Source organism: Prionailurus bengalensis, chromosome A2 (genome assembly GCF_016509475.1).
Source record: "Prionailurus bengalensis isolate Pbe53 chromosome A2, Fcat_Pben_1.1_paternal_pri, whole genome shotgun sequence".
Taxonomy (NCBI): Eukaryota; Metazoa; Chordata; class Mammalia; order Carnivora; family Felidae; genus Prionailurus; species Prionailurus bengalensis.
In genome coordinates, this window is record NC_057348.1 from 2258774 (window position 1) to 2368525 (window position 109752).

At 57.5% G+C, this 109752-nt stretch overlaps 4 protein-coding genes and 1 pseudogene across 6 annotated transcripts in view; 1 reads left to right on the forward strand and 4 right to left on the reverse strand.

Annotated features, from left to right (window-relative positions):
* Positions 1 to 1096, reverse strand: part of LOC122486670 (zinc finger protein 77-like) — a 23285-nt gene extending 22189 nt beyond the window's left edge. Inside the window, exon 1 of the mRNA XM_043586099.1 lies at positions 974 to 1096. Within this exon, the coding sequence (XP_043442034.1) occupies positions 974 to 976 (3 nt within the window). The 5' untranslated portion in view covers positions 977 to 1096. The remainder of the gene's footprint in view (positions 1 to 973) is intronic.
* A 32711-nt stretch (positions 1097 to 33807) lies between these two features.
* Positions 33808 to 43229, forward strand: TLE6 (TLE family member 6, subcortical maternal complex member). The gene is given in 15 exon segments (XM_043586101.1): positions 33808 to 34232; positions 34235 to 34383; positions 34739 to 34784; positions 35804 to 35845; positions 39040 to 39102; positions 39196 to 39514; positions 39622 to 39644; positions 39929 to 39989; positions 40069 to 40172; positions 40261 to 40298; positions 40875 to 41471; positions 41759 to 41900; positions 42320 to 42470; positions 42711 to 42787; positions 42942 to 43229. Coding segments are annotated over 15 exon segments (2013 nt in total). The 5' UTR covers positions 33808 to 34136; the 3' UTR covers positions 43047 to 43229.
* A 1853-nt stretch (positions 43230 to 45082) lies between these two features.
* Positions 45083 to 68757, reverse strand: TLE2 (TLE family member 2, transcriptional corepressor). 2 transcript variants are annotated; one of them, XM_043586104.1, is made up of 20 exons: positions 68484 to 68757; positions 68312 to 68409; positions 67787 to 67850; positions 67347 to 67391; positions 65089 to 65151; positions 61580 to 61654; positions 61178 to 61358; positions 60801 to 60820; positions 56590 to 56697; positions 55326 to 55370; positions 54629 to 54778; positions 53031 to 53169; positions 52113 to 52273; positions 50986 to 51062; positions 50034 to 50283; positions 49603 to 49850; positions 49366 to 49513; positions 47664 to 47814; positions 46709 to 46785; positions 45083 to 45395 (listed from the first exon to the last, which is right to left on the reverse strand). In XM_043586104.1, the coding sequence occupies exons 1-20, from the start codon at positions 68505 to 68507 to the stop codon at positions 45288 to 45290; spliced, it is 2232 nt and encodes a 743-aa protein (XP_043442039.1). In that variant the 5' UTR covers positions 68508 to 68757; the 3' UTR covers positions 45083 to 45287. The 2 variants fall into 2 exon arrangements, with proteins under 2 accessions (XP_043442039.1, XP_043442038.1); XM_043586103.1 differs by having other exon boundaries at positions 61178 to 61361; positions 68484 to 68614.
* A 12770-nt stretch (positions 68758 to 81527) lies between these two features.
* Positions 81528 to 90185, reverse strand: TLE5 (TLE family member 5, transcriptional modulator). 2 transcript variants are annotated; one of them, XM_043586105.1, is made up of 7 exons: positions 89935 to 90185; positions 88726 to 88823; positions 86301 to 86364; positions 84897 to 84941; positions 84237 to 84299; positions 82759 to 82833; positions 81528 to 82676 (listed from the first exon to the last, which is right to left on the reverse strand). In XM_043586105.1, exons 1-7 carry the CDS (start codon positions 89959 to 89961, stop codon positions 82455 to 82457), a joined length of 594 nt encoding a protein of 197 aa, XP_043442040.1. In that variant the 5' UTR covers positions 89962 to 90185; the 3' UTR covers positions 81528 to 82454. The 2 variants fall into 2 exon arrangements, with proteins under 2 accessions (XP_043442040.1, XP_043442041.1); XM_043586106.1 differs by having other exon boundaries at positions 81528 to 82673; positions 89935 to 90118.
* A 6802-nt stretch (positions 90186 to 96987) lies between these two features.
* LOC122488818 lies at positions 96988 to 97086 on the reverse strand (annotated as a pseudogene).
* Positions 97087 to 109752: the final 12666 nt, after the last annotated feature.

Genomic DNA, 109752 nt, shown 5'->3' on the forward strand with positions numbered 1-109752 from the left:
CCCTTTCCTACCCAAAGTCTATCCAGGCCACTGTCCTCCCCACAGGCCCCTGACATTGCCTCCCCATCGGCACCTGGTCAGAACAAGCACTGAGTTGTCCACCTGAGCAAAGAAACCTCCGAGCACAGGGAGCCCGTTCCTGTCCAAACACCTTTCGGTCACTGCTCCTCATACAGAAAGCCCGTTTCTGAGTATTGGAGGTGCTGGGGGTGGGGGGGTGGGGGGAGTCTCCGAACCCAGTGTCCTCTGCAGCGGTCTTCGGAATGTTAAAAACAAGACAACAGAGCCAAAATGGAGTCCCTCATACTAAGCTCCTTGTCACCAGACCAAGAGTTAACTTAATTGCAGTTTCGGCCTCTCCCAGAAATGGAATCTTAAACCAGTCAATCAGGAACGACCTGGTCAGCACTAGTGAGGTCGCCGGGCTGCTAGACCCCTGCCCTCCCGGAAGGAAAGGTGACCTCCCACCATCCGTCCACTTTTTGTCTAATAGAACTTCCTGTCCCCACTCCTCCTGCCTGTGAGCCTTTCATTTTGTGCAGCTCCTCCGAGCTCCTTGTATCCGCGAGATGGCATGCTGCCCGATTCATGAATCATTGAATAACGCCAATTACTCAGCTGAATTTTGTTTTTTAGCAAGAACAAAGTCTCCTTAACCAAGTGTGGATTTGATTTTATCTGTCAGGTGGGGGGCGGGGGTCTTCCACCTCAGCCACCCCCACTTGCTCCCGAGCCCTTGATCGCCGGCGCTGGGGTCCTCCCACCCTCGCTTCGGACCCCCGCCCAAGGACGACCCGGGTGGGGACCGGGAAGAGGAGGAAAGGGCAGGACGCTGCAGCCCCACTCCCGGCCGAGGGCACAGGCTCGGATTAGGACCCCCAGGGGCGGTGCCACCTGGGCCGGGGCCCCCTCCAGCCGGTTCCGGCCGGTTCGAACCAGCCCCTCGGGGCTCCGCCCAAACCCGCGCACTCACCATCTCGCAGCCCGCTCCGGACCGTCCCGGCGTCCAGGCAAACGGCTGTACGACACCGACCGCGAGACCGAGCTAGACGCCGCGCGAGGCAGGTGCGCTCCGACGCAGGGCAGCAGGGCAGCGAGGGACTCGCCTCTGGAGCGCGCCCGCCCCCCGTCCTGATTGGACGGCGCTACGGGACCATGCATCCTTATTGGTCCGTCTTCCGGACCCCGCCCCCTCAGAGACCGGGCCTGCGGTTGCCCACCCACAGTGCCTCCGCGCCTCCGCACCGCCCCTGCCCCTCCTGATTGGACAATCCTCCCAGACCCTGCCCCTTGCGTCCTGAGTGACAGGTCGTTCGGACACACGTGTCTGGCCAGCGTGGGCTTAGAGCTGAGACCGCTCCCTGCGGTTGGACCTCAGGCGCCTGCAGCTCGGCCACCCATCCTGCCTGCGTCTTCCTCCTGGACCGTGAGATCCTGACTCAGTTTCCCTGCGGAGCGCCCCTTGTCGGGAGCCTGGACAGGAGGGGACGGACGGGAGGGGCCGGTGAGCCCTAGGGTCAAGGGTTGGCGCGGGGGCGAGGTCAAGAGCGGATCTGTGACTTTTGTTTAAGAACAAAGATCCTCCTGGCGCCTGGGTGGCTCCGTGGATTCAACCTCCGACTTGGGCTCAGGTCATGAGCTGGCTGTTCGTGAGTTCGAGTACCTAGTCGGGCTCAGTGTTGACAGCTCGGAGCCTGGAGCCTGCTTCAGATTCTGTGTCTGCCACTCTCTCTCCCTACCCTGCTCAAGCTCTGTCTCTCTCTCTCTCTCTCTCTGTCAAAAATAAACAAACGTTTAAAATATATATATTTAAAAAGAACAAAGAGCCTCAACAGTAAGGGCAGAGCCAGGGTCCGTGGGTTTTGACCTGTGACCTTTCACGCTAGGAGGCCCCGCCTCCTCCCCCGTCCCCACCTCTGGGACTTGAGGTCGGTCAACCTCGCCCCTCAGTACAGCCACAGGGGTGGGATGTTGGAATTCTCAGACCTGCATTTTACTCTTTTCAGCCAAAAAGCCCACAAGACTGTAAAGCAACCCAAAGCGTTTATTTGGGGTCTTAGGGCTTACAATCCGGAGAGCCAGAGTCAAAATACAAAGTGTGCTCCGAAATGCTAACAAGAGAGCAGGCTTATAAAGGCAAAAAATACAAGGTTACATAAGTTGTTTTGAAAGAATTATGATTGGTGCTGGCAGAGTTTAAACTGACTGTCTAATGCACGATTGGCTACTTGGCTAACAGGCATTACATGATCTCTATTTCGGTCCCCAGTAGGAGGAAGGTGTGGAATTGCAATTGACAAAAGTCAAAAGTTCACGGTGTTCTGAAAATTGAAACAGGGGACGTGCCTAGTCCCAGCTTCCTGAATGTCCTTCCGACTGTATTTTGAGTGACTCTTTTAGGGCTACCTTCTTCATTGAGTCGTCTTTCACACTCTGCAAGGAGATGTTTTTCAGATCTCTAGCGAATTTTGTACAATTAAAGGCTACGATATCCTGAAGGCAATTGAATTCCTATTTTAACTGATTTAAAAGTAATAAAAGCTGAAAAAAAAATGAAATAAAAGCATTAAAAGCTGAAATAAATTTATGTTGGACCTGAAACACTAAATACATCAGCAGCATTTAATACAACTGCTCATTTCAAAAATAACCCCCCCAGCGTTGGGTAGAGAAGTGTAAACTCCAGCATCAGTGACCCTGTTACTTACAAACATAATTATAAAAATTAATTTTCTCTGTTTTGCAAAAAGGTATTATTCACTTTCATAAAAAGGAGTGTTCAGGGTGTTAAGAAATAAAATTCATCTCAGCACATCTGAATATGTAATTTGGCTTTATTTCACGATTCATGAATCAGACTACATCTCATCTACAAAGGAGCTCTGAGGAACCACACAAAATAGAAGCCTTTCTTAAGAAGAAGGGGTGGGGAAAAGAAGTTTCTAGCAAAGGCTGGATTGTTTCAGGCAAGGTCACCTTCCTTTGGTGGAAAGTGTGTGTATCAGGCAGGTTATCTCACTGGTGCTGACCAGCAATTCCAGACTGACAGGTGAAGTTCACGTTCCTCAAGAGAGGCCAAAACCACAATTAGATTAAGTATTAAATCTCCCGGTGCTGATGTGGGACTTAGCACCAGTGACTCCATTTGAGATCTGCTGTTTCTTTTTTAAGAAGAGGAACATAGGGGCGCCTGGGTGGCTCAGTCGGTTAAGTGTCCAACTTCCACTCAGGTCATGATCTCGTGGTCCATGAGTTCGAGCCCCGCGTCGGGCTCTGTGCTGACAGCTCCGAGCCTGGAGCCTGTTTCCGATTCTGTGTCTCCCTCTCTCTCTGCCCCTCCCCCGTTCATGCTCTGTCTCTCTCTGTCTCAAAAATAAATAAACGTTAAAAAAAATTTTTTTAAATAAAAAAAAGAAGAGGAACATAGGGGCGCCTGGGTGGCTCAGTCAGTTAAGTGTCCAACCTCAGTTCGGGTCCTGAGTTTGAGGTTCATGAGTTTGAGCCCCACATCGGGCTCCCTGTTGTCAACACAGAGCCTGCTTCGGATCCCCTGTCCTCCTCTCACTGCCCCTCCCCCGCTCTCTGTCTCAAAAATAAACACTAAACATTTTTTTTAAAGAAGAGGAACATATTTGAGAATAATCTCCTATGTAGAAAAGTGACTTCCAATTAAAAATAAATCCCTTTGGGGCGCCTGGGTGGCGCAGTCGGTTGAGTGTCCGACTTCAGCCAGGTCATGATCTCGTGGTCCATGAGTTCGAGCCCCGAGTCGGGCTCTGTGCTGACTGCTCGGAGCCCGGAGCCTGTTTCCAATTCTGTGTCTCCCTCTCTCTCTGCCCCTCCCCCGTTCATGCTCTGTCTCTCTCTGTCCCAAAAATAAATTAACGTTGAAAAAAAAAATTTAAAAAAAAATCCCTTTTGACTTACAAACTAAACATTTCTTTCTTGGTATGGATTAATAATAAATAAATGTCACATATAAAAAAATCCAGCCTGGGATTCAGAAATCCTTCTAAGACTCTCTGGTAGCATGTCCTTCAGCAATTCATTTCCTGTACATCTGGTCAGTATTTATGCAAAAAGTAACAATTTCATATACCTATCTTGCTTTCTTTGTTACATAAAAAAGGAACATATATATACGGCAATAGAATTCGATGTTTTGGTTCAATTAGAAATAAATCCCACGCAGGGCACCTGGGAGGCTCAGCGGATTAAGCGTCCAACTCTTGATCTCAGCTCAGGTGTTGATCTCAGGGTCACGAGTTCAGACCCCGTGTTGGTCTCCGCCCTGGACACCGGGTTTATTTCCAAACTTTTGCTACTCAAATACTGCTCTCTGTTGGGAAAATATAACTGAAAACCAAACCTCCTGCCAACCCAGGAAACCTGTCACAAAGACTGAAGAGAAAGAGACCAGGAGAACAGTTTTATTTCTGAGTCAGCACTAAGCCAGAATGTGACCTGCATCTCGGGCAATCCTCTTGAGAACCTGGAAAGACAAAGAAATCTCTCCCCGTTACGCAGCCAAGCACAGTCAAGCCATTCCATACACGTTCTCAGGATAAGTGATAACCAGTCCTCCCGTGGCCAATCCCAACAGCCTTTGTCATACAATCATGCATCCTCCACCCACCTGGTGACTCGGTGACCGTCCGTATTAGTTACTTGGCTTTGTGCAAAGGAAAAACAAGCTTCTCTTTGTGACGGTCGGGTCGGTAGTTTTGCAAGTGAGAGAAGCCCCCATGGAGAGACCGCTCTCTCTTTTGCTGATTGCATTTCAAAGTGAGCTCCCAGGAAAGAGTCCCGGTGGTAAAGCAGGCGAACGCTTTCCTTAGCTTTTACAGAGGTTTACGTACATTTCAAAGGCGAAGGGGTTTATAAACACAAGTTCTCTAAAGAAAATGCTCTAAGAAAAAAAGGAGGGAGCCATCTGTTTCCTCATTTTCAACAGGGAGAATGAAAGCTCTTACTCTCAGTTCCATTTGCCTGTAAACCAACTAAATTTCAAAGCACCCGGTATGAAAGGCTTGAGAACCTCTTCCAAACTAAGAGTGAAATCAAAGCTGGGGGATGGTCAGGGGCGCCTCAGTGACTCAGTCTGTTAAGCGTCTGACTCTGGCTCAGGTCATGATCTCACGGTTCATGAGTTCCGTCTGTCTCTGTGCTGACAGCTCGGAGCCTGGAGCTGCTTAGATTCTGTGTCTCCCTCTCTCTCTGCCCCTCCCCTGCTGACACTGCCTCTCTCTCTCTCTCTCTCTCTCTCTGTCTCCAAAAATAAATAAACATTTAAAAAAAAATGGGAGATGATCACATCATGTGGTAAAATAAATATTTGAAAACTGTGTATTATTTCATGCTTTTTTTTAAATTTTTTTTTCAACGTTTATTTATTTTTGGGACAGAGAGAGACAGAGCATGAACGGGGGAGGGGCAGAGAGAGAGGGAGACACAGACTCGGAAACAGGCTCCAGGCTCCGAGCCATCAGCCCAGAGCCTGATGCGGGGCTCGAACTCCCGGACCGCGAGATCGTGACCTGGCTGAAGTCGGACGCTTAACCGACTGCGCCACCCAGGCGCCCCTATTTCATGCTTTAAAAATTATTTAGATCGGTATTGTGAAGTACACTGGACTGAGGAAAAAAACGCACTAAATGTTTTAATGTTAAGTTTAATCATTTTAACTAGGGCTGCCTGGGTAGTACAGTCGGTTGAGCATCTTGACTCTTGATTTCGACCCAGGTCATGATCCCAGAGTCGTGGGATTGAGCCCCACTCAGGCTCTGCGCCGAGCGTGGAGCCTGCTTAGGATTCTCTGTCTCTCTCTGTCTCATTCCCTCTCTCTCTCTCTCTCTCTGTCCTTCTTCCCCACTCATGCTCTCTCTAAAATTAAATTAAAAACAATTTTAAGCAAAAAATTATGTGAACTTGAAGGAACAAATAATAAATGTTTTATAGCCTGGGCACCCACATTCATGAACAAACTGGGCAGCTACTCATATCTTGGGGTGCCCACCACCTGACTCATCACCCTTCAGCCACTGGATATAATCACTACCCTGAATCACGCCGCTGCTCTTCATCAATTCACCATCTATTATTTATGACTAAGCAGGGTTTGGTTTAATTCTGTCTCTTCTGGGGGCGCCTGGCTGGCTCAGTCATTAGAGCTGGCGACTCGTGATCTCAGGGTCGTGGGTTCAGGCCTGATGTTGGGCATAGAGCTTATTTAAAAAAAAAAAGAAAATCAGTCCTGGCTGTTTTGGAATGTAGGTTTTATTATTGTTCAGGCCTGATGAGGCCAGCAGGTTAGGAGACGAAGGGCACTGAAAAGGCCGTTTGAGGCACAATTGACATAGGACATTGTATTACCTAAGATTTAATAGCCATGAACCCCGAGAAACCATCACCACGCCGTCTGCTCACATCCGCCGCCACACAACGTTGTAATGGAAAGGTAATCTGTTATTGACAGCCCCAGAAGAGAGGGCATGCCACTCTGTGCCACACAGGCCCACTCTCGGAGAAGAAACACCAAACACCATGAGGAGAGGGATAAAGGGGGAAATGTAGCCAAATGTTTATTGTGGTTCCATTGGGCGGAAATAGGCGAGGCAGGGATGCAGGCTGGGGACAGGCTAGCTTGAGTGCAGCTACTCTGGGGTGTAGAGGCTACCCCTTCCTGCTTGGTACCCGGCCCTGGGGTGATTAGGGCAGGGGGACAGTGGTCTGAGAGTGAAAGCCCCATAGAGGAGGGGACGGGGAGGTGGACTCTGAATTGGCTGATTTGCATATAAAAGGTGTGCTGTGGGCAAGCTGTTTCCTGTCTCTAGCCATTGGCAGCCTCTGTGGGGCCTTCCCTCCAGGGTCAGTGAGGCCCCAGATGTGACAGCATCAGAATACAAAAAAGGGGCGCCGGTCACGATCTCATGGGTCATGAGTTGGAGCCCTGCATCAGGCTCTGCACTATCAGTGAGGAGCCTGCTCGGGATTCTCTCGCGCGCTCTTTTTCTGTCCCTTCCCCCTTCAAAGTAAATAAAGTTTTAGAAAATATAGAAAGCGAAAATGCACAAATGATTGGTGAGGATGTGGAGAAATTGGGGGTTCTTGTGCACGGCTGGTGGGAACAAAAACAGTGCAGCCGCTTTGGAAATGATTGGTGGTGCCTCAAAAAGTTAAACACAGGGGCGCCTGGGTGGCTCAGTCGGTTAAGCGTCCGACTTCAGCTCAGGTCACGATCTCACTGTCCGTGGGTTCAAGCCCCGCGTCGGGCTCTGTGCTGACTGCTCAGAGCCTGGAGCCTGTTTCAGATTCTGTGTCTCCCTCTCTCTCTGACCCTCCCCCGTTCATGCTCTGTCTCAAAAATAAAATAAAATGTTAAAAAAAAATTAAAAAAAAAAAAGTTAAACATAAAATGACCATGTGACCCAGGAATTCCACTCATTGGTATATACCCACAGGATCTGGACACCGGTGTTCAAACAGATGCTTGCACATCTGTGTTAATTGCAGTGTAATCCACAAGCTGAAGATCAATGGAGGGACAAATGCAGGCTCTCCCTCCACGCAGGCGCACGTCCACAGATGAACGTGTCCACCGCGCACGCGCACATCCATCAGGTGCATCCACCGCGCACGCGCACGGCCGCAGAGGACCGTGTCCACCGCGCACGCACACGTCCCTCAGCCGGAGCAGGAGTGAGGCGCCCACACCGGCCTCCCCGCCCATGGGCCCCGAACCCACGCCGCTCAGAGAGGAAACCAGACACCAGAGGCCACACGGGCTGTGAGTCCACGTGTGTGAAACGTCCAGAACAGGCCCATCCACGGACAGGAAGGGGTTTCGTGGGGGCTGGGAAGGGGGCAAAGGTGATGGCTGATGGGAACAGGGCTTCCTTTTGGTGTGATGGAATGTTCTGGAATTGATTGTGGCGATGGTTGTACGCACACCGTGTGAATGTGCTAGAAACTACACGTTGAGTGGGTGGAATACATGATATGTGATTTGTAGCTTAATAAAGCAGTTATTTAAGGAACAAAATGAGTCGGTGGTTCTCTCAGTGCAATGTGGAAGTTTATATCCTAGGATGGTGGGGTGTCAGGCCCCAGATTAGGGCTCAATATTATGCTCTGCCTTCGTGCGGTAAAATCGGGCCTTGAATGGCCTGAGCACAAGTCCCCCAGCCCTCAACTCTGCTCCCACCAATAAAGGCCCCCAAAGCCTCCCTCCGGGGGGGGGCCGGCCATGGCTGTCACTAACCCCCCCAACCCCCGCAGCCTCGAAATCAGTCCAACAAGACAATCACGTCCTCCCTCAGGACCAGGACCACCACCGCCCCGCATCCCTGCAAAGCCTGCCTCCCGCAGCCCCTGTGCCTCACTCTGTCCCTGAGTGTGCCCCCTGAGTGGCCCTGGGTGGCCTGTGGTGTCCTCCCCCAGGCTGTGAGCCATCTGACCGATAAACCTCCTGGGGTCACATCTGCTCAGTGTTGCGTGTCATGTGTTGGTTGTCCCCGTAACCTTGAGGTGGGGGTCCCTCACTCACCAATGGGTCAAAGGGAGATGATTAAAACAGATAGTGTCTCGGGGTGTCTAGGTGGCTCAGTCAGTCGAACATCTGACTCTATTTCAACTCAGGTCATGGGCTCAGGGTGTGAGGAATCGAGCCCGAGGTCTGGCTCTGCGCTGACAGGGTGCAGCCTGTTTGGAATTCTCTCTGCCCCTCCCCTCCCCGAAATAAATCAACGTTAAGAAAAGAAAAGAAAAAACAGATGGTGTCTCACATGGCAAGGTATGTGATGTCTGTTTATTCCCTTGGACCAGCTGACTCTGTCCACAAGAATGGATGAGACGATTCTTGGTCACCACTGTGCCCTCAGCACAGAGTGGATTCAATGCACGAGAGGGAGAGAAAGTGGAAAACATTGTGGGGCGCCTGGTGGCTCAGTCAGTTAAGTGTCTGACTCCAGCTCAGGTCATGATCTTGTGGTTTACAAGTTCCAGCCCCGTGTCAGGCTCTGTGCTGACAGCTCGGAGCCTGGAGCCTGCTTCGGATTCTGTGTCTCCCTCTCTCTCTTTGTCCCTCCCCTGCCTGTGCATGCTCTCTCTCAAAAATAAATAAACATTAGAAAAAAACCAAACAAACATGAATCTTGTCTTCCCTGGACGAAGGCCAAATTCTAAGCCATAAAGCATTTCCTAAAGTGACTCAAGATCACCAGAGGTTTGGTGAAGGATTTAACAATAGTTCTTCAAACTTACCAACCTGGTTTCTCAGACTGATATCAACTAGTCCACAAGCGTGTTGGTGAGGGCCAGGCTACACACAGGATGAGGCAGGCCCACCAGACACTCCCCGAAATGGATTTAAATACTCGAACTCCTAAATTGGGCAAACGTTAGAACACTTGCTGGAAATCTCCAAGAAATGAAAGTAGCTTCTCCTAAGCCTGCTGGTGGGAACAAAGCCCAGGCTTGCCCAGAACCTGCTCACGATTATTACGAGCAACTCCAAATTGTCATCAAAGGGAATTCTGGCCTTTCCGTAGACACCGAGGCCAGCCGGGTAGTGTTCAAATCTATGTTTATTAAGGAGCTCAACCGGTATCTTTTTCTTTAGTTAAAAGGCCCTCAGTGGGAACCTGTGTCCACTGCAGATTTAGTTAATCTGCAAACCAGCTTGCTTGCGCCATAGATGAGTCATCTAAGAATGCTAATTTCTTAATTTTCAACTCCAAAACTCTAAACAAAATGAGTTATCTCCTAGTTTCTGCTGTTATCCTAGCATCTCCTATTCTGCTATTGCAAAGAGCCAAAGTCATTAAAAAAAAAAAAAAAAGGTCACAAATGTAAGCGCTCGGCAAACCTGCGTCCTTCCAGCTGGCCTTTCCAGAGTCCTTCCAATTCCCAAGTCCTCTCTGGTAAGCAGCTCAGAGAAACCACTCTTCACACTGGGAATGAATCTCTCTCTGTCCTTGTGGACCCTGGAACTACACCCATGGTGCCCAGCCCCCTGCTGTAATGCAGCCCCCGCCCGGAAGGACCAAAATAGTTCCAATAGCATGGGGCCTCTAAAATATCGCAACAGATTCCGGTCTGTCAGCCTATTCCTTTTGTCTATGTCTCTTTCCTTCCTCCTCCTCTAGTCACGTATTAGGCTGAGATTTCTTAGAACGGGATCATGACAGATTTCTTTCCTCCAAAAGGGGGACATAATTCTAAAATTTGACAGTAATGGGGCTCCTGGGTGGCTCAGTCGGTTGAGCGTCCGACCTCAGCTCAGGACATGATCTCACGGTCCATGAGTTCGAGGCCCGCGTCGGGCTCTGTGCTGACAGCTCGGAGCCTGGAGCCTGTTTCCGATTCTGTGTCTGCTTCTGTCTCTGACCCTCCCCCGTTCATGCTCTGTCTCTCTCTGTCTCAAAAATAAATAAACATTAAAAAAAATTAAAATTTGACACTAGCAATCAGATTAACCAGGGGCATGAAATGATCCTTAGACATCTTTTATCTACTTCATCTCTGACACACTAGAGTGGCATCTGGGGACACTGATCATTTGTCTCGACTGGATCACCTGCCATCCTCTTTCTGAGCAAAATCCTCAATTGATATTGGCAGAGGCCACAGTGTACCTGCCATGAAGATTCATATAAATCCCTCAGAGCGCTGCCAGAAATTAATTACCTTTAAATAAAGAAGCCCTTAAAGGCATCACGCCCATAAAAGATTACCAGCCTGAGGCTTATGATCCCAGCATACCTGCACCCGTCCGTGTAATACCCCTCTTTTACCTGTGAGAAAACCCGGTGCCCAGACGCCGGAGGACCGTCCAGGACACGGTGATCACTGCCACCTGCTATTCCCAACTCCCACACGCTGACATCCCTTCCCACTGAGAGCAAATTTTCAAGGAAATGAAACTGCACAGTGCATTTTTCGTATCGCAGTTTGTGAGGATGAACGCAGTTAACTCTGCTTGCATTTGAAAGGAACAGAAACACGCCAGGGCACTCACGCCCAGGGAGGCACAGGCTTTCTTGCTTTGCTTGAATCTCCAAAGCTGGTCTGGATGATGGAAAATTGCTGAAGGCTCTGCTCTCTGATGACATGTAGATGGTTTCGGTCTCTGCTCCCCTTCTCAGACCTCTTCCCAGGAAGCCCGAATCCACCTGTTACACCTTTTGGCCTTGAAAGGACAAAATGTCTCTAAAGACATATTGCAGGTTGCTCAAACTCAGGATCGATACGTAGGGCGTCTGATCCGGGAATGAGCATGACACGTGGACCCACGTGAAACCCCTCGTGACTGCTAAGCACGGACACAGCACCTTCCGACTCCCCGTGCGAAGGGACAGGAAGTGCCTCTCACTGAGCTTCCATGGTTTACTGATGGTTCCTATTTACGCATTGAAAATGGTAGGGGCACCTGGGTGGCTCAGTTGGTTAAGCATCTGAGTTCAGCTCAGCTCAGGATCTCCCAGTTCATGAGTTCGAGCCCCGCCTTGGGTGAGCTCAAGCCCTGCTTCTCCCTCTCTCCCTCTTTCTCTGCCCCCCACTCACTCACTTGCAAGCAAGCAATAGATAGATAGACAGATAGATAGATAAAATGGCTCCCCTGTCCCAAATTGATTAGATGCCGTGCTTGAACTGACTGCTCCGGCATCATGAAGGGTCCTGGTTCCAGATTTGACTCCCCGGAAGCCAACAGAAACCACCTCACTGACATTTCTAAAACGCACACACAAAAATGAAACGCAGCTCAAGGAAACCAAGAGGCAAGCTTCCGTCATAGTTCAAAGGGATGTTCTCCCAAACAGTAACATGGAGAAATTGACCAGCGGTGCCCCCCAAATGGGCCCCAGAAATGCGAAAACATTATTGGAAATCTAATCACTGTGACTGCAACGAAGAGGGAGAACTTGGGGCACCTGGCGGGGGGGGCAGGGGGCTCAGTTGGTTAAGCGTCTGACTCTTCAGGTCACTGATCTCACGGTTCGTGAGTTCGAGCCCCACGTCGGGCTCTGCACTGACAGTATGGAGTCTGCTTGGGATTCTCTCTCCCCCTCTCCCTGCTCCTCCCTTCCTCATGCTCTGTCTCTCAAAATAAATAAATAAACTTAAAAATAAAAAAAAAAAGGTGGGAGAAGAACTCTGGTTTGGACCAAAAACCAATATGGCCCTACCAGACATGCAACAATATCCACTACTCACCACTGAACATGCAATAAACCACTGGCCCAAAACAACACGATATGTTCAATAACAAATACTAGTGGGGAAATATTAATAAAGCCACAGAAAGTGCCTGCTCCCTGGTCCTCCCGCCCCACCGTCCAGGTCCAACCCAGGGAAGCCTGCTTAGCACGAACGGATTTCACACAGCTCCCTCCCTCATGGACACGAATCCTCTCAGAGCCTGCACGCCCCACAGGAAGGCCAGCAACATCCCCATTTTGAATATTAGAAACCAGCTCAGAGAGATCTGGCTGTTGGCCGGGCCAGGGTGGCAAATGAACTCAAGAATGGGGTTCCGGAACCGCCTCCCCAGAAAACTCCCTCCCCATCTCAGACACCAGCCGGCTGGTGCCCGGGCCTTCGTCCGGCCGGCCTCTGTCTTGACCACATGCCCCATCATGTGATGAGATGGTGCCCACCAGCCGGCATCACCGGGACCGGGGGCTCACCAAGGTTCCAATCAGCAGCTGCCACCTGGCGAGGTCACAGCCGGCTCACTGCTGGGCTGATCGGCCCATGGCCCCTCTGGGAAGCGTGGTTTCTGGAGTCCTGTCTGAACCACTAACACCGATCAGCGGCCATCAGTCGGACACCGGCCTCGGCTCCTTCCCCATCCCAGGGAAGTAGGTTTAATGTGAAAGCCACTCCCCCTCGGAAACAGGGCACAGCCTTGGTAATGATTAGACACCACGGCGGAGCAGCGGTGACGAGGCCACGGGCGCGGGAGGGCTCGGTACATTTTCATAATAAGCCGATGCAATTAGTCGGTTTCCACCACCAAAACAAAATACCAGGGGCAGAGCAGCTGAAACAACAGACACGTCCCGTCACGGCTCTGGAGGCCGGGAATCTGAGGTCAAGGTGCGGGCAGGCCTGGTTTTCCGGAGGCTTCCCCCGGGGCTTGCAGTCACCCCTCTTGGCGTCTCTTCACGTGGTCCCCGTCTGTGCACGCGTGCCCGAGAGCCACGGCGTACCCTGATCTCTTTTTCTTATGAGGACACTGGCCAGACTGGATTACAGCCCACACCAACAGCCTCGCCTTAACCTTAATCACCTCCTCAAAGACCCTTTCTCCAAATAAGGCCGCTTTCTGAGGTCCCGGGGGTCACAGTTCAGCCAGTAAGTCCTGCAAAGGGGGAAACTATGATTCTGACTCAAGATGGGGGGCGGGGGTGGTGCTGGTAGGAGCGGCTGGCACAGCCCAGCAGGGACGTGTGAATCCAGGCTGTGCCTCCCGGGGCCTCAGGTGCTGCTGGGCGGGAAATTGGCAGGTAGATTTTCCCCATCTGAGAAATGGGTACAGTCTCAGTCCTTATTGGCAGCTGTAAGAGAACAAACAACAGACTCCGGGCTTGTAAACAACAGGCCTATCCCATGGTTCTGGGTGCTGGAAGTCCAAGATCAAGGCCCTGGTGGATTCGGTGTCTGGTGAGGGCCCAGTTCCTCGGTGCCCATCACATTGCGGCAGGAGGTGGGAGGGAGCCTCCCGGGGTCTCTCCTCAAGTGGTAATCCCACCCCTGGGGGCGCCAGCTCCTGACGCCATCACACGGGGGGTTAAGTTTCAACATAAGGGTGTGGGGAGACACAGACTTTCAGACCCCAGCAGATACTAAGCGTGGATTTAAAAGAATCAAAGCGATAGAGTTCATTTTTTTCTTTTTTAATTTGAGGAGAAACGAGAAGGCAATGGGGAAAAACGATGGAGTTTAAAGTTGTGCAAACACTGCACTAAAGGACCAGAGAGTAGAATAAATCTCATCGCGGGTTCGAGTCCTGCATGGGGCTCTGTGCTGACAGCTCAGAGCCTGGAGCCTGCTTCCGATTCTGTGTCTCCCCCTCTCTCTGCCCCTCCCCCGCATGCGTGCTCTCTCTCTCTCTCTCAAAAGTAAATATATGGGGCGCCTGGGTGGCGCAGTCGGTTAAGCGTCCGACTTCAGCCAGGTCACGATCTCGCGGTCCGGGAGTTCGAGCCCCGCGTCAGGCTCTGGGCTGATGGCTCAGAGCCTGGAGCCTGTTTCCGATTCTGTGTCTCCCTCTCTCTCTGCCCCTCCCCTGTTCATGCTCTGTCTCTCTCTGTCCCAAAAATAAATAAACGTTGAAAAAAAAATTTTTTAATAAAAAAAGGTAAATATACGTACATACATACATAAATAGGGAAGTGAGTTTCTCTGAGTTCTGTGTAAATTAACGGAACGTAAGGAAGAGGCCGTGGCCCCAGCTGGTGTCTGAGGATTGCTTGGGCTTACGGGTGGGGGCCAGTCCCCCGCACACACGTGGGCACTGGGCCCAGGAACCCTCAATGAATGTGGAAATGTGGCCAGACGGGAGAACAAAGGGAAGAAGGGGGGAGAACTCCAGCAAGACCGGGAGGCCCCCCCAGCCGCCCTCCCACAGCCGCCCCTGCCCTGCAGCCTCTGTTCCCCGAGAACTTCTCCTATCTCAGGTCTCGCTTGGGCCTGTTTGCAGTGAGGACGGTGGCTGCTGCCCAGTCCCTCCACGAGCAGGAGGCTTTGTCCCCCTCCTTCCCCAAAGGCTCACCCTCCCCGTTTGTGCTGCTCTCCTCGGGTGCCCCCCACCCACCCAGCGGCCATCACCTACTTCCTCCCTGGTCTTTGTCACATGCTCTCCTCTGCCTCCCCCCCCCTACCCTCCCTGACTCCCACCCTCAAACCTGCAACATCCAGGGTCCCAAAGTCCCGGACAGGGAGGACCCAGTGTTCTGTCCTCCAGGCACGTCCTCACTGCCCGACCTTGTCCCCAACTCCCAGGGGCCCTGCGCCACCCTGGCGTCACCCGCAGGGGTTTCTGCTGCACTGTGTGAAATGTGTCCCCCCAAAAAGATCTGTTTGACTCCTAACCCTCCGGTACCTGAGCCTGTGACCTTACTTGGAAACAGGGTCTCTGCACACTTGACCAGTTAGGATGAGATCATACTGGAGAGTAAGCGGCTGGAGTCCTCACAGATGGGGAAAACTAGAAGGGGATGCACGGAGAGAAAGGCCAAGGCCTGAGGCAGCCGCAGCCGGCAGCAGGGGGGCAGGGAGGACCCCTAGAGCCTGCAGAGGGAGCACGGCCCTGCCACACCCTGATCTCAGACCCAGATCCGGGACGGGCTCTGTCCCTCTGGCTCGGCACCGGCACCGTGCGAGCCGGTGGCCCTTGCCCTCGGCCTTCACCCGTGCTCACCCCCGGTGGGTCTCAAACCCAAACCCTCGGCTGCCTCCGTTTCCCCTCCAGCTGTGCCGACCCCTCCTCCTGGCACACACAGACCACGAGCGGCCCTGACCACTTCGGAGCGCCCCCTGGTGCGAGCCCCCACCCACCCACCCAGCGGCTCCCCCGGGTCCACGCGAGGGAGCGCTGACTTCGCTCACGTTAATGAAGCCTTCGGGTCTGGGTGGCCGACACCGCTCGGAGGGGAACCAGGCGGCCCGAAGGCTGGAGAACGCGCCTGCGAAACCTGTACGCTCATAAAGAACGTGTCCTGAAAATGCACAAAGAATCTTTAAAGCTCAACAATAAAATAAGAGCCCAATTAAAAACGGGCCACGGATCCGAGGAGACTCCTCGCCAAAGGTGCAGAGATGGCAAAGAAGCACGCGGACGGATGCCCCCTTTCGCGTGCGGTCGGGACGCGAGCTAAAGCCGCACACGCCTGTTGGAACGCCCCCACCCGGGGACCCAGCAGCAGGTGTCGGGGACCCAGCAGGAGCGCGCACTCACCCCTGGCGCCGTCGCAAAACGGGCCACAGCCACACTCGCTCGAGTCCCGGGGCGGCTTCTCACAGAACCGACCGTAGGCTCAGGGAGCTTCCAGAACACAAGGACCTGCGCGTGGATGCGTGTGGCAGCTTTGTCCCTAATTGCCCAAACCGGGAACAATCAAGATGTCTTTCTGGAGAAATGGATTCGCAGAGCCTGGGGCAATCAGACAAGGGGACGTTATCCGGCACCAAAGGGCAAGAAAGTATCGCGCTGGGAAAGACATGGAGGAGTCTTTTTTTTTTTTTTTAATTTTTAAAAATGTTTATTTTTGAGAAAGAGACACAGACAGAGCGTGAGCAGGGGAGGGGCAGAGAGAGAGGGAGACACAGAGTCCCAAGCAGGCCCCCAGGTTCTGAGCTGTCGGCCCAGAGCCAGAGGCAGGGCTCCAACCGGGGAAGGTGAGATCATGACCTGAGCCAAAGTCGAATGCTTAACGGACTGAGCCTCCCAGGCGGCCCTTGTTTTATGTTTTTAATGTTTATTTATTTTGAGAGAGAGAAGCCCAAGCAGGCTGCACGCTACCGGTGCAGAGCCTGAGGCAGGATTCGATCCCACCATCCTGGGATCATGACCTGAGCCGCGATCAAGAATCGAATGCTGAACTGCCTGAGCCACCCAGCCCCCGCCCCCACCCCCCACCCCGGGTAGATTTTATTTTTTTAGAAGTGGTTTTAGATTTATAGAAAATTTGAGCAGAAAGTAGTTTTCCCATATGCCCTACCCGGCCTTTCTTCTATTTATTAACATCTTGCATTCTTGGAACATTTGTTACAGGGGATGAGCCAATATTGGTAGACTATTAATTAGAGTCCACAGTTGGCATTAGGGTTGATATTAGTGCTGTATGTACTCCATGGGTCTGGACAGATGTATAATCACATGTGTCCGTCCTTGTGTCAGAGTAGTTTCACTGCCCCCCCCATCCCTGTCTCCCCCTGTTCGTGCATCCCCTCCTTCCCACGAACCCCCACAACCACCCATCTGTGTACTGTCCACAGCTTTGCCTTTTCCAGAACGTTGTAGAGTTGGAATTATGTAGCACTTGCCTTTTGGGCTGGCTTCTTTCACTGAGGGAGATGCATTCAAGATCCCTCCATGTCTGGGGGCCCCTGGGTCTTTCTGTCTCTCAAAAACAAATACACTTAAAAAAAAATTTTTTTTTTTTAATCTAAAAAAACACCACGAGATATCACTTCACAGCCACTAGGATGGTTAGAATCAAAAAGACAGGCAGGAACAGTATCGGCGATGATGTGGAGAATTCAGAATCTTCATTCACTGTTCGTGGGAGTGTGAAACAGTATAGCTGCTGTGGAAAAGTCTGGTAGTCACTCAAATGATTAAACAGAGTTTCCGTATGACCCAGCAATTCTACTCCTAGGTATTGTTAAAACACACACACACACACACACACACACACACACACACACACTTTATCTGAGTAAATTTTTTTAACGTTTACTTTTATTTATTTTGAGACAGAGAGTAAGCAGGGGAGGGGCAGAGAGAGGGAGACAGAATCCCAAGCAGACGCCACGCTGTCGGCACAGAGCCCGATGTGGAGCTCGAACTCACGAACCATAAGATCATGACCCAAGCCAAAATCAAGAATCAGACAACTAACCGACTGAGCCACCCGGGTGCCCGTCTGAGTACACTTTAAAGATCTTATTGGCTTGGGGCGCCTGGGTGGCTCAGTCGGTTAAGCAGTGACTTCGGCTCAGGTCATGATCCCGCGGTCCGTGAGTTCGAGCCCCGTGTCCGGCTCTGTGCTGACAGCTCGGAGCCTGGCGCCTGCTTCAGAGTCTGTGCCTCCCTCTCTCTCTGCCCTTTCCCCCTCTCAAAAATAAACGAACATTAAAAAAGGCCACAAATCGTATGATTCTCTTCATACAAAATACCCAAAGAGAGACACATATAGACAGAAAATACATCAGCGGTTGCTTAGGGCTGGGGTGGGAGATTAGGGAGACATGGTAAAAAGAAGGGTATGGACTTTTATTCCGTTTGGAGGTGATGAAAATATTCTAAAATTGTGGCAACGGTCGTGCAGCTCGGTGGGTACTAAAGGCCATTGCCTTTTACACTTTCTCTTTCAGTAAAGTGATGCCAAAAAAAAAAAAATGCACACTAAACTCTTTAAATAAAAATACAAGTTTTAGGGGGCGCCTGGGTGGCGCAGTCGGTGAAGCGTCCGACTTCAGCCAGGTCACGATCTCGCGGTCCGTGAGTTCGAGCCCCGCGTCGGGCTCTGGGCTGATGGCTCGGAGCCTGGAGCCTGTTTCCGATTCTGTGTCCCCCTCTCTCTCTGCCCCTCCCCCGTTCATGCTCTGTCTCTCTCTGTCCCCAAAAAAATAAATGTCGGAAAAAAAAATTAAAAAAAAAAAAATACAAGTTTTGGGAACGGCCACATGTAGCTACCACATGGGACAGCACGCGCTGAAAGGAAAACCAGCACAGAAATCACAGCTCGTAGGGAACATGGAATTGCAAGAATTAATTCTGAGAAGTGACAGGGGGGAGACCTGCATAAAAGGGACCGAAGAATCAAATCTTCTTGACAAAAGGGAGGTCTGTGAAACCTGGCCGGAGAGTCTTGCCACGGAAGGCAGCTGCTAAAAAGACAGAAGCCGGGGCGCCGTGGGGGCTCAGCTAGTTGGGCGTCGGACTTCGGCTCAGGTCATCATCTCACAGTTCGTGGGTTCAAGCCCTGCGTCGGGCTCTGTGCTGACAGCCTGGAGCTTGCTGCCGATTCTGTGTCTCCCTGTCTCTCTGCTCCCCTGTTCGTGCTCTCTCTCTCTCTCTCTCTCTCTCGAAAATAAACATTAAAAAAAAAACTTTTTAAAATAAATAAACATTAAAAAAAAAAAAAGACAGAAGCCTGGTGAATAATTTGAACAGCCATACAGGTGATGGCTGACTCAACCCTTCCAGGTGACCATGAACTTGAGAGTGATGGTGCTTTCAAGTATTGGCCAAACTGGGTAAAAACGGCTCTTCTCAGGCCCTGCAGGCCGCTCCAAGGACAATCGGGCAGTTTTTATCACAATTTGGAAGGTACACACTAAATGTCTCCTGGGGCTTAAAGAAAACACATTTGTACGGGCAGAGACGGGACGATCCATACAAGCGATTGGAGGTTTTGGGGGGCTTTCAAGGGGCTCAACCAAGTGGTTAGGAGATTGGTGTGAAAGAAGACCCACTTTTCAGGGTACAATTTTGGGGGGCCATACTTTGCCCAATTTTCTCAAGGAGAATACGCTCACACAGCTGCACAAGTCATAGAGGTGTCCCACAGGAACAGAAATTTGCAAACACGGAGCTCCCCGAAAGTGGAGTCGCCACACTGGGCAGTTCTTCTCCTGGACGGCTCCCGCAGCTGCCCGCAGGATTCAGGAGCAAGGAAGGGCGGTGTGTATAAAAGTAAAACAAACAAACAAACAAACAAACAAAAAACAGACTAAAACGCCACCAACAAAACAGTTCAGTAAGTCCTGTATACACCAGGCAGGTCTAAGGAACTAATTTCAGCTTCGCATACAGCTGGTGCTCGACCAAGTGCGATTTTTGCCCTCCAGGGCGACACTGGCGATGCCTGGAGGCAATGTGGGTGTCAAAAGCAGGTCTATTACTGGCATCTGGTGGGTGGGGGCCAGGGAGGTCCTGAGTTTGAGAAACCTTGATGTATAATCCACACTAAATCTGAAAACTCGCGTTGAAGTTCTAGACGCAAGGCTGACAATGAACGTGCGCAGGACTCCATTATGGCAGCTTTTAAAATCACACACAAAATATTTCCGTGTATTGTCTAAGGGCACAGACACACACGTTGAAAAACAAAACAAAACCCCATATAAACATGGACGACAAGGTTACATGTCAAATTAGAAACGGCTCCCTCTGGGGAGAGAGGATAGCTGTACTGTTTTTATTTTTTGTGTACTGTTTTTCTGTACAAATATTTGCAGCAGATACGGGTACCTGTTAAAATTACATATTACTTTTGTGCTTTTGTTTAAATTACTTCGTGAAAGGGCAAACATACAAATGGTCTACCTGCTTCGTTGCGATTAAGGGAATAACCTGGATCTGGATAAACCATCTCTCCATGAAAATTCATCAGTCACAAAATAACGTTAACGTTAACAACGATACACGCCTGGTAAACGTCTACTCTATGCCAGGCACTCTTCTCCCATAAGCAGAGCATTTCAAGGCGGCACTATTAAACACGTGGGCGAGCAGCATCACCGCCCCCCCTCCCCACCCAATGCTTTAATATTGAGAATGAGGACCAAGACGATGAGCGCGCGTTAACAATCCACACTTTACACGGCAGTCATTACTTCCCCAAAATGCAGGTCCGGTTACGTACTCTCACTTTACAGATGTGGAAACTGAGGCTCTGAAAGGCTCCGCCAATTGTGTACTATCCCCAGAGAATTGATTAAGGCCATGGGGCCAGGATTGCAGCCCAAGGCCGGCGCCCTGCTGGGCAGAAAGTCTCGGCGCACTGGACGTGAGAGATACTAAAAATCAGCTGAGGAAGTAAGTACTTGCCCTGACATTCATCAGGCCGGGAGGACAGGGGCAGCAAAGCCAGCAGCAAAACTAACAGGAAGCATTTCCTCCCTGCAGCGTCAAGGGTCAAAACAAACCCCTTTTGAGCCATTCCCATTTTCTAACTCGCTGCAAGCTCTGTCCATTCGGTGAAGAAGAAAACATTCCTGTCTTGCCTGGAACATCTGACACTCGAGAATCAGGCTCCATGTCCAGCACCGGTGCGGAGGCTCGGATAAGGGGCTTCCGGACACAACCACCTCCCGCTTCTCCCATCTTTGCGGTTCCCAAGGAAACAGGACCGGGGTCCACTTCGCGTTCCAGACGCGGCGCTGACCCCTTGCACGCGGCCCTGCTTTGTTCTGACCCCGTGGGAACCAGGCTGCATTTATGTTGCAACCACTCCCACCCACCTTGCGTGGGTTCGGCCCGGACCCCAAGGTCCAAAGGGTCGGAAGACCCCCCCCCCCAGTCCAGACCTCGGAAGCCCAGCCCTGTCCCCGCCGCCTCCGCCCGTGCTGGGCCCCGCCCCCTGCCCCAGCCCCGGCACCGCCCCCCGCCTCTGCCCCGGCCGGGAGCACACGCAGTGTCCTGCAGTGGACACACAAAAAACCACGCCCAGAAAAGACTAGCATCCCGGGACAGGTACCGCCGCCGCCGCCCACGGCCGAATCATCGCTTCCGCTTCCGGGGCTGCCTGGAGCGGAAAAGGAGGCAAGCCTGGGGCTCGGGATTGGTGGAGTCTCGACGGCGGGAGGGGCTAGCCGCGTCCTCCAATCGGTGAGCAGAGAGGCACTAGTCTCCCCGCCCTTTGGAACGCGATTGGGCCCAGTCTCCGGATCCGCCCTGGGGCGGATCTGAAGTCCCATGGTAGTGTGGGCGTAGTTGAGACTGGATCCGCCCTGGGGCGTGGCTAGGGGCAGGAAGAGGCCCGGGGTGCGGCTGGGGGCGTGGCTGCCGAGCTCTCTCCCTGCGCCCCGTTACGTTAGCATTTCCACAACACTTTCCACCTGCCAAACACTCCTGTGAAAAGATAGTCCCATATTGGAATGATTCTCCCTGGAATGTCTCTTATTTCTTCCAGAAATGGGGTCCTATTTTGGGCATTTCTCGACATGTGGGTTTGTTTTTTTTTTTCCTTCCTGATGGGTGTAGTATCCTGTCTTGGCCACTCGATGGCGACCTAGTTCACATTTTCACGTTTGTGACTCTTCTGTTTGTTGCACTGGGTGGGCTCAGGAAAAGTGCGTGTGGATTCCTTCTGTACATACTCACTGGGCAACTTTTATATCCCGGACTCTGTTCTCTGCACTGGGGTATACGGCAGTAAACGGACACAAAAATTCTTGCCCTCATCCTTCTTAGATTGCAGCTGGGAGGGGCAAAAAAATTAACCATGTTAATAAATGATATATATATAATAAATATAATATAGCCCAGTGTAGATGGGGAGTGATGGCGAGCACCCGTCCTTTCTGCTGCGTCCTCCAGGCCCTGCACAGCTGTTTGAGACCCATCATTCCCAGGGAAGCCCCTACCCTGCCCCCCACGCTCCCCAAATTCCCCACTCCCCCTTCTGGAAACCAGCCCCAGACTTTCCACGTTCTAGGCAGGGCGCTTCTGGGGGGTGGGGAGCTGGCCCAGGGTGCCTGAGAAAGGGCTGGGGCAGGCCTGGGGACTCTGAGCAGCTGCTGGCTGTGAGCTGCTATCTCAGGGACCCAGAGAAGCCCAGATGTGCTGGGACAGCTGGCTACAATTTCGTTAAATGAACAGGCTCAATTTAAGGCAAACTGAAAATTCTTGCAGGTTTTCCTTTTCTTTTTTAATGTTTTCTTTATTTTTGAACGAGCACAAGCGGGGGAGAGGCAGAGAGAGGGGAGACAGGGGATCTAAATTAGGCTCTGTGTTGACAGTAGTGAGCCTGATGTGGAGCTGGAACTCACCAACTGCGAGATCATGACTTGAGCCCAAGTCGGCTGCTCAACCCATTGAGCCACCCAGGCGCCCCTCAGGCATTCCTTTTAAGGACATACCTGTCTATTCAGAATCAATAAGTTCATCATAACATAGTGTACACAAATCAGTTGTGAGTCAGTGGTGGACCTAAGTGCAGGAGCTGCAACTCTCAACATCTGGAAGAACACAGGAGAACAATCTTCATGACCTTGGGTCAGGCAAAGATTTCTTAGGATGCAAAATGTGAGAAACACAAAGAAAAGGTTAAGTGAGTTGTGAAAAGTTTAAATACTTGCTCTTTGAGAGACTTTTTAAAAATTTTTAACGTTTATTCATTTTTGAGAGAGAGAGAGAGAGAGAGAGTGAGAGCATGAGCGGGGCAGGGGCAGCGAGAGAGGGAGACACAGAATCCGAAGCAGGCTCCAGGCTCTGAGCTGTCAGCACAGAGCCCGATGCGGGGCTTGACCTTCTGGACCACGAGATCATGACCTGAGCCGAAGTCAGGTGCTTAACTGACTAAGCCACCCGGGCGCCCCTGAAAGCCACTTTAAAGCAAACCAGGAGGCAAGTGACAAGAGAAAATATTTGCAAAACATACTGACAAAGTGGTTATTTCTAGAATATATATGGAATTCTTCCAGTGGAGTGGAGTGTGACCACAAGAGTGCCTCTTTCACCCTCAAAACCTCCTCATTCACTGAAGTATTTTGGGAGCAAAGGGGCACAGACCACAATTCACTCTCAGAGTTAAGAGGAGAAATATACATGGGGCGCCTGGGTGGCGCAGCCGGTTAAGCGTCCGACTTCAGCCAGGTCACGAGCTCGCGGTCCGTGAGTTCGAGCCCCGCGTCGGGCTCTGGGCTGATGGCTCAGAGCCTGGAGCCTGTTTCCGATTCTGTGTCTCCCTCTCTCTCTCTGCCCCTCCCCCGTTCATGCTCTGTCTCTCTCTGTCCCAAAAAAAATAAAATTGTAAAAAAAAAAAAAAGAGGAGAAATATACATAATCTGTATATGTGTATGCACACACATACATACATGTACACACACGTACACAACACACACATACATGTGCACACACATGCACACACGTACACACACATATACACGAAATCTTGGTACTATTCTTGCAACTTTTCCGTAAGTTTGAAATGACATCAAAATGGAAATTTACCCAAAAGTAGTTCCCTGTTCCGGACTATCCTGTATATAGAAAGCCAGCTAATGATCAGGGAGTAAAGAGCGAGCGATTTTAATTGTTTGCAACCATTTCCTTTCGTTCTTTCGGCTACAGCTCTGGTTTCATTGCTGCATTTGCCAAGAATATAACTGGTCTTATTACTCCTTCCAGAATTGTAGAATAGCTTACGTGCAGTTGAAAACAGTGGGTCCTACACAACGCCATTTCCCTGAGTCATCCAGAAGGTGTCCAATTTTTGTTTTTCATTCCCAATGTTATCCTCACATCTTTTCCGTAAAACTGATTGGACATTGGACGACAGCACAGGAGCTCCTTCATTGAGCGATCCTTCCATTTTCTTTCCATGGCCTCTCATGTTCCTGGCATTCCCATTGTGATGCTATTCTCTTATGTTCCTAGCAGTAGGTCTCTTTTTTAATGGAAATTTTTATTGAAAGAATGGCGGATTCACTGGCAGTTGTAAGAAATATACGGAGAGTAGGGGCGCCTGGGTGGCGCAGTCGGTTGAGCGTCCGACTTCAGCTCAGGTCACGATCTCGCGGTCCGGGAGTTCGAGCCCCGAGTCAGGCTCTGGGCTGATGGCTCGGAGCCTGGAGCCTGTTTCCGATTCTGTGTCTCCCTCTCTCTCTGCCCCTCCCCCGTTCATGCTCTGTCTCTCTCTGTCCCAAAAATAAATAAATGTTGAAAAAAAATTTTTTTTTAAAAAAGAGGCCCAGTCTCCTAGGAGCCCCTAATTTCCACTCCCTCTCCCTCTGTGCTTGGGCTCAGAAATCTGCCTGTTTGCAAGGATGATCCCAGTGCTGGGGCAGGAGAGGGGCAGGAGCCTGGGCCATCTAGTTATACCTGAAAGCCAGGAGGCACTCAGAACAAAGATGGGGCGTGTCACCAAAGTACAGAAGCCAGCTTGAAGTCTGGCCAAATCTCAGACCACGGGACCATCGAAATAATTACAGAGAATAATGAATAGATAAGCCATTTTAAAAATGGGGCTCTGAAATAAACAGATTCACAGGGGGAAAGGAAGGCTCTGGCTTATGGTAGAATACTAAGAGCCCACTGGCAAATGCGGGGGTGCTCGGGGTACAAGGTGATGGATCCTGGCAGAGGCTGCTCCAGGCAAGAAGCATCCATCGTAAGGGCTTCTGGAATGGTTTCCAATGATCCTCGCCTCCTGGTTTCCAAACTAATATACGGCTGTCCAGCGGCGAAAAGCGGTGTGAAACAAAAGAAAACACGGTAAGAGGACTGGGAAGCGCCTTGGGCGGAGGTAGGGTGCGGTTTCATGTAGGTGGGGGTCAGGGAAGGCCTCTCCGAAGAGGTGACCTGGAGCTAAGACCCGGAAGTACTAGAGGGAATGAGTCACAACACGGTCACGGAGAAGACTGTTCCAGGTGGGCAGACGGCCGGTGCAAAAGTCCTGTGGTCGTCTGTGAGGAATGGCAGGAAGGTCTGTGGGGCTGAGTAAAGGGACTCAGTCGGGGATTAATCAGAAGGGATTGTAATCCGGTAAAGGCCCTGCAGCACTTTCGGAAGCCACCCGAAGACTTTGGCTTTGCATCGGCGGGAGGGTGGGGGAAGAGTTTGAGCAGGGGAGGGACAGGAGTCCACTCAATGTTTGAACCATTTTCCGGCTGCTTGTTAAGAATATATTGTAAGGGGAGGAAGAACAGGATGAAAAAGGCAACGAAATACTAATGTGAACAACTTAAGTGTACGTGAAATAGCGAACGCGGAAACACAATGCGTCCACCGCGCGCGCGCACACCCACAGACGACCGTGTCCAGCGCGCACGCGCACGCCCCTCGGGTGCATCCACCGCGCAGGCGCACGTCCACAGATGAACGTGTCCAGCGCGCACGCGCACGTCCCTCGGGTGCATCCACCGCGCAGGCGCACGTCCACAGATGAACGTGTCCAGCGCGCACGCGCACGTCCCTCGGGTGCATCCACCGCGCACGCGCACGGCCCTCGGCCGCAGCAGGAGGGAGGCACCCACGCCCGCCGCCCCCGCGGACAAACCCCAAACACGCGACGCGCAGGGAGGGAACCAGACGCGAGAGGCTACGCGGGATTTGAGGCCACGCGAGTGGAACGTCCACAACAGCCCCATCCACGGACGGGAAGGGGGCTCGTGGGGGCCGAGGGCGGAGGTGGGGGTGACCGCCGATGGAGACTGGGTTTCTTTTGGGGCTGACAGAACGTTCTACAATTAGTTGTGCTCATGACGGCACAACCCTGTGAACATACGTCAGACAAACAAACACGGAATTCTCTTGAAATGGGTCAGTTGCGTGGCATGGGAATTACAGCTCAAAAAAGTCGTTACCAAATAAACGATGAGCCAGAAAACGAAGAAGGAGCAGGTTGATAACAGGGTCATCTAGAGGGCAGTGACGGCCAAGGAAAATAAGGGGTGAGCTGCGTATGCACTTGAAATTTTTCTGGCCACGTTTCTTAAAAAGGAAGAAAAAAGAAGTAAAATGACCCCTAATAGTACATTTACCCCCAATTTGTCTGAAGTCGTATCCTTTCAAATGTAATCGGTATGAAAAACATTCAGGAGCATCCCACCTTTTTTCGGGTACAGACTCTTCAAATTCCCGAGTGCTTGACACCCTCAGTTCGGCCACGTGGTTGGCACTGCAAATCCTTGACCCCCACTGACACGTCATAAAATTTGCCGTGAGAAAATTAGATTTGCACACCCAGATCGTCCCCAGTTGTCCCAAACAGAAACATCCTGGTTGGACCAGCACCGTCCACTTTGGGTCCCTTACATCCTGCCAGACACACCGGGAGGCTTAGTCACCCCTAAGCAAGCATCGTTTTTAAAATCTAAACTTTAATTAATTTAATTTAAAGAATTAGGCATCCATTTCTTCGGTTCCATGAGCACATGTTTCCTTTTTATTTTTTAAACGTTTACGTATCTATTTATTTTGAGAGAGAGAGAGAGAGACAGTGAGCAGGGGAGGGGCAGAGACACAGAAGGGAGAGAATCCCAAGCAGGCTCTGAGCTGTCAGCGCAGAGCCCCACGCAGGGCTTGAACTCACGAACCACCGTGAGGTCATGACCTGAACGGAAATCCGTCAGTCGGGTTCCTTCACCGGCTGAACCCCCCCAGTTGCCCCCATCCACTAGCCCGTTTCTGTCGCCACGTGTACCAAAGAGGTCAGAAGACAGCAGCACTTACCATCACACTAACAGCAGGGCCCCTAGTCGATCTAACTGAACTTGACGGAGGGGATGGGAAGCGGATGGGGAGACAGGGCTGGGTGCGACGGGCTAAGCCCTGCGTCGTCACACGGAGCCACCACGTCCAGCACTGCAAAAGCCATGGAGAGTTTCGGTTCCCAGCAGGGCTCCGCGCCAGCTGTAACGAGGTCCCCTGGGAGCTCACTCAAACTATAGACCCTTGGACCCCCACCCACAGATCTCCTGCATTGGAAACTGAGGCTGGGGTGCAGTGATCTGTGTTTCCACGACCCCTCCCCCGCGGATGCTGGTGCCCAGCAGCTTGAGAACCGCCGACTTAAAGATATGTAGGCAAACACCCGAGGAAAAGGATAAAAGTAACATGTGGCTGATGCCTAGGAATCCCACCGAGGACCCAGCAGGTGATGATAATTCTTCATTTGAAACCTTTGAGGTCTGTTTCGTGTTTAGAAGCAATGCACCAGCGTAGTTCTTTGGTGGGACACTTTTATTTTATTTTACTTTATTTTAGAGGTTATTTTATTTATTTTGAGAGAGAGAGAGAGTGCGCACTCATGGGAGGGGCAGAGAGAGAGAGGGAGAGAGAGGATCTCAAGCAGGCTCCAGGCTGTCAGCGCAGAGCTCGAACCCAAGAACCGTGAGATCATGACCTGAGCCAAAACCAAGAGTCAGACGCTTCAACCAACCGAGCCACTCGGGCGCCCCCAGTGGGACATTTTTTAAAAGCATCCATAGGCAGTAAATAATAGAAAGATGGATAAACAGAGACAAACTGAAGGCACAGGTCCTCACCCACAGGCACCCACAGTGCGTGGGCATCCCAGACCCACCTGACTCTGAGTCTGGCGTCCAATCTCAGAGGATGGGGGCAGAAATGGAGCTCACGATCAGGCCCGCAGCCAGATGAGGGCAAGCTGGGCCTGGCCGCCGGGAGACCCTTCTGAGAAGGAAGAAGTCCCTGGTCCGGGAATCCCCTAATTGAAAAGTTTCCCCACTGTGAGAATGGGGAGCCTCTGGGGCCGCACACACAGCTGGTGGGAATGCAGAATGGTGCAGCCACTTTGGGAAGACAGCCTCTGGAAGCTTCCAGAAAAGTTAAAGAGACACGTTATCATATACCTACCGATTCAACTCAGAGGATCCACCCGAAAGAGATGAAATCAAATCCCAACACAGACATACACGGATGTTCGTAGTAGCCGGATTCGTGATCACCCAAACTGGAAACCACCATCAAGGGCGCGTGCCTAAACACAGTGGGGTCCGTCCACGCAGCGGAATGCTCGTGGGCAACGACAAGGCACACGAAGTGCTGATCCGCGCAGAAACGTAGATGAACCTCAAAAAACTTACCTCCAGTGAAGGGAGCCAGATACAAAAGACACACATTTATAAGCCCATTTATATGACATTTCTAGGAAAGGAGATACCCCTGGAGGACAGAAAGCTAGGGAATGGGGGGGGGGGGGGTCAAAATGGACCAGAGGGACCCTTCTGAGGTGACGGAAACGTGCTAAGGTTCGGTTGTGGTGACGATTGTGCGCCGGGACAAATTTACTAAATTTACGTGCGCGGCTGCAAGCTGGCGGCCTCACGTGCAGAATCGGTGCGGCAACAGCGCTGTAATAAAACATCTCGCCAGCAGAGGGAGCCAGAGACCACAAGTTCAACTATGAACGGGCCTCAGGATAGGGCCTAGTAGGATCCACCTTCCCCTGTTCCCACCTCCTAAAGGCAAGGAACTGGCCCCTCCAGAAGGCGAATGCAGCCTCTCCCTGCCTTGGGGGGGGGGGGGGGCTCTCCGGGACGAGGCTGCTGCCTTCACTGGGAGGACGTCACTGTCATTCACAATTGGCCACGTGCGGATCTGCTGGGAAGCCCTCAGCAGCCCAGCGCTCAATTAACCAGCCTGGGTTACACTTCGTCTTAAATCTCCCAAGAGCTGGCTGCATGCGCGAGTCTCTGCACTACGTCACAGGAAGCGGTGATATGGGGGCCTCATTCGGGTCACATCTCCTCCCCAAGTCCTCTGACAGCCTTAGCACGAGCCCCAATGGGGGAGCATGTCCAGGGCGGGGGAGGTGAAGTCACCTTGGACCCCACAACTGAGACACCCGAGACATCCGAGGGAGAAGAACACAAAAAGGGCATGTGGACGGATGCAGGTGTTATCCACTCAGTCACCCTTAGGGCCGCCCATGAACAGGACAAAGAATTAACAACAAAGCACTGGGTAGGGAGTAGGATTAGGGACGCAGGAAGGTGACGGGGCCTCACTGAGATTTTCAAATCGACTTCTGGATGGCAGACCATGTTCGCTGGGGAGGGGGTCAGGGAAGCTGGAACAGCTATTTTTTTTTTTTAATGTTTTTATTTATTTTTGAGACAGAGACAGAGCGTGAGCAGGGGAGGGGCAGAGAGAGAGGGAGACACAGAATCCAAAGCAGGCTCCAGGCTCCGAGCCGTCAGCACAGAGCCCGATGTGGGGCTCGAACTCACAGACTGCGAGATCATGACCTGAGCTGAAGTCGGACGCCTAACCGACTGAGCCACCCAGGCGCCCTGGAACAGCTATGTATCAGCCACCCAACGATGACCCAGCAAAGCCACCTCCAGATTCCTGACTACCGGAGCCTGTGTGAGACGATACATGTTTATTGTTTAAGCCACTAACTTTGGGGACAGTTTGTTATGCAGCAGTAGCTAATACATCTGGATTTCATTGGAAGCGAGAGCCAGGTCCAGGTGATCCCAAATCCACTCCTAGAATGGACACACCTTCCTCCATGTCCGGGTCCAGTTCAATGACAGGAACCTACTTTAGACCTGAGCATAATGGTGTCAGGGTTACAAGGATACTTCTCACAGCAAGGTGACCCGGGTGCAAATCCTGGATTAGCCATTTAATAACTGTGTGACCCTGGGGAGGTCAGTTAACCTCTCTGGATTCACGGAGGATTGAATGGGTTGATTTAGGGGCGCCTGGGTGGCGCAGTCGGTTAAGCGCCCGACTTCAGCCAGGTCACGATCTCGCGGTCCGTGAGTTCGAGCCCCGCGTCAGGCTCTGGGCTGATGGCTCGGAGCCTGGAGCCTGTTTCTGATTCTGTGTCTCCCTCTCTCTCTGCCCCTCCCCCGTTCATGCTCTGTCTCTCTCTGTCCCAAAAAAAAAAAAAAAAAAAAAAAAAAAAAGAATGGGTTGATTTATCCACTTAATTTCTCTTTGAGCTCATAGAGAATATAACTGTGCCCTTCAAACAGTTTCTTTCACATCCTCATCTCTCGTCTCTGGGAATGTGACCTTATCTGGAAACAGAATGACTTCAAGTGTAACTATTTAAGATGAGGTCCTACTGGAGCAGAGTGGCCCTAAATCCAATGACCGGTGTCCTTATAAGAGGGGGATTTGGACACAGACACACATAGGGAGAACATGTGGAACGGGAGGCCGGACAAGTGAGGACAGACACAAAGATTGGAGAGATGTGTCTACATGCCAAGGGACACCAAGGCACAGTGGCCACGCTAGAAACAGGAAGGGCAGGAAGCATCTGCAGGGAGCACAGCGCTGCTGACACGTTGATTTTGGACTTCTGGCCTCCAGAACGTGATAGAGTAGATTTCTGTTGTGTCAGGCCCCTGGGCATGTGGGGACTGTTAGAGCAGCCCCGGAAATGAATACAAGGCTCTCTCCACCAGATGGCAGGAGGCAAACTTCAATCAATTCTGGGTAATTCAATCAGTTCGCTTTTCCTGGGGCCAGGTCTAAGTTCAAGGGTGTTCCTTGTGGCCTTGGAGAGGGGCAGCTGAGGGGCCTCCTGCCCTTGAGTGTCACTGGGCCCCGCCACTGTCTTGGGAGGGTCCCTGTCCTTCTGCCTGGCCTGTCCCCAACACAAGTAACCCTGGGCCTCGGGGGGCTTGAGGTCATCTCCAAAGCTTTGGAAATGGAAACCCCTTTTCTGTCAAACTTTCATCCAGACCCTGGGGCTTCCCGGGCGACCACAACTCAAAAGCCAAGAAGGAAGTCTTTGCTTCCTCCCTGCCCTCGCCTCCTCTGTGCCCTGAGCCCTTCCAAAGGGCTCAAGGAAGCTTGCGTCCCTGCTAGCCAGACCAGGGCAAGCGGGGGACAGCGAAAGGAAGGACAGGGTGAGCACAGGCCAGCCCAAGTCCCAGCTATCAGCCCACCGGCATGCGGGGCGTCCACGGGCGAGAGGAGAATGGATGCCGTGGACGGCTCCTGACCTCTGTGCGGACCTAGGGATTTTTCTTTTTCTTTTTTTAAGGACCTCAGATCTGCACTGTCCACTGGAACTTTCTGCCAGGATGGGAATGTTCTAGATCTGCACTGTCCAGTGTGGACGGTCGTCCCCAGCCGCGGGTGACTGTGCAGAAATTGACACGCGGACAGTGAGCCCGAGGAACGGAGTTTTAAATTCTGTTTAATTTTAATTTGTTTGAATTTAAATAGCCACAGGTACCCAGCGGATACCGTATGAGACCGACTGCCTTGGATAAACTGGTGTGCCCAGCAACCACGGAGAGGAGAGCCAAGCACAGGGGGAGGCAATTAGCAGACTGGCCCATAAATAAAATACGCTTCAATTAAGGGCCAGTTGAGGGATCGTGGGTGAAAACCTTTTCTGCGGCTCCTACGCGGCAGCCCTCGCTTTCTCCTCCACAGACCAGCCACAAAAGCCAAGTTGTGTGTTTACATTAGGACCTCTGGGGATGGTGCATCCCAGGATCTGAACTCCCAGGGTGCCCACCTCCCCCAGCCGCAGACAAAGCGCAGATGATGGGCAAGCGGACTGTTCACTCACTCAAGCCAGCACACCTACCCAGGTGCCCTGGGGCCTGTGCAAGAATGTCTGAGAATCCTATCAGCGTTGTGTGTTAGGTGAATTTTGAACACAGCATGACCTATAGCCACTGAGATTGCAAGATTAGTGCCAATTCAGACCGCATTTGGGGAAAAATTCAATAAGAAAGGGAGAATGGGGGTGGGGGTGGTGTTGGAAGTTCATTTTTTAAAGGGAACGTGAGGGGAGGCCTCCCGGAGGTCTGGTGACCTCTGAGTGGCTGTCAGGGGGAGACTATTCCTGGCAGAGGAGAGAATGGTTAGTGCAAAGGTCCTGGGGTAGGCAAGACCACGGCACACCTCCAGGAGGCATTTGCAAACCAGGCCAAAACAGAAATCTAGAATCCCTGGCTTCCTACAACCCAAACTCCTGAATTTTCCCAACTCCCCCCCCCCCCTTATCTTTTTACCATCCCAAGCCTGGAATACCCACGACCCATTCCTACCCTGGCCTTGAAAAATTGTACCAGGGTCAAGGCCTCTGCCGTTCCCGCTTTTGGTGCTCAGACGCCGGGCTGGGGGCGGGGCGCGGGGGAGGGCAGTTGGGAAAATTCACTGACAAAAATACAGAGCCCAGGGCTTGGTGCTGGGTGAAAGAGACCTGTTACGTTTTCCCCATTAAGGGGGCTTGAAGCGTCCTTCGTCTGCACTGCACGTTATTAATATTGAGGGAAAAACGTTATCAGCCCCCGTGTGAGGACAGGAATGAAAGCGAAAGATTCGGCCCCCAGCCCCAGCCCCACCCCTAGCCACAAGCCACTCCCGGGCAAGGCTAAAGACGATCCTCTCCAAACAATGCAACTACACGCCGCCCGGCTCCTTCCCAGGTTGCACCCTCTGACCCCCAGCCCCAGACCCTTCTAAATATCCTCGCCCCTGCCTGGACCCCAAACTGCCCGCGGCTCTGCCCGCTGCCCTCCCCCCCCCCACAGCGGTACCGCGAGGGTTAAGCGACGGCGCCGGGCGCGCTGATTGACAGCCCGGCCGGCGGCTGGGGCGAGCCGGCCAATCAGCGATAGCGGCCGTGGGCCACGTGGGCAAGCGGCCTCGCGATTGGCCAGAGCCTGCAGCGGCCGCCCGCGGAGTCCGAGCCCACGTGCAGCTGCTGCTCGTTCATTGATCGTCCTCGTGGTGCAGGTGGCGCCCGGCGGGGCGGGGCCGGGGCGGGCCGGGGCGGGGCCCGAGGGGTCAAAGGGCTCGGGGATGAGGGGAGGACTGGAGGGGCGCTCATTCTCAGCCTGAACTTGGTTGCCCCCCCCCCCCCCCCCCACGTAGCTTCCTTCTTGCTGTTCTGGGCCTCCGTCCTAAGGGAGGTGAGTGGGCAGGCGAGTCTCCTGGAGGACCCCAGAGTCCGCGGGGTTGGGGAGGAGGCTGGAAGGCTGGTGAGGGGCAGAAGCCAAGTAAAAAAGGGGGCTTGGTGCCACAGGAGTGACTGGGGTGGAGAGCGGTCCCTTTCCTCGCGTCTGAGACGTCCTAATTCCCCTGGCCAACTCTTACTCATCCTGCAAAACCCCTTCCCAGTGACGTTCACCCGTACTCAAATTTGTCTCACACTGTCTCAAAACTGAGGTTGAAGTTTAGCGTCCTTCTCGGGGGGGTCCCCCAGCCCTGGCAGCATTTGGTAGGGGGGTGTACGTGTTTGACACCATCTCCCTCCCAGCCCTTGGGATGAGGCCCCTGGATGCGGCCCAGCATCCGTTGGGGCAGCTGGAGGCCCCGGCGTTTGGTAACTGAACACAGGATATAGGTCATGCAGTGCTCAGGTCAGGGAGGTGATGGGGATCCAGGCCTGGGTCCTGGAGGGGAGACTGGGTGGGGGTGGGTGGGTGCTGGTTCTGTCCCTGGCTGCTTGGCCTTCTGCCCTCAGGACCTGCCATCACTCTGTCGCTTTTAGAGTCTCCTGGCTAAAGTCCTTGTGGCTACTGCCTGAAGATGACCTCTTGGGACCATGTCCGCCCCCAGGAGCACCCCCAAGGCATGAGGAGGCCTCCAGGAACTTTGGTGAGGAGGGCCTGGTGAGGCATTTACCCCTGTGGGTGCTTATTCCTGGAAGCTGGGCTCAAACCTGGCTGTCCTGCTCCTGCTGGAGGGTCACGGGCAAGTGGCCAGGCCTTCAGGCTGGGGGCGCTAACCGGTCACACCTCCCGACAGGTGCCAAGGCCCTTTGTAAATTACACTTGCTTCTTATCCCCCAGGTGACCAACACATGACTGCAGCATCTCTGGTTAATATTTTACAAGTAGAAGCCCCTTGCTCCAGAAACGACCCCTTTCCAACAGTGTGGGCAAACTGTCTCGCAAGGACTTTGCAGAGAGTCCGTGTTTGAGACTTTAGGCCAAGCTGCAAAATGGGAGATACTCCCGGGGTGAGGGGGCTGGGTGGGGACTCACGTGACCGGAGAAAGCGAGTTCCCCTGGAGGTTTCAGGAGGCCCCCAGCCCACCCCCTGGGGGGCGGGGAGGGAGGCGCACATGGGAGCTGTGGCCTGAGGGCGGCGGGAGGCCGCCGTTCATCTACCTCCTCTCCCCTTCCCCAGGCTTCTCCCGAACTGAACTCCCCGGACGTCCTGGATCAGCTCCGGCGGCAGTTTCCCAGGTGACGGCCGCGCTCAGGGGCTGGAGGTCCCGCTGTGGCCCCCGGAGGGAGAGAGCGTCCCGTCCGCGCTCTCGGTGGCCCCGGGGCCCCTCGCCCCAGAGACAGAACGAGTAATGGCAGGCGGGGAGCCGCCTTGGAGCCCGAAGCAAACGGAAAACCGGCAACACCAATCCGGGCCCCCGCGTACATCTTCGAGTTGTGTTGTTTAGCACGAATGTACTTGCCTCGATTGTCTGTTTCAAGACCTATGATCGCGTCTCCTGACGCCGCCTCCAGGGCCTCCCCGGGCGGGGGCGGGGCTGGCTGGGGGGCGGGGCTTGAAGGCTCGTCTCACCGGAGGTTTTCTTCCGCTCAGGCTCCCCCCTCACCTGACGGCGCAGGTGGAGAGCACGTACCACGCGGTGAGCCCCACCGGGCGGGCCCCGGGCGGCCTGGCGAGCCGGGTTTGGGGACCCCCTCGCCTGCGCCTACTCCTGCTTCCTTTGGGCCAGTTTCTTCAAGGGGGTTCTTCGTGAATACTGGCCTCGCTGCAAAAGTTAGAAATTCCACGCGTTTCTTTGGCTGACAGTTCATCCTTGAAGGATAGGCAACAGGAGCCCCTGCTCCTGGGGAGGGTATGCGCTAGTATGGTGCCGTCTTCTAGAACTTTCTGCAATGAGGAGAATGTTCTATATCAGCGGTGCCCAATATGGCACCCCGCCGGCCACACGCGGCCCATGGAGAACTTGTGAGGAACTGGATCTTTAACTTGACTAAGTGTACACTCTTGACTCGTGGCGAGCTCCTTGGACACAGGGCACCTCTAGGCGGGGGGAGAGAGAGAAGTGAACGGGGAAACCGGATTCATAAGCCGTAACCGCTATAAAGAAGCCAGAAGATGATGGGGGTGGACGGGAGTCAAGATTTTGAGCTGAGATAGTCAGGAAGGGCTTCCGGGAGGAAGTGATGTTCCCTGTGAGGTAGGGAGGATAAGGAGCCTTTCAATCCAGAGAGAGCAGGGAAGGGCATTCCAGGCTGAGGGTGTAGCCTGTGCAAAGGCCCTGGGGCTAGGAATGGGCCTGGAGGAGGAAAAGCCAGGAGGCCCCTGTGGCTGGAGCAGGGAGAGAGGGAGGGAGGCAGGGAGGGGACAGGGACGGGGGGGGGGGGGGGGGGGGGGCAGGTGCGTAGGGCCTTGTGGTCCTGGGGAGTCTTTGAACGTCACCATGAGAATGAAATCCAAGGGTGTCCCTGATTAGCTCCCACTCTGTGTGGTGGGTGGTGTCCCATTTGATAGATGTAGTGACCGGAGAGGTAGAGCACCTTATCCAGGACCACATCGTTGGGGAGAAGCACGCACAGCGTTCGATTCCTACTCTTGTCCGCTTCCATTGGCCACCCACCCCTCCCCCGCCTCGGTGCAATCCCTGCCGTTCCCTTGCAGCTCCAGAAGATCCGGCAGGGTCTCCAGGAACATCACAAGCAGGTGAGTGATTGATGACCAGGAGCTGGGGTGCGGCTGCCCCTCCTTGAAAGACAGGAAAAAGGGGGGGAGAGACAGAGGCTATGACAGGGGCAGGTTGTGGGGGCCCTTGTGGGGCCCGTGGGGAGGACGTGGGCTTTCACCCCGAAGGAGGTGGGAGCCCTGGAGTGCTGCGGGCAGAGGAGGGCAGCCTGACCCGGAGCCCGTCCCCCATCCTCTTGAGGCTCCTCCCCGGCCTGCTCCCAGGTCCCTGCGTGGCTCAGAGGAGGCCAGGGACCCTTTCAGTCAGCACTCTGCAGGTCTGTCACTTCTGCCCCAAAGGGCCTGTCATGTGCCAGGCACACCCGGATTGTGGCCTTCCGTGCGCCTGAGGGTTCTCAGGGCCTGGATCGCACATGAGCTTGGGGGCGGGGGGGCAGGTCTGCACAGGGGCCCGGGCTCCCAGCACAGGGCTCTGTGCCCGAGCCGAAGCCTGTCTTCCAGTCCTGCCTGTCCTTCCGCCACCTGGCCCCCTCTCCTGGGCGCTGGCAGGACTTTCTGCCTGTGCCAGATGTGACTGGCGGAAGGCCAGGTCCGTGTCTGCAACTTAGCAGGGCCTGGGGTGGGCAGTGCACAGAACAGGGAGAGACTGATGGGGGGGAGGCGGGGGGGGGGCAGGAAGCAACCAGAACACGGTTATTCATTCAACAGCTCCTTATCCATCACCTTCTTGCCAAGTGTGGTTGCAGGCGCCAGGGAAATAGCAGAGAAGGACACAGACGAACCTGTGCCCTTGGGGTGATGAGAGCTTGGTAAACAAGAGCGTCGGACGGTGAAGGCTGGGCAAGGCGCGGGGATGGGACCGAGCCGCCCAGGGGGACAGGAGGGCAGGGGTGGGAGTGAGAAGGCCTGCTGGGAAGGTGACCAGAGAGGGAGTGCAGGTGTCCAGGATGGGAGGAGCAGAATGGGCAGAGGACACAGCCGGGACAAAGGTCCTGGGGCAAGACCATGCCCGTGTAAGTGGCTGGAACCTAGCGATGAAGGGACGAGAGGAAGGGAGGGGAGGTGGTGCAGGGCTGTGGGGGCCTCGGGGAGGACTGGGCTTTTCCCACAGGGTGGTGCAAGCCTTGGAGGGCTGCAGGCAGGGAGGGGCAGACCTGACTTGGGCGCTCATGGGCGCCCTTTGGAGGACGGACTGTGGGGGCAGGGCAGGAGGACGGGACCGTCTGGGTGGGGTGGTCACTTAATGCTTTGCTGGCGAGAACTGATCAGATTGTGGATTTGGGGGGATCCCCACAGCACTTGCTGAGTATAGGGATGTAGGGGACAAGGCCCCCCGAGAGTTGCTGTTCAAGCCAGGAGCCCCCCTCACACCCACTCCGGGGAGGATCCCTAGAACCCTTGCTGGCCGCGTAGTCCCGCAGAGACTCCTCTGTCCTCTCCCCTCGGTCTCCCGCTCCCTGTTTTCCCAGCTTCCTTGCTGCACATTTAAAATCCCGAGCAGCAGGCTGGCCCAGCCAGCTCCTCTCCCCAGGGAGGGCCAGCTAGCAGGCAGGAGGGAGCTCTTTCCATGCTGAGTGCACTCAAGTGCCAGTAAATTGCGGATTAACGAGCCAGGGCGAGTTGGGGAAGGCTCCCCTGGGCGCGTGCTGCTGGGAGGCCCAGCTGGGGAACCCATCACCCGCTGCCCCAGGAGGCAGGTCCCGAGAGGGGCCACGAGAGGGGGTCCCGCTGCCCGCCCCCTCCCTCACCATTCTGCCTGCCTCCCCGGGCTCCAGATGGAAGCAGGTAAGCCCCGTCCTGACTTTGACAAGTTGCCTCTGCTTCTCTGGGCCTCTGTTTTCTCGTCTGCAAGACGGGAATGCCAGTCCTGTTAAATAGGACAGACCGCGGTTGGCACCCACACCGCACTGCTTTATCGGCTCTCTCCCTTCATGGATCAGAGCGTTCTCCCAGGATTTTGGAGGTTGCCCTGGGCCAGACAACTCTGGGCGGCTTCTCCGTGCCCACCACGGAGGGGTGCGCGTTGACAAGGCAGGGGCGCTGCTGGCACAGCCACAGACCCAAGACCAGCTCCACGCCGTCTTCTCCGGGAGGCCACGGGAGCTGGGTTGACATTAAACACGTGGCACCAGCCACATTTCGAGTGCCCGGTAGCCACTCGAAGCCAGCAGCCACTGCATTAGACGGCCAGGTCTAGAACATTCCCGCTGTATTTAGTCTGGCACTGGACTAAATGTAGCTGCACTTTGTTCCCATCGAGGTCCCTATCTCACCATGAGGCGGGGGCTCCCCGTCGCGGATTCTTGGGAATAGTGGCCAAGAGGGTTGGTCTGCCCGCAGCCCGGACGCAGGCATGTTCTCGGGACCCCTGCTTCTGGGGTCTGTGCTGTCCTGCTCGGCTGTTGAGCACCTGCCTGAGACTGGAGGAATTGCATTTTTTTTTTTAAATTTTTTTTAACATTTATTTATTTTTGGGACAGAGAGAGACAGAGCATGAACAAGGGCGGGGCAGAGAGAGAGGGAGACACAGAATCGGAAACAGGCTCCAGGCTCCGAGCCATCAGCCCAGAGCCCGACGCGGGGCTCAAACTTAATGAACCGTGAGATCGTGACCTGAGCTGAAGTCTGACACTTAACTGACTGAGCCACCCAGGTGCCCCAGGAATTGCATTTTTAAGTTTGTTTATTTTGAGACAGGGAGAGGGAGGGGCAGAGGAAGAGGGAGAGAGAGTCCCAAGCAGGCTCTTCCCTGTTAGCAGAGCCCTGACGTGGGGCTCAGACCCATGAACCGTGAGATCATGACCTGCCTGGAAATCAAGAGTCGGACGCTCAACCGACTGAGCCACCCAGGCGTCCCCCTCGTCGATTTCTTAATACGCTTCCAGCACTTAAGCAAACGCACATGTCCCCACGCAGAGGGGCATAGGTCCTGGGGTGAGGACCAGATCGGATCCTACCTTCTGCCATTTTATGAAACTGACTGGCCTTTAGGGGTAGGCTTTACCACCTGCTGCTGAGTTCTGGGTACAAAGAACTTTCTTCACACTCAGCCCGGTGCCGAGGGCTCTGTGTTACCACCAATCAATCCGCCCAGAACCATTCGAGGCAGGCAGTGTGTCCCCGCCTCGCACACTGAGGGACACTTGCAGGAGGAGGTCTGCGCCCCGGGGCTGTCCAGCTGCAGAGGCTTAGCTGGGACACGTCTGCCCCTCCAGGCAGAAAACTTCCTGCAGACCATGGAGACCTGGAGTCGACCCCGGGGCTTCCAGCCGGGGGAGGTGGGTGCCTGGCCCTCGAGGTGGGGATGGGGAAGGGGACGGGCTCGGGGCCAAGGGCACCCCCTCCCACCCCTCCCAACCGTGTGCTTGTAGGAGCCCTCGAGCCAGGTCTCGGGTGGGCTGGCTGACCGGCACTCCTGGGGGCCCCCCAGCCCCGAGGCTTCCCCGCACCCGGCGCTCCCGACCCCGCCGCGCTCCAGTCTCCAGGGGCCGCACTTCGAGGATGTCGTGGCCGTGAGGTCCTCAGACTGGCTCACGCAGCGCTCGGGGGTGGACGACGCCCCAGCCCACCAGCTGGACACGCCGGCGTCCTGGGACTCGGAGCCCCAGCTCTGGCAGGACGTCCTGACCGAGCAGCTCTGGCAGATCTTCGCCGGGACCCACAATAAGGGGGAGCGGCTGCAGCACACACGTGAGCCTCCCGCGGGCGAGGGGCTGGGGGGTGGGGAGGGAGGGGGCTGTCCAGGGGCAGCACAGTTGAACCTTGTCCTCCTGTCCCCCCCCCCCCCTTCGTCCTAGTGACAGAGCAGGCGCCAGGCCTGGTGAGTGACTGGTACCTGGAGGGCTGGGCTTCTGGCTGGCGGTGATCTGGACTGGGCCCTCGGGCTGGGTGCTGGGGTCCTGGGATCCATTGGGTCCTTAGCCGCGCATGCCCTCGGGGGACTCAGGACTGTGTCCCAAGACTGTAGCCCCACCCAGGACGGGACTTGGGGCCGTTGGCGAGTGCTGTCTATACCGCCTGGGCCTCCCTGAGGTTTCCAGGGTCTAAGACTGACCCTGGGCTGGTCTTCTGGTCTGAACTGATCGCCCCAATTCCCACGGGCAGGAGAGTCAGGACCTGGGACCGCGCTACTCAGGACCGGAACCACGTATGGAAGACACTTTGGGTAATCCCAGTGCGGGGAGGGGGGGCAGCCTGCCCCGAGGACCCACACCCGCCACTCCTCTGCTCTTGTCTTTGCCCAGTTCTCAGCCCACCTGTGCCCTCCCTCAGCTCCCCTGAGGGCTCCCACGAGGGGAGCACAGAGCCAGGCACCGAGGCGGACGGGATGCTCTCCCGAGTGGCCCAGGTGAGGCCCCAGCCGGAGCGGTGGCCTCCGTGAAGGCTGGGAGGGCTGGGGCAGAAGTTGCTGAGCGCGACCCTGGTCCCGCCCACAGGAGCCTGCTGGGAGAGCCCGCCCTTTCCTGAAGCCCATGTAAGTATCTGTCAGTCTCCTACCTGCACCTCTGTCCCTGGCAGGTAGAGGGGACCAGGGATGTGGGTGTGTCCTCCCCTTCCACACCAGCACCACCGTATTACTGTCCTCAGTAACCAGAGCTGAGGGATCTGGGTGGAAAGGGGCAGCTCGGAGACCGTCAGGCCAGCATCACTGTCCCTCCCCACGTGACTAGCTCTGGCTTTGCAGAAAGGACTCCCATGGAAAGAGGGTGTTAGAGCTGGGTGCAGACAGTCCTGACCTTGTGGCCTGAGGCTGGGGGAGCCCAGCTGGGGACGAGAAGGCTACCTGGAGGGAAGGGGCATAGCGGTTAGGGTCTTGATGGATGAGTAGGAGTTTGCTAGGATGGGGCAAAGCATTCCAGGTGGAAGGGGGTGATGTTTGCTTCTAGGAGAGGGAGAATACTTGAGGGGGCGTGGGTAGCGCCGTGGGGGAAGCGAGGCCTGAGAACCCCAACGTCTGCAAAAGAACGAAGCTCCTCGGGTTTGAGGGGTGGTCCCCTCCGGGCGGAGAGGCTCACCAGTAGGCTGGTGCCCCGGGGCTTCCCCTCCCAAGATGCTGGGACCCTGAGGACTTTGAGGACACGTGGAAGAGACCGGACGCTTTGCCCTGGCAATCCAAGAAGCGGGCCATCCCACACAGAATGGAGAAGGTGCGGACGCTGGAACACGGGGAGCCCGTGCTGGCCACGGCTGTCAGCAGCTTCGTGCGACACGCCTTCACCTGTGGCAGGGGTGGTGTCAAAGTGTGGAGCCTGGCCAGCCAGGTGGTGGAGGACAGGTATCCCGAGAGCCACCTGTGTGTACAGGTAAGGGAGGGGCTGGCTCTGGGGGCGGGGCCTGCGGGAGCCAGAAGAGCCGCAGAGGACGAGGACGGTCCCCTGCATCTCTGCCCACCGCAGACCCGCCGGGCCTACCTGCGCACCTGCCTGCTGTCCTCGGACAGCACGACCCTGCTCGCGGGTGGCCACAACCTGGCCGGCGTGGGCGTGTGGGACCTGACCGCGCCCTCCCTGCACGTGAGCGGTGAGCTGCCCTGCGCGGGCCTCACCTGCCAGGCCCTGGCCTCCAAGCCTGAGGACAGCCTGGCCTTGGCTGGTTTCACGGAGGGCACAGTCAGGATCTGGGACCTGCGGGACCAGAGTGTCATCAGGTGAGGCCTGGGCGGGGGAGGGGCGCAGAGTCATCCTGAAAGACTGAGTGGGGATCCAGCAGCCCCGAAGGAGAGAAACCCCTGGACCACTTACGTTTGCATCTGAGAGCATTGAAGGCCCGAGTTCAGACTTTGGCTGGGTTTCTTCAAAACCCAGTCCTGGCACTTTTGCCTGCCTCGGTTTCCCCATCTGTCACCCGGGTGTGGTTCGGTGGGGGAGGGGAATTCCTGGGGCTTAAGGCTCAGAGTCTCAGCCCTGACCCTCTCCCAATACCCCTTCTGGCCAGGGACCTGCCGGGCCACCCGAATGGGGCCAAGAGCATTGCTGTCAAAGACCAGAACGTCTGGACAGGGGGTCTGGACACCTGTCTGCGGTGCTGGGACCTGAGGGCTGCCAGAGAGCCTCAGGAGTACCAGTTTGAGTCTCAGGTGTGCAGGCTGGGAAGGGTCTGGTCGGCCAGGTAGTAGTAGCTGGGTCTCAGAACAGAGAAGGAGGTGGATGTCGGGGGAAGGGGGCCGGATGGGACCCCACATCTCAGTGGTGCTGGCGGGAAGAGGGTCGTTAAGAGATGTTCTCCCCCCTCCAGCCCCAAGAGCATCAGACATTTTCATGTTGTTTCAGGTGCTCATAGCCCCCTTTAGTCTCCACAGTCAGCCCTTAAGGTAGAGGGAACCAACCTGCTTTACAGATGAGCAGACTGAGGCCCACAGTGTGAAGTTGCTCATTAGGCCCTCGAAGCCGGGAGGCTGGCAGGAGGTCGGCCCCCAGGGTGGGTCCCTGTGCCCCTGTCCGCCTCTTGGGCCAGGCTGGGACCTGACTAGCTTCTTCCCTGCCGCCTGCCCCCCAGATAATGAGCCTGTCCCCTAGTCCCCAGGAGGACTGGGTGCTGGTGGGCACAGCCAATGGCCAGCAGTGGCTGCAGCCCACCCGAGGGGGCCAGAAGCACATGGTGGGGTGTAAGGACGGCACCATCCTGGGTCTGAAGTTCTCCCCCCTCGGTGAGTGGCCAGGAAGGGGCAGGCAAGTCCCCTGTGGTCCCCAGACTCCCACAGGATCCTAGCCCGCCTTCCTGACCCCTCCTGACCCCCCAACACCCTTCATCAGCAGGAACCACTCAGTGATGCTTTTCACAGAGGCAAGAGGGAGGTGGGGGGCCACCTCTGCGTCCCAGACCCCCAGGGGCCCTGCCCTCAGATGCCGATTTCCCCCACAAACTGGTCCCTTCCGCCTCCCCCCAGGCCAGTGGTGGGTGAGCGTCGGGACGGACGACCTGGTGGGCGTCTATAGCATGCCCGCGGGGGCCGTGGAGCTCCAGGTACCCCGGGGGGGGGGCAGCGTTCAGGTCTGGGAGCTGAACGCAGGGGTCCTGATGCAGAGACCCCCCGAGGGACCAGGCTTGAACTGCCAGCAGAGGTGAGGGGCGGGGAGGGTGAGCCCCCTCAGCTCATGCTGGCCTTCTGCCTTCCAAGGTACCCGAGACCTCCTCCATCCTGTGCTGTGATGTGTCCCCCAACAACCGCTTGATTGTCACGGGGTCCAGGGACCACGCCTCTGTGTACCAGGTCACCTACTGAGGGGCTTGGTACCAGTTGTCCTGACTCGGGATCCTTTTTTTCTTTTTTTTTTTTTTGTCCCTTTCCCCCAGCAAGGTGGAGGCATAATGGTGGAGGGGTGTGGTGGGCGAGCCGGGTCTCTTCCGCATTGCGCAAAGGGGCCGGCGATCTTTGTCACATGTAATAAAGCAATTGGAAATAGCAGAGGGTTCTGTGTGTCCCCCACCCCCCGCCCCACCCCCGCTCGTCTTGCAGAGGTTTGGAAGGACTCTGTCCAGCTGGGTCTCCCAGCCTCAAGTCCACGTTCGCTGAGAATCTCCTCAAAGCCACTGACCGCCCTGTTGGGAGTGGGGGTGGTCGTGGACCGCTTCTTCCTGTCCCCTCATCTCCCAGAGACGGGTCTCCCAGCCATTTGTGCCATCGAGGGGTGGGGTTCTCCGCCCTTCCCAAGATGCCCTATCGCTTTAGATGGGTGCATCTCACCTGGGGGTGAACTTCACCCCCGGGGGGGCACATGGCAAATCTGGACATTTCTGGTCGTTGTGACTGGGGGTGGGGGGCTATGCCTGGCACCAAGTGGGTGGGGGCCGGGGATGCTGCTCAGCCCCACGGTGCCCAGGGCGCCCTCCCGAGAGTGATCGGGTCCCTCCCCCACCCACCACCCACCCCCCACCCCCCACCCCTGTCAGCCCTGTGAGGCAGGTGCAGAACACAGTAGTTCGCAGCAAAACAGCAATGAGTCTCTGGCAGGCTTGTCCTCCCCCCATGGGGACTCTGACCCCACCTGCTCGCCCTGTCCCCTCCAGCATAAGCACCCCCAGTCGTGCCAAGAGGTCTGCTTTCCTTGGAGAATTGTCCTCTTCCCCAAAAAGCACCTCCAAAACTCCCCCCGGGGACCCTGCCATCTCCCTCCAGAAGGTTCCCAGGGGCGTCTGGGCCTCCCACCCAGCCACCCACTCACCGTCCTCCACAGCAGCCCTTAGGAGCTTCAGGAACACAGACGTGTTATGTCCCCGTCCCCGCTGACCCACATTTCTAGGGGCTCTCTCTGCTTAAGTCTGGACTGGAGACCTCGCTCCCCCTGTAGCCGAGGAGGAGCAGATTTCCCTCCATTTCCACCTGGCCAAGCGCCTTACCTCTGAGCCTTCGCACATGCTGTTCCCTGTGTACCCACAGTCTTGCATGACCCTCCCAGCTGGTGGTTTCTCCTGTTAGCTCCCGGCTTACCATCACCTCCCCTGGGGCTCTGGTGTTTGCTTGGCAGCTTAGGCCAGGCCAGGTGTCATCGTGCACCAGGCTCTCAGGAATTATCGGTGGGTGGGTCTCAAAGGAAAACTGTACCCCAAAGAGCTCCGTTCTCCTCTGTACTCCCCACCCTTTGTACATGGGCAGTGGCTTGGGATGATTCCGTCCGAAGGGCTGGCAGTGAAAGAGATACAGGAAACTTTGGGGCCTGGGCACTGAAAAGCCACGTGTGGGGCACCTGGGCGGTTCAGTCGGTTAAGCGTCTGCTCAGGTCGTGATCTCACGGTTCGTGAGTTCGAGCCCCGCGTCGGGCTCTGTGCCGACAGCTCGGAGCCTGGAGCTGCTTCCGATTCTGTGTGTCCCTCTCTCTCTGCCCCTCCTTCGCTCACACTCTCTCAAAAGTGCACGTTAAAACAAAAATGCAGAGACATAACTAAATACAAGCCACGTGTGACTTCCTCTCCCCTGCCACGCTGGATCCTGCAGCTACACGTGACGGCAGAAACGGGCCCCAAGTGACTCCTCGCCGTCGAGCCCTGCAAACCACGTGGACACGAGCGGGAGAGAAACGTCCAACGTGTTCAACCACTGAGGTCTGGTGGCTCCTTGTCACCCGGCACCACGTAAGCCCTGCTGCTCGACAGCACTCCGACTCTCTCGGCCGCCCCTGCAGAATGCAGTCCTCCGGGGTCCGGAGGAGGAAAGGGAGGCGGAGGGACGGGATGCCACTCGCCCTCGGCCGCACAGCCTCCCGCGGTAACAGCGCCCGAGAAAAGCCACAGCCCTGGTTCCCCAGCCCGGGACAGAAAGGGAGTTGCGATTAGCACATTTATTTCCCCGAAGTCCACCTGCCCGTCCAGCGCCGTGTCCAGCAGGGGAAGACGGCAGGGAGCCAGCCAGAGGGCAGACGAGGCTTGGCGCGCACGGGTATGAACGGAGACGGGGTGCCGGGCTCTCTGTCCTGGATGCCCCTCCCCCAGGAGCCAGGCCAGGGGCGCAGGAAGATGGGGGGGCTGCTCAGTAAACCACCTCGTACACCGTGGCCTTCTTGTCCCCCGAGCCCGTCACAATGTACTTGTTATTTCCGGAGATGTCACAGCTCAGCACGGAGGATGACTCCTTGGACTATGGGCAGGGGTGGGGGAGGGAGAGAAGGGAGAGAAGGTGAGGCGTGGCCGATACTAGCACCGTCTGGTGTCCGGTCGGTGCCCCTGACCGCCCTGCACGACGTTCAGAGGGAAGAGGCAGGGCCAGTGGGATTGGGTGGACAGGTGACAGATCCTGGGAAGGGCGGGTCCCCTGTTCTCGTGACACCAAGAGAGCCGCAACTGAAGCCCCGCCCTTTCCTAGGAGGCTCAGAGAGGGTGTGGACCGGGCATGAGGCCACACAGCACAGCAGAGGGCCGGCCGAGGCTTACAGCGCAATGACCCTACGCCAGCAAACGTTTCCTGTAAAGGACCCGGCAGTGAGTTTCCAGGCTTTGCCAAAGGTCCAAATGAGTCTCTAGCCAACAAGTCCGGGGGCCAAATAAATCTACGTCACATAATCGTGCTTTGGCTTTACACCCCTTTAACGATGTAAAACTCACTGCACGCCCACTACAATGGCTGGAACAGAAAAAGACACAATAACAGGTTGTTGAGGACGCGGAGAGTTTTGAACCCGCGAACACTGCTGATGGGATGGGAAAGTTGGGAGGACAGTCCAGAGGTTAAACAGCTCCCAGCAATCCCACCCCAAGACCTCTCTGCCCACGAGCAATGAAAACACGTCCACGGCAGCGCGACTCACAGCAGCCAGAACGCGGAAACAAAGCCGGTGTCCATCAAGTGGTGGATGGCTAAGCAAGACGCAATCCACCCAGACTACGGGCTGTGACCCCACCTCAGGAAGGAAGGACAGCCTGCCGCCTGCCACCACGTGGGCGGACCCGGAGGACACTGAGCAGTGACAGAAGCCAGACACAGAAGGACACGTCCTGCGTGGCCCCATCACAGGGGGTCCCCAGAGGAGTCCCGTCCAGAGAGACAGAGGGCGGAGGGTGGGAGCCAGGGGATGGGGCAGGGGGCGGGGAGTCCGTGCTTCCTGGGGACAGACAGAGCCTCAGTTTGGGGAGATGGAAAGCTCTGGAGACGGATGGCAGGGGTGGTTACGCAACAGTGTGAGTGTGTGCGCGCTTAGAGATGGCCACGATGGCAAGTCTTAATGTATCAAAAAAAGGCAGCACGCACAAAAGAACCCAGGCTGCACGCGGACGTGGCCCGCAGCCTGCAGTTTGCAGACCCTGCTTTAGTAGCTTGCTGGCTGGCGGGGAAGGGGGGGGACCTCGCAGGACCCGGGGGAAGTTCCGCGGCTTAACCACCAGCTCCGCCACCCCGGGGCCCCTGCGTGCAGCACGTCCTGGCCTGCAGGGCGGTGGCTGCACGCGGCTGGGTACCTGGAAAATGCTGGCTCCGTATGGCGTCCTCCAGGCATTCAGTAAGTTGTCTTTCCCGGTGCTCACAAACCAGCGCCCTGGGGGAGGGAGAGCAGGGGGTTCCAGCAGGAGAGACCAGAGAGCCCCCCCCCCCCTCGTCCCCGGCTGTGGGCCGCAGGCAGACAGGGTCCAGCAGGCCTGGTCTCTCCCTTTCTTTCTGGCACCTCCGCTCTCACAAAGGGAACAGTGGGCCCCTCCTTCCCCCCCATTTTCCAGATGGTGAAGTCAAGGCCCCCCGGGGGCGGGGGCCCATCTGGCCTTCAAGAAGGGGGAGCCCCCAGGAGAGCGTGGCCAGATAAAACATAAGATGCCCAGGTACCTTTGAATCTCAGATAAATCACAAACTATTTTAATACAGATGTGCCCCAAGGATTTCATTATTTATTTTCTTTTAATGCATGCGTGTCCCATGTGGTACTCGGGGCACACTTATGCTGAAAATCATCTGGCTGCTTTTTTTTTTTTTTTTAGTGTCAGTGTATCTCAGGCGATATTGGGGATGTATTTGTATTACCAAATCAGTTGCTTTTAAGCGTAAGCATGTCCCGGGTCGCACTTGGGAAAAACTTCCGCTAACCAACGATTCGTTAAGATTCAAAATTCCACCGAGGGGGTGCTTGGGTGGCTCCAGTCGATTAAGCGTCCGACTTGGGCTCAGGTCACAATCTCCAGGCTCGGGGGTTCGAGCCCCGCAGCAGGCTCTGTGCCCACAGCTCGGAGCGTGGAGCCCGCTTCGGGTTCTGTGTCTCCCTCTCTCCCTGCCCCTCCCCTACTTGTGCTCTGTCCCTCTCTCTCAAAAATAAACATTAAACAGAAAGATTCCAATTCCGCTGGGCGTCCCGTGTTTTGTTGTGGGGGCTGTCCGGTGGGTGTGGGGTTTCCGTCGCCCCGCCCCGCGCCCTCCAGGCACACACACCGCAGGAGGCGAACTTGAGGGCCAGCACACAGCTCTCGTGAAGGTGCAGCTGGTACTTCTCGGGCTTGCGCACGTGCAGGACCTCCACGTTACTGCTCTCCATGCCCACGGCCAGCCAGTCCTGGTTGGGACAATGGCCCAGGGAGAAGATCTGGGGGTGCAGAGGAAAGAGGGGACATCGAACCCCCCCTGCAGAGGTTGGAGGAGGCCCAGAGGGGCAGGGGAGGGGCCCACCGCTCTCCCGCGGCAGCCCTGCGTGGAGAGGCAGCTGGCCCAGGGCCTGGAACGCAGCAGGCAACTGCATGTCGGATCATTAATATTAATCAGAATTACACGGAACCCTGGGGCCTCACATCCATTATCTGCTCAGAACGCACAACAGCTCTGGGAGGGAGGGAAGGAGGGAGAGGGAGAAGCCGGGCGAGGACAGTCGCCCCCCTTGAGCAGATGGCAGAAGGGAAGCTCAAGGCCAGGGCTCGCTCAAGGTCAGAGATCCGTGAAAGCCGAGGCCTTCGGACCCCCAGCTCGGAACTTTTCCCCGCTTGCCAACACCTCCTTTTGCTTGGATGTGAAAGGACTCGGTGGCCTCATCGTTCCGTGCCCCTCCCCAAGCGAGGCAGAGAGAGGCTTAACGCCCTGTTCTATCCTAACCCTGTCGAAGTCCTACGGACAGGACGCGTGTGGAAAGAACCACAAATGGACAGCAGAGAGAGGACTGAAGTTTTCACGTGTGCTCTCCTGCCCGTACAGAGTTCCTGCACAAAGACGGGGGGGGGGCCCAGTGGGATGAGAGATACTCACCACGGGGTCCCCAGAGAACAACCCATCTTAAGTCTCAGGGCCAGGGGATGGACAGCCATATCCACCTGCACCCTTGAGTTCCTTATCAAAGAAACTTTTAAGCTAAAGAGAAGAGAAGATAGAACGGAAAGAGTTTGGGCGTTAGCTACTATCTCCAGGCTTCAAGGAAGGGGGCAAAAATGGAGATGGGTTTTGAAGGATGAGTAGGAGTTCACCAATTGGAGAAAAGGGAAGGAAAAGCATGTCAGCTAGAGGGAACAGTAAGTGGAGAGGTCTAGATGCATCCGAGGGCATGGTGTGCGTGAGAGAGACTGGAGCACAGAGGCCTTAAATGTCAGGCCAAGGAGCTCACGTCCTGCCCCCAAGGCAGTGGGAGAGAGGATCTGGGTGACTCTGTTCAGCCGTGAGGAGTCTCCAGATCGTGTCCAGTTCCTTCACTTCATCCTTTAGCCTGGATTCTCACAGAGCCCTGAACGGAGACCTCTCTGCCCGACTCCTATGTCAACCTCTCCCTGCCGACCTCGATCAGTGGCTCCCCAGTGGGTCCTGGGGGGTGGTCAGGAGCTCTCAGTCGGGTCAAGAGATTGAAGGCCGGGAAGGGAATTGGGCTACCAGAGAAGAGGAAGGAATGAACGGGGGCGTGACTTAGCAAAAGCATCTGGGAAAGTGATCTGAGGGTCCTAGTAGACCCACAGCTGACTCTGAATCAGTGCCTTTGTGTTTCCACGGGGTTGGGGGCGGGGTAAGGCCTATGGATTTGTGAGAAGGACAAAAAAGATGGACACGGGTCACAGGTATCTGGTCCCCACTCAGTTTCTGGAAGTGAGTGCCTTGTGGGGAGGGGAGGGGGCTCCGGATTCCTGAAGCTTCTATCGCCCTCCCGGCAGACCCACTGCCGCACCTGAGAGCAGAAATCGTGCTGCTGCAGCTGGCGGCCCTCCCGCAGGTCCCAGCAGCGCACCGTGTTGTCCAGACCCCCGGTCCAGAGCCGAGTGCCGTAGTCGGAGATGTCGATGCAGCTGGCACCATCGGTGTGGCCCTGGAACTGCCTGGAGGGAGAAGCGCCCAGGCGTCAGGCGTCCGTCGCGGAGGCTGGTTCTGCTCCAGCGCCGAAGCGAGGGGCGCGGGGGCCACCCACCTGACCATGGTCTGGTTCTGCAGGTCCCAGACCACGATGTTGCCGTCGCTGCAGCAGGAAAAGCAGACCTTGGCGTCGGGGCTGACGGCCAGGGCGTAGCAGGCCGGGGCCGAGGAGGTCAGCTCGGCCTTGATGCGCGGGGTGGGCGCCGCCAGGTCCCAGATGGACAGGGTGCTGGCCTCCCCTCCCACGATCAGACTGCGGCCGTCCGGCAGCAGCTTGCAGGAACGGATGTAGTTGTCCCGGTTCTGGGACGGGAGAGAAGCGACGGTGTGGGGCTGGCCCTCCCCGACAGGGCCTCCCCCCCGCCCCTCGAGAGCGCCCCCCAACCCGCCCCCGCTCTCCCCCGAGCCTCGAGCCCCGCCCCCGGCGGCCCGGAAATCCCGCCCCTGCGGACAAGCCCCGCCCCCGCCGGCGGGCCCCGCCCTCACCAGGCAGTCGAGCTGCGCCACCGGCGTCTTGGCGCCCGGCTGCCCCACGTCCCACACTTTGACGCAGCCCTTGCCGCCGGTGTACACGTGCTGCGTGGAGCCGCTGATGGTGACGGCGCAGACCACCTCGCCGTGCGCCAGCGTGTGCAGCTGCCGCGCGTGCCGCGGGATGCCCGCGCCCACCAGCGCGTCCGAGGGGAAGGGCACCGGCTGCATCTGCCCGTCGGCAGACACGTGGAAGGAGTAGGCCCTGCACGGGAGGAGGGCGGTGACGCGCGGGGAGGGGACCGCCCTGGGGGTGGCCGGGCCGGGTGCCCGCCCCGCTCCGGGGGCTCGGGGGAGTAGGGGGCGGGGGGGGGGGGAACCCTGGATCCCAGGTGACGGACGCGACAGTCAGCGTGGCCTAGCCCGTGGCCCGCAGCCTGGCAAGCAGGCACTTAGTAAATGCGTGTTGAGTAGCGAGGATCCAGGGAGACGCCTTGAGAGCTCCAGAGACTGGGACCCACCGGGAGCCCCCAGCCCCGGGTGGCCAGTTAGACTGAAATCAATTTACAACTTCAGTTTCTCCGTGGCGAAAGCCACAGGTGGCCAATGGCAGCTGTAGGTATAGAACATTCCCATCATGGCGGAGAGTTCCTGGGTACTTGGGGCTGCGGCGCCCTGGGGTTGGGGCGGGGGGGCGCATTCTGCGCACTGTAGGATGTACAACTGTATCCCAGGCCCCATAGAGGCCGGATGTGGGCCTGACCACCAAAAAGGTCAAAGACATGCCGAATGTCTCCGGGGTGGGGGTGGGGAAGGCAAGAGTACCCCCCCCACCCCCGTTTCTGCATTTTTCTTGTTACCTACCTCTCTCTCCAGAGACTTTCTGGAAAGACAGCAGGGAACCCCAGCCCCCACCCCACAATGCAAGCACCCGACAGGAGGCAGGGATCCCTGAGCCAATACTCACGGCTTCCCCCCAGGGATAGTGGGCAGGGAAGAGGAGATAGATGACCCTCGGAGATGTGGATGAGACTCAAATGCCATCTGCCAAAATGCCAGAGAGGAAGGGTCCTAGGGCAGGTGACTCAAACCCACCTCTGCCTTCCCCCATGCTCACCTGCCATATTCCTCTGTTTATCAGAGGATCCCCAATCTGATCCCCAGTCAGCCCCTCCCTAAGAAGGCAGAGATGCCCTCTCCTCCCGCTGCACCACAGACAGGAGAGCAGAGGCTTGTGCTTGCAGGAACCCCAAAGCCTCTGCCCGGGGAATCCTAGAATCCCAGACTTGGAAGGACCCCGAAGAGTCTGACCGGCTCTAGAGCCAAGAGTTGGCAAACCATGGCCCCCTGTTCGTTTTTGTAAATAAAGTTTTATCGGTACACAGCCACACCCGTTCATTTCTATGTCGTCTATGGTGGCTCTGAGCTATGAAGGCAGAAGTGAGTAGTTTTGACCCAGACCAACTGGTCGGCGAAGCCAAAACCATTTAATGTCTGGCCTCTTGCAGAAAACACTTGCTGACCCTTTTGCACAACATCCCTCGGGTCTGGGATGTCCCCCGTGACAGCATTTTCTTCCCTCTGGAGGCCCCCTTGTCTACTCCAGGGTGGCTCACTCTGTCAGCCATCTGTCCGTGTGCTGCCCTCTGGGGCCCACCCAGTCCCTGTCTGCTGCCTCCGCCCCAGCTCAGGGTCTCAGGCCCTATTCCTTCAACTCCTTCTCATGAGACCTCGCTTCCAGTCCTCTCCCCAGGTGAGTCCCTCATCCGGAATCTACCAGAATCATCGCAGCCCCTTAAAAATCAGGGCCGACAACTGTATGCCCTCTGCCAGGAGGTTGAATGGGCCCCTTGTGCCCCGTGGCTGGGGCTCCCTGCTCCTCATAATGCGGCATAGGCACAGCTGCTCTTCCCAGTTACACGTTACTTGTGTTAAGCTTGTGGAGCTCCTGAGACCCTCAGATCATCTTGCCAAGCCAGGATTCCCGTACCTTTCCCTATCCCCTTGTCTCCTCCGGTGTAACTGGTTTCTCCTCCCGGCCCCCAGCCCCTGTGCCCTCCGCTACCTCCAGGTGCCCCCACGCTGAGGACTCACCATGGGGGACCGTCCATACACCACAGAGCCGCTGACCTGGGGGGACAGGTGGAGGCTAACGTAGGAGCTGGGCACAGAGAGGTCGCCATTAAGGGCGCTGTGGGAGCTCAGGCTGAAGGACGTGGTGAAGGGACTGGACAGGGTCAGGGGGCTCCTCAGGGCTGAGCGAGAAGAGACAAAGATAGGTCTTCAGACACCCTGGACCCAGATCCGGCCTTCCACTGCCTTGGCTGGTCTTTCGGGGCTGCTGCGCTCCGGTCCAGCAGCCACCACACCCTGTCATATGTCCAGATGTTTGAGAATACCGTTCCCTCTGGCTCACATGCTGTTCCCTTTCCTTCCTCGGTCGCTGAACTCCTACTCACCCTTCGACACCTAGTAGACCCAAAGTCCAGCAACATCTCAGGAACATCACTGAGCCTGCTCGCCCCACCCCAGCCCGTTCTGGCTCACTGCCTCTATCCCCACCACGATCACACGGGGTCTGCGTCTCCGTCCCCACCATCTGGGAACTCCTCAAGGGCGCGTTCCAGGGCTGATTTCTTTCTGGGAACCCAGAACCAGCGCGGGGCCTGGCCATATGACAGCAGAGCCCGCGTTAACGAGGGGGGACCCGAGGCTCAGAAAGTTTGAGTCGCTTGCCCGAGGTCATGCGGCTGACGAGTACTATCCGAGGCCGGCCTCAAACCCCAGGCTGTCTGACTCCAAAGCTTGTGTTGTCCGTGCAGAAGGCTAAACCTCTTTGAGTAGATCGCTTCCCCTCTGGGCCTCTGTTTCCCCAGCCGTCCAGCCAAGACAGGAAACCGGGGCCCGGGGTGAGGCGGCACTGGGCTCAGAGTCCTGGAAGGGGTCAAGGCCATCCCAGAGCTGAATCCAACCCCCCAGAAGAGACCTGCTCAGGCCCCAGTGGACACTCACCGACACTGTCCGTGCCAGGCGTTGGCTTCGTAGCAAGCTGGCGGAGGTGACTGGCCGAGCTGGGCCCTGGGGTGGGGGCGTCCTGGGGCGGGGAGGAGTCGCAGGACTTGGGGGCGGGAGTGCTGGCGGGAAGATCATTCTGGGGAGAAAGGTCCGGACTGAACGCCCCACCCCCACCCTGGCACCAGCACCGGGCCCCTTGCTGCCCACGATCTGGTGAGAAATTGGCACGGGAGGAGGGAGCTAGGTGGGGGCTCACAGGAGGTGTCTGCACGCCGAGCACGTGGGGTTCAAGGGCATGGGCCCCACCGCTGATGCCCTGAGCACAGGGACACGTGGGGTCCACAGGCCGGGAGCGCCAGGCGGGCAGCAGAGTGGGAACGGGCACGCACTGCCCGCAGGGCTGCACACGGCGTGGGGAGGGGGACCGGCACCCGCTGCCAGAGCCCAGCGGGCACATGATCAGGTATGAGGAGTGCGGGTGTAGACAGGCCTCAAGCAAGGGCACACGGGGCAGGGAGCGGGCCTTGCGGAGGAAGGCGACAATCGGAGGACTCAGGAGGCGGGGAGCACAGGCCTGCACCCAGGCGAGGGACCGGCAGCCAGCACTGGGGTGCCCCTGGCTGCTCTCAGGGGGCAGGGTGCCCCTGCAGCTGTCTCTCCCCGCGGGGACACCTGAGGAGAGGGGGAGGGGATCTCCAAGGAGGAGCACACGCGCTGTCGTCTCTCTGCTGTCACCTCCTTTGCCTTTCAAGAAACTTCACGTCCCCGTCCCGTCTTTCCACTACACAATCACGTGTTTTCCTGCCAACCCCACTCCACGAGGGGGAGTGGGTGGGGACACGTGGGACAAGGGAGGCCTTCTGGGGGCTTCTCCCGGAGAGCAGAGCTGCCCCTCCCCCTCTGGCCTCCCGGAGTGGAGGAGGTCACAGGAGATGCAACCGTCAGCCCCAGCCTCGGCGGTTGCCATAGCAACCTGCTGGGAGGGGAGGCCTAGAAACCGACGCACTCTCTGGGTAAGCGCAGGGCAGGGGTCTGGGGAAGATTTGGTGAGGGCAGGGGTGGGACCAAACGGAGCCCGGCTGGGAATGCCTAAGGGGCGTGCTCTGAGGGGTTCCTACACCTGGCACTGGGAAAGTTGTTCCCATAGTAATGCTCTTGCCTTTCTGGAAGGGGTGGGGGGGAAGCGGGGGACAACCTCTCAGGTGGGGCTGCTGTATCTCCCGCTTCTCCAAGGCCTTAACACTTGCCAGGCTGGAGTCAGTCCCAGAGCAGCCATTCTGCAGCTGAGTGTGTTTATTTCCAAGGGATTTCCTATTTATTGCAAGAGATGCTTCCCTTTCTCCCTAAGAGGGTGAGTGGTCTTTTGATAATGTATTTAGGTTCAACAGAGCACGCGGACTTGGGGAAAATCACCTGGATAAAGTCGAGGCAGATTTTAGGAAGGTGGCAAATAATCATGAAGGAAATGCTGGACAACCTGCTGGAAAGACCCCAGCCGGGCTGGTGTCTCCTTGCTCGACATCTAATCGAGTGGCATCTGTTTCCAGGTCCCCAGGGTGCATAAAGTGAGTTTCAAGGCCTCCCCTACTCCTTACCAGGACAAGCTCCTTGGCTCTGGGGAGCGGGGAGCCGAGGCTGGAGGCCAAAGAGGCCGGACTGTCCACGAGGTCCCGACGGGCGGGGACGCATATGGGCGCCTTTCCACATGGGGTGATTGCTGGGCTGGGGGGCTCCGAGGGTTGGTCCTGGGTTTGAGGAGGTGACATTGAGTGGAGGTGAACTGGGCAAAGAAGGAGAGCCCCTCTCTCTGTACCCCTCCCCAACCCCACCCCGCACTCCAGCCTGGGTCCCTACGATCCACCTTGGGAGGATTATGAACCCCCCCCCCCGCCCCCATGCCTTACTTTACGCATCTATAAAATGGGATTGATGGTACCTACTCCATAAACCCACATAGAAACGACTGTGTAAGGGCTTGGCTCTGTTGTCCCCCATTAAACAGATGGGGAAAAGTGAGGCCAGGGACGGGGGCGTGCTGTCCCAGTCACACAGCGAGCCAGGGCCGGATGCCACTTCTGCTGCCCATTGCCAGGGTTCTCTGGGCCTCAGTTTCCCCACCTGTGCTATGGAGAGGGGTTCAGCCTGGGGTATCCCTCTATCCCCTACTCCCCCTACCCCCACATCACCCTCAACACAGCCATCCACAGAGGGGGCCAGGACCCCCCCCCTTCCCTCTGGGTCCCCCAACACCCGGGAAAGCCTGCCACCCTCTGTGCCCAGACCCCGACTCACCTCGTCCACCACCAGGTTGTAATCGCTCTTGTCTTCATCACTCTCCTGGGGGGACACGGGGGAAAGAGCTTGCCCTGGCCATGCTGCTACCTCCGTGCCCCCTTACTGATCTCAGGAGACCGCCAGCCGCGGTCTGACCGGGATTCTGGGGCTTCAGAGGCCCATGTGCTTAGTTCAGAAAGAAGGCTGCCATTTGCTCAGGTGCAAGGGGTTGGGGGCGGGTCTCTCGTGGAGAAAAGTGAGGGGATGGAACTGAGGGCCCAAGACTTGCTGTGGGGCCCCGCGCGCCTCCCGGCCCTCCCTGGGTCCCAGTCTCCTCCTCGGTGACGGGATGGGTCGGCCGGGGACCAGGACTCATCCATAAACTCCCAACTGGCTCTCTCTCCACGGAGCCAGTCAACCCCTCGGGATCCTCTGCCCAGCACCATCCCCATGGCCTAGCACAGACCTCATCCCCTCCTTAGGCTCCTGGCCTTCAGCCTCGCCGCCTCCAGGTAGCCTTCCAAGCTTGCCCCAGAGGACTTTCTTTACACCTGTCCCCACATCTGTACTACGTCCTTCTATGGCTCCCCACTGCCCTTGGGAGAAACCCTGGCGTGTGGGGCTGCCCTCTGGTCTGGCTGCAAAAGCAAGGGAAGACCAAGGCTGCAGCCTGAAGGCCACATCTCCCAGCAGAGGGGGGCTGACTGCCCCCTGCCCTCCACCCCCCGCCCCGTCCCCAGTTTTCTTCTTTAAAATACCCGTTGCTGACGGCTATAGAACAGGCTGCTATGTTCTTTAAAGATCAAAGGCATCTCCGAGAAACAGCAGGCCTGGCCAACACCGGGCCTGCCAGCAGGCAGCTGGGAGGAGAAGGCTGTCCCTGTCGATGGGACAGGTGCTTTCCAGCCAGCCAGTCCCAGCCCCAACTTGCAGCCTGGCCCCGAAACTGCAGGGGCAGTGAGGGGCGGGGGTGGTCCTGACCCAGGAGGAGGGTCCCGGAGAGAGTATCCTGTGCCTCGGGCAGGGGCAGGGGGAGGGGGATGAAGAGCCGGAGCCAAAGCCAGGAGGTGGGCAAACGGAGATGTGCCCCAGAGGCCACGGAGACACAGCAACTAGAGTTGGGCCTGGCCCCACAGCTCCTCTCGTTGTTCAGTGCTCCGTGCCCCGCGGGGAGCTATGGAAGGCCCCAGAGTGAGGGGGTCACGGCCAGAGCTGGGCTCTGGGAGGCCCTGAGGGGCGGGGCTGGGGGGGCCCACCCATCTCCCGCTTGCCCCCCACTTACATAAGGTCCCGACAGATCCTTGTCCTCAGCTCGCGGCTTCCCACTGCCCCCTGGGCCACCGGGTCGCACCTCTTCCACCACGCTCTCAGGGGGGGAGGGGGACGCGCTCTGCAGAGACACAAGGGCCGGAGGAAGGGTCAGGGCCCTGGGGCCCCAGACTCCGTCCTGGCCCAGCCCAGACCGAGGGTCCCCAAACACAGTTATTAGGATCTGTGCCTCAAGCTTCCCATCTGGGAAGTGGGACCTTCCCAAGGGCAGGCTCGATGCTAAGGTCTTGACCCCACAGCAAGTTCTTTGGGGAAGTGACGATTAATCCCATTGCACAGACAGGGAAACTGAGCCTGAGGAAGACAGGGCTGCACAGCGAATTAGGGGCCGAGGCAGGATGCCAAGCCAGCCCACCAGGTGTCGACAACCAACCTTCTAAGGTCAAGGGCTGGGTGTGCCAGCACAGAGACACAACATCAACCTGCCTGTGTGCCCTCGGACAGTTTTCTCCTTCCCTGGGACTCAGTCTCTCCAGCTGTACACAGGGAATGCCCCACACAGTGATTTCTCAAGCACTGCAGTTCTGGATGGAACCATCTCTTCAACTGAGATCTTATCTTGAAGCCTGATTTCACGGGCAGATAAGACGTTGGGCCCTGAGAGCTGGGTGGCTCTGTGCAAACCACACACAGGATTCAAAGCCACGTTCAGCAAGATGGGCCACTAGGAAATAAAGCAGGCCACAGATGCAAAAGCGTGCAGCCGCTTAAAAAAGAAAGCAGAGGGGCCCCTGGGTGGCTCAGTCGGTTGAGCCTCCGACTTCGGCTCAGGTCATGATCTCACAGCTCGTGGGTTCGAGCCCCGCGTCGGGCTCTGTGCCGACAGCTCGGAGCCTGGAGCCTGCTTCGGCTTCTGTGTCTACCTCTCTCTCTGCCCCTCCCCCACTTGCTTTCTGTCTCTCTCTCAAAACTAAACAAAGATTAAAAAATTTTTAATAAAAAAATTGTAAAATAAAATCTCTTGTTAAAGATAGTATTTTTTTTGGGGTGCCTGGGTGGCGCAGTCGGTTAAGCGTCCGACTTCAGCCAGGTCACGATCTCGCGGTCCGTGAGTTCGAGCCCCGCATCGGGCTCTGGGCTGATGGCTCAGAGCCTGGAGCCTGTTTCCGATTCTGTGTCTCCCTCTCTCTCTGCCCCTCCCCCGTTCATGCTCTGTCTCTCTCTGTCCCAAAAATAAATAAACGTTGAAAAAAAAAAATTAAAAAAAAAAAAAAAGATAGTATTTTTTTTAAATTTTTTTTTTAACGTTTATTTATTTTTGAGACAGAGAGAGACAGCATGAACGGGGGAGGGTCAGAGAGAGAGGGAGACACAGAATCTGAAACAGTCTCCAGGCTCTGAGCCGTCAGCCCAGAGCCCGATGCGGGGCTCGAACCCACGAACTGTGAGATCGTGACCTGAACTGAAGTCGGACACTTAGCCGACTGAGCCACCCAGGCGCCCCTAAAGACAGTTTTAAAAAGTGGTTTTATTTTTATTTTTTTGAGAGAGAGAGTGAGGGGGAGGGGCAGACAGACAGGGAGCGGGCGGATCCCAAGCAGGCTCTGCCCCGACAGCTGAGAGCCCAATGTGGGGCTCGAACACGCGAACCGCGAGATCATGACCTGAGCTGAAGCTGGCCGCTTAACCAACTGGGCCACCCAGGCGCCCCAAAAACAACATCTTAAAAAAGAAAAAAAAACAAGCAGAGACGTCCGAGATGTGACAGCACGGAAAGATGGCCTCAATGTATCGCTGAGGCGGAAATCGGCCGGCAGAGAGGCGACTGGCTGGGCGCAAATCCCAGCTCGGCTTCCCATTGGCTCTGAGACCTCGGGCAGGTTACGCAACCTGTCGCACGCTCAACCCGTGTCCCGCGTCCCGTGTCCCGTGCGGGGATCATCGCGACAGCGCCCGCCTCCTAGGGTTGCGGGGAAGATACAGCGAGCTGCGGACGCTGAGCGTGACGCGGGGCCCGGCGCGCGGTGAGCCCACGTTCGTGCAGGGAAATGCAGAAACGCACAGGATGTCCCTGAGTTTCCCCCCCCTCGGCACTGTGGGGGCTGAGCAGCGACCCCGGCCCCGCCCACTCGATGCCAGGCGTACCCCTAGTCGTGAGAGCCACAGATGTCCCCAGGCACGGGCTGGTGTCCCCTGGGGGCGGGGTCTCTTGTGCGACAACGGCCACTTCCTCACACCCCTTCCCTCTCTGGCAATTATGTTCCCACCACGGAGCCTCTGCTGCCTCGAACTTGTGTCTCTGTGAGGGGTAGGCCTTTTACCCAGAGGGCAACAGGGAGCCATGGGAAGCTTTACAGCAGGGTTTCTCAGCCAGCCTCTGCACCCTTGTCGAATCCAGGAGACTTGGGTGGGAGGGGGCTCGGGGCAAGGGTCAGGGGGTCACGGTCCCTTTACGGGGTTGGACAGGGTCCACCAAAGTCACGTGCCCACCCAGAACCTCATAGGAGACCTTATCTGAAAGTAGGGTTTTCGCAGAAGTGATTAATTGCGATGAGGGCTTAGTGGGTCGGGATAGGCCCTAATGCAACGGGACTACGGTCCTGTTTTTTCGGTTTTTTAAATGTTTGTTTATTTTTGAGAGAGACAGAGGGCAAGCGGGGGAGGGGCAAAGAGAGAGGGAGACACAGAATCCGAAGCAGCTCCGGGCTCCGAGCCATCAGCACAGAGCCCGACGCGGGGCTCGAACTCAGAGCCCGACGCGGGGCTCGAACCCACGGACCACGAGATCGTGACCTGAGCTGAAGTCGGACGCTTCACCAACTGAGCCACCCAGGCGCCCCACAATTGTCTTACGTTAAACAAACAAGGCAAGTTGGCAACTGGCAGCATTTATCGCGAACTTAACCTCCGCCTGGGCAAAAGCATTTACAGCTGAGTATTCTCTGGGCATTCTCTTCTCCGACCCAAAGGTGAGAAAGGGCCACTTGAAGTCGTCTCCAACACACTGTGTTAAACAGACAGGGCCCAGGGCGGGGACGTAAACTGGTACCACTGTCACCTGTACTTAAACGTACACGAATATACGTGTCACACATAACAGAGACACGGGGATCGAGATGCCCATCTCTAGGCCCAGCGAAGACTGAGGGTCCCCGCCGCTGTTCTCAAGATCTGTGCGTCAAGCTTCGCATCTGGGAAATGGGACCTTCTAAGGGCAGAAGCCATGTGGTCGTGACAACCACAGATGTCCCCAGACACTGCCCAGTGTCCCCGGCGGCAGGGGGTGGGAGTGGGGGCCTGGTGCAAGCTGAGATGAGCTCTAAGAGCGAAACGCATTTGGATCGTGGAGATTTAGCACAATAAAAAGGACATAAAACATACCATTAGTAGTTTTCATGTCGATTATACGTTGAAATATTCTGGATACATGACGTTAAGTAAAACATACTATCGGAATTCATCTCATCTGTTTAACTTTTTAAACGTGGCTACGAGAGGGGCGCCTGGGTGGCTTAGTCGGTTAAGCATGCGACTTCGGCTCAGGTCATGATCTCGAGGCTCGTGGGTTCGAGCCCCGCGTGGGGCTCTGTGCTGACAGCTCAGAGCCCGGAGCCTGCCTCGGATTCTGCGTCTCCCTCTCTCTCTGCCCCTCCCCTGCTGACGTGCGCGTGTGCTCTCTCTCTCAAAAATAAACGCTAAAACATTTTTTTAAATTTAAAAATGTAAATAAACGTGGCTACTAGAAAATGTGCAATCGCATAGCAGATTGTGATGCTGCGAACAAAGGCAAAAAACCCACACGGAACCCCCCCCCCCAACACACACACACCAAGCTCACAGCACAGCGACGGATGCTGAGGAGACTGTGGGCTGCACCTGTGTGCGGTTTCCTGCATCCTGTACTGTGTTTTATCCGCTCTGATAGATGGTGACATCGAGTGGATGACAGATAAGTTCATGAGCGGAAGGTGCCACGTGCATGCACGTATTCAATTGCAAAAAAACAAACAAAACCCCCAAAAGGCAGCTCACGATTGAAAACCTTCCATAAAGAAAACTCTAGCGGCAGGGGCATCTCCGATACCAAAACGCTCCAGACGACCCAGCCGCAACACTGGGCGGGCGTCCTGCTGGGAGGACCTTAGCAGCTCAGAGCCGCTGGCTTCAGCCACGTTCGAATGCAAGGCCAATATCACACAAGTTCCCGGATGCCTTTCGACTTACCCTGCTCCGAGCTCTCTCCGCTGGCCGGTTGGAGGTGAGGCAGAGAGAGAGAGAAGGAGAAGAGGTGAGGGTTTCACAGCCCATGGTGCCAGAGGGCACACCCCTCCAGCGTTGATAGAGCCCTCTTCCGGGCTCAGGATCTCCCTTCTCCAACACCCTTGCAAAGGGGTGGATCGTTCCTTTCCTGAACCATTCAGGTAGATGCCCAGAGAGGGGCAGTAACTCGCCCCAGGACACACAGCCAGTGGCGAGTGAAGTTGACCCCCACGGCCCTGCAGGCCCTCTCCTTCACTCCCTCACCCTTAAGTCCCCGTGCCACCCTCCCCCCTCCCCCACCCCCTTCCCCGGCCAGGGCCGCCCCGTGCTGCCCTGCTCACCTCTGGGTCCCTCGGCCTCCACGCCTGCCCGGTCTTCCTTGGCAACGGCGGCCAGCTGAGCCTGGGCGGCCAGGGCTCCGGACAGGGCCAGCAGCCCCGTGGCACTGCCACCCACCAGGCCAGTGGGGCGAGGGGTGAGGGGCACGGGGGGAGCATGGTGAGACAGTGGCTGGAGCTGCTGCTGTTGGAGAGAGGAGAGGTGGGCCGGGGCCGGGCCACACGGGCACCCAGCAGGGCCCCCGGGCCGGGGGGGGGGGGTACTGGGGGTCCCCCAGAGTCTCCAGGGAGGCCGGAGCCCAGGCCAGCTGCCCGCCCGGCACCCTCCAGCTTTAGCACCTACTGGGTGCCGGGGACCCAGGGGTGGGGTCTCCCCAGGGCAGGGCAGGGGCTGGGCGGACTCACCCCGATGAGGCTGTTCAGCTCCCCCACGGTCACCTGCTTGGCCCGCTCCACGGCCTGGAGCACCTGTTGCTGATGCTGGGAGGTGGGGGGCCGGGAAGGGGGTGCTCAGGCTCCCCGTCTGCTGGGAGCCCCCACCCAGCCAGGCAGTGCCCGCTGAGGCCCCCCGCCTCCCTCCACCCCATCCTTGTTCCCAGAGCTTTGTTATTTCTCTTCTGTCTCTCTCCCTTTCCATTTTATTTTCTTTTAATTTTTTTAATGTTTATGTTTATTTTTGAGAGAGAGAGAGAGAGAGAGAGAGAGAGAGAGAATGAGCCGGGAAGAGGCAGAGAGAGAGGGAGACACAGAATATTTGAAAAAGACACACACACACACACACACACACACACACACACACACACACACACACCGGGGGAGGGGCAGAGAGAGAGGGAGACACAGAATCCGAAACAGGCTCCAGGCTCTGAGCTGTCAGCATAGAGCCTGACGGGGGGCTCGAACCCACCAACCCTGAGATCATGACCTGAGGCAAAGTTGAACTCTTAACTGACTGAGCCACCCAGGTGCCCCTAAAACTTTTTTAAAGATTTTTGAGAGAGAGAGAGAGAGAGAGAGAGAGAGAGAGAGAGAGAAACAGAGTGAGAGTGGAGGAGGTGGAGAGAGAGAGGGAGACAGAAACTGAAGCAGGCTCCAGGCTCCGAGCGTCAGCACAGAGCCCGACGCGGGGCTCGAACCCACCAACCGTGAGATCATGGCCTGAGCTGAAGCCGGACGCTTAACTGAGCCACCCAGGCGCCCCTCTCCCTTGAGAGGGGTGAAACAAACACAAAGCCAAAGAAACAGGCACACAAGCACAGTGAAAACCAGTAATTATAAATCGGGGTTTCCTGGGGCACCTGGGTAGCTCAGTGGGTTGTGTCCGACTTCAGCTCGGGTCACGATCTCACGGTTTGTAGGTTCAAGGCCCGCATCGGGCTCCGTGCTGACAGCTCGGAGCCTGGAGCCTGCTTCGGATTCTGTGTCTCCCTCGCTCTCTGCCCCTCCCCCACTCACGCTCTGTTTCTCTCTCAAAATTAAACATTAAAAAATGTTTTAAAAATAAATAAATAAATAATCGGGGTTTCCAGATCAACGTCTCCCTCAGCACCATGGACATTGGGGCCAGGTCGTTCTCTGCGGGGGCATCCTGGGTGCTGTAGGGGGAGGCGGGGCTGAGCAGCATCCCCGGGCCCCCCTCCCTCAAGGTGACAACCACAAAAGTCCCAGACGTTGCCCAGAATGCCCTGGGGCAGCACGGCCCCCAGCAAAGAACCACCATCCAAATCAGCACCCAGGTAAACCACCCAGGTCAGAAAGTAGAAACTGGCAGGGGCACCTGGGGGGGCTCAGTCCGCTAAGTGGAGACTCTGGATTTCAGCTTAGGTCACGGGTCCATGGGTTCGAGCTCTGCATCAGGCTGCACGTTGCTGGTGTAGAGCCTGCTTGGGATTCTCTCTCTCTCTCTCTCTCTCTCTCTCTCTCTCTCTCTCTCCCCCTCTCTGCCCCTCCCCTGCTCATCCTCTCTCTCAGAAACAAATGGATTTAGAAAAAAAAAAGAAATACAATTTAACGTGTATTTAAATGGCCACATGCAGGGGCGCCTGGGTGGCGCAGTCGGTTAAGCGTCCGACTTCAGCCAGGTCACGATCTCGCGGTCCGTGAGTTCGAGCCCCGCGTCGGGCTCTGGGCTGATGGCTCAGAGCCTGGAGCCTGCTTCCGATTCTGTGTCTCCCTCTCTCTCTGCCCCTCCCCCGTTCATGCTCTGTCTCTCTCTGTCCCAAAAATAAATAAACGTTGAAAAAAAATTAAAAAAAAAAAAAAATAAATGGCCACATGTGGCTGGTGGCTCCCTGTAGGAGTATAGGGCTGTTTATCCACACTCCTGAGGTCAGGGGTTTGAGCTGCTCCCCCTGAGGACGTGTGAGACACAGGAAGCTCCCGTGTGTGGCACACCTGTGTGTCAGCGTGTCTAAGCCAAGGGTTGGTAAACTTTTTCGGTAAAGGGTCACAGAGAATATTTTCCGCTTTGCAGGTCGGAAGGTTTTTGTCTTAACTTCTCTGCCATTTTATCAGGAAAGCTGTCACAGAGATCATGCACGCGAGGGGGCATGACCCTGTGCCAATAAAACTGTATTAACGAAACAGGCAGAGGGCGCGCCTGGGTTGAGCACAGGACTTGGGCTCAGGTCAGGATATCGTGGTTCGTGGGTTCGAGCCCCGCATCAGTCCCTGTGCTGACAACTCAGAGCCTGGAACCTGCTTGGGATTCTGTGTCTCCCTCCCTCTCCGCCCCTCCCCTGCTCACGGTCTTGTCTCTCTCTCTCAAAAATAAACATTAAAAACATTTTTTAAAAAACCAAAACAGGCAGAGGGGGGGATTTGGCCCTTGGACTGCAGTTTGCTGAGTCTCGATCTAGAAGAAGGGAGTCGCTGGGGCACAGATGTGTGTCTTTATTCACTTCCTAGTTTTTTTTATCTTCATTTCTGCCGTTTTCTCCCTATGCACTAAGCCACCTTGTCCCCACCCCCGGCTTCAGACACCATGTCTACAATCTCAGCCCAGCCAGGACATCCCTCCATCCCAAGCTTCCAGAAAATCTCAGATTCAGTGGGGTCCAAAATTTTTGTTCCCCATCACAGTGAGGCTGCCCTACTTATCCACCCTGCAGTGGAACCTGCCCTCATGTCTCTTGTGGACGGAATGCTCCGGATGGAAGCACGGGCAGCTGATGCAAAGGTCCTGAGGCTGGCACGCACTCAGAGCATTCTTAGAAGGGCTGATTTTTTTTTTTTTTTTAAGTTTCCGTGAGCTGTTCACACTGCTTATTACTTCACCTTCCCTGATTCCAGCTTTTTAAAATTATTATTGTGGTTACACATACATAAGCATTATCCTCTTAACCATTTCTAAGGGCACAGCTCAGCAGCAGCAAGCACATCCACGTTGTTGTGCAACCATCCGTCTCCAGACCTTTCCATCTCCCCAAACGGAGACTCTGTCCCCATGAAACACTGGTTCCCCGCCCCCTGCCCCACCCCTGGCTCCCACCATCTGCTCTCTGTCTCTGTGGACAGGACGGGACTCCTCTAGGGACCTCCTGTGAGTGGGATTGGACAGCATTTGTCCTTTGGTGACTGGCTTATTTCACTGGACATATGTAAGGGCTAACTTTTATCGGGTGCTTCCTCAGCACCCAGCATCACCCTTGCACGGATCAGCTTGCCTGATCACCACAACGACACAGACAAGGCAAGCCGCCAAGGGCACAAGGCCAGGATTCGGACCCAGGCAGCCTGGTTGCGCCCGGTCGTCACCGTCAGCGATCACCTCCCTCCGTCCCTGAAGCCCCTGCCCCAGCCCCGTACCCTCCAGGCCAGCCGGCAGAACCAGTGCCTGTGGCACCGGCATCGGCATCGAGCCAGCCCCCCGCCCCCCATCTTCCAGCTCCCCTCCGTCCCAGCAGCCCACTCACCTCCTGGGTCAGGAAGGGGATAATCTGAGCACAGATACCACTGAGGCGCTTCACAATCTCGGCCTGGCAGGAAACAATGAGGAGGAAGCTCGGAGGGGGCGGGGGCTGTCACCAGCAGGTGCAAACGGAGGCACTGAAGCCAGAGTGGCACACAGGCTCGGGGGCAGACGGAGGGGCTGCTGAGGAAGCGATCTGCTGAGCTGATGCCCAGGGCGGCCTTGAGCCGGAAGGGAAGGACAGATACACCAGCCGCGAGACGCCATCGACAGACTCCCAGGAAGCAGCCACGCAGACGCGCAACTCAGATGGGGTACTTAGAAGCCGTGGGGTCATCATGAACAAGGGAGTGGCCCTCACCGGGCCCGCGTCTCTGGGTCTGGGTCTCGTCTGCAAGCCGAGGCCACTGCCAGGCAGAGACCCCCATGCACCACACTCAGGAGGAGGGCTTTGTAGTGTTGGGATAAAAAACCTGTTTACTTTGCTTTGTCCCCAGTTCCTGGCACAGAGGCTCTAAACCTCTTGGAATTTCTCAGTGATGGGTAATGGCGGGGGGGGGGGGGGCATTTTTCTGTCCTCAACAAGCCCCTTTCGATCACACCTGAGTTTACTATGAGTTTACTAGAGGGCTGAAGCTTGAGCTAATCACCGATGGCCAGTGATTTAATCAGCGAGGCCTGTCCAGTGAAAGAAACCTCCACAAATATCTGTAACTGGGTTGGTGGAGAGCTTTGCGGGGGTGACCCCATGGAGGTTCTGGGAGTGTGGTGCGCCCCCGCCCCCTCTGCACCTCTCTTCCCTGGCTGTGCCCGAGTTAGATCCTACATAACAAACAGGTGATCCAGGAAAGTGAACCGCTTTCCTGAGTTGTGTGGACTGTTCTGGCAAATTATTGAACCCGAGAAGGGGATTATAGGAACCCCTGACGTGTACATATAGCCGGTTGGTCAGGAGTTTGGGCCAGAGACCCAGACTTTTAGATCGGCATGTCCAACGGAGGCAGTCCGGTGGGGCTGAGCCCTGAACTTGGTGGTGGGGTGGGGAGGGGGTCCGCACTAACTCCGGGCAGAACTGAGCCAGATCGCAGGACATCTGCTGGTGCCAGGGTGCGAGCTGGTTGGGGTGCAGAAAACCCCCATATTTGGTGTCAAAGTATAGGAGATGCAGTAGAGGGAAATCCAGGGAGCGGAGTAGAGACGGTCTGGTCTTACTTGCAGGTTTCATCGGGGGCAGGGCCTGGGCCAGGGGTGCCCCACGGGGGCTGTGTGGGTGGGGACGGGGGGCAGCTAGGGCACATCCAGGTGTGGGCCCGGCCAGTCCATGCTTTGCTTCTTTGCTTCTGCCTGGGTTAGAGGGGTGCTGGGTGCTGGGTCTGGGCAGAGTTTGAATTCCCAGCAGGAGGACAGAGACTGGATCCTAGCACATGCCCCTCACCCTGCAAGAGAGTCTATTTCACGCACCCAAGGGACCACACCATGCTCCGGGCGGACGAGCCCCCTCCGGCGCGCACCAGATCCCGTAGAGCCCGCACATCCCAGAACAGCACACCAGGGCAGGCACCCCCAGGCCACCCCACCCTCTCAGCCCACCCCCCTCCTCTTCCCACCCAGTAGGCTCCGCCCACTGTCCTGATAGTCGCAGGGACCAGATCTAAGATTCCGTCAACCTCAGAATCTTTCAGGGCCCCTCTTATCTATCAGAGAGCCTTGAGTTCAGCCTCAGGTTGGAGGGGTCAATCTTGGACAACTGGAGTCAATTTCGGAACCTTTTGGTCTAACTTAGAACCTTGAATCAGACTTAGAAGCTTAGGAGAGTCTCAGAACATCGCGGTCAACCTCAGAACCTTCAAAGCAGCAACAGAAGCTTGAGGTCCATCGCAGACCAGCAGGTGCCACCTCCAAACATCAGACCCCGTGGGCTGAATGGGACCTCCTCCAAGGCCGTGTGGCCGGCCCCCACCCTGGGACAGATGTCTCCCCTACCTCCTCCCTGACCTGGCTGCCAGCCTCTGCCCAAGCCCTCCTTGACCAGGACACCTGGCCCCTGCCGCCCCTGCCCGCTTCTTGCCTCTGCTGAACCGTATCTCTAGCAGTTCAGAAGTGTTTTCCTTTCCTTCATGAGGCTGAAGTCGGGTAAGACCCCTGTTCCCTGGGTCTGCTTTGCCCCAGACTGCCAGATCAGATCGCTGGGTCTCTCCTCAAGCTCCAGACCCTCACCCTTCCCACTGAGCACCCCCCTCCCCGACCCCCCACCACAGTTACCTGCTTATGCATTTCAATGTTGAGCCCGTAGGACATCTCATAGTACTACAAAGGAAAAACTCAATTGGGATGTATGCTGGGCCAGTGGGTGCCCAGCCCTGCTCAGGGTGAAGCTGGGTTTTCCAGGGGCTCCCAGGCTGGGGGATCACCGCAGGGAGCAGAGCCTCCCAGCCTCCTGGGAGCCCAGAGGGCAAGACCAGAGGAAGAAGCGGGGAGGGGGGGGGCAGGTAGGAAGTGCCCAGAGACCCTGGCCCCTCAGAGATGCCACTGGGGAGAGGGGACATCCTTGTCCCATTGTTTGTAAGAGTTGGGGGGCTCCCCACTTACAGACAGGGAAAATGAGGCCCAGAGTGGCAGGGTGAGTGGGGATTCACGCCCCAGGCGCTGCGACTCACAGGGAGCCCTCCCGCTGCCCCATCCCGGCACGAAAACCCCCTCACCATGACATAATGTCGCTGCATTTCCGTCTTTTCACTGGCCAGCTTCTCACATTCCAGCTTGAGGCTGGAAAGGAGACGGGGCATGGGGGTCCGGCTCCGCCCCGCCTCTACCCCCACCCCGCCCCCACCCCGCGAAACACCCAGGGACACCCCATCTGGGCCAGTTTCCAAAGCGATGGGTTTGGCTCTTGGCCCCCTCCCCACTTCCTCGTTATCGGCCCACCTCCAGGTCCCGGTCCCTTCCCGCCCCTTCTCAGGCTCCAAGTGTCCCAGCACTGACGGTCCCCAGCCACCTCGGCTGCGCTTCCACCTGGAAGCCCTCCCTCGCCCCTGGGGGAGGGGGGGTCTCCCTCGGCCCCGCACCCTGGAGGCCCCGCCCCCGCCTGGCTGCGCACCCCACGCCCCCCCCCCCGGGCCCCCCAGCGGCCCGGCCGCTCCCCCCGGGGGCGCCCAGGTGGGCTCCCAGGTGGGCTCCCGGGTGAGCTCCCGGGTCCCCCGGGGCGGGGCGCCCCCGCCCCCCCTCACCTGTGGTACTGAGCCTGAAGGAACTGGAATTCTTCTTTGATGCGGTCGCAGATCTCCAAGATCGAGAACTTGAAGGGCTGGCCGGACTGAAGCGGGGTCTGGGGGGGACGGCGGCGTCTGAGCTCCCGGACGCCCGCGCCCCCCACCCCGCGCAGCCCGGGCCCCCACTCACCGGGTGCCTTCCCTGGGGGTACATCCTGCCGGTCCGGAAGCCCCCCACCCACGCCGCCGCCGGAGCCCGACGATCCGGGGGCGCGAGGCGGCGGCGGGGTGGGGGGCGAGGCCGGGGGGGGGGGGTGCTGCCCGGAGAAAGGAGGAGGGGGCGCGGCGGCGCGGGGCAGGCCCCCCCTCCCCGGGCGCGCGCGGGGGACGGGGACGCGGAGGGGCGCGGGCCGGGCGGGGGGCGCGCGGGGCGGCGCGGAAGGTCGCGCGAGCCGCGGCCGGTGTCGGCGGAGGCGCGGGCGGCGGGCCCCGCGCGGAGCCGCCTCCCTCCGGCGGGGCTCGGCCGGGAGCCGCGGGCAGAGCCGCCTTAAGGTGGCGCCGCCGCCCCCGGCCCGCCCACCCGGCCCGCCCGCCGCGCCCCTGCCACCTCCGGGCTGCGGGCACCCCCCTCCCCCGGGAACCCACCCCGTCCCCCACCCCGGGCCGGCGACCCGTGGGGAAACTGAGGCTCGCGCCCAGTCCCCCTCCCCCTCCCGGAACGTCGTCCCCCCCCCACCCCCCCCCCAGGGCCCAAGCGAGAGAGACACACGCAAGGAAACCAAGAAATACCTGGGGGCCCACAGTGGGGAGCAGCGTGGCGGGCAGGGGACAGTTGGGGTCAGAAATGGCCTTTCTGAGGGAGAGGGCTAAGACTTAGGAGGCGGCCTGGCCCGGTGCTGGCGGGGACACCTGCGTCTCTCTGGGCCCCTCTCTGGGCCTCAGTGTTCCCACCTGTAAAATGGAAGACACAGGGGCTGCTTTTGCCGAGGCGGTACATGAACAGCCCTCGGCCTGGCCTGGCACAGAGTAAAACCCCCCACAGGTGGGATTTGGTGTTTCCACTGCTACCTCCAGCAGACTGGGCTGTCTCCTCCCTCAGACTCAGCTCCCAGGGGACCGGCAGTTGAATCCCTGCCATCAGACTCAGGTGTCTGAGGGCAGGGGCTGCACCTCCCACCACAGACCACAGACACCGGACACTCACCTGGGAGGGGGGACATTCTTACTCCCATCCTGCTTGTGGAAAACCTCATGGTCTTTTGTTAAGTCGATCAACAAACGCGTATCGACCACCTGTTGTGGACGGCACACTGCGCTGGGCACTGGGCACAGCAGAGAGCCAAACAGAGAGAAACCCTTGCTTTGTATCAATCCCTGCATCTGCGTCTGCAGGGGAGTGAGCAAATAGTGCCCCAAACCCTGTTAAACTTAAGAGCATTGCCTTCCAGCCAACAGGTGTTTCTGGAACATCTATTACCCGCCAGGCACCCTTCCAGGTACCGGGAATATAAGGGAGAGCGGAGGAATACAGATTCCTGCCTTCTCTGAGCTCCGGGAACAAGACAAGACCACGGCTTGGTAATTATGGAAGTATTTGTGTGTACAAAGGAAGAGTTTGGGGAGCAGGTATGGAAATGAATGAGGGGGAACCTGCTTATCCGGGGTGTCTGGGAGAGGTGTCTTTGAAGAGGTTTACATTGGAGATGAGATCTGGAGGATGCGAGGGTGGGGAGAGGAACAGAGATCCTGAGGATAAGGATTTGAGTGTGTGTGTGTGTGTTGGAGTATTCAATGGCTCCCTATTGTCCTCACAATAAAACCCAAACTCCTCCCTCTTCCCAGGGACAGAGGGACGTTCAGGCCCTTCGCTGTTTTCCCAGCTGACCAGACTGGGGCCTGCCTCGGGGCTTTCGCCCTTACCGTTCCCTCTGCCTGGAATGCTTCCCACCATTTAAGTCTCAGCTCGCTTGTCACCTCCTAAGAAGACCCCCTTCCAGCTGCCCATTCAAGCGGTGCTCACAAATGGCGTTCACGCCTCCCGTCTTGGGATCCTCCAACACCGTGCCCTGTTCTGGATCCGCCTGGGCCCCAGCACGGTTTGTTATGTTCTGTTTTGACAGGATCACGGTGAGGCTGTGTGGGGACAGAGCCTATCCCTTGCAGAGCCAGGCACACAGTAAGTGCTCAATAAATGAATAGAACAGGCCGGGCAGTGCATCCAGAAACAGAAACAGAGCATCCAGCTAAAGCCAGAGATCCGCCGGCCACACTCCTGCTGAGAACTTCCGCCATTCTGCAGTGCCAGGAACTCCAGGTTCTGGGGGGTCTGTGAAGTCCTGTGTCCAAAACCTTTCCAGGAAGTGTCGTGCCTCCCCTGGATGTCCCCCCGGGGCGCTAGATGTAGCATTCCCCCCCCTCCCCGCCTCCCCCTGCCAGGCCCCACAGTCCATCCTGCTTCCCCCAACACAGAGCTTCAACCCAGCCCCTTCTCTCCCCTCCGCCTACCACTCAAACCTATTCCCTCTCCCCACCGCACCCCCCCCCCGCCCCCCATCCAGGTTTCACCTCCTGTCCACCGGTTCACACACTCTCTCTGCTCCAGCCACACCAGTCCCAGTACCTACTCTGTGTTCTCTCCCACCTCTGGGCTTTTGCTTGTGTTGTTACCTCTTTCTGGAATTCACTCCTGCTCCTTTTCTGCCTGGAGCAAATCCACGTCTTCCAGGCCCAGCCCCAAAGCATCTCCTGCAGGCAACCCCTCCATTACACACGCTGAACTCAGGCTGTTCAGGGAGGGATTTGTTCTAGAACCCATCCTCCTAAGGGAAGACGCTGGGGTCCTAGGGAAGGCCCGGGGGTGGGGGGGCGGGGGGGGGGGGACAGAGTCAGGCACTCACTCCTGGGCCCACCTAGTTAGTGTCATGACAGAGGGAGCATCTGGAGGGACCAGGGCCTCTGCCTGGTGAGTCCAGAGGAGGCTTCCTGGAGGAGGGGACCTTTACCCACCAGGCTTTAGATGTTTCTACCAGGCACACGCCACAAGGGAGGGTAAATACAGATTTGTGGATTGCCTGAGAAGCCACAAGACCACACACACACACACACACACACACACACACACACACACACACGCTATGGTGTATATGATCTGCCAGGAAGGAAGAGACATTCTGCCCTGAGCAGCAGCTGTGAGAATTTGGGGAGACTTAGCTGAGAGCAACCTGTGAGGTGGGAGACCCTCGGGCAGCCCATGACTCCATAACTCGCTGAAATGTCACATCCAGCCAGAGCAGGAGGCAGGGAAAGGACTCGCCAGGGGTGAGTTACAGTCTGGGCAGTCTAGCACCGAGAAGGCTGCGCCCAGCTGACTCTTGGGCCTTGCAGGGCTTCTCGCCCCACCTCCCGAGGTCTCAGTTTCCCCATCTGCAGAATCCAGGGAGAAGCTGCAAAATGGGGGAAGGGACTTAGCTTCCGATCTCTCTCCTTCCACTAGGGAAAGCTCAGCCCCGGTTCCTGGCTGGGTTTTTATGATGTGGATTTTTTTTTTTTTTTTTTTTTTTTAAAGGAAAAAGCTGAGAAACAGCGCTGGGACCCGGGATTGCTCAGACCACCTTAAATCAGCCTCGCCGCCTCAGCTACTGTGGAAATTCCTTTCTCCGCGGTGGTTGGCTGGGTGTGCCAGCCAATCCTCCCGCGGCGCTCCCACATGGGTCCATGACATCACAATGGGCACTGGCCAATGGAAATCAAGAAACCCGCGACCAATGGCAGGAGGCTCTAGGATCGGCTGGGCCAATCGGAAGGCTGCCAGCGGGGTATGGAGAGTGCGGGTCGCCCCCACCCTTGGAGACGCTGAGAGCCTCGTGGACACCAGAGCTCACCGGGAGTGGGGGTTGGGGGGGATCCGGTCCGTTTAGTATCCGAAAATCCGGAGACGCCAGCCACCCCCTGAGCCTGGCGAGTCTCTCCTTAAAAGCAGGAGCCCCTCGTCCAACAAAGTGCCTTGAAAAAGCCCGGCCAGCTGGCGGGGCCGACTAGGCGCCTTTCGCCCTATTTCACAGATGGGTAAACCGAGGCAGACTTCAGCTCAAGCTGGACACCTCCCACCTCCAGTCCCCGGGAAGAGCGGAGACTCTCAGCCGGGACTGGAGGCCCCTGGCACGACTCAGCTTTTGTTTCCAGGCCCCGCGGGGGGAGGATAAGCCTACGTGTAGGCGGAGGGGAGGGACGTGCGCGTTTCCGTGCCTCAGTTTCCCTGAGCGCAAACGGGAGAGGAGGCGGCAGCGGGGTTCTCGGAAAGACTACGATCCCCAGAAGCCCCCGCGCGGCGCCCGCCCGGGCTGTCAATCAAAGTAACGTGGGTCCCTCTCCCGGCCCGCGCTCCCCCGCCCGCCGCCTCTCTCCTGCCAGCTCCCGCTCCCTCCCCGCCGGCTCCGGGCCCGGCGCGGTATAATTACAGCCCATTGATCCGACCCGGGCCGGGAAAGCGGCTCCCTCGGGGAGGCCAAGCCTTTGGCTTCCGACTTCGCCAACCTCTGCCTACCGCCCCCGCCCCCAGCCGAGCTCCTGGGCCACCAGCCAGGCCTGTCCCCTCCTGAGGGCCAGGGCTCTCAGGTGACCTCGGAGCCTCTGTTCCTGCCAAGGTTGGCGGTGAGCCCCCCTCAGAAGAATCACACACGTTAACTTCCACCTGGGAACGTGGGGAGGCCTCCCCCTTGTTCTAGCGACCCCCACCGTGACCTTAAGACTTGCGCGCCTCTCTCTGAGCCTCGGTTTGCTCACCTGTACTGTGAGATAGTTGGGCAAGACTTGTTCGTGAAACCGGTGTGCTGGCTCTGTGCTGTCCCGTGTGTGAGCAGCCAGGCCGGGCCATGATGGGGACTCAAGGAGGGGTTCCCGAGATTGGGAAATGGGGCGTGTGGGAGGCCCACAGAGCAGAGCACTCTCAGCCCCCTGTAGTCCGATGGAGGTAGAAACGGGACTGTGGGTGGGGGCAGAGACAGAGCCAGGAGTGAGGTCCCTGCTTGGGAAGTTGGGAAGGCTTCCTGGATGTCAGATGGGGGTGTGTAAGCTGGGGTTCTGCAGAATGCATAGGAGTTGCCTCATTTGAGCAGTGCATTTATATCACCCCAACCCAAAGTAGACTCAGGAAAACTGGGGCAACGTGAAGTCTTCCCCTGGGACTGAGGAGTCAGGAGCTCCGACTCCACACCTCCGTGGGTGGACCTCTGACCTTGCCCAGGCTGTGGAGTGGGGGAAGGTGGACACACTCATGGGCTGAAACGGCCCTCTGCCCGCTTTCACAAGGGTCTGAAGGGTCAACAGGTTCTGAGCAATGGGAGTCGGGGACTGGGTGGCCAGTGTCGGGAGGCACTAGGATTGGCTGAAGGCTCCCCACCCCGGCTGCTGCCTCTGAAAGGACTGGGCAGCTCCAGAAAGAAAAGAAGGGGCCTCAGGCAGCCCAGGATGGCCCCCCTGCTCAGTGGGTTTCCTCACCTGGAAGCCGAGGTGGGTGACAGAATCTTCTAATACACTAACACACACGCTCCCTTCCCCCTACATTTTTGATGATGCATTAAAGTGGCTCAGCCGGTAGAGCCTTCGACTCTTGATCCCTGGGTCCTGAGTTCGAGCCCCGTCTCGGGCGTAGAGATTTGCTTTTAAAAAATGTGATCAGATCCCATCCTTCCCTCTGCTTAAAAATCTTCCAGAGCTCCCCATCACCCTCAGAATAAAATCCAGATTCCCACCTGTGTCTGCATGGGCTGACCCCTGTCCTCTCCTGCCCTCACCTCCTCCCTCTCTCCCCATCACTCACTTCCCTCCAGCTTCTCAGCCCTCTTGGTTGTTACCTCTAACATACCAGGTAAGGCCCTGCCCCAGGACCTTTGCATGCACTGTTTCCTTTGCCTGGATCACGGCTGACTCTTCTCTCCCTTCCAGTCTTGGATGGAACATCACATCCTAGTGAGGCCTGGTCCGGCCAGCCTGGCTACAACAGCCCTGAACCTCCCTACTTGGTCAGCCCCTCTCATTTTATTTCCTTCGGTAAAGTCTCATCCCTCTCTGGACACTGATTATTTTATGGTCGGCCCAGGCCCAACACGGTGCCTGCCCCTTATATTTGCTGGGAGGATGAAGAGGCAAGCCTAGGGAGGGGCAGAACCCCTTCCAGGTCACCCAGTATTCATATTCGGGGCAGGGATCCAGAGTCCCTGACCTCCTGCCCATTGCTAACCTAGCCTGCAGGGGTCAGTGGCCACCTGAGGTCACGCCTCCCTTGGAGGCCCGGGTTCAAATCTGACTTTGCTGCTGTGCCACCGTGGTTCTGTAAACTGAGAGGAACAATAGGACCTTCCTTGTGTTGTCATAGGATCAAACAGCTGGATGGGGAGGCTGGCTTTGCCTGTCCTGTGAGTGTGTGCAGGGGGGAAGCAGGGCGGGACCTGGCCCAAAAAGGCAACCTCTATTTGGGGCTCTCCTGGTCCCAGACCCCACATCACACGCAGGGGCCCTCCATCCCAAGTCTGGGCCTCACCCTCTACACCTCCCACCCCCGCTCCCGGCATCTCCGCGAACCCCGCCTCCATCCCTACTCTTGGGGGGCTCCTGCTGGACCCCAGATTCGCCCAGTCCCCAGCAGGCATCGCACAGACGCGTGTGGAACATACTGTGTGGCCCAACCGGAAGCTTACTCTCCCAGCTTCGGGTTTGCTGGGAGCCCTTTCTCCCCGAGCCTCAGTTTGCTCATCTTGAAAAGGGGGTGAGCCAGCCCTTGATAATGGTACCTCCTGCCCTTACTGCAGGGCCAGCTGGATTATTCCCTTTACTTTGTGCGGGAACCTGCAACAGAAGAGCAGTCCTCCTGCCTCTGGGCTTTTGCACTCTTGGTTCCCTAGGCCTGCAGCCCCTCCCCCTCCATCTCCCTCCCCTCCTCCCCCCCACAGGCTCCTGCCATCCAAGTCTCAGCTGAGATGTCACCTCCACAGAGAGAGGCCTCTGTCATTCGCCGCCGTCTCCAGCCCCTGTTGGATCTTTCTTTGTGGCATTTGGTCTGTGAAATCATCTTATTTTCTTATTTGCTGGTTTATTATCTGTCTTCCTAGACGCTGTGGGCTCCACCACGGTCAAGAGCAGCTCTGTCCTGGGTCCCTGGGCACCCACCCCAGGGTCTATTACACAGCAGGCGTCCAATAAATGCCGGTGACCAGTGGGTCTGGCTGCAGGGCAGGGTGGAGTGGAAGCGTCCAGGCCCAGAGACGCCTAGGGACCTGTGCGGGGTCACACAGCGCCAAGCTCACTCAGGGTGGGCGCTCAGCGGCTGCCGTTCAGGGGCCGGGGGGGGGGGCATCCCCGCCCCGCGTCCCAGGTCGGCCAGACCGTGTGCCATGTAGCCCGCCGCCCAGGCCGGGGAAACCCACCATTAACCGCGCGGGCCGGGCCTGCACGTTACCCAACAGGCCCGGTCAGGCCCAGCAGGGCACCGGGAGCGCGGGCCCCGCCCCTCCTCGGGGCCGGGATCGGGAAGCGGGGAGGGGAGGGAAAGGGAGGAGGGGAGTGGGGCGCGGGGAGGAGGAAACGCTGGGGACCCGGGGAGGAGGCGGAGGGTGGGCAGGAGGGGAAGGGTGAAGGGGACGGGGGAGGGAGGGGCGGGGGGGGGCAGGGGAGAGGGGGTGGGAGGGGGCGGGAGGGTCAGGGGCGGGGGAGGGGCGGGCTTCCAGGCCTGGCTGGCGCCCAGCGTCCGGGCCCTGGGGCCGGAGTGGGTGGGAGGGGAGAGGCGGTGGGTGGGGGGGGTGGGCATCCAGGGCGGGGGCGGCTGCGGGGCGGGGGTGGCGAGGAGGGGGCACAGAGCGGGGACACGTGGGGAGAGTAGGAAGGAGAGACCGACAGGGAGGGGAGGGAGAGCTGGAAAGACCTTGAAGGACGGTGGGGGGCGGGGCGGGTGAGGGAGAGAGACCCGGAGAGACAGAGGATCTGGGACACCCAGAGACAAGGGCGGAGACACACGGAAGGGCAAGGCTGCGACAGCCCGAGAGACCGTCGGGGGGAGTCCTCGGCGGGCAGGGCCCTATGGTGCCTGGGCTCCCTCCCGCCGCGTCTAAGGTCAGAACGCGTCTACACGCGGCGCGAGCCTCTGTCTCCCCTCCAGCCTGGCCCCTCCTCCGCTCTAACACCTGCCGTGGCTCCCAGGCTGGCAGGCGGGGTCCGGAGGGGCTGGCTCGTGCGCCGCCATCTCGCCCGTTCGCTCGATCTTCCCCCGAACACCTACCGCGAGCCAGACACAAAGATGCAGTAGTGACCACATCAGACCGAATGCTTTTGTTACAGACTCAGAGTGGGGGTCGGGGGTGGGGGAAGGGAGAACAAGGGAGTATCTGTTGCCTTAAGTTGTGCATTGTGATTGATAAAGCCGGCAAAAGAGGGGGTGTTGATGGCAGTCCCCGGCTCTGGGGACAGTGTGTTCCAGGCCAGGGAAAGGCCCTCAGGTGGTGTCGGAAAGAGGCCAGGGTGAAGGCCTGCACAAAGCAGGGAGCACTGCCTCAAGGAGCACCCCTCCCTCCCACTCCCTCCTCACCCTTGCCTCCTGCCCTGCCCTGCCTGGCACTCCCACCCTGGAAGCCCTGCTCTCCAGCACTGGTTCCAGAAGCTTCCTCTTTCCCTTAAACAAAATGGCTAAGACCCTGGACCCTGTGGCTTGGACCTTCCTGCATCAGAACCCAGGTTCCTGGCTGTGTGCTCTTGGGCAAGTCACTGCCTCCGTTTCTCTGTCTAATGGTCCTTCCTTCACAGGTATTTTCAAGAATTAACTGGGAGACGGGCGCCTGGCTGGCTCTGTGGGAAGAGCATGTGACTCCTGCTGTCTGGGTCGTGGGTTCGAGCCCCACATTAGGCATAGAGATTACAAAAATAAATAACTAATAAACTTAAAAAATAAATAAATAAAGGAATTAACAGACATGTAGTCAAAACCCTCAGCCAAGGCTGGGGCCTTAATAGATGTTCAAATCATAGCTGTTTATGATTTCTGTTATCCTGATGACTAGCTTTGGCTTCCTGATTATTTCTGGTTGCTCCTAGTGGGGCCAAGAGCTCCTTTACCTGAGGTCGGGTGACCTTCTGAGGCACGGCCTTGTTTTGTGGCCTTGACAATCTGTTGTCTGTCTTTGGGCCACGGTTCTGTTGTCTGCGAAATGGGCAGCGTGACATTTCCGGGTCCCAGACTCCACCAGCACTGTTTCTCCCCCAAGACTGCATCCGAGTCCAAGTTGCTGATGCCCAGAGGACTCAGGAAGGAGGAAGGCCGGCCGGACTGTGGCCATTTCGTGGGTCACGTGGGGAGTTCCAGCTCAAGCCAGGAGCCGGAGGAAGAGGGCTGGCTTTCTGAGCCACTGGGGTGCTCTCAGGCCTAGGAGTCGGTGGAGGTACAGAAGGGGTGTCTGGGGACAGGGGCTGGGTTCGGCTCAGGCCACAGGGGCCTGGGAGAATTCTCCAACACTGGGGACATTAGCACATTCGACGACAGAGTAGGGGGGCGGCTCACACCCCTGATGCGCACATCCCCCTGCTAAAAAGCCCCTTCCAAAGGGGAATGATCATAGAAGGGGAGGGGCTTTTAAGAAGAAGGGACCCCCCCCCCAAGGGATGGGGTCTGAGAGGGGGTTGGGTGGTCAGAAATGGCTGGGTTCATCCTGTCTGCATTGCCCCCCCCCTCCTCTCCCTGGGCCCCTCCCTCTGAGCCTTCCCCCTTCCTGCTGTGTTCCTCCCCATCCTCCTCCAACTCCCCCTCCTCTCTCCCTAACCCCTCCCCGGCTCTCCCTCCATTCGCTCCCCCTCCTCCTGTCCTCCCCTCCCTTCTCCACCCCTCCCTTCTCTCCCCCACCCCCTCCCTCCACCCCTCCCTTGTCTTCCTTCCCCCTCCCTTCCCCCTCCTCTCCCCCTCCCCTGCACTCTCCCCACCGCCCCCTCCGCCCCCTCCTCCCGCCTCATTAGGCGCGGCCGCGGCGCGGGGCCCATTAGCGGATCAATTAGCCGAGGTCGCCGGCGGCGCGGTCGTTAAGCGCGGGAGGCCGCGGTGGGGAGGGGGCACCGGAGGCGGCCCCTCCGCCCGCCCCGGCTCCGCGGCCGCGCTCGCGCACCGCCCCCCCCCCACCCCGGACCTTCTTGTCAGCCTGCTCCACCGGGGGCTCCCAGATCCAAGCCCCGCAGGTGGGATTGGGCGGGGGTGCTCCGAGGCCCAAAGGGAGGCCCCCCGAGGTCCCAGATCCTCCGTGGCTGGGCAGGGCGCCCCCTTCTCCGGAGGAGACCCCTGTTTTGGGGATGTCGGATTTGTGAGCCCCCCCCCCCCCCACGAAGCCCTTCATCTGCCAGCAACATCAGTAATAATAACACCAGCTGACAGCTTGTGAGCCCTTGCAGGCGTCCTGCTAATTGTCGGGAACAGTTTCCCAGAAACTGAGATCAGACAAGTGACTTCACTTGCCTCAAATCACTAGTTAGGGTCTGAGACGGCTACAAACCCAGGTCTGCCCTCAGCAAACTGCTAACGTTTATTGAGCTGCTTCTATGTGCAAATTAGGAAAAAAAAAAAAAATTGCAGCCAACACTCCCCATCCCTTCTCTGCCCGGCTCTCCGTCAACACACGGCGCGGACACATTTTGTGTTTTCCTGGTTATCTGTCCGTTCCAGCCAGAGGACAGGGATTTATGTCTTCTGTGTCCCTGGGGCTCACAGTAGGTCTCAATGAAGGACTGGAGGAACGTGCCAGGCTGTGCTGTAAGCATTTCCACGGATTAAATAGTATGACCTTCATAACAAGGAGTTGTATTGAGATTGTATCCATTTTACAGACAGGGAAACCAAGGTCCAGAGGGGAGAAGCCACTTGTCTAGATGGCCCAGCTCTGAGAGGAAGAGCCAGGATTTATTTATTTTTATTTTTTTAATGTTTATTTATTTTTGACAGAGAGAGAAGGAGAGAGACAGAGCACGAGTGGGGGAGGAGCAGAGAGAGAGGGAGACACAGAATCCGAAGCAGGCTCCAGGCTCCGAGCCGTCAGCACAGAGCCCGACGCGGGGCTCAAACCCACGGACCTTGAGATCATGATCTGAGCCGACGTCGGGGGCTCAACCTACTGAGCCACCCAGGCACCCCTGAAGAGCCAGGATTTAAATTGAGGCTAGAGACCATATGCCTGGAACCACCATGTGACATATTAATGGCACCTGTTGTTCCCTGCAGGACCTGGGTGGAGGGGCCTGAGAGGACTTAAGAAACATGTCACCCAGGGACCTGGGGACACCTGGGTGGCTCAGTCGGTTAAGCCTCTGACTTCGGTTCAAGTCATGATCTCACGGTTTGTGGGTTCGAGCCCCACGTCGGGTTCTGTGCCGACAGCTCGGAGCCTGGAGCCTGCTTCGGATTCTGTGTCTCCCTTTCTCTCTGCCCCTCCCCTGCTCGACTTGCGCTTTGTCTCTCTCCGTCTCTCAAAAATGAATAAATGTTAAAAAAAAAAAAAAAAAAGAGAACACTGTTCCAGACAGACGGAACAACATGTGCAAAGGCCTCTAGGCAAGGAATGGCGAGATGTTTCAAGCTGGTTGCCGCCTGCGGAAGAGGGATGATTGGGGGGGGGGGAGCAGATCCAGCTGCCACGGAGGCCACAAATCTATTTTTTATGATTTTTTTAAAATTGTGAAATGTAACACACAAAAGGGTGCACAGGTTGTGAACAAATTGATGAATTATTACGAAGTGAACACCCTCATGTAATCAGCAGGCAAGTTGAGAAGTGAAACACGACCGGCCCCATTAGAAGCCCCCTGTGCCCCTCCCCCTCTGCCAAGGGTAACCCCATGACACCTGACAGTACAGGTCACTTGGGCTGGATTTTGTTCTTCGTATAAATGGAATCACTCAGTACTCATGCCTTTTTTTTTAAATTTTTTTTTAACGTTTTATTTATTTTTGAGACAGAGAGAGACAGAGCATGAGCGGGGGAGGGGCAGAGAGAGAGGGAGGCACAGAATCGGAAACAGGCTCCAGGCTCCGAGCCATCAGCCCAGAGCCCGACGCGGGGCTCGAACTCACGGACCGCGAGATCTCGTGACCTGAAGCCGGACGCTTAACCGACTGAGCCACCCAGGCGCCCGCCTTTTTTTTTTTTTTTTTAACGCTTATTTATTTATTTTGAGAGAGAAAGCGCACGCACAAGGAGGGGAGGGTCAGAGAGAGAGGGAGAGAATTCCAAGCAGGTTCCGCGATGTCACTGTGGAGTCCCAGGCAGGGCTCCATCTTAGGAACCGTGAGATCGTGACGTGAGCTGAACCAGGAGTCAGTGGCTTAACCGACTGAGCCACCCAGGTGCCCGAGTTTGGGTTTTCAACCCGAGGATAAACGTTAGGCGGGGAGTGACCCCATCACACTGGCGTTTTTAGAGGTGCTCTGGCGGCAGTGGGTGCAGGGGCGCCTGGGGGGCTCGGTCCCTGTCCCCACTCCTCTGTCTCCTCTTTGCTCAGGGACATGAGCCATTTCTTGTGCGGTGAGCAGTCCGCCTTCCCCTCTGCCCTTGGTCCCCCAGGGGAACCCACTGGATGGGGGGCAGGTGAGAATTTCTTGGACTTGACAAGTCCCTGGGTGCCCAGGTCCCTGAGGGTGGGAATCCTATGCCCCAGCCCTCCTTGGCTGCCCCGCCCAGCCCCACCCTTAGCTTCTCCCCACATCCTGGGTGGGCAGCCTGAGGGCCTCTTGGCCCAAGCGCCAGATGCACTCTGGGAACCTCCTTCCCTTCTGGCTCCCCCAGGTGGCCCCGCTCAGGGGGTGGCTCGAGGACCTTCAAGAGGTCCCGGCACGGTCACGTTCAGCTGGGGGTCTGTGTTCTCAGCTCTGGAAAAAGGGTCTTCATGTGGGCAGTGGCAATTGATCCCGCAGTCTGGAAACCGGTCTCTAAGGGAGAAGAATGCCACTTAGGAGCCCTGTGGCCTGGTGACCAGAAACGAGCTCCATTAAGCCTCCGGCACCGGGGCGTGGCTGTGTGACTTAGATCCTCCAGCTGACCCTCTCTGGTCTATGCACCAAGTTCTGCAGACAGACTTATACCGACAAGCCGGACTCACCCGGGACTCTCGCTAACCGGTCCCCCATAAGGAGGGAGCTCAGACGTGAGGGAACCCCCTCCTCCCCTGGGAAGGGGGGCACCGCGGCAGCCCGCAACACAGAGGCAGGAACAAGGCGACCAACCTTCTCACATCTTTATTTGAAAGGCACAGCTAAGCCCACCCTCGACACAGCATTGTCACTTCTCCGCAGCGATCAGACGACTGAGCACAACAAAAGCTGACAGTCTAAAAGGCTATATACAGACACAGGTGTGGGTGTTGCTTGTTTTTTTTTTTTTTTAAACATTTTTCTGTCTTTTTTTTCCCCCCCCGTAATATCCCTTTTCTTAAAAGACAAGCTAGTATACTGGAAAAAGGAAAAAAATAAAATAAAAACCAAGACAACTTGAGTACCCTCATCTTTATTCGGGAAGGGGAGAAAGGGAATTCTGGGACGCCCGCCCCCCCCCCCCCCTGCTCCTGGCTAAGCTCACTCTCCCCGCCCCCTCTCCTGCGGGGCGAGGGGCGAGGACAGGTGGGCGTGGGCTCCGGAACGGGCAGAGGAGGTGAGGGAGGGGGGAGGACGGGAGGGGGGGGGGTGCCCAGGGCAGGAAGGGGCAGCTAGCGTGTTGTCTGCATGCAGTGCCGGGGTGAGAGGCTGGGGGGCGCGCCCTGAGGGGCCCTGCGGGCGGACGTCAGGTGCGCGCATGTGCGGACGGGGAAGTGCAGGGGTGCGGGGCTTCTGGAGGCTTTGCTCTCCTCTGACCTGGCTTCCCGTTTGTGCCTCCAGGCCTCAGCTTGCCTCCGGTGTGGGTATTCACCCACTCAGGCTGCAGGGGTGGGGGGTGGTGGAGGAGGAGGAGGAGGAGGAGGAGGGAGGAGGCCGGGGGTGTGAGCGAAGCTAGGGGCGGCACACAGGCAGGGCTAGGGCCCCAGCAGGCGGCTACCATAAATACTACCGAGTTCAGCCAATCCCGAGCTATACTGTGTCTTGCGCTAAACGTTCCTCTCTCTTGCGTTGTCTGTCTCCCCTCTGTCCCCCCACCCTCCCCATCCCGGCCGCCCACTAATCCGACTTCTCGCCGTCATCCTCCTGGTGGGTGTCCCCGTCGTGCCCGTTCTTGTCTTCCTTGGAGAGGTGGGCCTGGGAGCCCAGCGCGGACAGCGAGAGGAGGCCGGTGCCCGCGCTGACGGCCGGCAGCGAAGGCGGCTGCAGCCCCACCGGCAGCGGGGTCAGAGGCAGGGCCAGGGCCTGCAGCTGGGACAGCTGATGGGCTTGGAGCTGCTGCTGCAGGGCAGAGGGAGGGGAGCATTAGCTGCGGGGCCCACCTGCCCTCCCACCTGCCCGCCCACCCGAGACCCAGACGTACTCGGATGATGGAGTTCAGCTCAGGAGCCGTGACCTGCTTAGCTCTCTCGATGGCTCCCAAGACCTGCTGTTGGTGCTGGAAAGGGGAATGGGGGGCAGAGAGGAGCCAGGTGCTGCACCCTGATCTCAGGTGGGGCTCTGGGGCACAGAGCCCGAGAGAAGCCACTCTCCCATCCAGGCTATTAGCGCCACGCACCGTCCCCCCCAACCCCCATGGCTCTCGACCCCACCAGAAAACCCCTCTCCATCCCCTTCTGTTTACCAAGCCTCAGCCAGTGCCAAACATACTTAAGAAAACAACACTGGGTGAGTCTGAGAGACACCCTGGATCTGCCACCTACAAAGAAATAGATGCACAGTGCACAGCGTGGCCAACTGTACAGGCAAGCCTCGATCCTAAGATCTTGCAGATTGCGGTCGAACATCTGCTAATCCAAGCTCCTCTCCTTCCATAGCTGAGGAAGGCCCGGTGGATTCTGGCAGTGCCGGAGTAGGAGTCTCGGTTCAGCGCAATCCCTCCCCAGAGCAATCTGCCCCCTCCACACCCCAGCACTCCCTGAACGTCCGTCTCTTCTGCCGTCAGATGCCAGAATCTGCCAATGTCTCTTTCTGCCTTGCCTCCCAGGAAGCCCCCGTCATGAAAGGAAAGCCCAAGTCTAGGTCTTCCAGGCCCCAAGAACCCCTTTCTCTGGGGTTTTCACAGTGTCCTTCTGGAACTGTCCCTGGGCACGCAGGTTCCCCAAGGGCCCCAAGATCGTCTGGGCTTAAAGAGGAAATGAATTATCGACAGCAAAACCTGGCAGGGCAGGAATGGCAGGGGCGGGGAATGTGGAGCGGGTCTCACACCAAGAGTCTTAAAATCTCAAAAAGCAGAAGTGAGAGCCCGGTGCCCGGTTCCCCAGGGCGCGTGCGTGTGTCCACGCGTCCACCTGTGGGTCTCTGCGTGGCTGCACGTACGTGCATCTGCGTGCACACGTGCATGTGTGTGCCTCGTGTATCTGGGTGTCGCGTCTGTGCACGTCTGCGTGCACGTCTGCAGACGTGTGCTGAGTGCCCTCCCCGTACACACACACACACACACACACACACACACACACACACACACACGCTTCTGGTGTTGTAGCCTGAGGTGGCCCGCGGGGCCTCGCAGAAGGAAGGTCCGAGGCAGAAGCAGGCAAGAACAACTCTTGGACATATCTGACATTTTCACCAGTGAAGTGACTCACTCCAGCTGGGAATTCTGCAGCAGGGGGAGGCCCCTCCCTCCACTGCCCTGCACCCCCAGGGGGGTTTCTCCAGCCTGGGGATTCTTCCGCACAGGCCAGGCTGGTGTCTGGGAGGTCCAGAGAGGGGAGGTGTGTGGTCGGGGCAGCCGGCTCCGCGCTGCCTGAGGGCTGCAGCGGGGAGGGCCTGGGGCAAGTCCACGGTCTGTCTACCTCCGCCTCCCAGCAGCCCTTGTTGGGGTGGAGGGTCACTCACCTCTTGGGAAAGGTAGGGTAGGACCTGGGCACAAATCCCATTCAGCCTCTTGACGATTTCAGCCTGGAAGGCACGGAGGGTTCAGTCCAGGGCAGGCGGCGGGGGCAGGTGCAGACCAGCCCCAGGAGGCCGGCGAGGTTCTAGCTAAGAGGCCAGCTCGGCCCAGGGTCAGATCAACACCTCAAGCCTACGGGTACCCAACCAGCGGTAGAGGTGGGATCTGAGGCTGGCTCCCGGCCCTGCCGCTGACAGCGAAGACGCAGGACCGGGCTCGGGGGGCCGGGTGGCCCCGAGATGATGGCCGGCGCCTGGTAAGGAGTGGCTGCTTGTAGGGGAGGGGTGGCCAGCATCATTGTTTTTATGACACCCCTCAGCTGGCCTCCTCAGGGCACGGATGGCCAAAGCAAGGCTGCAGGGTGAGGGGCAATTTGGGGGTCCACGGTGCGCTGGCATGTTACCCTCCCCCGCTGTTGTAAAGGGGGGTCGACGGGGCAGGGGGCTGGTAGGTTGGGGGAAAGTTTCTGCCCCTCCCCCTCAGGGAGATAAACCTCCCAGGGGGGCCCAGGAAAGAGCAGACAGAGGGCTCGGAAGTAACAGTATGAAGGACAGACTTGGTTCATAGCCAAGCCTGGGGGTGCTCAAGGGGGGCGGGGGGCGTACCTGCTTGTGCATCTCGATGTTCAAGCCGTAGGACATCTCGTAGTACTATTGGGGGGGGAGAGAGAGAGAGAAATGGGGGGTGGGCAAAGGATGGGGGGCTCCAGCGACAGAGATGGGGGAGTGACAGAGAAACAGGGCAGGAGGCAGCCAGATGAGAGTGTGAAGGCAGGAGAGAGGAGAGGCACGTAGGAGGCACCCAGACCCGGAGCAGGGGCCCAGGCCCCTGGGGGAGGGGGGGGGCACTTGAGGGAGCTGGGAGGGGGCTTCAGGGCCCCAGCCTGGCCTGGCTCCCCTGGGTTCTGGAATAATTATCCAGCCCCTCTCCGGCACACAAACATTCCAGGGCTCCTAATCTTTTCTCTTTATGTGTCTTGTCGGCGGGTGGCCCCAGACTCCCGGGAAGTCTGCCTTCCTGGGTATAAATAATCAGGATAAACAAAGCCTGCTGGGTCTGGCTCTGGGGTCAGGAGCCCCCCTCCTCACGTCCCAGATCTGACCCTGCCCCCTCCCCTCCCCTCAAGTCCCTCATGGCTCCCCATCATCCCTGGGGGTGGGGGAGGGGAAGCCAAGTTCATTCCCAGGACATTGCAGTTTCTCCTCTGCCCAGAAAGCTCCTACTCATTCTTCAAGACCCGAGCCGCAATGCCCCGTTCTCCGTGCAGCCTTCCTTAGGCAGTGTGCCCCTCTCTGGAACCGTCCCCCACCCCCCCCACCCCCGCCCGTCCTGGGTCCCTCTCTCCGCCCCAGCCCCATCCCTCTGGGGCCAGGAGGGTAAGTATCTGCCTCTGCCTCCCCTGTAGCCTGGGAGAGCCGGGCTCTGGGCTGGACCAACGCAGGGGTTTTTGATGTAGAAACTGCCACCTGGTGGGTGTGGATCCCGGCAAGGGATTCGGGCAGGCAGCGTGCACAGGCAGGGTCTCAGATGTCAGGCAAAGAATGCAGTGTCACCCCCTCCCTCCCTGGGACCTCAAAGGATGTCAGCTTCCTGCCCCCCCCTCCCCCGCCGCCACCACCGCAGCCCTCCTTCCGAAGCCCGGGCCAGGAGGGGTTAAACGCTGGGATGCCCAAACTGTGGGGGCAGGGAGGGATCCGGCTGCTCCCCCACGTCAGTTCCTGGCCTTGGCTTTCACAGCAGCCGCCGCCTCCTCTGCTGCCAAGGACAGCCGGGGGACCTGGCAGGCCCAGGCTGCAACCCGGTGGTTTGGCACCTCGGCCACCGCCTGGGCCGGCGGCCAGGCCGGCAAGGCGGACTCAGCCAGGCCCCGGGGGCCGGCTGAATGGAGAGCAGACCCCGAATCCTCCCACATCCCGCAGGAGGCGGCCAGGGTCAGGCAGCTGCCAGGGGCGGAGGAGGGTCTGGGGTCCCCCCACCAGCCCCCGCCCGCCCACCCGGGGCCAGCTTACCATCACGTAATGACGCTGCATCTCTGATTTCTCACTGGCCAGCTTGTCACATTCGAGCTTCAGGCTGAAACGGAACAAGGAGGGAAGGGCCAGGGGCCGGGCTGAGGTCCCCCCTACCACCGTGCAGGGGAGCCCAGAGCTTTGGTGGGGGCAGACGACGCGCCCCTCTGTGGAGACGGGGCAGGGGGTGGGTTGCCTCGGGCTCCCGGACTGTAAACCGAGCATCAAGAACTCAGCCTCGGAGACACGGCTGCAGAGAAAGTCGCGGGTAACCACACGGATTACAAACACCCTGACCCCAGGTCCGCCAGGGACTCAGAGAAACTTCTCCCCGTCCAGAAACTCGACGAAATCCGTGATATTAGCGTCGACCCTCGTGCCACGGATGACGCAACGGACGCCCAGAGAGGCTGAGTAAATGGATCAAGGTCACACAGCCAGAAAGCTGGCTACAGAGGCCACAGTCCCAACCGCTGGGGAAAACGATCCAGCCAGGGAGGAAGGAATAGAAACCACAAAAGGGCAGAGAGGGTGCAGGGCTGGCTGGCTGGCAGGGACCTGGGTTGGACTCACCGAGGAATCTCCAAGGGGACCGGCCAGGCCCCTACTTACAAGCCTTGATTTCACTAGGGGATTCAAGTTCCACTTTTGGGTAACAGAGGCGGTGAGCCCCTGGCCTCTTTCAGGCTCTCCCCGCAAGGATGAGCTTAGAGCGTTTCTCAAAGCCCACTTGCCGCCAGCCCTACCGAGGAGGGCAGAGAAAGAGGCAGAAAGCAGACGGCCGACTCGAGCCAGGCACACTGGCCTCAACGTTCGGCCCCGCTGCTCTGACGCTGTGTGACCCTCTACCTCTCTGGGCCTTGGTCTCTGCATCTATTAAGTGCCAACCTCCCAGGGTGGGGTGGGGAGAATGAAACCGATTAAGACAAGGAAAGCTTCTAGAACAGCTCCTGTTATACAGTAAGCGCCCAATAAACGCATGTTGGTCTTGTGGGGCCTAGCGTCTCCCTCCACCAAACTGACTGCCTTGTACATCCAGGTTCAGAGACAGGCCACAGTCTGTGACGCCAGGGGCCCCGTGAGTTTCTTTTCTCTCATTTTCTTTAAGAACACTATTTGTTGACAACATTTAAAAAAAAAAAAAAATCAGGCACTTCCACCACAAACTCTGAATTTCTGGCCCTTCTTGGAGATCTGGTAAATCCCGTGTGTACCCCCAACATGGTAGGACCCCTCATTGTATAGAGAGAGACCCAGGTCCAGTGGATGGAGATCCCAAAGTTCAGAGAGGGCATCTGGATTACCTGAGGTCACACAGCACTGTGACCGTACTGTGACCTCCAGTCTATGGGACTGGACCAGGCCCAGTACTCCTGGGCACGGGCCAGGCAGGGAGGGAAGGACCCCCTGGGGGTGGTGGGGGGGCTCATAAAAGCCAGACCTGCCAAGCCAAGCCCCTAAACTCTCCACATCAGGGGATGGAACAAAGTTCAACTGCCTGTGCCTCAGTTTCCTCATCTGCAAAATAGGCCCAGCGACAGGACACTGGGGGAAGATTAAACAAGAGGATGTAGGTTGAGTATTTACCACATGGGGAGCGTGGAAAGTACCCTCAAAAGGTGAGATTTTTGTAAATATCTCTATCTCACTATTTCCCTTTCTCCTTGAAGAAAACCCAGGAAGCTTCTTAGATCGCTTTTGTGTGGGTAAACGGAGGTCCAGAGAGGGCCCGAGGCCCCGCTGGGATTCGTGACCAAGGACCCCCTTCTGATTCCCAGGCAAAGCCCCACACTGGGAGCACAGCCTTGAGGGCTCGCATTCTTCAACCCAGGGACTGGGTGCAAGTGTCTCTGTGCCACCTCCTTGCTGGGCATCCCCAGAAAAATCTCTTTAACTTCTCTGGGCTTAAATCTGTTTAAGTGGAAGGCTGAAGGTAGTACCAGTTCCTTCCCCTTAGATCCGCACTTGGCAAGCCCTTCACAACGTTAGAAGATTAAATTCTGGAGGAAGAACCACCTTGGAGCGTCAGGACTCCAGGAACTCTTTCTCCAAAACTAAGACACAGAGATCTCCTGTGGGGTGGGGTGGTGGAGGGTCCATCCCCCAACTTCTTGGGAGGTCTTCTATCCAATGGGGGTGGGGGTGGGGGTGGGGGTGGGGAGAGAGGCTCTGAAGCCGCGCAGGGTTGCCGTGTCTCTGGGCACATAATTTCACTTTTTGTGCCTCCGTCTACTTACCTGCGAAATGGGCTGTTTTGAAGTCTAGGGGAGTTTAATATTGGAAAAGTGTTCACGACAGCGCCTACCACATGAAAGGCCACTCTCTACCTACATTTTTTCAAGTCTACGTATACAGTAGGGGCCGCAACCTCCCCTCTAGGGGTGTCCACCATCCCCCCCTGCAGGGCCCCTGGCCCCCAGCTCACCTGTGATACTGAGCCTGCAGCAGCTGAAACTCATCCTTGATGCGGTCGCAGGAGTCCGAGGTGGTGAATTTGAGTTGCTGGGGTAGGTGAGACGAGCCCTGTGGGGAGGGGGCGGCCGGGTCAGGGCCGGGCGGGGCGGGGCGACCCCCGAGGCAGCGGCCGGCCGGCGGCGCAGCTGCAGCGCGCCCCCCCCCCTCGCCCCACTTCCCGGGCTCGTGTTTACAGCCCCTGGCGCGGCCCCCGCCCTCGCTTCCTGCCCCCGCCTCTCCCGGGGGAAGGCGAGGGGGTGGGTGCGCCCGAGCCGCCTCGTTCCCCGCCACCCCCAGGCTGTGGGGGTGCGTTTTAAGGTCCGCCCTTGGTGGGGGGCAGCGTGCGCCCTCTACCGCCCCTCCACAGCGCCGGAGGGGGGTGCACATCCGAGAGAGCCCCAACTGCCTCTGCGATGGGGGGAGAACGTGTCCTGGAGTGCCCCTCCCCAAGTTGGTGGGGGAGCAAGGCCTCCCCGCAGAGTCCCCTTGGGGAAGGGGCCTCTCCCAGCGCCCGAAACCACCCGGCGGGGGGCCCTCCACCCCAGATTCCCAGCACCCTTCGTCCCGGCTGCGCTCTTCCGGGAGGGGTGCGCCTCGGATCTCCCCCCACTCCTAGGCCCCAAAAGCAGCCCCGGTGTTAGAGGTGCCCGGTGGGGCTCCCGGGGAGCCCCAGGCCGGAGGCCAAGGCCGCCCCAAGGCCCTGCCTGGCGGGGGGGGGGGGGGGGGGGGGGCGGGAAGCATGCCTCAGGGGCTGGGGGAGGGGGGAATCCGGGCCTCGAGCTGGAGGGGACCGGGCCTGGGAACTGGGGGTGGGGGGGGGAATCTGGGCTGGGAGCTGGGAGAGGGACCGGGACCTACGGGGGATGGGGGGGAGCCCGGGGGCTGGCGGCGATGGGGGCGGGGGAGTAGCGCTGGGCCGGGAGCTGTTGGGGACCCGGCCCAGGAGTTGGAGGGGGGGAGGCGCCGAGCCGTGAGCCGGAGCGGAGGGGGGGGGCGGGGAACGGCCCGGCTGGGAACTGGGGTGCCAGGCGCCGACCTGGGGGAGGTGCGCGCGGCCCGGACCGGAGTGGGGGGGGGGGGATGGCCCGGCTGAGAACTGGGGGTTCCAGGCGCGGACCTAGGGGGATGCCGGGCCCGGACCCGGGGGTGGGGGGGCGCCGGGCCGGCGGGCCCCGCTTACCGAATGCCTGCTTTGTGGAAACATCATGTCAGTCGCGGCGGGGGGCGCGGGCTGCGCCCCGGCTGTGCGCCCCGGCTCGGGCGGCTCGGGGCGCCGGGCGGCCGCGCCTTTGTCCCGGCGCCGATCGGCAGCTCCCGGGGCCGCCGCCGCCGCCTCCCGCGCCCGGCCTCGCCCGCTTCCTGCGCCCCCTCCCCGCGCGCCCGGCCCCGGCGCGCCCCGGGCCCCGCTTCCTGCGCGCCCGGCGCCCCTCCCCGCCCCTCCCCGCCGCCCGCCTCCCCGCACGCCCGGCCGCCGCTCCTATTGTCTAATGGCGGCGACGCCGGCAGTGGCCGCGGCCTCGGCTGCGCGGAGGCTCCGGCTCCACCTGCTGCCGCCGCCGCCGCCGCCGCCGCTGCTGCTTCCCGGGCCCCGTGCGCGCCGCCGAGGGGGGCGCGCGCCCGGGGAGGCCTGCGGATCCCCACCCAGCCCGCCTCCCCGGCCGGCCGGCGCGGTGACCTTGGGCCCGGCGCGCCCCGCCCCGGGCCGCGGCCCCTCCCGGCGGGGTGGCCCTGGCCGCCGCCGCCGCCGGGCCTCGGTTTCCCCATGTGGCGGAGAAAGGGCCCGGCCGCCCCCATCTAAACCGCCGGCTCTGTCATGGCGCGACCTGGACGCGTGCCAGGGACGTGCTCTGTAACCTTGGCTCACTGACTGTTTTCTCTCCGAGCCTCGGTTTCCTCTTCTGTAGAAAGGCCGCGGCGGTGATCCCGCCGACCTCATGGGAGCCATTCCTTCGGCGCACGTTTATTGAGCGCCTACTGTGTGCCAGGCCCTGCTCCGAGACCCGGGGGTGGGGGTGGCGGGGCACGAAGTCCCGGCCCTGGTGGCGATGACATGAGACAGACGAGCGCGCGAGCCAGAATCCCTGGCACGTCGGTAGGTGGTAAGGGCTATGGAGCAAATGAAGCAGCAGCGGGGAGGGCCAGGAAGGTGCGATTTTCAAACAGGGGAAGGTCCGAGAGGCCTCCTTAACCACAGAGAGGACCTGAAGGTGAGAGAGGGGAGCCGGCAGGGATGGAGGCTGGCAGCTTACTCAAGGAGGCAGGAATAACAAGTGCAAAGGCCCTGAGGCAGCGAGCGAGCCTGGTACTGAGAAGCAGGGCAGGCAACTTCCTGCATTCACACAGGGGCCCTGCACTCAGAAGGGCCTGCGCTTGGGTTCGTGACCTGCTGTTGGGGCCTGGAAATTCCTCATGGTTTTCGAACGAGGGGGTCTCACAATGTTGTTCTATAGCTGGGCCATGCAAATTCTGTCGCCGGTGCCAGGGGCATTCCAGATGGTGCAGGGCCTTGGAGGCTGCTGGGAGGAGTTGGGCTTTTACTCCAAGGGAGGCAGGGAGGCTGGAGCCCTGGCCCCATCAGGGCCGGCCTAACTGGGATTTTGGTAGGATCTCACTTGCTGTGGAGAACAGGCCCCAAAGAAGCTAGTGAAATAATGCCCAACTAATCCGGCAAGTGCTAAATACAGGCTCTTAATCACCACCGTCAACTCTGCAGCTCTGGTTATTTGGTACTTTTTGGGGCCTTGGGTTTTCCCAGTCTGTAAAATGGAGACTCAGGATCCCAGACACCTTTCCAGGGCAGATGAAAAGGCCAGACCAGTATGAGATGAAAAAGCAGAACGTAAGGCCTCTTCCTGCCCTCCCCCAAAGCCCTTCGAGATAAACAATACTTTAATACGATATCTTTTAAAATAGAAATTAATGCCAAAAATATTCACGATGAGCAGAATGTCAGTGCGTTAAATAAAGACAGCATCTGATGGGGCCAGAGATGAGTTAGGAAGACGTGGGTCCCCCTAGTCCCAATGCTGTGAGAAAAAAGGAACAAATGTTTGGAAAGCTTCTTCCACATTCCTATCAGGTTCTGGAATCCGTGGACCCCACCAATGCAATCAGAGTCCCCGATGGGGACGGCCTATAGAATTTTCAGGCGGAGCATGATGAAAATGCAGGCCTCTTGGTGAAAAATGATTAGGAATTTAGGCGTTTCAGGATGTTGACAACAGGGCATTAAGCCGAGTGCCGGGTCCCGTGGGACGACATGAGCCACACGCCAGGCGCCCTTTCCCTTGGGAAGCCCCCTGGGGCTGAGCCTGCTCTGGGTAGGCACATCCCAATACTCGGGCATTTGGGGACCCAACACTCCCATTTTAGCAGACCCCAGATGAGGCTGGCAGGGTCAGAGCTGGATGCAGAGACCCCAAGTCCGGTGGGGTCAGGGCTGGGCCTTCCAGCAGGTGGACACATGAACAAAAACCAACCGATCCACCTGTCTATGTTTTTCACTATGTACCAGGCTCTGCTTAAGGCACTTTGACCTTACGTATCATGACATTGGAAAGACAGGGAAATGAAGGCACCCAGAGGTTAAGGTCACCTGGTCAAAATCACCCAGCGAGACGATGGCAGGGCCAGGATGTGAAGCCAAGTACCCGGGCCTTTAGCCACTGTGCAGTCACTGCCTCTCCAGGTGGGACGTGGAGGCGGGGCACGGTGGCATAGGCCGGAGGGGGCCCAGGAGGCTTGAGGAAGCAGAGCCCCACATTCTGGACTGAGGGGTAGGCCTTTTACCCAGAGGGCACCAGGGAGCCGTGGGAAGCTTTACACAGGGTTTCTCAGCCAGCCTCTGCACCCTTGCCGTGCCGGCCTGGATCGTGGTCTGTGAGGGCCCCTCCTGGGCACCCCGCGTGGAGCCAGGAGCACCCCCCCCCCCGCCCAGTGTTGACAAGCAGAAGTGTGGGCAGTCGCTGAGTGTCCCCAGGGGCCAGATCGTCCCCAGCTGAGAAGCCCTGGAAGGCCGTGTGCTGGGTGGCCGAGTGGGGGACAGGGTGGGAGGCCGGGAGACGAGGTGGGGTGCCCATAGTAAGGCTGGAGGGCGGGGGGGGGACAGGCTGGGCCGGGCCCTGCGTGGAGGAGTAGCAGGTGCGGGAAAGGCAGGGAGAGTGTTCAGGACGGAACAGTCTTGACTGTCTAATTAATCGGGAGGGATTGGGGCTTCCGAGGATCTTACAATGGGGGGCATCCTCCGGTCCCACCCATCCCCGCCTCTGCACCGGCATCCTGGTGTTTCCTCTGCTCCAGGGTGGGGGGGGGGCACATCTGGGGGGGGCAGGTCGGAGCAGGGATCTATCTGTCTCGTGGATCCAACCGTCTGAGACCAGCCTCTCAGCCTGCTTACAAATGAGTGCTGGGCCCCGCGGCCTCCGGGGCAGAGCCAGGCACTGGCTGGTGCATGATGGATGGGCTGCAGGGCCATTAATCACAGGCGGGGGAGGAAACAGGTGGCCACCGCGGGCTCGGCCCTGGACCTCCCTCCGGTAGGGCTGGTGGAGGTGGGGCCTCCTCTGCCCAGCTCCGGGTTTGAGCCCTTGGCCCGCCCTAACCTGGCCGCGTGACTTGGGACAGTGTGACTTTCCTACTTTGCACCCTCACCCCCCCCACATGGAGCTGGTATTCATTCACTCCCTCAGTAAGTATCTACTGCACCTACTGTGGGCCGGGTGGGATTCTAAGTGGAGGTTTATGGCACCGACGCGGGGGGGGGGGAAGATGGAAATCCCTCCCCTTGCAGAGCTAATAGGCTTTAAAAACTTGGCTCAAGCCCTGCGTTTCCTCTGCCCATAGCCCCCCAGAGCTCCCATCTCCCTGGGGTAAAAGCCGAGTCCTCCCCACGGCCCCCAAGGCCCTGCTCGAACCGTAGCATCCCCGAGCTGCCCTGCCCTCCGCCCTCTCTCCCCCTCACTCCCTCTGCTCCGGCCACACGGGCCCCAACGCCCCCGGCCCGGTCCTGCCCCCGGACCTTTGCATGGGCAACTTCCTCTGCCTGGGATACTCATCCCCAAATGCCACTTTGGCTCATTCTTTCCTTTCTTTCCAGCCTTGGCTTAAAGGTCACCTTCTCAATGAGGCCTCATTGTGACTTCCCTCTTTAATTCTGGCAGGGCTGGGACTAGGACAAGTGCACTTTTGAGTGAGGCACTTTCTTCAGGCATCACATTTAAGGGGGCACCAAAAATCTCAGTCTACGTGCTAAACACTATTTTCATGCAACTTTTTTTTTTTTTTTTTTTTTTTTTTTTGTGGTAAAAGGTACGTAAAATTTACCACGGGAGACATTTAATCCATTCGCCACGTTGTACAATGATCACCTTTAGTTCCGGAACATTCTGTCACTTCAAAAAAGAAGCCCTGTGCCCATCAGCAGTCACTCCCCATCCCCATGCCTCAGCCCCCAGCACCCAGGAGCCCCCTTCCCATCTGTGGATGGGCCCGTTCCGGACGTTTGACACACGTGGACTCCCGCCCCGTGTGGCCTCTCGTGTCTGGTTCGCTCCCTGGGCGTCCTGTGTTCAGGGTTCGTCCTCGGGGTGGCGGGTGCGGGCGCCTCGCTCCTGTTTGTGGCCGAGGGCCGTGTCCCTGCCTGGACAGACCACGTGCTTGCATCCGTGTGCCCACTGATGGACACTCGGGGTGATTCCACTTTTTGGCTGTTGTCAGTCCCGCTGTCGTGCACGCTTGTGCGTGAGTCTTCACGCGGATGACTGATTTCCTTTCTCTCGGATGGATCCCCAGAAGTGGAACTGCTGGGTCACCATGGTAATTCTACGTTTCATTTCCGAGGAGCCGCTCAACGGTTTCCCCCCGCGGCGCTGCCCCATGTCACGTCCCCCCCCCCCCCCCCAGCCGTGCGCGAGGCTGTCGATTTCTCCGCGTCGCCGCCAACACTCGCTGTTGTCCCTTTTGGAGAAAAGAAAACTCAATAACCATTCTGGTGGGTGAAAAGCAGTTTTGATTTGCATAAGGCAATATTTGAACAAACCGAAATTAATGAAAAACTTTCCGGGACGGGCAACATTTCGAAATTTTCCTAAGAACGGGATCCAGCCCTGCACGCGCGGCCCGCCGCACCTGTTCCCCCCGCCCCTTGCCAGTCCTGTGGCAGCGTGCCCTTGCTCCCGGGCCCCCTTCCCCAAACCGGTAACAGCTCAACGTTTTCTCCCAGCTGGAGGACTCCTCGCTGTTGGACGCAGGAAGTGTGCGACGCGTTGCTTTGGTCGACTCTCTAGAATTCACCCCCGGAATGTCAGCTCCCGGAGGCAGGGGTTTTTGTCTGCCTCCTTCACTGCTGGATCCCCAGCGCCAAGAACGGTGCCTGCCTCGCCCTAAGTGCTGGACGAATGGTGAATGGATGAGAGAACAAAGCAACGAACGGATGGACGGACGGGTTGGAAGGATCCCCCCAGGACAGACCCGGAAAAGCACTTTGTACCCGGTGCTGGCACAGGCCACCTGGATTCAGGGTGCTCGGTCTGCTGGGATCCTCCGATTGGCCGGGCTTGGGTCACATGACACGCGCTGGCTGGCAGGCCTTCTCTGGCCTCTTCTTTCCCACCAGGAAAAACAAACCAACGCTGAAATCAGTCTGTATTATATCACCCTGCTTTATTATTATTTTCAGCGGCGCGTGTGGCGCTGGAAAGATCACGTTGAGCTATGGCCGTCTGTGTTGTCCTTCGGCCCCGTCCTATCTTGTTTTCCGTGGTGTCCCAGCACAGAGCTGGGGCCCGGGGTCGGCAAAAAGTATTTTAGGTATTTCTGGAATGAACGAATGGCGTGATAATTATTTCCTCCACGTTGCAGGTGAGGCTCTGGAAGGCGAGGACAGGTTCTGTTACTTACGTATCTGCCTTCTTCATCCCCAGAGCTCAGCCACTCCACAAGCATTTAGTAGGCGCCCCCTGTGTGTGTCTGACCCTGGTCTACATCCTAGGGCTACAGTGACCCACTCAGACCCTGACCTCACAGTCCAGCAGGGGAGCGAGACGCAAATTACGTAACAAACACAGATAGGCTGTTATGATCCACGAGTGCCCTCACTGGGCCCAGCTTCACAAATGTACCCAGAATCAAGCGGTCCCCGAATTTGTCCCCCATGCAGGAGCCTCCTGAGGCGGCCCTGTGTCATTTGAAATGGCCGTCCCCCTCTCTGAGCCTTCTGTCTGGCCCCACCAGACCATCCAAGCCCACCTGTCCTCCGGGCCCCGCTCCTGGTCTCAGCTGTCTCTCCGGGGAGCCTGGTTCCTTTGGAACGGGAGTGCTATTTGGGATCCAAGAACAGGCTGCCAGGATGTGTTCAGACTTCTGGGATTTGCTGTTCCCAGACCCTTCCAGTGAGCGAAACACACACACACACACACACACACACACACACACACACATTCACGTGTGTGCATCTAAATCTATAATCTGTCGATCTATTGATTGACATCCATTGAGCTCATGTATTATCTACCCGTGTGTTTCTGCATCATGTGTCCAGCTGTCTGTCTATCTTGTTATCTATGATCCACTGGTCGTCTGTCTCTCGGCTGTGTATCTGTCTTACCTCTCAGCTGTCTCTCTTGGGCACTGTGAGTCCCCCTGACCCCTCCGATCCCATTCCGGCACCCCAGGATTTATTCCTTCCCTCTTCCCATAGTTTATCTCCTTCTCCAGCAGGGGAGCCAGGTTCAGGGGGAGAGTTTTGTCTTGTTTTGTTTTGTTTGCCTGGTTCAGGGGGAGAGTTTTGAAGACAGAGATGAGGTGGTGTCCCTCCCTGGGAAAGAGCCTCCCTGGACTTCCTAACACATTTAAATATTTTTTTTTAAGTTTATTTAAACTTAAAGAGAGAGAGAGAGAGAGAAAGCATGAGTGGGGAAGGAGCAGAGAAAGGGCAGAGAGACAGAATCTCAAGCAGGCTCATCGTCAGCACAGAGCCCGACGCGGGGCTCGAACCCACAAACCGCGAGATCATGACCTGGACCCAGCCCAGTCCAACTGCGCCACCCAGGCGCCCCTCCCTAATACCCTTATTACTTCTTTCTTCTTTGTACAAAATAACTAGGATTTTATTGCGAGATTCCCGTAGGTGGAAAACGAAATTGAATATTTATGCCGGCCCTTTCACTGTACTATGTATTTCAATTGCCTGTTTAGTGAACAATAGAGAAACCTACAACTTTTGGCTTAAATTTGTAAGAATCTGGAACATTGCGTGACTTTGTGTGTTGTCCTTGAACAGGGGCCGAATCTTCTCTGTATCGTCCCAACTTAAGTGTATATGCTGAGGAAGCGAGTGCCCTCATGTAGTGTCCATGAGACCCAAAGTCCTCCCCGTGGCCCCCAAGGCCTAGCATGACCTGCCCCGTCCCCTCCCTGCCCTCCCCTCCTCCCTCTCTCCCCCTCGTTTGGTCTGCTCCAGCTCGGTTCCTCCAACACGCCAGACCCAGTCCTGCCCCAGGGCCTTTGCACAGGCTGTGCCCCCCTGCCTGGGAGGCTCTCCCTCTGGAACTCTCCTGGCCCATCCCTTCCTGCAGGTCTCAGCTCAGGAATCACTCCCTCACACAGGCGGCCTTGGGCCTCCCTAAAATAGCCCCATGTCCATTCCCTCACCTTTCCCCGTTTTTCTTTATAGGAACACCTCTGCCTTTATATTTTCCTTTATGTGTTTATTGTCTCCACTAGAAAGTCGGCTCCACAAGGCCGGGATGTAGGCTCTTACTCCCTGCACAGAGCTTGCCACACAGTAGGTGCTCAGTAAATCCTACTTGCTGTGAAGGTGAGGGTCGTTTTCCTCAGGACTGAGCTGCCCAGGCAAAGCAGGACGCAGCTTGGTCAGCCCGGGGCTGCCGTAACCAGACAGCACACGGTTGGGCCGCGCACGAACCATAACCACTATTTCTCACAGTTCCGAGGCTGGGAAGTCCAAGATCAAGGTGCTGGCCGATGAGGTCTGGTGAGAGCTCTCTCCCGGACTTGCAAACAGCTGCTGGCCGGCTGTGTCCTCCGGGGATGGGGGCGGGGGGTGGGGGGCGCTTTCCTCCAGGCCTGCAGCTCCCCTTATCACAAGGCCACCAAGTGCTCTCAGATCGGGCCCTCACTCACCTGATTACCTCCTCCAAGCCCCACCTCCAGATGCACCCACACTGGGGTCAGGGCCGCCCCACAGGAATTGGGGGGACACGATTCGGCCCACGGTATAGTTCTACTGGAACACGTGGCCTGTTCGTTCCTGGAGCACGTGGCCTGTGCAGAGCCCTGGAGCCCCAGGAAGGGCAGACAGCGGCCTTGAGAGCGGCAGCTCAGCGCAGGAGGCGGGCATTTATCTGATTACCACTCTAATGAGGCCCTTCCCAGCCAGGGCGATTCTGCCTCCAGGGGACGTTTGGCAACATCAGGGGACATCTGTGGCTGTCACACCGGGACACTGCTCCCGGTCTGGAATGGGTGGGGGCCAGGGATGCCCCACAGACAGTGACCTCCGGATGTCGGAGAGCTTTGCGGTGTCTGATAAGAGCCAAATGGCAAATCGAGAGAAGAGGGGTGGGGGGTTTCTTTCCAGGAGAGCTTTTAACAATGGCACTGACCTTGGCTGGGGGCTGGGAGGTCAGAGGGCTTCCCCCAAAGTGAAGGGGGTGGGGGTTACCTAGGTGACAAGTGCTCAGGTGGAGAAGACAGCTTGTGCCAAGGCCCGGAGGCAGCGGGGAGAAGCTGGAGGGGAGGGGACGAGGCAGGGAGAGGGAGGGGACAGACCACCCAGGTGCTTGGACTCCACCTTCATCTGGGGCTGCTGGGGAGCCACGGAAGGTTTTCAGGTATCACAAGAGGGCAACACGGTCCCATTTGGCTTTGGAGACCTCCCTCTGGCTCCTTCCAGTCAGCAGGATGCAGGGTGGCCTCCTGACTTTTGTGGGTTCCTTCCTCCACGAACAACATTAAAGAGTATATTTTATGATGGCATCGGTACACAGACTGATATAATCCAGGATGGAAATACGATGATCTGTTCGTGGTTATTGTAGTCGCTGTTTTCTTCTGATTCTAGAGGGAATGAAAACATTTTCACAGGCCCCTAAACTGTCGTCAGCCCTGGGCACTGCTTAGTGGACATGCTGGCCAGACAGGAAAAGCGACCCGGAGAGCAGAGAGGCGCTGGACCGGGGTGGGGGCTTGGCGAGGAGGGAAGGGGCTGGGTCTGAAGGAGATTCAGATCACCACTGACCGGGCTACCGGGGTGGGTTGGGGGGGGGGGGGAGGTGGCAGGGACGGACGGCAGAGCCATCCTGGAAGCCAGCCGGCCTGGCAGACGGGGCCGGGGGCACGGGCAAATCCGGCTTGCGAACTCAGTGAAACGCCCTCAAAAGTTAGCCAAGGAGGGGAAAATTAGACACGCAGGACCTCATGGCAATTAAGCACCATCGAGAGAATAAAAGACAAGAAGAGAGAATAAAAAGACAATTCACAGAATGGGAGAAAGCCGCTGCAAATCCTGAGAAGACTCCATTGTCCAGCATATATAAAGAACTCCCACAATTCAACAACACAAGATAAAGCACCCCGCGCAAGACCGGGCAGAGGACTTGAATGGACCCGGCTCCAGAGGTGACCCGAGAATGGCCGAGAAGCGCATGAAAAGATGCCCCACCCCCCTTGGCCGCCAGGGAAATGCAAATGGAAACCTCAGGGAGACGCCCCTTCACACCCACTGGGACGGGTTATCGTGAACAACTGGAAAACACCAGCGTGGCTGAGGATGTGCAGGAATCGGGGCGGCCACTGGGGAAAACACCCCGGCAGTCCTTAAAGACTTACACGGAGTCACCCGCTGACCGGGCACAGGTTTGAAAGCGGGGACCCCCACAGACCCCAGCGCCCCCACGTTGATAGCAGAAGTCTGTATAATAGCCCAAGTAGAAACAAACGTCTGTGAGCAGACGACGGGATCAACAGAAGTTTACCGTTTCAACCATTTTTCATTAAAAAAAAATTTTAATGTTTATTTAATAATATTTATTTTATTATAATATAATATAAATATTAATAACATATAAATATAATATTAATATGACAAAATACAATAAATTATAATATAATAATATAATATAAATATAATAATATTTATTTATAATGTTTATTAAATAATATTTATTTTTGAAGGAGAGAGAGACAGAGTGTGAATGGGGGAAGGGCAGAGAGAGGGAGACACAGAATCCGAAGCAGGCTCCAGGCTCTGAGCTGTTAGCACTGAGCCCGACGAGGGGCTCGAACATATGAACCGTGAGATCATGACCTGAGCCAAAGACGGTCGCTTAGCTGACTGAGCCACCTAGGTGCCCCTATTTTAGCCATTTAAGACAAAAAAAATTTTTTTAATGTTTATTTATTTATTTTTCGTTTATTTTTATTTTTTTGGGGGGGGACAGAGAGAGACAGAGCATGAACGGGGGAGGGGCAGAGAGAGAGGGAGACACAGAATCGGAAGCAGGCTCCAGGCTCTGAGCTGTCAGCACAGAGCCCGACGCGGGGCTCGAACTCCCGGACCGCGAGATCGTGACCTGGCTGAAGTCGGACGCTTAACCGACTGCGCCACCCAGGCGCCCCAAATGTTTATTTATTTTTGAGAGAGACAGAGACAGAATGCGAGTGGGTTAGGGGCAGAGAGAGAGAGGGAGACACAGAATCTGAAACAGGCTGCGGGCTCTGAGTTGTCAGCACAGAACAGAGCCCCACGTGGGGCTTGAACCCACGGACCGTGAGATCATGACCTGAGCTGAAGTCGGATGCTCAACCGACTGAGCCCCCCCCCCCCCCCGGGGCGCCCCTTTCGGATATTTTTTCAAAGTAATCTCTGCCCTCAGCGTGGGGCTCAAACTCCCGACCCCGAGATCAGGCGTCGCGGGGCCCTCCTGGCTGAGCCGGCCACGGGCCCCTTAACCGCGTCTAAGCGCCCAGCTCAGCGGCATCAGGCGCACTCACACCGTCGTGCGCCCACCCTCCATCCGTCTCCAGAACTTTCCATCTCCCCAGACTGAGACCCTGTCCCCATGAAGCACGGACTCCCCACCCCTGGCTCCCACCATCCGCTCTCTGCCTCTGTGGACGGGACTCCTCCGGGGAGCCCCTGTGCGTGGGGTCACGCGGGACGTGTCCTTCTGTGCCTGGGTCCTGTCACCGTGCACAGTGGCCTCCAGGTTCATTCACCTTGGTGACTAGTACATTCACTGGGTTGTGCAACCATCACCAGTATCTAATTCCAGAACATTCCATCACCCCCAAAGGCATCCCCATTAGTTGTCACCTCGGCCCCTCCCCCAGCCCCCACGAGCCCCCCTTCCTGTCCCTGGATGGGCCTGTTCTGGACGTTTCACGCCCCGTGTGGCCTCTCCTGTCTGGTTCCCTCTCTGAGCATCGTGTGTTCGGGGTCCGTCCGCGGGGCGGCGGGGGTGGGCGCCTCGCTCCTGCTCGCGGCCCAGGGACGTGCGCGCGCGCGGTGGCCACGTTCATCTGTGGACGTGCGCGTGCGCGGTGGATGCACCTGAGGGGCGTGCGCGTGCGCGGTGGACACGTCGCGTGTGTCCCTTCCTTGGTGGGTGGACCTTGGATTGCACCCGCTGTGGGCTGTTATGAATCCCGCTGCTGTGCACACGCGTGTGCAGGTTTTTGTGTGGACACATGTTTTCATTTCTCTTGGGGGAACATGGAGTGGAATCGCTGGGGCAGATGGAAACTCCGTGTGCCACTTTTTGTTTTAATTTTTAAAAATTATTCTTAAGTTTATTTTGAGAGAGAGAGAGAGAGAGAGAGAGAGAGAGAGAGAGAATGAGTGGGGGAGGGGCAGAAAGAGAGGGAGAGGGAGAATCCCAAGCAGAGCCTGACATGGGTCTCGAACTCATGGACCCGAGCCAAAACTGAGAGTCAGCCGCTTAAGTGACTGAGCCACCCAGGTGGCCCTTAATTTTTTTTTTTTTTTTTAATGCTTATTGTTGAGAGACAGACAGACAGACTGCGAGCGGGGGAGGGGCAGAGAGCGAGGGAGACACGGAATCCGAAGCAGGCTCCAGGCTCCGAGCTGGCAGCGCAGAGCCCCACGCGGGGCTCGAACCCAGGAACTGTGAGCTCATGACCTGAGCGCAAGTCAGCCGCTTAACCAGCTGAGCCACCCAGGGCCCCCCTCCTCGCGCCACTTTTTGAAGAACCGCCAGACTGTCTCCCACGGCGGCTGCCCCTCCCCCAGCCCCACCTCACTAGGGACCGTCAGGCCCTCAGTCTTGGAACCCGGGGCAGTGCCCCGGTGTCATGTGGTCCGGCCTGCTGCACAGCCGTCCCCTGCTTCTCGGCCCTCGCCAGCTTGGCCTGCAGCGGGGAGGCCTGAGAAAGACAGACAACGCTCTTGACCTCCGGGGGTGGCAGGGGCCTCCTGCGTGCTGCGCGCTCGGTATTCTTCGTGTATTAATTCATTCACTAGGATTCATTCCATCTTGCAAATGCGGGCGATCGAGGCTTAGTTAGGGACAGTGGGGCCCGGCCGCTTGCCACCCAGCCTGGTTGGGGGCAGGGAGAGGGGGACCCAGGCCTCCAGGGCTGATGCCACCGGCCGAGGCGGTGCTGGACAATGCGTTTGTTTTTATCCTTTCCTTTCTCCCGGAGCTTCTGGCTGCACCCTCGGGAGCCAGGCGTTGGCAGGGCCGGGAGCTTGTTGGGGTGTTTAAGGCCTTTAAAAGGTGTAGCCGGTATTTCCCTGGGGCCGTGTGGTAATTGGGGACCGGGATTAGGAGGCTGCTGCCAGGGGGCGTGTCTCTGGGGACATTTGGGGACTGTGGGGAGCAGGAGGTATGGCTGCCCACCCACCCTGCCCTCCGGAGGTCCCCAGGGGCCAAGTGCCAGGTGCGGCTTTGTGACCGGTGGGCTGTGTGGCTCTGGATAAGGGTCTGTCCCTCTCTGGGCGTCCTTCTCTCTAGTGGATGAGAAGACTTTGTATTGCCGCAGGACCCGGTTCCCCCCGTCCCGGCTCCTTGGTGCCCAGACGCCCTCAGCCGGCCCCCCTGACGACGTAAATCCCCCCCTTCGTCATAAGTGGAAGTGGCCAAGGTCCCCAAATGCACTGTTCCAAGTGCTTGAGGTGGGCACTGTTATCTCTCCCATTTTGCGGCGGAGGAAACTGAGACCCAGAGGCCCAGAGAATTCGAGCCACGGGCCCGGGAGCACACAGCCAGTGGCCAGAAGAGGCAGGATTTGAACCTCAACCACCACGCGGACACCCCTAGCCAGTATTTCCTGTTGAATGTGCTCGCTGTTTTGAGTGGTTTGCGGTGAACTGTGTCCCCACCACAGGTTTCTGTGGAAGCCCTGACCCCCAGCGGGACGGTGTTTGGAGGTGGGCCTTTGGGGGGGGAGGGGTCAGGGTTAGGTGAGGTCAGAGACTGGGGCCTTGCCAGGATGGGTGCCCTGGGAAGGGGATGAGGCGCTCAAGCGCCGTCCCCTCCACGTGAGCGCACAGCCAGAAGGCGGCCACTGCCGCCCCAGGAGAGAACCCTCACCAAACATTGACCCGCCTGGCACCTTGATCTCCAGGACCACGAGGAAATAAATGTCAGGTGTTTAAGCCACCCAGCCTGCGGTATTTTGTTACAGCCGCCCAAGCAAACTGAGACAAGTTATATCGTTTAATCTCCAGAGAAGCCCCAGGAAGACGGTTGAGGAGACCCCGAGGCTCAGAGAGGGCAAGACGCCTCCGTAAGGTCACACAGCTGGGAATTGACAGAGGCGAGGTTCCAACTTCAGACCAGGGTGACCGGTTCTCAAGCCCATCCGTTTCCCCCAACCTTCTCCATGACCCCGCAGACCACTCTAGGCAGGCAGTTTGGTGTCATGGTTAAGAGACTTATGTGGGTTGAAATCCTCACTCTGGCATTCTTTTCTCTTTTAGTTTTTTCTTTTTTTAATATTTATTTTTGGGAGAGAGCAAGTCGGGAAGGGGCACAGAGAGGGGGACAGAGGATCCAAACCAGGCTTTGCGCTGACAGTAGGTGCCCCCCCCCTTTTTAAAGGAGATTTTTATTTTTATTTTTTTAATGTTTATTTATTTTGAGAAAGAGAGACTGTGCAAGCAAGGGAGGGGCAGACAGAGAGAGAAAGAGAGAAAGAGAAAGGGAGAGAGAATCCCAAGCAGGCTCCGCTCTGTCAGCACAGAGCCTGACGTGGGGGCTCGATCCCACAAATCATGAGATCGTGACCTGAGCCAAAACCAAGAGTCGGATGCTTGACTGACTCAACCACCCAGCCTTCCCTCTTTTTTTTTTTTTTTTCTATTTTATTTTCAAGTGAGTCCTACACCCGACGTGGGGCTTGAACTCACAGCCCCGAGATGAGGAGTCGCACGCTCCACCGACCGAACCAGCCAGGCGTCCCTCACTCTGGCATTCTACTTGTGGGGGTGACTGGGCCTCAGTTTTCTCCTCTGCAACATGGGAGTCATACAAGTCCCAGAAAATTGTGGGATGGAATGAAATAGGGCATGAGGGCCCCTTAACTGGGGGTTAGCACAGAGGTATGAGCATTTGGGCAGCTGTCCTCTCTGACCGTCAGTTTCTTCTTCTATAAAGTGGGCGTGTTGTCAGTACTCGTTTGAGTGGAGACTTGGAACAAGGGCGGTGAAGTGCTCAGAACAGGGTCTGGTGCCCGTACGTGCTAAATATGCAATAATTCAAAAATGTAGTCCTAAATACACACGTCGCCCAACCTGGAGACACAACAGCCATACACACACACACACACACACACACACACACACACACACCCTTACTGCCCCAGGAAGAGTGCTTTCTGTACAAACCAGGCTGTCCACTTGGGTCCCGGCGGGCACATGGGGCTATTTGCATTTAAAGGTAAATGAGTTGCAACGACAGGAAGTTGAAAACTCACTCCCTCAGTTGCCCCGGCCACATCTCAAGGGCCCCAAGGCCACCAGAAGCTAGCCTGTCGGGCAGCCGGGAGCTAGAACAGTGTCACCTTGGAAGAAAGAGACGGTGGGCGGGGCCTGTGGAGACCCTCCCCAAGGTCACGCAGTGCGTGCAGCGTGTTCCAGGGGCGTCCACACGGGGGCAGCGTGTCACACGGTCTGGGCTCTGTGCCACCGCGCAGTCTGGTCCAGGGTCCTTCCCTCTGCACTTGGACATCCGGGGCCCGGTCGTTCTTTGGGGTCGCACTGTGTGGGCTGAGCCTCATCCCCCGCCCCCTCGATGCCAGGAGCACCCCAGTCGGGACAACCACAGATGTCCCCAGACACGGCCCAGTGTCCCCCGCGGGCAGGATCTCCCCGAGTCGTGAGAACCAGAAGTGCCACCAACGTTGCTGTCTCTTGGCAAAATCACGCTCAGCTGAGAGTCGCCGCTGCAGTGAATCCACTCAGCACACGCACGAGGATTAAATTATGAAAACAGGAAGCAGCGGAGAGCCTTCAAGCCTTTTCCGTCCGTGACATCTCCATCCAGTTCAAAGCATGTACGTGTGCCCATATACACACACTCGCTCGCTCGGGGCGTGCATTTCAGGGCGAACGTGACCCCAGGGAAAGTGACACAAGCTGCCCCTTGCCCTTGCAAAGCATGGTGCACTGTGCTAGTTTCCACCTTAAAAACTTCTTCGTTAACGTTGATTTATTTTTGAGAGACAGAGCGTGAGCAGGGGAGGGGCGGAGAGAGAGAGGGAGACACAGAATCCGAAGCAGGCTCCGGGCTCCGAGCTGTCCGCGCGGGGCTCCAACTCCCGAGCCGTCAGATCATGACCTGAGCCAAAGTCGGACGCTTAACCGACTGAGCCACCCGGGGCCTCTGGGTCAAGACTTATTAAATTGATTCCTTGACGAACAGATGGACAAAAACGATGGCTCCGCGCACGGGCTGGGATCCGAACTGGGAACCCGACCCCTGAGGCCCCTTTGACTAGGAGAGGAGCCACGGTGACGGGGTCACAGCATGGAGACGGTCCTGCCACAGCGTGACGGGTCTTGCACGTGTGACGCGGAGCAGAGGGAAGGCAGACACCAAGGAACGCCAGCAGCCCGATGCGGTTCAAGAGCAAGCCAGACTGCCCCACTTAAAACACGGGCCGACGGCTGTTCTCCAGAGAGATCTACAAAGATCCAAGGAGCACGCGAAAAGACGCTCACCATCATCAGTCGTCAGGGAAATGCAGATCAAAACCCCAGTGAGTTTCCACTTGCCACCCGCCGGGACAGCTAGAGTAATAATAATAATAAATAATAATTAAAAAAAAAAACCCCGGAAAGTCAGACGTGTTGGTGAGGACATAGCAAAAGCTGGGGCCCCGGTGCACGGCTGGTGGGGACAGAAAAGCGTGCAACGCTGTGCAAGACGGTCCGGCGGCTCCTCCAAAGATTAAATACAGAGTGACCGTCAGACCCAGTGAGTCACCCCAGGTTTCTGCCCACGAGAACCGGAATCAGGGACTGGAAGACGTACTTGTTCACCCGTGTTCACGCCAGCATGACTCACACCAGCCAAGAGATGGGAACAGCCAGCAGGTGAATGGATACACACGACCGGAATATGATCCAGCCTTAAAAAGGACGTCCTGCCACCACGTGGACGGACCCGGAGGTCACCGTGCGCGGTGACAGGAGCCGGACACAGAAGGACGCGTCCTGCGCGACCCCACTCACAGGGGGTCCCTAGAGGAGTCCCCGTCCGTCCACAGGGACAGAGAGTGGAGGAGCCAGGGGTGGGGCAGGGGGCGGGGAGTCCGTGCTTCCTGGGGGCAGGGCCTCAGTCTGGGGAGGTGGAAAGTTCTGGAGACGGATGGCGGGGGGGGGGGGGGGGGCACGCGACGTTCACAGCTAGGTGCACGTGCTTGACGCCGCTGAGCTGTGCACTTACAAAGGGTTTAAAGCGGCAAGTTTGATGTCATGTACTGCTGCCGTGGCTAAAAAGTATCAAGAAAACAAACATACAAGCAAAAAACCCAAACCTGCGTGGGTCGGGAAAACAGAGCCGCGCACGGCTCAGGGAGCTGGGTTGGAGGGAAGGGCCCGGGGCTGGGATCGAAGGACCCCTGCCCCGGTGGGGGCGGGGCGGGGCGGGGGGGTAGCAGGGACTTCGCCTGGGCCTAGGGCCTCCAGACGGACTCCGGGCCCCCCGGTTAAATGAGCAAGGGACACTCTTACACGGAAACATTATTCGTTGTTTATCTGAACTTGCCACTTAACTGGGCGCCACGAGACTTTATTTGCCAAGCCCAGCTGTGCCCACCCTGCCGGCCCCCTCCGGGGCCTCGTTCCCGGGCAAGAATGGGAGCCTGGCCGCTTCCTGCGGTGGCCAGCAGGAGGCGCTGCGCCCGGCCACGTGGCTGTGGGCACGGAGGCTGGCGGGGAGGGGGCTCCCAAGGACCCTGACTGCGCCTGCGTCCCAGGGCGGGGGAGGGGGTGGGAGGGGCGGTCCCGCTGCTCACGTGTCTGCTCTTATCTGCCCGCCCGCCCGTGAACTTTGGGGACTTTTATTGCTGGACCCAGATAAGGAGAAGTAAGCGAAGAGTTTTCAGAGAAAGCTCAGAACCGAAAGCTTTTACGGGCACAGCCTCAGGAGCCTCGGTGCAGAGGGAGGGGTGCTGGGGAAGGATGCTGGGCTAGACCCAGCTCCACCCCTGGGGGGCCTCAGTTTCCCTCTCTGAAGTCGGGGGCAGAGGGAGAGGAGTATTTCCTAAAGGCGTGCGACATGGCCTTGCTTGCCCCGTGAGGAGTGATGGTTATTCCCAAAGGGCGGTGTTGATTCTAAGGTGCATGGGAGGGGGGAGGGGGATTTTTTGACGATTCTTTCCGGGGGGGGGGGGGGGGGTCCTGTCGAGTGAGGCCGGATGTGTGCACAGTCCGTTCTTGTGACTCACGACAAAGTCGAGTCGCCGCGGACGCAGAGTGAGTGGGAGCCCAAGAAGGGGTCCGGGAGGAAATCTGGGGTGAGGGTCCCGTGAGTCTCTGTTCACAACGCTTTCGTCAACCCGTCGATAGGTAACCTTGGCGTCATGTGTTTCTGTTTAAAATGTTTTTCTTTGAAGTTTTATTCCTTTCTTTTGAGAGAGGCCGAGACAGCGCGAGCAGGGGAGGGGCAGAGAGAGAAAGAGAGAGAGAGAGAGACAATATCCCAAGCTGATTCTGAGCTGCCGGCGCAGAGCCAAACGTGGGGCTCGAATCCACAAACTGTGAGATGGTGACCTGAGCTGAAACCAAGAGTCGGTGCTCAACCCGCTGAGCCCCCCGGGCGCCCCATGTGTTTCTGTTTAAAGACACCCTCTTTAAAAAAAATTGTAAGTTTATTTATTTTAAGAGAGCAAGCGAGCAGGGGAGCGGCAGAGAGAGAGAGAAAGAGAGACTCCCAAGCAGGCTCCGCACTGTCAGCCCGATTCGGGGCTCAAACTCACGAACTGCGAGATCACGCCCCGAGTGGAAATCGAGAGTCGGATGCTTAACCGACTGCGCCCCCCCCGGGCGCCCCCCAAAGACACCCTCTATAATGTATGTTGTTGCTTCATAACCCAGCCCACCGCCGCCTCACCGCAGCTCACCACGATGGGAGGAACGGAACTCGACGTGAGTCAGTACTTTCTCCGTAAGACAAGTCACAGCCTCTGGAGCTTAGGAACACCAGCCAGCCCAGGAGGCTCGGGGGCCAGCGCAAACAGCAAAATCGCCCACAAGAAGCGCAAAAAAGCAGACGAAATGTGGCACTGGACAGCCCACGGAAGGGACGCTGGTTTACCGTCGGAGCTGGGACAAGAGGGCGGAGTGTCCCCTTTCTCGCCCTCAGCTGGGAATGGGCACGTGGGGCGGCTCCCGCCGTTTGCCCCCCGGTGCTCATCCGCAAATGACTGAAAGGTGCCTCGAGTGGTGATTTCAGGGGTGCAGATAAACGCGAGTCAGTGAGTTTGCCAACACGGACTGTATGAACCATGAGGATTGGCCGTGTATACGTTTATTTATTTCCGTTTCTATATTCCCCAGCTCCGTTCACCAAGGGGGCTTGAGATGGACACCCCAGGGGGAATGGGGCACACTCAGGGCCCACATGTTGGCTTCTAAATACCACCCTCCTGTAGAAGGATCCCGTATTAATCGTGTCTTTTTCTCCCCTTTATTTTCTGATGCTTTGATGTCTTGGGGGCTTGCTGACCTTGGAGACACCAAAGCTAGGGAGTTCCAGAGATAGCAAACAAACTGCCCATAGTGTATCTTTTACCCGCAAGCCAGCCAGTCCAGAGCCCACACCCCAACTCGAGCCTCCTGGGGGGCTCTCACGCTCAGGACCACTGCTCCATCCTCATCACCCCAGAGCCTGGTGCCAGGTAGCTGGGGGGGGGGGTCCCTTGTGTCCTAGACTCTTCTGCAATTATACACAGCAGTCAATCCTAAATTTGCCAGCTTGCTTACCCTGCCTCACCCGGCCCTCGCCTGGAGATCATAATAAAGGCTCTTGCCCATGTTTCCTGGCCCCCACCCACCTCCTGACTGACCCTGGTGCTTCCCCGTGTGGCCCTGCCTCCCGTTTTCAGGGATCCCAGAGGACAAGTTTCTTCCTACGTGACAGGCATTCTCGTGTCTGCATGTCTTGCCGTACTGAAGAAAATAAGTCCTGGGTGCATTAAAAAAAATATTTTTAATATTTATTTTTGAGAGAGAGAGAGAGAGCATGAGTGGGGGATGGACAGAGACAGAGGGAGACACAGAATCCGCAACAGGCTCCAGGCTCCGAGCTGTCAGCACAGAGTCTGAGGTGGGGCTTGAACCCACGAACCGTGAGATCATGGCCCAAGCTGAAGTCGGACGCCTAACCGACTGAACCACCCGGGTGCCCCTCTCCTGGGTGCATTTTAAAACAGGCCCAGGGCTCATGGGAGAAATGGCCAATTCTGGGGCTGGGGGATAGAAAATAGAGGCTAAGCTCGAAGCATCTTTTTA

Excerpts from the sequence above, each read along its gene's own strand:
- TLE2 (XM_043586103.1), bottom strand. The coding sequence starts at position 68,507 with ATGTACCCCCAGGGAAGGCACCCG. Across the intron at positions 52,274-53,030 it reads GCCTGGCACGGACAGTGTCG|CCCTGAGGAGCCCCCTGACC; the intron begins GTGAGTGTCCAC and ends CTTCTCGCTCAG. Across the intron at positions 49,851-50,033 it reads TGGCGCAGCTCGACTGCCTG|AACCGGGACAACTACATCCG; the intron begins GTGAGGGCGGGG and ends CTCCCGTCCCAG.
- TLE5 (XM_043586105.1), bottom strand. The coding sequence starts at position 89,961 with ATGATGTTTCCACAAAGCAGGCATTCG. Across the intron at positions 86,365-88,725 it reads CTGCAGGCTCAGTATCACAG|CCTGAAGCTCGAATGTGACA; the intron begins GTGAGCTGGGGG and ends GTTCCGTTTCAG. Across the intron at positions 84,942-86,300 it reads TGCAGCGTCATTACGTGATG|TACTACGAGATGTCCTACGG; the intron begins GTAAGCTGGCCC and ends CCCCCCCAATAG.